General features: G+C 31.5%; 2 protein-coding genes across 4 annotated transcripts; one reads left to right on the forward strand and one right to left on the reverse strand.

Moving 5' to 3' along the window:
* The first annotated feature begins 3,211 nt into the window (after nt 1–3,211).
* LOC143072713 (centlein-like) lies at nt 3,212–78,319 on the forward strand. 3 transcript variants are annotated; one of them, XM_076247805.1, is made up of 39 exons: nt 3,212–3,287; nt 6,573–6,665; nt 10,756–10,823; nt 12,352–12,440; nt 13,309–13,437; nt 14,625–14,706; nt 28,584–28,610; nt 34,936–35,017; nt 35,469–35,572; nt 36,247–36,303; nt 36,952–37,049; nt 37,783–37,892; nt 38,369–38,421; nt 39,161–39,244; nt 46,091–46,207; nt 46,972–47,069; nt 48,597–48,861; nt 49,370–49,494; nt 50,098–50,223; nt 50,482–50,582; nt 50,985–51,070; nt 51,418–51,506; nt 51,952–52,038; nt 53,098–53,266; nt 53,957–53,980; nt 55,974–56,071; nt 57,364–57,454; nt 57,815–57,941; nt 60,643–60,803; nt 62,254–62,385; nt 63,293–63,421; nt 64,272–64,369; nt 64,814–64,922; nt 65,834–65,893; nt 66,350–66,445; nt 68,964–69,149; nt 69,560–69,766; nt 76,199–76,270; nt 77,216–78,319. In XM_076247805.1, the coding sequence occupies exons 2-39, from the start codon at nt 6,644–6,646 to the stop codon at nt 77,297–77,299; spliced, it is 3,942 nt and encodes a 1,313-aa protein (XP_076103920.1). In that variant the 5' UTR covers nt 3,212–3,287; nt 6,573–6,643; the 3' UTR covers nt 77,300–78,319. The 3 variants fall into 3 exon arrangements, with proteins under 3 accessions (XP_076103920.1, XP_076103921.1, XP_076103922.1); XM_076247806.1 differs by lacking the exon at nt 53,957–53,980; XM_076247807.1 differs by lacking the exon at nt 28,584–28,610.
* Nucleotides 78,320–83,027: 4,708 nt separating this feature from the next.
* On the reverse strand, nt 83,028–89,167 carry LOC143070707 (carbohydrate sulfotransferase 15-like). Its single transcript, XM_076244898.1, has 7 exons — nt 88,883–89,167; nt 88,261–88,501; nt 87,478–87,594; nt 86,645–86,801; nt 85,011–85,173; nt 84,333–84,480; nt 83,028–83,372 (listed from the first exon to the last, which is right to left on the reverse strand). The coding sequence occupies exons 1-7, from the start codon at nt 89,165–89,167 to the stop codon at nt 83,185–83,187; spliced, it is 1,299 nt and encodes a 432-aa protein (XP_076101013.1). The 3' UTR covers nt 83,028–83,184.
* Between the last annotated feature and the right edge of the window lie 55,012 nt (nt 89,168–144,179).

The raw sequence follows: 144,179 nt of genomic DNA on the forward strand, positions 1-144,179 counted from the left end.
TAAATTGAATTTTCTCCAATCTTATTCTTATTATGTGATCATGAATAATATCCAAGAATGGTTGTGATCTCTCTAACAGTATTATCATTTGGAAAAGACGTTTCTACACAACTTTCAGGCTATTTCTAGTAACTATGAACTTGACCTTCATTGTACTGACATCAGAAACAGTTGAAATCTTCCTTTCATTATATTTGACCATATATGCAAGTCAAGTTATAACTATTGTGGTTAGTATATATGCACAGTATAAAAGCAACATACATGTACTAAGGCTTTTCTATCTCAGGAATAGATTACCTTAGCAGTGTTTGGCAAAACTTTTAGGAATTTTGGTCCTCAATGTTCTTAAACTTCATTCCTTGTTTTGCCTTTTTAACTGTTTTGGTTTCGAGCATCACTGATGAGTTTTTGTAAATAAAATGTGCATCTGGCCTAAATACAAAATTCAATCCTGGTATCTATGATGAGTTTATCCACAATCATATCCTGCTCATTCGTAAAATTGGGTTAAATAACTGTTAAAACAATTTGTTTGTCTATTGGTGAAATTTAATTTGTTTTTGTTTTGTTTTGTTCAAATGAAATGTTTTTCTTCAATTGTAAGATAAAAATTTCCAGTCAAAAATTTTGTCCGCTTTTACCTTTATCAAAGAAAGAAAAAAATAGTGATGAAAAATTTAGTAATTTTGTATACTAAGTACATCTGTTAAGAACAGAATTCTTTGATCAATGTCATCATGGCATTATATTAAAAAGCATAGACATATCATCTTATCTTAAATTGTTACATAATGGATTATTTCACTGTAGTCAAATTTTGATATTGGCACATATAAAGTTTCACAGCATGTTTCATTTGAGATGTCAGAGTAGTACTATGCTTAAAGCTGTTAGATAAAATTTGCTGTTTCAGACTATGAGATTGAATTGTAAAAAAGTTTTAAATGAAAGGTTGATAAATTTAAAAAGTAAATACAACAAGAGGCTCCCAAGAGCCTGAATTGCTCACCTGCTGAAAAATGTGCGACTGATATTTATTTTCTTATTTCAAAAAAGTTTTTGTGATAAACTAAAAATTTACATTTAAAAGCAACAACTCCAAACTGGGTTGTCCAATCTTTCTAAAATTTTTGCATGAGAAAAAACCCTCATCCTGCTGGCAAGTTTTCCCCTTACAGATGTTCTTAAACTGTTCTGATTTCTGAGATATAAGGTCAAAATGCATTTTACCTTATGAACTATATTGAGCAACAATGGCCATGTTTCTTTGTGGATTTAATCCCTGGATAAAAATTTTAAACAAGATATCCTAAGGAACATTAATTTAAAGTTTAATATATTTAGTGCAGTTGTTTTTAAAAAGTACAATGGACGACAGAGATGGTCTCCAAGTGATGGCAAAGCCTATTAGGCCAGGTGATCTAAACAGATTAAAAATTAATATAAAGACATATATGGATGGTTAAAGAGGGTGATAAATGGGAGTGCTTGGCAAGAAAAAAATGTGAAATAAGACATAATTTCACGTTGAACATGAAATAATTTCTGTCATGAACGTCGCATGAAAAAATAAAGACTTTGATGTGAACTTTTTGTGATTGAGTCACTGTCTTCTTGTATGTAAACACTGTTTTACTTGTTATTCCCAATTTAGTATACACATTTATGATATAAATGGTTTACGGCTTTTAAAAAAGTATTTCTTGACAATCCCTGCCAAGTTTTTGAATTTTATTTGAAAAATACCGAGCACGCAAACTAAGCGTTTGAAAATCATGATGCATGTCAAATTAAATAAGCAGAACACGTTGAACGATCGAGGCACCAGTCTTCCACAACTGAACATCAAATTAATTTAAGTAAAAACATGTTGAACATGAAATAAAAAAAACCAGTGATAACGTTGCACTAATAACCCTTTACCACCCTCGTTTAAAATTTGTGGTAAAGACAGAAATTACAAACTGAACAAGCATGTGTCCATAGTACACTGATGCCCCACTCGCACTATCATTTTCTATGTTCAGTGGACTGTGAAATTGGGGTCAAAACTTTAATTTGGAATTAAAATTAGAAAAACCATATCATAGGGAACATGTGTACTAAGTTTCAAGTTGATGTAACTTCAATTTCATCAAAAACTACCTTGACCAAAAAACTTTAAACTGAACTTCGCACTATCATTTTCTATGTTCAGTGGACCATGAAATTGGGGTCAAAACTATAATTTGCCATTAAAATTAGAAAGATCATATCATGGGGAACATGTGTACTAAGTTTCAAGTTGATTGGACTTCAACTTCATCAAAAACTACCTTGACCAAAAACTTTAACCTGAAGCTAACAGACGCACGGACGGACAGAGGCACAGACCAGAAAACATAATGCCCCTCTACTATTGTAGGTGAGGTGGGGCATAAAAAGACATTGTGTGCCGACAGGGTAAAGTAACAAAATACTAAGGGAGCTACCATTTGATTTTTATGGGGGGGCTAGGATGAAAAATTTTGTCCTGCATTTTTTTTTAGTTGTAATCTCTGTCCTGCCTTTTTATTTTTCACTCTATTCGGTCCTGCCTTTTTTTTTATTAGTTTATCCTGACTTTTTTTACCTTAATTGTCATCCGGCCTTTTATTTTTGCAAAGTGTCTCATCCTGCCTTTTTTTTAACTCAAAACTCCTGTCCTGCCTATTTTTTTCAAATTTCATCCTAGCCCCCCATAAAAATCAAATGGTAGCTCCCTAATGACCCAAAATTGTCACATTGTAAAAAGGCCTTATATAAGTTAGTTATACGTCCTTGGTTATATATACGGATACGATAGTAAATCTTCCCATGGTCATGGATAGAAAACAATTTTAAAAGTGCCTGCGATAAAAATCCTTGGTCTCTGGAAAGACAGTTGAACTGTGACTATAAGACAAATCAAACAATAGAGGACAAACAATATTAAGCAGGATCTGAATACTTGGTTTGGTTAAAACATTGAACATAATCTACATTTATTGAAAAATAGAACTGCATAAAATATATTTACAAGTGACAGTTTGGCGGGAAATATTAAGAGGATTGTCGTAATTTATTAAAAATAATAATTACTGGATACATTAAAAAACATTATGAATGAAAGCTTTCAATTTAACAACATAAGCAAAAAAACTTAGACTGACAGTTTAAATGAAAATAATTTTAATACCTTCAAATTACGACAACAATCTGGTTTACGGCAGTTGTTTGGCAGCGGGTTTCCAAACTTCCGGTTTACTATTTGATTTTTTCAAAAGGCAAACAACTACATTTTAAGCATTTTACTTTGGTATTTTCCATCATTTACAAAACAAAATGTTAAACTAAATCATTACACTTCAGGTGTTGTAAGTGATATGGAAGAAAACGTCGGCAAACAAGGGATATGCCTTTTTAAAACTTTCTTCAAAATCATGTCCGATCTTGATTTGAGAAATTTTATTTGACACTATTTTCAAATTATTGTCAATTTGAATACACAAACATTCGATTTTATCGTTATTGGAGAAAAAGAATGCCATATTGCAAGTAATTATTCTCTTCAATGACTGTTCACAATGAATGGTCAGATCATATCAGACGTACAATGTATGTTTTCATAGTATGCATGCTTTTTCAATGAAAATTCTAATGTTACAAAGCACTCTAACTAACATTGAAACCCTTGAAACAACAACACATCCATTCTATGCACAGACTAACAATCTTATCCCTATTTGTTTGTTTCCTTCTCACTATTAGGGACGACATCAAAAGTTCAATGACGGATAAATAACTTAATTCACATAGTTTTTTCACTGACCCCCACACCCCCTCTCTTAAATTAATTTGTGAAAAATTGATTTACCAATAGGGATATATATAAAATCGATTTTAGATTAACAAAACTTGCAGCAATGTTGACCGCCCACCCCCAAACTATTTGATTTAAGTTTTTTATCCTACATCGATCTTTTGATGTCGTCCCTTATTACATTTGTAATAAACATATTTACACTTTTGGTATTCAGCTGAATCTTGTCTCCGAATGACCTTAGATCTACACAGCAGCCCGAGTGGATTTTGCTTTTTCCACCTGCCCTCAGTGGGCAGCCCACCCGTGCCCACTCTAGCTATAATCTCTTTTTTTTTGTAAAAATATTGATTACAAATGCTTATCTGCTTTTTTTCAAGTGATTGTACTTGCTAGTCTTTAGATTAAACAAAAGAAATTGCATGCCCATTCCTATGGGTGGGCCGAGTGGACAAGGTAGAAATTTTGCCCACCTGGTGCCCACTCCCTTAGTGGGTCGATGAACAAAGCAAAATCCACCGAGCTGTAGTGTACTCCAAATCACCTTTTGACATCAAGCAACAATCACTTTTAAATTGTGACGTCAAATATTTTAAATTATGATGTCAAAGTTTACGAGAACCTGTGTGATTTTACGTAATGGCGGACAAATTTGCATACAAGTGTAAATACGTCTACATTGTATATGAAGCAGGCATTACCTGTGAAAGGGGATGAAGTCTGTATGAATTATTTCTTTTAATTCAAATATGTTATCAACTGTAATTTGAGACTATGACCCCATATTGGCAGTCTTCAAGATGAACTGTTAAGGGCATACGATACAGTTACAGGGGAGGTAATGACGTTGCTAACGTAAAATGTTAATTTTTGCGACGTCAAACTGTGACATATTGGTAAAAGATGCATTTTTCGACTGATTTTTATCATTCAAACTTATTTAAGTTGAAAACGAGTGCATGGACCCCTATTTTTTAAAACGACCTTTTGTTTCATTTTGCAGGGAGATGATGTGGACCAAATTTTATAAAAATGTAAATAGTGCATTTTTTTAAATTTTGATAAATATACAACAAAAAATGACGTTTTTTTCTCAATTCTTGACCATTTGATAAATAAGAGTTATTTCTGAATAAAAAATGCATAAATTTATAAGATAGTAATAAAATAAAGAAATTACAAATTTTTTAACAAACAACAATTTGTGTTTATCTTTTAAAAGAAAGAAGTTATGTTTTTCTTTCGAAAGGGAAAATACGGCCACAAATCTGAATTTTTAGCAAATATACAAAATTTCGACTTCATTTAACTCAAAAAGTAGCACATGAAGGTATATTTTTTATTACATATTTGATTTAATCAGGCAAAAAAAAGCCTATATAGAAATTTTCATCGAACTTTAAATACAGGATCAAAACTGTACCGTATGCCCTTAAATCTACAATTTTTGAAAGTTTTTAGTTAGATTCTGTTGGCCTGTAGATATGATTTTTACAGGCCCGAAAGCAACTTTACAAGCCTTGGTTACTGTTCAGTGTGAAGACTGTATTAGGGAATCTGCAACACTTAGTCTGAGAGTTTGCAGCACTTGAGCTATATTGACATTATACAGTAAAGGAGAACACATAGCTTTACATCAGACCCAAACTTGAATACTTTTGTTCTGTTTGGGACCCTCACACAACCCAATCAGTTTCCAAAATTGAGATGGTCTATCAACGAGCAGTTCTGTATGTCTGCAATAAATACCATATTATACCAATAGTGTTACAAACATGCTCACAACATTGAATAAGTGTACTATCACAAACAGAACATAGGCTATACAAAATTGGTAATGATGATCAATGTACAAAATATCATACCATCTTCTGTTATTCCACCAGTCCTGGGGTTAAATGTAGATTTTGGCTTATATCTCTGAAACCAAAGCATTTAGAGCAAATCTTACTATGGGTAAAATTGTTTATCAGGTCAAGATCTATCTGTCCTGAAATTTTCAGACAAATAGGACAACCTGTTGTTGGGCTGCTGTCCCAGAATTAGCAATTTTTAGGAAATTTTGCAGTTTTTGGTTATTATCTTAAATATTATTATAGATAGAGATAAACTGTAAACAGCAATAATTTTCAGCAAAGTAAGATCTACAAATAAGTCATCAAGACCAAAATGGTCAGTCAACCCTTGAGATTTAATTGCCCTTTATAGTAAATTTTTAACAATTTTGTAAATATTTGTAATCTTTTACCATGTTAACAAAATCTTCTCCTCTGAAACTAATAAGACAAATTTAAGCAAACTTGTCCACAATCATCATTAGAGTATCTAGTTTAAAAAATGTGACCTATGACCCTGCCCACGAAACAAGATGGCAGACATGGCTAAAAATAGTACATAGGGTAAAATGCAGTTTTTGGTTTATATCTGAAACTGAAGCATTAGAGCAAATGTGCCGGGTGGCAAAAATGTTCATCATATTTAGATATATCTGCCCTGAAATTTTCAGACAAATCCGATAAACCATTGTTGTGTTTCTGCCCCTGAGTTAGTAATTTTTTCGGAAATTTTGCAGATTTTGCTATTATCTTAGATATTACAACAAGATGGCAGACATCTAATGATACATGTATTAAATACTATTAATTATGATTTTTACCTTATTTTACATGATTTCCAAAGCATCAGTAAATACAGGTGAGCGACTTTTTATCATTATATCAAATGTTAAAACTTTATTTTATTTTTTTAGTTTTTATGAAGAACTTCTTGAAAAAAGCAATCTTTCACTGAAGAACTGATGGGCTGAAAAAAGCCAAAGAAATGGCTGGAATGTACGATTATGGTATGATCTACTTGAGTTCTTTACATATTGTAATTACACTGAAATTTTATACAAATATATCGTGTTTACAAGGGGTATTTGCCAAAAATACCGGTTGAGAGGTAAACAAATTTCCAGAGCCGTTAGGCGAGGGAAATTTGTTTACCTCGAAACCGGTATTTTTGGCAAATACCCCTTGTAAGCATGATATAATTGTTTAATTCCACCGAATGTCCTTTGTTTCTATCTTGACCTCAGAATTGACCTCAAAACCGATATTTCTTAAAAATACCCCTCGTAAGCATGATATAATTGTTTAACTCCACCAAATGTTTTTTTTGTATGAGTATCAGTCTTGACTTCAGAATTTTTTTTGTAATCAGGTCCTGCTAGACTGTTTAATATTTGCTACACCGAATGCTTTTTTTTTTGTATCAGTATTAGTCTTGACTTCAGTTTTTTTGTAATCAGGTCCTGCTTGACTGTTTAATATTTGCTACACCGAATGCTTTTTTTTTGTATCAGTATTAGTCTTGACTTCATTTTTTTTGTAATCAGGTCCTGCTTGACTGTTTAATATTTGCTACACCAAATGCTTTTTTTTTGTATCAGTATTAGTCTTGACTTCAGTTTTTTTGTAATCAGGTCCTGCTTGACTGTTTAATATTTGCTACACCAAATGCTTTTTTTTTGCATCAGTATTAGTCTTGACTTCAGTTTTTTTGTAATCAGGTCCTGCTTGACTGTTTAATATTTGCTACACCAAATTATTTTTTTTGTATCAGTATCAGTCTTGACCGCAGATATTTTTTGTAATCAGGTCCTGCTTGACTGTTTAATATTTGCTACTTGTATATGTATATATTGTAATCAGCTGTTCCGTGTTCCTCACTGTACAATAATCTTGTTTTTAAACTAAACTGTTAATAGTCTAGTAGGAAGTTTTAATTATATTACAGAATGGATTTTTAGTGGGTCAAATAAAATAACACAGCTTATGACAAAGCCTGATAACCATCGTGACTTAAACAAATTAAACCTACTAACTACTGTGTGACAGGCTCAAATGACACAAAATCCTACCAACACAAAATGTGATTCAAGATGAAGAATAGCAAAAAAACCTTTAAAGAAATGAACAATATTTTCAGCTGGGGATAATATTTTGCAATTTCTGTTGGATATAGGTCCAAACTAACAGTGACATCTGGATGAAGAACAGCAATAAAAGATACATTCACGCCTTTCTTTGTATACGTTTTATGAGTAAATTCGAGTTGCAAAAGACGAAATTTGGACTTTCTGATTTCGAATTCATATCTTGACACTTAGGCACAATATAAGATATAACACAAATCATAATATATGTTTGATAATTGATATTAAATATTTCAAAATATTTTTAACAAATTAAAATACATGTAACGAGTCAGTAACTTGTAAATGTAAAATTTAAAATTCCAACGATAAACTTTCAAATTAATGGCGCTTTAGGTCAATAAGCCAACAGACGCGTCGAAATGTTTATGGCTGAACCATATTAATGGTAACATTGCAGTCGTGAAACATGAAACCAGATCCTGTTGAATGAGGAGCAACTTTAGAGTCAATTTTCACCTGTTGATTTGTGTTTGGAATATTTGTGATATCCGTTAACGGTTGAAGCTCCACTTCTCCCTGCACTATTTCATCAATAATTTCATCAGTTTGTGAAGCGGAGAGAACCAATTCATCCTCCGTTACACTGTTGTCGAATTCTACAGTAAGATTTTCACTTTGAGTTTCAGTAACGGTGGTAAATTCAGACACAAATTTAGACATTTCTCGTTTCTGTTTGTTTGTTGTGTCACGGCAATAAGATTTGATACTTTCCTCACTACGGTGGCCAGATATAGTGATAATGTGGCGTCCTTCAAATCCTGCTTCATTCAAAAGCGTAATGCAAGTTGCACGAATACAATGGTTACTATAGACTTTGGACAAACTGGCAGCTTTAGAAATAGAAGTCATCATATCACCAAGTGTGTTTTTACCCAATGGCTTGTTTTGAAACCAACTATTACCATTCTCATCAAATTCATTCTTAGGTCTTTGCAATAGCGCAGAACAATTTGGGTTTCTTTTCTCTAAATATCTAACAAAAGATGCCAGTGGGCACATTGCAGTTTTTGTTTCATACATTCTACCCCCTTCGGGTTCAAATTCCTCAGTTTGGGCACCTGATGATTTTTTGTTAACTCTGATGTAACTTTACTAACATAGCGCTTACCAGAATCATCGGTTAAAATGTCAAAATCGGACACTTTCAGGTCTCTCAAGTTTTCTTGTCCCCTACGACAAAAATACAGCATGACTTCAAAGAACACCTTGTTAAGCAGTCCAGTAGGTATGTTAGGATTAAATACACGAGGATGATTGTAAAGTTTGACTATATCACCTTTCTGAATACTTGGTTTATGTTGAATCTTTCCCTTTCCTTCTTGTCTCATTTTTTTACACATGGCTTTGAATGCATCGTTGGCATTATTGAAAGTAGAATCTGCCATGATATCAAAAGATTTACTAACTGGTGGATTTCTGAGAAACCTATTCAAGCTCTGACGAACCACTAAGAAACTGCTACGAGTATAGAGTTCTCCGTTATGGCGCCGCAAGTTGATATAAAATCCTTTCAAGAGTGTACACAATTCTGACACCGGCAAATTTTCAAATTCAACATCAAGTTCCTTTGCCAAACAATAATCCTGTAACAATTTCACTGCAAATATTGTTGACTTTGCAGTATTCTTAGAATTAATGTTGGTTAAAAGATGATAAACGTCATCTTCAGATGCATCTCCAAAGCGATTTTGAGCTTGTCTTGTTGAAACGTCGTCTGCCATGTTTTCCATCGTGTGTATCATGCGTGTGTATGTGTACTTATCGATATTGCCATGTAAAGTCTAGAGGTCTTCGAAAGATGAGTTATATTTAGACAAGGTATTTTCCATCTGCCATGGTATTTGCTAGCAAATACCCCGGCACATGGAATTCCCTAAGGGCAAATTCCCCGGCAGAGGAAAAAAATCCCAATAAATAGAAAATTGGTGAAAAATACCATGGCTTTCATCCAATCAAAAGACAGCATTAATACATGAGGTGGAATTAATTATTAAATATACATGTAACAAATAGTTCTCAAATTGTAAAAAGAAAAGCAATTCTTTCAGGATCCATATTTGTTCTATCATTAAAATATGATTATACAGGAGAGGTGTTGGAAGTTTCAAAGAATGATTAAAAAAACATATTGGTATTTTCTTTTAGCCAACTTTTCTCTTCTTGAAAAAGATTTTAAGTTAAAGTTTGCTCCAATAGTTTTTTTATTTGCAACAAAAGAGAAGATAATGTTAGGGTCTTAATTTACCCCAGAAACAAGAGGATTTCAACATTTCTGTTAATTCTTTTTTTGCACTGTTTACGTTTACACTACATTGTCATTTTGCTTAAATCTGATTATAAAACTAAAAAATGAAACTTAATATTGTGAATTTAAAACACTCACAGTTACAATACTTACGTTTCCGTAAACTATCAAAATTTCAGAAAAAATAATATTAAATTGAGCAATTAATGATACTTTACTATTGAAGGACACCATAATTCTCCTTTTGCACTTCCATCAAATTTATTGTTTGGCACTACATGTACATAAAATTAATTGATTTAGCATTGTCTCATAAAGATGAGCCCTTGATTTTGAAATGTTTACCAGTTCTTTATTTTATCAAATTAGAATTATACTGAAATGATTTTTTTTTTGTATTTATTTATATTTATAGATTATCGTTGATCATCTCAAGGAGATTGATTTTCTTGCTTGAGCCGTGCCCAGCGAAAGCGAGAAAGGCAATTGAGTTGAGATGACCAATGATAATCTGTTTATCGCTATTTTACCTATGACGATGTTGTCAATTTCGTTAGCAACACCACGTGCCTGCTTAGTTTCTAGCGATAATTTTCCATCTCAAGCGAGTAGCATGATATGAAAAATTATCACAAAAAAGGATCAAAGGAAAAATGCACAAAATAGCGATAATAATATTTTAGTAGTATGTATTTTACATTGTAGGTATTGATGATGTTGGTAGTCTGAAGGCGGAAATAAGAGCTTTGGCAGATGATTTAAAACAATGCCAGGTAAAACAAATTGCAACATTCTTATGAGGGAGGACTTATTTCTTGAATTTAGGAAATGAACTAAGGATCAAACAAATAATTTTTTGGCATACGATTGCTTTCAAGCAATCTGAAGACTTATACCAGTGGCTCAGGACAATGCCCTCACGTCAACCGTTTTATTCTAAACATTAAGGACCATCTCAGATTCTTATGATTGTCTTGGTTTAAAAGGTAAAAAAAAAACAAAGGGATTGAACTTAAACAACTTTACTATAATGTTCTTTTCATAATCTTCATGTTTGATATTTCCCTTGACTTATATGCGTGTTTTTAACAACACGGAAAATCAGAATCGAGCAGTATTTATATTTAGTGTTTTTATAAATTTAGAAACACGTCAGAGGGAATTCCCCAGTTGTGATAAAAATGCGAGAGTTCTCTGAATTCCGATAAATCTATTTCTGTCATATAAGAACTGAAGTGGAGTTTTACTTATATGTCACCGTTATTAAACTGATATTTGATATTGTACTTCCATAAAAAATAGAGAACCATTTAGGTTTAATATATGTTCTTACTACAGGGTTTGTTTAGGTAATTATGCGCATGCGTATAATTTTCTTGACTTCAAATGGTACTAGGTTAAATGGTTGCTCTGGATTCCCCACTCAATTGATAAATTTATAACTCATGGGATCCTTTCTATGTATGTCTGCTATTGAGGGTTATTGTTGTTGCATAATTTTAAATCATATGCATCATTTAAATTAAAATAAATGTAGTCAGGTTACTTTCAACACCCCTTCAGTCGAAATGGAGTCTTCCATATTATCGTTACGAGTTGTCTCCCTTCCGGAAGTCACTTCCGTGAATTCTGAATCAAACAAACACGTTGTGAAAAATTAACTCGTTCTGTCGATAAACGTCGTATTATATTAAAACCGATTGCAATTTAATCCGAGGAATGTGTACGGAAATGAGTCATGATCACTGACCCAAAGGAAATTAAATATTTAAAGAGTTAGGAATGGGGTTCCTCCTAGAATTAACCTTGAAAAATAGGTGATAAGATACAAAGTGAAATACTTCTCTCACTCCGAGTCTCAGTGACTGCTGTGGAAAGTAAACTTGGAATTGATAGTACAAAAATAAAACACAATAGGCCTAAGTACATTGTTCATACACTTTTAACCAGGATTGGCTATTTTGTAACTATTCAGATTACGTAAATTACATTTTACATGTGCAGTTGAATTAGTTTTGAAAATAATATTATCCAGCTACATCTATACATGTGTCAATGAAAACAATGGCAATCGTATCCCTCAGAGCAATCTGCTCTTTGATTCTCTTTTTAATTTTTCTTGGTATAATTTGGACATCATTGTGAAATTAAAAAAAACAAAGAAACTGAATAATTAGTATGTATCATCATGATAATGAATGTGTGGTATGCATTAATTGAGCAATAGAATAAAAAATCTCAAAATTATACATCGTATTTGTTATGTGTTCATGCTGGAAATTATCTATAAACTATTTGTAGGCTGACAAAGATTTTGTTTGGTCATTATGGAAGAAATTACAAGTAGCTAATCCAGACATTACACAGGCCATCAGTCTAGTCCTTCAGAGGTAAGTAATTGTCATCATTGTCATGTATTACTGTCACCTTAAAAGTACAATGATTGCTTGTATTATCTTGTAGTTTGGTGTATCTTTGATTTGTCCATTAGACCTACTTGTATGATCCATTATAAAAATAGGAAGATGTGGTATCACTGGTATAATTGCCAATGAGACAACTCTCCACCAGAGACCAAATGATGTAGAAGCAAATTACCATAGGTGTCTGTATGACCTTTCGACAATGAGCAAAACTTTTAATGCATAGTAAGCTATAAAAGAACCCGATATGACAAATGTAAACAATTCAAACAAGAAAACTTGTCCGATTTATGTACTTGAATAAAATTAAAAACATATCTGATTTAAAACAGCAACAAATTACAACCACTGAATTACAGGCTCTTGACTTGGGACTAGCACATACAAAATGTGGCAGAGTTAAAGATATTTGCTGGCACCAAACCCTCACCATAACCTGGGACTTTGGTGTAACAGTGCAACATAAGAATATGCTGGGGAAATAAAAGCTCATTTTCATTTTACTATACTACATGTACCTTCAAACAGGGGCTAATGGTAGTGTTGCTATGAATTTATATTTAGCTTGCAATTGACCAGATGAGGGGTGCCGTTTGATTTATTTATAGGTCTGTGATCCTATATGGATTAAAAATATGTTGCATTAACATTCATTTCATGTACAAAATGTTTTCATTTGACCTTGACATCAGTTTCATAGTACATTGCTTTAATTATTTCCAAAAATTACAGCAAGTTAAACATTTTGTAATTTTGTCTTTAAAATAATTCACCATTTGCATAGTTCCTGTATTTTGACATCCATGTTCAAAGATATTGCAATTTTTTTTTTCAGAGAGAAAGAAAAGAGTGAAATTAAGGACAGAAAAGTTTTGGAAGTTCTTCAAATCAAGGATGAGCGAATTGAAGAACTGCAACATGCTCTTACACAGAAGTCTAGAGAAGTTGCAGAACTAGCTATCAGGTATGTTCAGCTTTAGGTTTAACATGTACATTTTATCTGGTTTTAAAGTTGATATATAAGAAATGATATTCTGAAGATTTCAATTGATTAAATTAAGGTTAGGTTTATCCTGCACAAATGATTTTCCATTTAGTTCTTTTTAGCTAACTATGTTGCTGTGAATGTCAGCTACTTTCCTACTTAGTTGATATGTTCATATTAGAGGGGTCCTGAGTTGATATGTTCATATTAGAGGGGGACAGGACCTTTTTCAGGACGTCAGGATCTGGTGTTTTTAAGCTTGGGAATTCAGGATTGATCCTTTTGGGATCCAGGATTTTTTTTTTCGAATATCAGGATGTCAGGATTTTTTTTATAAATATCGGTACCGTGGGATTTCATGTTTTAAAGCCTAGGATTTTTGGATCAAGACCCCTCCGACCCCCTTCATATCAGAGGACATTTTCATGTTATTAACTTTTATCCTTAAGCTAATAGACAAAAAGAAATGTTCTTCTTAATATTTCAAAATGATTAAATAGAAAAACAATGAAATATTTATGGATATTGCTAGTGAAGGCAAACAAAATATTTACTATTGGCATTATTGCTGCAATAATTTTTTGACATTTTTTAAAAAAAAATTCATGTTCAAGAAATGAAAATTTGTATTTTGGTAATTATGCAGATTGTAATACATCATGAAGTTTATTTTTGTAATGCAACATATTTAATAAAAAGATGCTTTTTTGCTGAGACAGACAAGAAATTATTATAATTTACTGTTTTAATATATGTATTACTAAATTAGCAATACAATTCCAAGTATTGAATATATTTGGTAAATATAAAGTATATTTTCAATCAATCAGATTATCTAACTTGCAGCATTATTAAATTCCTAATTATTTCCAGTCAAACTGAAAATGAAATGTCCAATAAGTTTTTCAATTTATCAAAACATGTTATAGATCTATTGCTCTTTAGTAGATTTTCTGCTGTGAAATCATGATTTGCCTTGTGTTATCAATTACTTAGGAGACCAGAGTTTCGCTATTTCTTTATTATTTGGCATGGTGATTTAAAATGATTAAAACAGCTGATTAAAATTTTTTGTTTTTTCTAAAAAAAATTATAATTTTGTTATATAAAAACCAATTCATGACCATCTAAATTATAGATTCATATATTTCTTCTTTGATTTTTAGATCAAATGTAAATGAAGATTTAAACAAGTTTCAGAATGAGGTTGATAGACTGAGAGAGAAAAATGCCAACTTAGAGCTACAGGTAACTTACAAATTTCCATTAACTTTATAACAATATTTTACATGATCATTTGTTGCATGTACATTTGTAGTAACTAAGCTTAAGATGTTCACTAGTGTTGGATAATCGGTTGAAATTACCAACCGATTATCTATTACAATCGTTTGACAGCAACCAACCGACTATCGGTTATAATCGCATCAGAATACTTTGCCCTTTTTTTAAATGAAATCATGCATTTTAGTCTCATTGGTCATGTCTAATGTGTATATTCCATTTCATTGCAGAGTTTTATATGTTAATATTTGATCTTCTGTTTCCTTTTCATATTTTATTTAGCAATTATAAAAATGAATTAATTAGAATCCAGATTCAGATTGAACATATTTTATCTCATAATTACAACATTAATTACCAAGAGTGACACTAACTTTTCTAAATTTCAATGGTGTAACTCACATTATAATTTCAATAACTTAGCAGTATAAACATTTGAATGTTTCACAGTAAGAAAAGATATATATAAAGTATTTTACTTTAAGAAATTTAAGATTAACAGAAAAAAATAAAACAATGCATTTGCATTGAAATATATACAGTAAACAAAGAGGATCCAGCCAATGTCTGTTAATTCGTGTAGAATGCTTTTTTTTCACTTTATGATCATCATTTTTCTGTCAATTGTGTCAAGCGAGCGTCTGAACTTATAATTGCAAAAATGCGGAATTATTACATAGTTGAACCGTATCCGATCCGTGATTCTAATGTATTTCAATGGCGGACAAATTTCAGAAAATTTACAAACATAAACGATGTTTGACAAGCAATTTGGGAAGGAATATGACGCTTTTGACGCTACTAATGGATAAAACATTAATAAAAGGCAATTTGCGATACGCTCTAATGAAGTAAAGAAATAATTTTGTCTAAAATCTGAAGGATTTCATGTACGCTCTCAAGTAACAAGTATCCGGTATTGAGAGAGTATTTCATACAAAGTTATTTATTTTAAAGATCAATCTGTATATATATAGTCAATACTTTTGTCACGTTTTAAAGGGGAAAAAATGGTTTTGTCTTTAATTATAGGATGTTTGACATTGTTATTGTCATCCACTGATATTTTTTGTTGCAATTTGTTTGACTGAGCAAATAAAATTCAAACCGCAAACGGACCGGAAGTTGATACGCAAAAAGTCCGGAAACTATAGCGACAATCGATTGAACAAAATCCCAATCGATTATTGACATCGTGAGGCCCAACCAACTGATTTCCGACTTATTCCGATCATCGGAACAACACTAATGTTCACTGATGGATATTACAGTATGACTGCTTTGTAAAATGATATAAGAAGCACAAATATTTGACTTTGCATGACCTTTTAAAGGATTAAAAGTAGGTCTATATTAATTAATATTTTAATAGATTCACTGAGAAGCTTTTTTGACTTTATGTTAAATGAATGAAAATTGCATAAGATTAACATTTCCTTATGATCGAGAAGCAACAAATGCATGAAGGAACCGGTCTAGAGATGTGAAATAACGTCACTTCATTGGATGAATTTGCAATGTTAAGAGCTTTTTTGGCCAATCACAGCTTTTAGAATATTAACCATAATGCATTTGATTTTAAAATTGGGAATAGTATAGTAGTTTCTGCGATATGCTTGAAAAAAACTCAAAGAGATAGTTGAATGGTGAAACTTTTTATTACTATTTGGTATACACCGATAGCCCTTTTATAAATATCTTCTAAAGAACAAATTGAGTTGTGAATACAACTAGTCAAGTCTGTTTGCAAACTCTACCTTTGTTTCTCAAAAAGGACTTTATGGTCAAAACAACTACAAACAGACACCAATTTAAATGGAAAACTTTACAAAAAAGTAATGTTTAAAAAGACAATGAAATTGGATGGGGTGCATATTTAGATTTTAAACCTAAACTTTGTCTAATTGAGACAAGATAAAGTTGTTATGCCTGGAGAAATTTTGTTATAGATAATAACTCAATATATGTCAAATGGTTATTTGTAGGGACCCAGTTTATTGCATCCACATAACTTGAGAGACAAGTTATATTATTTAAACCACAGCATTGCTATATACTGTGAATTCATATTATTGATGGGATTCCTAATTTTGTATGTCATTGGTATACAAGAATCACCAATTTTAATGTTCAGCAGTTTTCTACAGGCTTCGGTTTTCAAATATTTTTGAAAACTATTTTATTTTAATCCATTGAAAAAATTGGTAACCTATAAAAAATTGATAAATTTTCAGTATAGTTGGATAAGATTGCATAGTTTTATGAAATTCAGATTATAAATTTTGTTATTATGACTTAATCTAAGTTCTAACAGCTTCAGATTAATTTTTCTTACTTTTTGGTATACTTGATAGCTGACTTGTGCACTATAGATTTACTACAAATGTACATGTATCTTACAAGTATGCAGTGGCATTTACATTTGGTTTTAGAACCTTCTAATGCTGTTTACATCATAGATAATGAAGTATTAGTAACAAGTTTATTATTTAGCTTTTAAGTTAATTTGGTTTTTGAACATAAAGACAATTTTTTCTAATTTAGGGAAATGTATTTTTGTGTAAACAAATTTCTTAGTGAGAGAAATTGATTCTGGAAGATACATGGACATGCTATCAGACTCTATTGGCATTGTCAACAAATAAAAAACTTATGCAAATCATTGGCATCAAAAAGAACGTAGCTAATTAATTTTATCTACCAAAAAGGACAAAAGGACATCTAATAGGACATTAATCACGGAAGTCGTTCCTTGTGCAATAAGTCATAAAATCTAGAAGCAGTCCAATAAATCTAGCTCGCGTAAATCATTAAAACTGTCAGAAAACTAATTTGTCAGAAATATTTTGTTTGTAACTGTAAGATCAGGGATGACACTATGTCCTACTCAATGATACAATCTTAAACCACAGCACAAATTGACTAACTAGCCAGCTAATCAGTTTGACTGTCGTAAAAAAATCAGTTTTGCTTGTATTTCGTCCGCTGACAAATTAAGTGTCATAGAAATACCCGACAAATACATAACAAAGTTTTAATGATTGCTATATTTCATGTATTTGTATTATTGAGAAGGCATATCGTACTGTTCTTATTAGTTTCTATATCTGTTCTGAGACAATTGAAATTACTCGTTCTGTAATTGAATTTTGAAATTCTATATCTTCGAATAATGTGGAGTCTCAAGTTGACAGAAAGTTGTGATTTTATAACCTTTTAAGTGCATTAGAAATGAAAATATGAATACTTTCTGATGTAATTTTCGTCTAAAACATAAAGTTTGTTTTATTACATAATTGTATTTGTCTCATTTGTCAACTCAATAAAGTAGGCTTTATTTTTTCTTTTCATTAATTTAGTAGTAATAAAGTGTAAATTACCCAGTAGATTTGTCCCTTTTATGACACACCAAATTTTTGAGTAGGCACTTAAACAAGAAGTAATTAAATAACTTGTTAAAGGATTGATTTCATCAGTCAATGTTTACATAGACACATGTCTTATACAAACCAGTTTCAGTATGAATTTTGTTTAGTTAAGGAAGAGTAATGTCTTTTTCTTTTTTGCAGCTGATTAAAATGTGCATTTTCGGTAATGTTTTTGTCAAAAGAAAATTGTAGGCCTCTTTCATGATGATTTCTTCATGCATGTTTGATAAAGTAAAGAATTCATGATAGTCCCAAATGGGTCAAACACATCCCACTCATTTCAACAATTATGAGAAAGGATCTTCATCATCATGAAGGTATAATATTCCATATTGAAATCAAATTTAGAATCATCTTGCTGTACGAAAATTTCTTTACCTTAAGATAATGAGGTTACCAGTAAGTCAAAGTTTATATCTTATGTCCTGTTAAATGTAAGATCATCTTTTCTGGTAGACACTTGCACTCTAGTTAGTAAAACACCTCTAGGCAAAGAAGGTGAGTTTTACCTATTTTCAATTTACTGCCAGTGGCCTTTTTCAAAGTTTAGGTCAAAGTTCATAATTTGAACACATTTGTGATCAATCTAAAATCTCTTTAGTTTTGGATGTACTTTACAAAGTAAGTCACCATTCATGTTGAATTTGCCTGATTTTGGTTTAAATTTACATCCCAACTTATCCTAAATACAATAAAACATAAGAGCATTTTACCCTGATTGAGTGGGTCTTTATTCTGGTTAAAGTAGGTATTCCTCTGATTACTTTGTTAATACTGATAGTTTTTTTTTTTATCATAAATATATCAACTGCAATTTATTTAATCAATAAAATAACTAAATGAATTTTAAAATCATTACTGTACATAAGTTATATCTCTTAGAATTCATTGGTAGCATTTTTTGTTTGTTTAAATCCAATAAATCAAAAGATGTAGAGGCTAAATTAAATAAATGGCCTAAAACATACACGAATGTGAAAAAAATTTTAATTTTCTACATGCTTAGCAGCTAACTAAGTGTTTTTCCTCAGCAACCTAAAGTAAGGCATAGGTATGCAGATTCCTGTGGTGGTGGCAGCAGCATCACCAACAATGTTTTAGTTTGTGAATAGGCCAGTTTATAGGGAACCACTAGTAGTAGATCAATGATATTTGGTATGCAGTTGTAGTAGGATTGGCACATCTCATTTCTCTAGAGATTGTTTGGCCCTGTTCATTGACTTTGAATATTTTGTGTATAACTTACATGTTAAAGTATTATAATTTTAATTTCAACATTTGCAATTTTACTTTATGTATCAAAATAACAAAAAGGGGATACATATCTCTGTGTCAACAGTTAATTGAGGGTACTAACTGTTGTGGATGAAGAAAAAAAAAATTTGTGGATGTAAAACTTTGTAAAAAAAGTTCGATACAAGATTATAGATAATTTGTGATTTGTTGATCATTTTAATTTGTAACCTAAAAATTTCATAAAAATTGATATCCAATCAAGACTGAAGAGTAGTGAATTCAGATTATTGAAATCTGGGTTTCATTGTATTACTGTAATAACATTATTTCTTTCTCATAAAGAAAGGACCTCAGGCCATGCGACCTTATAACCTTTAGAAAAGTAGCGTCATTATACAGATGAATAATAAACCAGATTATCTTTCCGTTTTTCCAACCAGTCAGAAAAATATGTATTTAATCTATCAAATACAATTATATAATCGCTTTGATCCTCTATATGAAAATCAAGTCTAATTTTATCAAGTAAAGTATAAGCTGCTATTTGAAAAGACCAATGTCAGAAGCCAAAAAAAAATAGCATTTATCTTGTCATAGAAATAGAGACAGTTAATATGGAATAAAGGGATATTTGAGAAAAGTCGTTAGAAAAAATGTCACAAAGTAATTTTGTGATTGAGATTAAACTACTCAAAAAATGTCTGGGAAAATGATCCAATAATTATTTGCATTAAGAGACACTTTTTGAAATTGACAATGACAATAATACAGACGTAATGGATGTCCACTTTTCCTTTTTCCTCTTTTCTCCAAATATGATTTATCGCCATATAAAACGTGAAACGGTAATTCTTCGGCAGAATGGGGTTCCTAATATGGAGGAGTCAATGAAGCGACAAATGCTTTGACAATGGACGATTTGTAGTTAAATGTAGCGATAGAATATCGCCAAGCATGTGATGCTTTCCTAATTGCTATATTAGACATTGTCATTTTTGTGAATATGGTTAGAATGCATGGTTACATTCGTAATTGTCTCTGTAATCAAAACAACAAGTTATAAAACAGATTAGAATTGTCGATACAAGATGTTATATAAAGCTTTATAATTATATTAATCATCTGCAGTTGTTTTTAGCATCTATAAACTATGTTTATTGCTTTTGATTTAAGTTTGTATTGAGGGTTTTCAGTGCATATGGTTATTGATAGAATAACCAATAATTTCACGACAGTAATTTCACAACTTTGTTAAGTTATAAAAACTTCCTGGAGGCTGGGAGTCTATTTATGCATGGATGTGCTGGAGAGGGAATTATTTCCATTTAACTTAATTTAATGGTCTACTACCAGTACCTATGCTATGATATAGGTTTAATTATTTATCGAAAAAATATGTCTGTAATTTTTAACAGAGGATCATATACCGATTTATAGAAATCCAAATGTAAAAGTCTATTAAGGATATTAAAAAACTGAGTAACCCAGCAACACAAGTTGATCAAAGAAAAAATCCAGGTCATGATCATTTCATCATTAATAAACTAATATCTTTCTTTTCGTAGAAAAATCAAAAGCTACAATTTTTATGCCCCATTTATGGGCATTATGTTTTTAGTCTGTGGGTCCTTTCATTCGTCTGTTCGTTCGTTCGTTTGACTTTCAGGTTAAAGTTTTTGGTCAAGGTAGTTTTTGATGAAGTTGAGGTCTAATCAACTTGAAACTTAGTACACATGTTCCCCATGATATGATCTTTCTAATTTTAATACCAAATTAGAGTTTTGACCCAAAATTTCACAGTCCACTGAACATAGAAAATAATAGTGCGAGTGGGGTATCCATGTACTATGGACACATTCTTTCTATAACTTATTTTTTGTGGTGCATCAAGAGAAAATTAAACAGCATAGATAAATCCTCTTTTTTACCTTGCTTTATAAAATTCCCTAAGATAATTTTCATTTTGTCTCCTGATTAATCTTACATTTACATTTTGAAAAGTTTATTTCTATCCTTGAGTTATTTGAACATCATAAATATAGAATAACCATACATTGTCTCGAAATATCAATGTTATTTGTACAAGGCTTAGAAACAGGTAGAATGCGAGGCTGTGCCGAGCATTTCTACCTGTTTCGAGCCGAGTACAAATAACAGATTGATATTTCGAGACAGTGTATGGTTATTCTTTATATACTGCAACTCTTATAACTGTTCAAAATGAAGTATTTAGGGTAAAAAACATCATTTAAGACGTAAAATTTCCGCGAACCTGTATGTTTTATTGACGTCATAAATAAAACTCTACGGAAACACATTGTCAATGTCATAAACAAGGTGATATACGGTCAGTGACTGTATATCACATATGAATATACGGTCAATGCAATTTGACTGCTCAAATAGCACAGCTGCAGTATATAGACACATAATGCACTGGCAGTTGGCAAACTTTGGCAAATGGCAATTTAAAAAAAAAAAAGAAGTCCCTCAAAATTGATTATTGCTCAATAGTTGCCCCTTATTGATATTGCATGATTGTTAATAATGGCAAGTTGGGCATAACATAACAAGAATGAAAAAGTATGTTAAACATCAGAATTTCCATCAGATTTTGAAAATTGTAATTTTTATACCCCACCTACGATAGTAGAGGGGCATTATGTTTTCTGGTCTGTCTGTTCATTCGTCTGTCAGTCTGTTCGTTCGTCTGTTCATTTGTTCATTTGTTCATCCGTTCGTCCGTACGTCTTATCCCGCTTCAGGTTAAAGTTTTTGATGAAGTTGAAGTCCAATCAACTTGAAACTTAGTAGTCATGTTCCTTATAATATGATCTTTCTAATTTTAATGCCAAATGAGAGTTTTGACCCCAATTTCACAGTCCACTAAACATAGAAAATGATAGTGCCAGTGGGGCATCCGTGTACTGGGGAGACATTCTTGTTATCTAAATTTTGCCCATAAAATTTTAAAAAGGAAAGGAATAGTTCAATAATCTTATCCATGATAAATTTATATGTGTATTTTTATTTTGACTGTCTTATGTCATAATTCAGTACTGATGATATTTTCTGTGTCACTTGCATTGTTGTTTAGTACTTCTTATCATGTCTTTAGTACAAGCAATTTGCAGTGACTCAATGGTAGTTGAAAAAAATCTGTTGGAAATTATGGTTATAAATGTTATTCCACTTCAAGGTTTGACTCTCTGGTTGGTTTTGGACTTATATTTACAAATGCATGTACGGGTACTAGGATCTCAAGCATTAATGAAGGTCCATTTTATGAGAATTGCCCCTCCCCCTTATTTTGTGAAGAAAAAAAAATGCAAAAAGAAATGAAAATGAAAGAGGATACTGAAAAACGCTTACAAGATTATAGAGATTATTCATTTATTGTTTTGCTTGTCACTTTCAGAAGTTTGCTCCCCCCCTTTTTTTTTATAAAAGATCTGTAGTATTTGTTACATTTGGTGACTAATAAAATTGCTACAAATCACATAATCATGATTGAAATTGAATATATACCAGAATAACTGAAAGCATACTATCAAACCCTAGTATCTTTGATAAGTTATTTTATTTCTTGGAGGAAGGTATAGAATTTGTTTTCTCTAGTATTGAAGTCACAAAATACCTGCTACATCTGGCCAAAGAATCTATTAGATTCATCATGATAACCTTTAGCTAAAATAGAACCAACTGACGAGATGTTTGATGTCATCTTGTTCCATGTTTGTTTTCTTGTTTACAGAACATTCTTGTCATTGTGACGGAGGTAATAATTAACATGTTTTGTCACGTAGATATCTATAATAGAGTATTACCAAGTACTATGTTATAGTATCCAACGGTATGTGTTTGACAGAATGACTTTGGAATCCAGTGACACATCCTAGGATGACTATATTTGATGTCATGTTGCTGCTGTAGATTTATAGGGGTACTTGTAGGGCTGGGTTGACAAATATTATGCATAGTGTGTATATCTTTTGTAGGTTTTTAATCAATAACTGCAGAAAAATAATAGTTCTAAAAAATAAGATATTAGAAATTATCTTTTTTTAGCTTTTCTTTTTCATTTTTAGCCAATTTCATTGAATTGATATTTTTCATTTTTTTTTCAGATTTGATTTTCTTTAAAAAAAATAAGTGTATCAGAAATTTGTAAGTTAATTATTATTCAATTTATTGATATTTTTTAAAATAGTTGAAAATACATGAATCAGAATTTTTTTTTTTCATCTGAATTGAATCTGAACACTTTTGCGAGTTTTTTTATTGAGAATATTTTGAAGCTATCTGAAAATATTGGAATTTTAATTTAAATGTAATTGCAATAGTGCAGTTAAAAAAAACACACAATGCCAGTCTTTTGACCCTGTTATAGAACCTCAATGTTTGTCAAGAAGATAGAGGAATTGTGTTTTTGTCATTTCTAGTCAAGCAGAGAATAAAATGCGTGCAGATAAGAGTGTCATTAGAGGTACTTTGATTTCATACTAGTCGGTAATTCTCTCCTGGTGAGCGACCTTATAGTAGCTACTTTTATCATAATTTGTTAGACAGTATCAGATCTATTTGTTGTCACATACTGAGGACAGTTAGTACTTCTTGTCATTAGTCATCATATTTGTTTTGCACATCTTCTTTACTTGTATATTAAGTAGGTAGTACTTTGTGACAGAAATCATCAGATACCTAGCTTAACAAATTACATGTAATTGGAAGTCACCACATGGTTTGTTTACTTGTATGCATATACTGAAGTCTACGTTTTCAGCAAATTGTTTTACAGTTATTAGGTATTCAGGTTTCTACTAAAATTACTTAAAACTAGTTAGAGAACCTTTTCCTGAAACATTTCAGGTTTCTACAAAAATTACTAAAAATTGTTAGTTAGAGAAATCAAACTTCCTTTTCCTGAAACAACTTGAATCAGATTATTTTATCCTATGGTTGTTCCAAATTTTCTCATTTATTGTGGGAGGTACTAAAGTTAAGGTCTTCTTAAAAGGGAGCCTTCTCCCCCTCCCCCTCCCCATCTCCCATTTTAGATTTCATTTGAGTTCTATATGAAAATAAGCTGAAGGACGCCTCTGGGTGCGGAAATTTCTTGTTGCATTGAAGACCTGTTGGTGACCTTCTGTTGTTGTCTGCTCTATGGTTGGGTTGTTGTCTCTTTGGCACATTCCCCGTTTCCATTCTCAAATTTATTGTTAAAGTTCTTACAAAATTTTTGCATTTGAAAATAGTGCCATTGATTTTGAAAGCTAAACAAGTAAACATCAAGGATTAAACATATTCAAATACTTTTTGAATTTTGCAAATGATATTTTAATCAGTTATACATTTTAAACTGCATGTGTTTGGTGGTAGGAAATCCTGACATAGATACAATAAAGTTTAATTTTCCATACATTTGAAAGTGCCTTTCACCTCTTAATATATAGAAATACATATCAAATTCTGTCAAAGGAATCATTAATTTTAGCTAAAATTGTTATTATAATTGAGCTATGAAATGGTACAAAATATAACATTTTTATTACATTACTCAAGTTATATCTCAGCTGTGGAGAGTCGTATCATAGAACGATCACAAATTCATCTGTCCCTTTGTGATTACACAAAGCCACAGTCAAGCGACAAAATGCAATTTATAATATCATTCATCAAAATAAAGATCTTTAATTTTGTCTTCGTTCCGTTAGATCTTTCCTTTTAAACAAAAACATTCAGACGACCCAAATGACTAAATGAATTCGAAACTTGGATATGGGATTCAGAAAATTACACAGTACATGAAGCCAAATCTAGCGAATTCATCGAATGTCATTACATATAAACTTGACGTCACATGAAATGGAATAAATTTGATTACAAACAAGACATAAACTCTCAAAGCAAGGACTGCAAAGATAGGCAAATACAAATTGAAACTAATGGCCCGACTGTGTCGTTATACAAACTATTATAGATATCCACATGGCTTTCCCCAGTGAGTGTTCAATCAATTTTACCATTGACACATTAAAAAAGAGATAAAAAGGACAGAGAAGTGCTAAATTCTAAAAAGCCAAACGTTCCTAACTGAGTCATAAAACTTTGACAAAATGATCAAGCATTGAAAGCTTATCCTTACTTTAGCTTCGGTCTTGTTGATTTGAAAGTGAGTCGTAAAAATCTATATAATGTCCCACAGAGGACATTAAATAGAGGAAAGACAAACATGCAATAGTCGAATCTCTGGTGACGAATCAAGTTAATAGACTTTTGCTTCTTGTCGAAGCAATGTTCTGTTATTTTTCCGCTGTCACATTTTATTTCATCAGTAAAGTGTACACTTGTGACAAATAAAATACAATTGAATTGTTTCTTTACCAGGGCCGTAACTACCTATGAGGCAGGGGAGGCAACTGCCTCCCCTGAATTTTCTACACCAAAATTTTCTTTTGAAGTAAAAAAATAAAATATTGACAATATGTACACGAAAAACTTGAATTTATATTATAAACAACACAAGTTAACAGTTTTAACAGTGTTATCATGATACGTGATATGTATGTCTTTTTTCGGATTTTTGATCGAAAGTAAACCGTTTCAGTATTTGTTTTATTTTTTTATTTTTTGTGTGGCTGTCCGTCTGTTATTCAGTATTGAGGGGGTCAGTATTCGTATGAGAACACATATAACACTTTGCTTTCGATTATTTTGAATAAAAACTTAACTATCCTCATTTATTTGGGAGCTCAATTATTAAGCAGAGGAAGTTCCTTTTGTATTGTGAATCTTTTAAGATATCGGAAATTCGTTACCAGCTGAATCAACTGTTGGATCGTTTTTTTTAAGTTTCCCAATCGTACGAGAACATTATGGTCGATGCCTTAGTAGGTAAAGACTTCCATTCGTTGTAGCAGGGACTTTCTATACTAAGTTTATACTAGACTAGTATAAACTTAGTATAGAAAGTCCCTGGTTGTAGTTATATACATGTCTGTTCAGCTTTCAACAATATTGAATTTTCAAGATCCTCGATAAAAAAAATATCTTGCGTTTTATGATCTTGCTTTATATGTTTTTTGAACTTACCAGTTTCTAAAAAAAATATATTTAAATACAGAAAATACAGATAATAATTGTTTGCATGAAAATTGCTCCAAGGATCCAGCAAAACTGATCTTTTTTAAAGTAAGGAAATCGAAGGAAAACGGGTAATTTTAGCCTTATCATTTGAGAAAAAATCCACGGTCACAATGTATTTAACGTTAACAATTATAGGTCAAAGTACAGCCTTCAAGACGGAGCTAGCCTTGGCTCACCCCAAACAGCAATCTGAGCTTGCATGCTTTTGCATAAAAGTTTCTTCCATGTTCAAGCAATACTGATGTTTCTTAAAGTAAGGAAATCGAAGGGAAACGGGCAATTCTTAGCCAATGACTGAGAGAAAAAACAATCGACGGGGGGCGTAGCCCCCTACTCCCTATCAAAGGGGGCTCAATCGCCGGCCCCAAACCCCTGCCTCCCCTGAATTCGAACCCTAGTTACGGCCCTGTTTACTGGAGATAAACATTTCACTCGACCGTTTATATGGGCCTACGAAAAGCATTCTTTCAAATAAATATGTAAATTCGGTAGATCTTACCGCTAATGAAACTGAAGAATGACATGAAAATGAACCGTTTTATTTAAGATGTTCTACTTAACTCTATCATTTTAAGATTAACTTAAAACAATTGTCATTTCTGTCAATCAAGTTTCATAGGGAAATTTCTATTACGTAAAATTACCAAATAAGAAAAGTAACTAGTTAGCTTTACATAATACATTAAATCAAATTTTAAATGTCGTTACAAGGAATTAAACTGGCGACATGTTAAGTAGACGGAGATATATCAATTTACAAATGATGGAAGATTTTGTGTAGGCAGGTATCTCTGTTACTTCAGAGTACATTTATGTCCATTGAGCTAAATTTAAGAAAAGGTGAAAAAGGAACCAGTCTATGTATTTGGTGACTTTGTTTTTGCTCATGGTTTTCAAAGTTAATCAAAGGTCATGTTTACAGTGGGATTCTTAGACATTTTTCTAGAGTCCTCGGAAATTTTGACATTTGAATTAAATTGAAGTTTCATCACATCAACTTGAACTTTCTGGTAGTACCCTGGACATGTGAACTTTTAAAAATATATGCCATATTAGGATTTTGAGTCTTGACCCAGATTTTCACAGTTCTCTGAAATTGGAAATTTAATGGTAGTAAACGTGACATGGGACACAATAATTTTTTCATCACTTTTTTTTCCATGTAGATACATGATTATTAAATTATGAAAATGTCACATACTTGTGAAATCCCTTTCAAATGATTTTGCCTAGTATTCTTCTCTTAGGTTTATGATTCCTATAAAAGTCTAAAAATAAATCAAAAGTTTTTGTTGAGAAAGCAGTACAATACTGACTTGCAGGCAGTCTGCACGGTTAGCCACTAGTCCGATGCCCCAGACTAGTAAAATTTCATTCAGACTACCGTAGTAAGTTTTTGCAAAACTTTGTTTGGCCCAATAAGAAAAATGTCAGAATATTGGTCTTCGGACTAGTAGTTGAAAAAGTTTTTGGTGCAGACTGTTAACTGGTACCTTTCATTATTGATAAAGAACAATCAAGTATGATTTTAAGAACACTGTCAATGTATTTTTCATGAAGGAATTGATAGTATCATATTTTTTGCACTTTATAAATAATCGACCATAAGATAATTGTCAATTTCTGCAATAGACATTTGAACGGCTGACATTTTGAAGTTGGTATGGTAATTAAGTGTCCAATAATCTTTTCCACTGTCATCTAAAATTCTATCAGACCATTGAAGATCAAGTGTCGACGCTGTCATTCCAAATATGACAACATTCCGTGAGACCAAGATTACTAGTAAATAACATATGCTGAAAGGTTTCAAAAGGTTGAAGAAAGTGTCACGAAAAAAGTGACATATTTTTTCTGTAATTTTGTTATGAGGATGAAGTTGTGACAACTTGGATAACGGCTGATTACCGTTTGACAAACCGTTAAACAGTTTGATGCTGTGTTTGTTTTAGAACGTCACTGATGGCATCCCATGAGATTTGAAAACTGTCGTCAGACCTTTTTTAATCAAATTTTGAAATTGTTTTTTAGCTAATATTATGGGGATGGCATAAGAAGGTAAATTGTTTTTATTATGTTTTTTTTTGGATGATATATATTTTTTGTTGAATTTAATTAAACTTTGTCAATTCAATTTGTTGGGTAAATTTTCGTTTTTTTGTTTGTAATGATGATGTTATAATAAGACATACAGCTGGATGAACATACAAGCTACAGATGAAACAACGAAGGCATGTTTTGAAGCACATTTGTTTCTTACATCAATTTTGTCTTTGATCAAAGTCATTCCAAATACAATACACTTTTTTGAACAAATACTTAGTTTGAATAATTCAGTAGTATAAACAAACAGCTCTTATACATTGAATGAGATGGTAAGTTAACTGTCACCTGCAGAGAAATGTAAGAGACATGAAAAAAAACCAAGAATTCAAAATAAAGTGTTTAAAGTTGCTTTTTAATCATTATAGATCAGGTTCTGTTCTGGAGGAGAAACTGATCATTCTTCTAGAGCATCTGAGTTAAACCCGGTTTTGAGTGTTGTTCAAGTTGCTCAGTCATTGGAATTCTCTGTTTAAGTTTTGAGGACTTGTTTATCTTTCATTTGTTTATTTTCTTTAAAACATGAAATTGTCTGACTTCAACATAAAATGTTTTTAATGTGTCCTGAGCATCTTACTTTTTGGGATACGATTGCTTTTAAGCAATCTGTAGACTTTTACCGTTGACTCAGGGCTCATTCCCTCACGTCAATCGTTTTATTCTAAACATTCAGCAACATCTCAGATTCTTATGATTGTCTTGCTTTAAAAGGTAAAAACAAGCAAAATGATTGAACATAAACAACTTTTCTGTAATGTTCTTCTCATAATCTTCATGTTTGATTTTTCTGTTGACTTATATGCGTGTTTTTAACAACACGGAAAATCAGAATTAAGCAGTATTTATATTTAGTGTTTTTATAAATTTAGAAACACGTCAGAGGGAATTCCCCAGTTTTGATAAATGCGAGAGTTCTTTGAATTCCGATAATTCTATTTCTGTCATATAAGAACTGAAGTGGAGTTTTCTATATTTTACCGTTATGAAACTGATACTGTACTCTCATAAAGAAATTGAGACTCATTCATCATATCATAAATTAAATAAACGTTCTTGTTCCAAATCGCAAGTCGCGGGTTTGTTTATGTATTAATGCGCATGCGTATAGTTTTCTTGATTTCAAGGGGTATCAGATTGAGTGGTTTTTCTGGATTCCCCGCTTATTAATTAATTTGAAACTCATTGGATTCTTTCTATGTCTGCCTGCTATTGAGGGTTTAATATTGTTGTTGCATAATTTAAAATCATATGCATAATTTAAATTAAAATCAATGAAGTTTTACCTATAACACCCCTTTAGCCGAAATGGAGTCTTCCATATTATCGTTTCGAGTTGTCTCCCTTTCAGAAGTATTTCCCGTCAAGAAAAAATTAACTTGTTAGATGTCGATAAACGTCGTATTATATTAAGAACAATCTCAATTTAAACAGAGGAGTGTGTACGGAAGGATTCATGCCCACTGACCCAAAGAAAATTAATAATTAAAGAGTTAGAAATGGGGTTCCTCCTAGAATTAACGGTGATAAGATACGAAGTGAATAGTCCGAGATTACTGGGTACAAGTCAAATCGGCACCTGGTTAAATCGGCATCTAGTCAAATCGGCACCTATTTAAAAGTCAATTCGGCATGCAATAATATTTGATATATTATATGGGACTGGGAAATGGGGTTCCTCCTAGAATTAACGGTGATAAGATACGAAGTGAATAGTCCCGAGATTACTGGGTACAAGTAAAATCGGCACCCATAGAAAAAGTCAAATCGGCACATGGTTAAATCGGCATCTAGTCAAATCGGCACCTATTTAAAATTCAATTCGGCATGCAATAATACTTGATATAATATATGGGACTGGGACTATTTAAGTTTGTAATTTAAGTATACTAGCATAAAAGTCCCCCACGGTCCCAGCTTGTCTGGCAAATCAGCCGTCGGACATCAGAGTAATCTCGAACTATGAAGTGAAATACCTTCTCTCTCTCTCTCAGTGACTGCTGTGGAAAGTAAACTTGGAATTGATAGCACACAAATAAAACACAATAAAAACATTGCTCGTACACTTGTATCCGGGATTAGCTATTTTTAAAGCTGAGTGACTATTCAGATTTATATTACCTTTGCATGTGCAGTTGAATTAGTTTTGAAAATAATACTATCCAGCTGTACCAGGCCTTGCGGTCATAAAACTTTCGAGTCAGTTTTTTGAACTCATACTCGAAAATCAACCAATGAAATTGCTTGATTTCTTGTTTCAAGCATGATTTTTGTGCTCCAAGCACTGAGCAAAGTTTTATGCCTTCAAGGCCATAGTCCAAATAATTATGACGTCTTGGAAGGCTATTATAATTTTTTTCTTTGAAGCCTTACTTCGACATCGAAGTAAGGCATAAACAAAAAATATAATAGCCTTTCAAGACGTCATAATTATTTGGAGTATCAAGGCCAGGGCTGCCAAAAATGCATGAAACTCACGCATGTTCATGCTTTTTTGCAGCAGTATCCTTGGATCAATTTTTTCCTCTTTGATCTTTTCTATTTTGGCCAAATCTCATGAATTTGCTTAATGAAAAGTTGGCAGAACTGATATACATGTGTCAATGAAAACTATATGGCAATCGTATCCCTCAGAACATTCTGCTCTTTGATTTTTTTAAGATGGTGGTACAATGTACAGTATGCAATTTAGAAAAAAACACTGCAAGTCAAAGGTTTTCTGCTCTAGTCCCCAAATGTTTGTTATAGGGACATAAAAACACAAGATTTGAAGGAATGTTTTGAAATTGTTCACAAGTTTACAGTTGTCAAGTGAATGTAAAAGTAATGAAATCAAGCAGGAAAACAATTTTCATTGAATTCCAGTTTAAAAAAAATATTTGTTATTTTAAGCTGTTTTCATAGAATAAGTTGTAGATCTTGACGTAAAGTCTAGGACAAAATTATGTGGTAATTCTCAGATATAAAAGTCATCAAATTGATCAGTGTCAATAAAGTATGGCTTTTCAGGTCAGAGGTTTCTGTCAATGGCGTCGTAAGTTTTGAATTTTGAGAAATGAAAAAGAAACAAGAAACCAGACGATGGTCATTTAGATGTAATGTAATGTAATTGGAGGAGAAATTATTGTGACAATTTTTTGCCCAAGACTGATGAGAAGAGAATTAGAAAAAGACGAAACTTAATTAGGGAGGCATCATTGCATATGACAAACAGTACTTGATTTAAGGCTTGGAGAAGATCAAATTTGTATTATGATCAGTTTAGAATATTGTTGTCATCCTATTGCGACGGGAAATATTGACTTTGTAATACATGACATTTTATCATTTCTTGATTACGGTGAATTTATTCTTGTGTGTGATGACTTTTCTTATTTATGGTGTCATTCGATTGATTATGAATTTATGAATCATATCAATGCATGAGAATCTGTAAAATTTTATCACATGTCTTTTTATGTCCTGTGTTATAAATTGTATAATAGGGATTTTATTTATTCATACATTGACTTTTAAAAGAAATGAATAGCAGACATTTACTTGAAGTGTGAACTTTATTCTTTTTAGAACTTATTGTCTTTTTTTTTCTGGTTCTACTTAAGATATCCTTCAAAGTCATTAATATGTTATGTCAAGTCAGGTTTAACTGTAAGAGGGTTGAGATCTCATTTAAGATTTAAAAAGAATGAGTGAATTTATTCCCAAATTTTATCAGACTTGGACCATTTTGAATGGATGTATTGTAAAGGGACCGTCACCTATCTATTGAAAAGACTGTTGCCCTCTGATTATTTCTGGTATGCTTTTTCATCCATGTTTACCCCGCATCTCCTTTTATTCATATTTGCTTTATACAAAATAAATCTATTTGTCTGCATATATATGGGTTCCGTTAAAAATGTCCATCATAATGTTGTGCAGTTGTTATCCCTTTTGCAGTTGACCATTAATATTTGTCAAATAAAATAAAACAAGTTTAGACTAAGGATTTCCCATGATGCAACACAGTTATAAAATATGAATGAACCCATTTATAAACGGAAATCGGTGAATAAAATGTATGCGTTTGGATTTGTGTTCTTAATTCAACTGTTGCAATAACATCTATGAAGAGATAAGAAATGACATTTTCTTAAAGTCTATAAAATCTGCAGTACTTAACCAAAATGTGTTGCTTTGTTTCTAAAGCCAATTTTAGATTTTATTTCTTTAAACTTGTTTAAAAACAATGTTATTGCAGTTTTATAATTTTGAACTTCAATAAAAGATAAATTTCATTTGCAGCTAGGTAATACCATTGTTTGAGGACCGTTGTTGTGATTGATATGATTTCTGAAGTACTATGAAGAGCCATTTGAGGTCTCTTCAGACGATTCAAAATATAATGTTGTCCAATTATTGTTTTATTATGTAATTTTTATGTATTTCTAACAGGCGAACGTATCGGTGAGATTTTTTATACTACAAACTTGTACATAATCACGATATTTAACATTGCAATGTAGTTTTATATGTTTGTGCATAAATATTCATTTCTTTTTAATTTTTAATTTCTAAGTTATTAGTATCCTAAATTTGAACGAACGACACAACATTGGTTCTATATCTACAGTATACTTATTTTGAGAAATAGTCGTTACTTACAAATTACTCTTATCTCCTTACTAACATATTTCCACAGAAAAAAAGTTTTATTTATTGTTTTATACTGGTTCTCAGTTCATGTTTATCTTATCTGTCCCAGCTTTACATGTATATATACAATTCAGTACAAATATTTTCTCCCCCTCCCTCATTGGTATACTTATTGATGCTTACAAATTATGTGATATAAATGGTTGTTTTATATCATGTTTTCATAAAATTAAAACTAGCAGCAACTATTTCAATATACATTGCAATACTTTCAAGATACACTAATATTGGTACATGTATAGATGAATAGTTCTCATCCTAGGTATAACTCTGCACAGTTATACTGGTGCACATAGAGGTGGCTTAAAAAAAGCAAGCGTTTATTATTGATTATTACTCAGTTAAAAGAACAGGAACTCTAAATGCAATGAGAGAACAAACAAAAAATGTTTTTGGGAAAGGGAAAGGAATGGCTGTAGAGGATACAAATAGAAAATTAGATATGCTCATAAAACTTTAAATCTAATTTAGATATAAATTGTAAAGGCTACTTGTCATTTCATTATTTAATTTTTTATTATTATTCGATAAAAGATATTTAGGTTATAGATGCTAGATGGGTATGGATGTATATTCCTTTTTTATGAAATGTCAAATATGATTTTTTATATGATATAAATCTTATGCTTTTTCCAAAATGAAAAAAAAAGTCTTATCTGATAAAACATTTAACTTCTCCATAAAACTTTAATTGAATTGAAATTTTATGATGATTTATATGAGCAGTTTTTATTTGCATGTTGTTTTTTTCCACAGATTATTTTTCTGCATGATCACATTTTTGTTAAAATCACATGCTTATGTCACGACATTGTATCACTGTTGTCTGTTGGTATTAAGATAGATTATAGGCGAAGTAAAAACGGTACACAGTTACACTGTGGCATATAGCAGTTTTTTGGTTATAAAAAAATCAAGAAAATCGTGAACAAAATTACTTCTGTTTAGTTTTAGGAAATGGTTTTTAAAAACATTCTCTTTGATCTTCCTTAAGTTATGTGCTGTAATTTCAGAAATTATTCAGTGAAAAATGCAACAAGATCCGGTTCACAATGATAAAAACTTACATTCACAGTTTCTGTTGTGGTTTTCCTTTGTAAAATTTTTGAAATTATTTATTAGATTTCACATTTTTGGTTGTGGTCAAGGATTTGCATTATTAAATGAACATGCTAACTTATGAATTAAAAGTATTTAAGAAAAGCTAGCTATAGAGTTAATATTACATATTACTGCAGAAACATATAATTTTAAGGAATGCACCTTTAAATAGCTGTTTTAAAATGATCAGTGACCTTCTGTGTCATTTTGGTCTCTTGTGGAGAGTTGTCTCATTTGCAATCATACCACATCTTCTTTTTTTGTCCTTTGTCCTTACAAGCTGTAGCTTTTACACAAAATATAACGAAACAAACTGTTCATTAGTATAAAAATAGAAAGTATAGGTAATGCTTCAATAAGGAAGCAACTGAACTACACAACCATAAAAAAAACATTTTTTTTTTTTTTTTTTACACTTGTTGAATATGCTTTGGAGTTCAATATTTTTGTTATACTTTTTTACATGAAAATTCATTTTCTTTTGCAGCTAAGAAGTTTTGAAAACAGAGAAAGAACATTAGATGATGTCCGAAGAGGTACTATTGAGAATTCAGAGAGGGATCGAATGGGTAAGGAGATATAACATTGAATTAAGCCCTAATGTTTATTTTTGTCACTCTTGAATTTTTTAAGATTGCATTATATACTCTTTTTCAGACCATTGTTATAGTTATTTGGTACTGATAACATTAAAAAGAAAACTGCAATTTTATGGTCAAAATTCTTACTGAAAGGAATACTGTAAATTTTAGTAATTATTGTGATGTTTTTATGATTGGGAAAAATGCGGGTTATAATCAAAATAATTAAAATAGCGTTTTTTTAATTTCTTATAGGAATTAAACAGGATTTTTCTCAATATCACAATTAAAATGGCATTTTAGGTGTAAAATGACAAAATCATAATAATAAATTGACACAATATTTTCTGAATTAACAGTATTCAAGTCATGTATGATTTGCTTACAGGTTTGGATGGTTAATTTATTGAAATTTCATATTCATTTCTTATTTCTACAGATTTGGAGCAGACTGTTCAAGAGCTGAAACAGAAACTAGACAGTGAAAGGTCAAATAGAGCAGAAAGTGAAGCTAATAGGATGACTTTAGAAAATCAAGTCATGGTTTGTTATATACTGTGGATTCATTTATTTTCGTGGGTACCAATTTTCGTGGATTGATGAAAACTTGCATATTCGTGGATATGCAAATTCGTTGTTTTGGCAAATTATGCATACATTCCTTTAGAAAATCTGTATTTCGTTGATCATTTAAATTTGTGGTTTCTCTGTCCCCACAAAAATTGGTATCCAACAAATATTAATGAATCCACAGTACATGTATATATTTTAGTCTACAATTAGAAGTTTACTTGTTCATCAAAAAGATTTTTTTTTTTCTGTACATGCATTTTTTGTTTATATTGTTGCTGTTTATTGTCTAGCCTGTGATAAAAGTTGTTAACGAGGAATTTCTTTTCTGGGGTCAACAGCATTAATAATTGAAAGTACTTTCTTATTCTTTAGTATATGTCTGGCTTGCATATATATGACATTTAAGTAGTAATAAGGCTAAGTTTTAAAGATATATGTAACACCTTTTTGAAATAGCAATGCATTGAAGTGTATGCTTCTTCTATGCATATCCACATCTTTCAAATGTTTTAATAGCACCACCTTTTAAATGAAGGATTTACTCTTTTTAGTGATACTTTTGTCAAAGTTTAAGTATCCTGTTAAAATTCAAAGACTTATTGTTTTATTAATTGTTTTAATTATCTTTTATATTTATTTTTCAGCTATTGGAAAGGGATGTTACTGATAAAGTAAGAAAGTTTGAAGGAATGATTTCTGAGGTAATTATTATATGTAATACTAATAGAGCTTCATTTTTAGGAGGATTTGAATTTCTTGTTGTAGATTCTTAACCACTAGACAACACTAGACAACACACAAGAATGTTAAGTTATAGAGATAAAATTGAGAAGGGAAACAGGGAAAAGTCAGAATGACCCCCTGCACAGTCATTATCAAAATTTGCCCATCAGACAACACTAGTCTGTGTCCACACTTGTAGATTCTATTAACAAATTGAATTGAACTGTGAAGAAGTTTTAAGCCAGGAAAACCTTCAGATGGTTTCACTAATCATTTTGCATTATTGCACCTGATACTGAAGTTGAACATTATAATATATAGGTATGATTAATTGGACTATATAGCTATGTTGTGAAATTACCAGTATATGCATTTGGTAGACAGTCTTACTCAGATTATATAGTCTGTTTCAATGATATAACTGACATCCTTTCTAAGAAACTAGCATTAAACCCTCCAGTAAACTAGTGTCAAGATTAAAATTTCGATTTCGAATAGGCTTAAAACATCAGGGACAAAAAAGAAAATCGTAATTTATTGTATCAACTTTTGGATACACATGTATTTAAAATAAAATGATCAAAAGTAAATATAAGCATAAAATCATTGTTTTAATACATTTTCAGCTTGATGAAGCAAAGAAATTGCTGCAGCAGTATGAGAGTCAAATGAACAAAACACACAGAGATGTCACATACAAAAACCATGAGCTGGAAAATGTTAGGTAAGGATTGTAAAACTAGAGTTTATAAGAATATTAACACCCCAAAATTGACTCGGGAATAGAAATTATGCCACTTGATCTTCATCTGACCAGAAGTAAAACCCTAGCCAAAGTGGGTTGTCCTTTTGCTTGTGTGGGATGTTTAAATTTGCCATATGCAGTCAGAATGGGGACATTTATTCTGATGCTTCGAGTTGAGAAAAGGCCATGCTCTCTGTAGATAAAGATCTATTTTAACAACTCTTCGATTGATCCATAGGTGGCCTGTTTCAGACCTAAATTTCAGTCCTTATCTAAATTACCTTTATTTTCTAATAGCATTAAAAATTTCCCACCCTCCTTCTCGTCAACACCCCTATAGGACCTACCTACAGTATGTATTGTTTTAAAATTTGTTCTCATCCTTAACATGCATGAAATATTTGCCACTGCATTTTAAGCAAACATCAATCAATCAATCAATATAAAAATGTTTTTTGATACAACACAAATATCTTCTTGATTGTTCACTGTGATTATGATTATGATTAGATTAACATGTGATCGAAAGGATTGATAAAAATGTATAAATGATAAAATGATTTTATTTGAAATGTATTGAATACTCCCTCTTTTAAAAGTCCTTCAAAGACAGTTGTGGGTCTAAAAAAATGTTTTTTTTTAAATTTTATTCTCTTGCTGATATAGAATGAAAAATAATTTATTGAATGCTTTTAATTTTTTTTTCTTGCAGACGAGAATTGTCAGAGCTATGGAGCAGTCATAATCAACTAACAGAACACTCAAGCCAGCAGGCAGACTTGATCAGACAGTTGCAATCATTACAACAAGATACTCAGAAAAGTAAGTTGTCTGTTGGCGCAGAAAAATTAATATGTTTGTCCTATTTTACTTTACTTTTGTTCAAGTTACCTTTGTGATAAGATTAGGGGCTGACCTTTTGTGAGATAACCCTTTTCTGGAGGAAAAGTTGATTGATATCTGAACACCAACCTTAAGTATAACTGCCATGAATGAAATTATAAGCATTTTCCTGTATTGTTGATTTTCATTACAGAAAACATTTGATGTCACACGCCAAAAGTTATTGTTTTCAACCTCAATAGGTCAAAACTGAGTTCAGTCATAGTCCTAAAATTTAAAATGAAAATTAGGATTGCATGTTTTACAAAAATAGTGCAGGGTCAGAGTTTGGGTTTTGAAAATAGATACCAGGGTTGCAATGTTTAAAGTTTAGAAGGATGAAGCATAGAGTTTGCCAAACAATAATAGTCATTGATATCATTAATTGATAAATATTTAAATATTTTATTTTGCAGTGTTAAAGAGCCAGGAAGATGCCTACTCCATGGAAGCCGTCTCTATACAAGATGTAAGTATTTAGTGATTCAGTAAATGCTTAAATATTTAGTGTGTTATGTCCAGTATGTATGAAAAATTAGTAATATATTATTATTTTAAGTATTATCATTGTTCTTATTTTACTCACCTCCCCTGCTCTAAAGGAAGCGTTTTATACTGGTTGACATCAGTCTGTCTCGCAATCCCATGACATTTCAGTGTACTTTTCCTAGGAATTTGAAAAAAAATCAGAACTTCCTTGAATGTGGGAGAAAGCTTTTTTTCAAAGAATTTATGATGAAAAAATCTTACCAAAGGGTGTCTGAGATTTTCATGCCTTGCATTCAGTCTGGTATTTGATTCTTTGTCTCATATCCCACCGTTCACACTGATTCAAAAACCCAGGAGGTTGGGTCAGACAGATATGTAAGTCTAAAGCAACCATATAATAGTTTATCAACAACAGAGGGAGAAATGTATATCCTAATCTATTAACAAACAACATTTTAAGGGTATAGATAGTACTGACTTTTTATATTTGGTTTTTGAATAAGATTGCCAGGAGACTCATTTTAAATATTTCATAAAATATTTTTAGACAGTAGATATGAGTCAGTTTAGTGGTTACTTAGTCAGTTTGCATAGAATATACAATACATGTATATGCATAGAATGTACAATTTATGAAGAGAATATACAATATATGCATAGAATATATAATATATGCATAGAATATACAATATATACATAGAATATACAATATATTTCAGATGTATAGTGAACTGTCCGACAGATATGAGAAGGCAAAGAGGACAGAAGCAGACCTGAGAGCTCAACTACATTCTGTTAGAAAGGTAAGGCAATGCACTTGAGTTGGATATTTTATATATATATACTGTGGATTCATTATTATTCATTGGATACTCATTTTAGTGGCTTTCATGGATACAGGTTAACCATGAAATTAAATGTTCAAAAAATTTTTTTTTTTCTATAGGCTTGTATGCAGACTTCGGTAAAACAACCAAATTGAACACCACGAACATCCAATTTTTATAAGACCGCAAAATTTGAAAAACTTTTGGTCGTATATTGCTATCACGTTGGCGTCGTCGTCTGCGTCATCGTCGTCCGAATACTTTTAGTTTTCGCACTCTAACTTTAGTAAAAGTGAATGGAAATCTATGAAATTTTAACACAAGGTTTATGACCACAAAAGGAAGGTTGGTATTGATTTTGGGAGTTTTGGTCCCAACATTTTAGGAATTAGGGGCCAAAAAGGGCCCAAATAAGCATTTTCTTGGTTTTCGCACTATAACTTTAGTTTAAGTTAATAGAAATCTATGAAATTTTAACACAAGGTTTATGACCACAAAAGAACGGTTGGGATTGATTTTGGGAGTTTTAGTTTCAACAGTTTAGGAATTAGGGGCCAAAAAAGGGCCCAAATAAGCATTATTCTTGGTTTTCGCACAATAACTTTAGTATAAGTAAATAGAAATCAATGAAATTTAAACACAATGTTAATGACTACAAAAGGAAGGTTGGTATTGATTTTGGGAGTTTAGGTCCCAACAGTTTAGGAATTAGGGGCCAAAAAGGGACCCAAATAAGCATTTTTCTTGGTTTTCGCACCATAACGTTAGTATAAGTAAATAGAAATCTATGAAATTTAAACACAAGGTTTATGACCATAAAAGGAAGGTTGGTATTGATTTTGGGAGTTTTGGTCCCAACAGAATAAGGGGCCCAAAGGGTCCAAAATTAATTTTTTGATTTCATCAAAATTGAATAATTGGGGTTCTTTGATATGCAGAATCTAACTGTCATGACTGTGTATGTAGATTCTTAACTTTTGGTCCCGTTTTCAAATTGGTCTACATTAAGGTCCAAAGGGTCCAAAATTAAACTTAGTTTGATTTTGACAAAAAATGAATCAGTTAGGTTCTTTGATATGCTGAATCTAAAAATGTACTTAGATTCTTGATTATTATACCCCATGCAACGAAGTTGCGGAGGGTATAATGTTTTTGACCCGTCCGTCAGTCCGTCCTTCCGTCAGTCCTTCCGTCCGTCAGTCCGTCAGTCCTGTTTCTTGTCATCGCAACTCCTCTCAAACCACACAACAGAATTTCACGAAACCTTTTGAGATAATAAGGACATACTATGTAGTTGTGCATATCGACGGGAAATTGCGATTCAATTTTTTTTCTAGGAGTTACGCCCCTTTGAACTTATTTACTTTAATGTACTACTGCAACAGTTTGTCATCGCAACTCCTCTCAAACCACACAACAGAATTTCACGAAACCTCTTCAGATAATAAGGACATACTATGTAGTTGTGCATATCGACGGGAAATTGCGATTCAATTTTTTTTCTAGGAGTTACGCCCCTTTGAACTTATTTACTTTAATGTACTACTGCAACAGTTTGTCATCGCAACTCCTCTCAAACCACACAACAGAATTTCACGAAACCTTTTCAGATAATAAGGACATACTATGTAGTTGTGCATATCAACAGAAAGTTGTCGGGAATTTGCCCCAAAGTTGGTCCTCAGGTACAAAAAGCGTCAATTTTGACCTTTTTTCGTTCTTTTTCTCGACCTGTAAGTCCGAGAGATGCTAATAGATGCATCCATCTGTAGTTTACATGTAGCGTGGACACCAGTGAACACTTTTATAACAACAGTTGTTAGGTCGGAGTGAAACTGATCTGGGTTCATCAGTGTAAAGAAGGTCATTTGCACCAAAATTCACCAAATTTCGGAATTTTTCCAATTTTGAACTTTAACTGGACTTGCAACCGGAAGTAGTCGTTTCCTCGGCGTATTTTGATAATAGACACGACCAGTCGTTATGTGCCTTTAGGTTAACGGTATTTGTCAAGGTTTCAATCCTCTGAACTCCATGATTCAGACCTTGAAGGTAAGCCCACCCCTCCAAAAAACCCAATTTTGTCCGATATCAAATTTTGAAGTTCGTATTTGAGCTCAAAATGAATATTTAAAGTGAGAAACATGACATGAATAGTTTCAGATTGAGGAAACGTTCATACACTACGAAATAAATGGTATTACGATGACCTCTAAATGTATGGAGCGCCATTGATGCCAAAATAACGGTATTCTGGGTGCGGCCGTAATATTACGGCCCCCGCACGACAAGGGTTAAGTATTGTGCAATAGCAAGTCTTTTCAATTGCACAGTATTGCTCAATGGCAAGAAATATCTAATTGCACAATATTGTGAAATAGCAAATTTTTTTTTAATTAGAGTTATCTTTCTATGTCCAGAATAGTAAGCAAGAAATATCTAATTGCAAAATATTGTGCAATAGCAAGATTTTTTTTTAATTTGAGTTATCTTTCTTTGTCCAGAATCAACTTAAAAATCTTTGTTATATACAATATACAATGTATATTCACTTTTTACTACCAACTGATAAATTAAAATAATCTTTACCATTCAGTGATAACAAGCAGTTTTTTTACATCTTAATATTTTATGATGTATTTAAATGAGTAGTTATTGTTGCAAACTCCATTAGAAATTTTAATTGAGATTAGTTTTGGAATAAGGGAAAGGGGGATGTGATTAAAAAAATTGGGTTCAATTTTTCTCATTTGAAATTTCATAAATAAAAAAGAAAATTTCTTCAAACATTTTTTTGAGAGGATTAATATTCAACAGCATAGTGAATTGCTCTAAGAGAAAACAAAAATTTTAAGTTCATTAGAACACATTCATTCTGTGTCAGAAACCTATGCTGTGTCAACTATTTAATCACAATCCAAATTTAGAGCTGAATCCAGCTTGAATGTTGTGTCCATACTTGCCCCAACCGTTCAGGGTTCAACCTCTGCGGTCGTATAAAGCTATGCCCTGCGGAGCATCTGGTTCCTTAATCCACGGAAATAAATGAATACACAGTATCGGGGATAAAATGTACTTTGAAATTGACAGAAAACTAATTAAGGTGGTACCCAACACCTTCACTAAAATTAATTTGGCTCGTTTAATATTCATAAAATTGTGACAAAGTATTTACTTTGACACTTTGACAAAAATATAAAAATTTCAAAAATTTTTAACCAAGCGTTTGATCAGAAAAATTACACTGGTTATATAGCACTTTGACAAACACTAATTTTGAACATTGAAAAGCTTAATATTCCCTTAACAAAGCAACGTAATTAAAACGTTCTGCTGATTTTACAGAGTTATCTCCCTGTAGTGTTAGGTACCACCTTAAGTTTCACCCATGATTTCCAGTGAAATGAACAAAAAATGCAGTCCAATTTGAGAAAGGTCACATGCTATTTGTAAATATTAAGGAGAGCGGTAAAGCATCATGATATAGTATTGTAAATAATTTTCCGCATAACCCTATAATTTGGGTTGGTCATCAATAATTTTTCTGTTTTTATTCCCCAAAGGTATTATGTTTTTTGGTCTGTAAGTCTGTTCTACCGTCTGTCTGTCCCTCCAGGTTAAAGTTTTTGGTCAAGGTAGTATTTGATAAAGTTGAAGTCCAATCAACTTGAAACTTAGTCCACATGTTCCCTATATTTTAATGTCAAATTAGAGTTTTGACCAGAATTTTACGGTCCTCTGAACATAGAAAATGATAGTGCATGTATGCCTCTAAGTACTATGGACATATTCTTGTTTCATTCGATTTGGCTATTGCTCTATCAATCTTTCTCTTATTCTATTCCATTTTCAATTAAAAGACATCTCAACCTTCAGGGTGGTAGAAAATTGAATTTAATCAAAGGCTGTGTTTTAACTTGTTTCTATTTCCTTTCTAATATTCTACACTGGACATTAAGCACTGGACAATCAGTCAAACAAATATCCCCTCTATAAAATTTTGTTTCTATTTCCCTTCTAATATTCTACACTGGACGTTAAGCACTGGACTATCAGTCAAACAAATATCCCCTCTATAAAATTTTGTTTCTATTTCCCTTCTTATATTCTACACTGGACGTTAAGCACTGGACAATCAGTCAATTCTTTCTATAAAGTTTTGTTTGGAGATTAATGATACAGATGTGTCATAACTACAATACAACTACATTGTGTTGTACATTAACTATATTATATTACAATGTAGTATGGTTACTTTGTTCTCTAAGGAATATCTACTCAATACTTGTATTAGTGTAGTAAGTCACTTGGTAAAAACAACTCTTGCAAATTGTCACAGAGATTATAAGAATGAGTAGTAAAGAAAAGAAAAGAAATTATATAATTGTATAATCCGCACCCCTTGTACAAACTACATATTTAAGGGAAAAAAGTGCGGACTATACATGCCCAAATACGGTCCAATTTTGATAGAAAAAGAATATATTTATGCAGAAAGTAGTTATTGCAAGATTTATAGGCATTTTTTAGGTCCCAAATAACTGTTTAAATATAAACTTATGAAAAATCTATGATCCATTAAACAAACTTTAATAATAAAGAGTGAAAAACAAGAAAATAATGAAAAATAATATTCATGATTTTAAGTCATTATGTTTTGATATTTTGTTGTAAATATAGATTTTTCATAACAGTCTGTCATAGAATTAATAATTTGTTGTGTACAGATTAATCAAAGCTACTAAACATCTTTAAATAAATTTAAATAATCTTAGTTGACCGTAAGGGAAGTCTTTGACCACTACAGAATTTACTTCAATCATGTCAGTGCAAATATTGGAAAGTTGAGTACATTTGTACTGCTCAGTCTTTAAAGATTTGTTCATATCAAAATGGCCTTTTCAAATCAAAGTATTATAACTAGTAAATCTGTAGCATTTGAGCAAATTTGATTTTCATGGATTACAAGTTTTTTCAAACTGTTGATTAAATTAAACTGACCAGATGTAGAAAAATACAGATCAGACGAAGACATTTCCACGATAAATTTTACAAATGTTGCAAACTAATAATGAAGTTATCCGTTTCATGTCACATGATAACTATTCTGTCCTACTTTAATCTTAGGTTAATGGCCATGCTCAAATAGATATTAATTGAAAAACATATATTTTAATTTGTCTGTAAAAGGAGGTTAACAGTAAGTGTAAGCTGTAACAAAGTAATTTAGAAAGACCGTCAATTCTTGTCACCTTTCGCGTATTTATGACGTTTTGTTATGATTGTCGTGGGTAGTAATATCATTAATGATACAAATAATTCGTTCCCCAAGGTGTGATTTAAGCCATGACTTACAAATTAACTTATTCATATAGTATTCATTTGCTGTTGCGTCAACCAAATTTCATTTCCTTTTCTGTCAACGTTTGATTTGTTGGTTGTTGTAGGTTTGTAAATTCAGAATCGTCTCATTATTTCGTAAGTGTTGTTCTTTGCAAATATGTGTCAAAGCATAGTCCTCTTATTGCCTCTTCATTGCAACTTTTTTCCGCAAAACATCACAACATGTCGATTCTTGTTATGGTTAAATTTGGATGGACAAGTTTATTACCTATATGAAGGTGTAACATTCGACAAGTATCGTCAATTGACGAAATATGACAAGGATATTGGCAAAAATAAAAATCTAATTTAGGTAATGAAAATGGCAAGAATGGCACCAGGTATTAGTCCAGAGATTGAAATTGTTTTGGGAATTTGACAACAATTAAATTAACACCAATGATTTACTAGTTGGTTTGTAGACAAACATGTTAAGGACAATAAATCATTGTCCCATAGGAGCTTGAAATTCAATATTTGTGATGTTCTGTCTTGTAAAACAAGAACGCAGACAATTTATTTTGGTGTGATCTTCTTTTAAAAGTAATATGTACTTATTTTGTGTCATTTTTACTTGATTTGGATAATTAATCTTGAAAAGCATGTATGGTTTAGACGTGACATGGAGTAGCATTGAAGACTTAATTAGGTTTTAACAAAGACATTCATTTGATCTTGTTTAAGGATAGTCAAATCTGAAGAATATTGTTATTACAGTAATATTTAAGGTCATGTCATTGTCATTTGAAATTAATTTTAGAATAGAAACTTTTTTTTTTTAAATTATTTGTTTTTAAACGCATTTTAGATAATGGCAGAAAAAGAAATTGATGACCAACCCAAAAAACTATGGACAAGAAATTGGACAAAGATTTTATGAAATTATTTTGAAAAAATGCAATGAGACAATTTAAGGCTACACCAGATGTATTTTTCTTTTACTGTATTTTTCCATGCCAGTGTTATTTTAAAGAAAAAAACCTTTTTTTCCATATGAGAGTTCTACCATTGTAATGTCAAATAAATTTTTAATAGAAAATACCATCTGGTCACACTTTGTCATATAAATGTATCATAATTTAGCTCCCACTCCTTTTCAAAATATCGGGAAACTGATATTTGTATCCACTTCTGTTTCTATGGATACATTTATTTCGTGGATTGCAGAAAATTATTATTTTCATAGATACTTTGATTTTGTTTTTTACTGAAGTTTTGATACTTGCCTAACTAAATTTTATGCATTTTTGAACATTTAAACTCATGATTCACAGTTACCTTTGAAAGCCACAAAAATGGTATATCTCACTAATAAAAATGAAACCACAGTATTGTCTTACGCATATCTAAGAATCAAACTTTAATATATATGGCTTTAAAATGTTTAATTTTGTATAAACCTCACTCAGTTTTCCTCACTTCACAATTCATATATTACAGGATCTTTTGGATAAAGATGATGTGGTGGCCCAATTACAAAGCAGAGTGGATTCTTTCTCCAAACTTCATTCTAGAGGGGCATCAGCTCTGGATGGAAGTTTTATATCTGATAAACTGGTATTTATATTTCTTTAAATGTATATGCAGTAGTTCCTGTTTAATGGGGGTCAACATTATTTTGTTATTAATTAACCCCCAGTCTGCTTGGCTTATGACTAGCTGTACAACTTTTTCCCCATATAATAATTTATAAATACTTAATTTTGTCATTAGACCTTGATGTCATCAATGTTTTTCATGAAATTTAGAATTAAATTGTAAGGATTGACTGCAATATTTTTGTGGTCTATTTAAAATAACCTCAAAAATGTGTTGCACTCTTTTAAATAACCTGCTATGTGGGTTATCCAGTGTGAACCACATTTTTCATGTTATTTCTTCATAGACTCAACAAAAATTATAGTCATTCCTTCAATAAAAAAGTAATGTAAAAGAAATCATCCATAGATGCAATTCCCATTTTTATGACACGAAAAGGTAGCCATGATAGACAAATGATGATTGCATAAATCAAGTTATATTGTGAAATACCTGCAGAATGAAAATGACTCGACCTAGCTCTTGACCCTTGGGATATTGACAATTATAACATGTTTGACTGAATTGCTTTTTTTCTGTTTTGATGATGATAATTTTAGAAAACATTAAATTTGTTTTTTAATTCATTTATTTGCTACACAAGTAGGTCATCCTGCATAAATTACTTAAAAATACCTAAATTTACTTTAACAAAGGAACTTTGATTGATTTCCAATTTTTTTTTATTGATCAAATGACCAATAGATATTTTGAAATTATTCAAATCATATTTTATTTTTCAGGTCAATAATGATGAGCCTTTTATGGACTTTGAATACAAGATTAAACGTCTGGACAGGGAAGTTGCTCTACTAAGAGACAAATTAAATGAAAAAGAAAGGTAAAACATATTTTAAATCAAGTTAAATCCGATGTTTTCTTCATAAGGAAACGCCATGCCAAGTCAGAAATATGAGTTGTTTTCCTTAAGTTTAATGTATTGGTGATTATGATTTTTATACGACCGCAAGAATTGAAGAAGACATTTGGTTTTTGCACTATAACTTTAGTATAAGTAAACTGAAATCTATGAAATTTTAACATAAGGTTTATGACCACAATAGGAAGGTTGGGGTGGATTTTGGGAGTTTTGGTTCCAACAGTTTAGGAATTAGGGGCCAAAAGGGTCCAAATTAAACTTTGTTTGATTTCATAAAAAAAATGAATTATTGGGGTTCTTTGATATGCCAAATCTAACCGTGTATTTAGATTCTTAATTTTTGGTCCTGTTTTCAAATTGGTCTACATTTAGGTTCAAAAGGTCCAAAATTAAACTAAGTTTGATTTTAACAAAAATTGAATTCTTGGGGTTCTTTGATATGCTGAATCTAAACATGTACTAGATTTTTTATTATGGGCCTAGTTTTCAAGTTGGTCCAAATCAGGGTCCAAAATTAAACTTTGTTTGATTTCAACAAAAATTAAATATATGGGGTTCTTCAATATGCTGAATGTAACCATGTATTTAGATTTTTAATATTTTGACCCGGTTATCAAATTGGTCCACATTGAGGTCTAAAGGGTCTAAAATTGAACATTAGAATGAAATTCAAAACAGTGTAGCTGTGGCCATTGATTGACACATTAAAATCATCCATTGATTGGGACAATTTACGTGAACGTTTGTCTGTAACGACCACTGTTCACGACGTACCTACGATAGACATTTAAACTGTGGGGTCACCTAAGGTTTCTTAACACCTTTAATTATAAAATAATTCGAAAAATTAATCAGGAATAACCTTTGTGTTTTGATTTATATAATTGATATAAATCAAAATATCGTGTTATTTCTGATTAATTTTTCGAATTACTTTATTTAGGTGTTTAGAACCTTTGGTGATCCCATAGTTTAAGTGTCTTTAAAAAGTACATAGTGAGCATTGGTCGTTACATACAAACGTTCACCTAAATTGTCCCAGTCAATGGATGATTTTAATGTGTCAATCAATGGCCACAGCTACACTGTTTTGAATTTCATTCTATTTGATTTCATCAAAAATTTAATTCTTGGGGTTCTATGATATGCTGAATCTAACCATGTATTTAGATTTTGGATATTGGACCATAATAGGCTAAATGTCCAATTTAAAATTTTTAAGTTTTTAAGTTTAAGTTCTTAGACCACATTCATTCTGTGTCCGTATTTAATATAATGATCGTTATTATTGATGGTTATCCATACAGAAATATTTTACAATACATTGTAAGGGAGATAACAATTAATTGTAAAGAACACTTTTGAGATGATAGACTGAAATTGTAGACTGAATACTCATACCTTTATTCTACCAAATATTGATAAATACTGAAGATTTTAAAAGTTTTCTGGACGATAATAATGAAACTTTTATTTTTCTATTCAAAGATATATTGATAGATTGGAAAGGAAGAGGGATCATTCTGTGATAGAGTTTGATGTCAGTCACTTAAATCACCATGAACGTACTCACTCTACCCCATCCAGAGGTTTGAAGGACTATCGTAGCATAGCAACAAGTCCAATGAAGGACACCACAGTAAATTCAAGGGCAAGGTCAATGTCACCTGTCAGGAATCCAAAGGGATCTAAATACCAGGTCATACAAGCTGAGAGAAGGGTTGAAGATTATAAAAATATGCTTAAGCTGAAGGTATGTCTTAATTAGGTATTAGGAAGATACAGAAATACATTTACTATGATCATTTAGTATAAGTAGAACAAAATTTGTGCACTGTATGCTTGATAAATGAAAAAGAAAATTCAAAAAGTTGCAAATTTAATTTGTTTAAATCCTTGCTATCTTCTCATCAAAGTATTTGGTTTTAGACAATAGTGTTTCATGTCATGTGTTTGTTTGTTGGGCATGAAATCTATTCAATACATAAATACAGACTTGTAAATATCAAGCTGGAATAATAACTTTGACAGTTCAATGATGCAGCCATCAAGTTTATCCGTTTAACATTTAAATGGTGTCAAAAATCAGCATACAGTAAAAAAGTTTTTCATGTATTGCAAATGATTTGAGTCAATTGATTAGTAATACCTTTTTTCCCCACATTATACTCTTTATATTGACCAAAAATGACAGATTTCAAAGAAAAATTATTAGGAATGTTTACCATTATTATAATGATATTTTTCAAAATATTTCACAGAACAGAGAATTAGAAGAATTAAAGACAGCTCATGCCAAGAGATTAGAAAGACTAAAGAATGTCCAGGCAGATTATAAGATAGTTAAAGATCAACTCAGAGCTCTAGAATCTGCAGATAGATTTAGGTAATAGTGGTTGAATGTTCGAAAAGAAATGAAATTAATAAGAAAGATATAATTGTTTGAATGATTATAACTAAAAAGTATGACTGAAATCTCAAGAAAATATCTTACAGCATAACTGACCACTGCTACAACCTTTATCCATCTCCTAAGAAGAAAGAAATGTAAAAGCAAAGTACAAACAAAAAACACATGGTCAAGCTAACCTGACTTTGTGCAGACACAAAATGTGGTGGGATTGAATATTTATAGGTTTAGTCATTCAATTGTTTTTTAGTATCCATCACTGAAATCATAAAAAGGAAACTGATTTTTTTCCTAAATTCATGTTTTTCTTCAATTAATTAGATCAGAAGCTATGAAAGAATTTGTTACTATTTGAAATCAAAAGAGCCAAGGTCGAACAACTTAATCTGGTTGTCTCAATTTGCAAAAATTAAATTATTATCGATATTTTTTCTGTGAGAGCAGAGATGCATATTTTTTTTTTGCAAGAACATGTATGAAGTAGATAACTAAATTTATAGCAGTTTCAATGATAAAATGTTAACTGTGAGAAATTTCCTTTTGCTGACATAATGCTATACATAATGCTATACATTCCAGTTCTAAATCCAAAGGACAAAAGAAGAAAAGAAGTGATCCTAAAGACCTCCGTCATGAAGACAGTAAAGCTGTATGGAATGAACTGGCCTACTTTAAAAATGAGAACAGAAACCTTGTGGTTGAAAGGTAGTTGTTGTAATAAGAAATGTGAAAAATATACCAGTATTTACAGTAGGTCTCCTCTTTATTATAAAATATTGAATGCTAATATTTTGGATTTCATTGAATAAACAATATAGATATTAATTCAGAAAGTAAAAAGTAGTTGGCTTTTTCTTTGATAAACATCAAGCTGAACTTTGATGCAAGACATTTTTTTCATTTTTTTTTACATTTATATTCATAGCCAATGTTTTCTCTAAATATTAAATATACATTTTGCAGAATGGCTATGGAAGAAGACATAGATTCCATGAAGGTTAAAGCTAGTCAGGATGCTGCCTCTATACATGAACTTAGAATAGCTGTGGAACAAGAAAAAGAAGGTAATGATACTTTTACTTTTGGGTAGAATTTTATATCTTCTCATAAAAATAAGGAGATTTAGTATGATTGCCAATGAGACAAATATCCATCGGAGTTTACATGTAGTGAATATAAAAAATTATAGGCAACCATATGGCCTTCAACAATGAGAAAAACATCATACCTTTACTATGAGAAGACCCCATACCATATAGCTGGCATATAAATGGCCCTGACATTGAAAATGTGAAACAATTATTAATGACAAAACTGTACCTCATACAGATTTTTTTTTTAAAGAGTATGAAATCAGAATTGTGGCTTATTGTGTAATTTTAAATCTTCTTCTTCATCAGAAAAGTATTATTACAACTTCAAAATACAGTATTAGAATTGTATATCTATTTTTCTTCTCATTTTAGAAAGGAGACATGATAGAAGAAAGACTGACCAAAGACTGCAGGACAGAACTGATTCACAGTCAGAACTCACTTTGCTAAGATCTGAGGTAAAACATAAAGTTCATAATTATACTTTGTATAATTGTTTTAATCATTCAAAACTCCAAACTGTACATGCTATGGACATACCACAAATGGCTTCATATAATCGATCAAACCCAAAACGCTATATGCAACTGACAAAACCAAAAACCCTCTCTTAAGGACAAACTTAAAGCAAAGTAAACAAAGCTTGTGATAAAAATGTCTCTCAGGAGCTGTGATTAACCAAACAAAAACAGATATATATAATATATCCCTGTCCTTACTTCACCTTATCATAAGTAGAAGGTATTTATATAAGTTACTACGCATTTAACTATGAATAATGCACATGTTATGTCTTACATTTCAGATGCAGAGTAAGACTATATCTCTTAACAGTTTAGAAAGGGAATTAAGAGATGTCAGAGAAAATAGAGATCAACTACAAGGCGAAAAGAGGTAGAATATAATCATCAATGTCCTAGATGGAACTAGACTTTTATAATTCTGATATCTTATTCGTTTTTCATGATGACAAACTCAATTTCTGATACAGACCCATTTGCACATTTTTCATATGTTGAAATCCTCACTAACTTTTAAATTTAACCATATATTTTATTGTTAGGGCTCTTCCAGAAAAAAATGTAGGGGAGGGGGGGGAGGGGGGTGGAAGGCACATTATATTAATAATACATGGGTGATGGGTATCAGAGCAACTTTTCACACTATAATGCATTATAATTCTCAATTACAATTGTCTGGGTGGCGGGTGCTGACAAAAACTGCCTTCCAACAACACCCCCTACATTTTTTTCTGGAATAGCCCTTATGTGAAAGCTCTTTCACATTTATATATGTAGGAAGGCTACAAAGTACTGAATTATTATTTATATTTTAATAGAATGTTGAAGTCAGAGTCATTAGAGTTAAAACAACAGGCTGCACAACATAGAATGGAAGTAGCTGATCTTAAAAGGGAGATAAGCAGGTTTGTTATGTGACTTATTGGTCACTTTTGAATTAATAACTATTTGAGAACACCTCAATTATGAAATTAAGAAGAAATTTTAAGAGAAAATGTAATTTTGCAGATCAGTTGAACTTAAGTACAAACAAATATTACAGACTTTCAGTAGTTAAAGGAATTATTTGAAATTTATGCAAATAATTCAAATAAATTGTATGCATGGGAGATAATTTGCCATTTTATTAAAACAGCTAGTTATAAGGCACACATGTACAAATTAGTTTTATATTAAAAATTCTATAATACTGAATTTCTGTAAAAAGTTTGTTCTTTGTGAAATAGTTGTTACATTGATTAACTATTGCTATAGAAGTTCTAACAGAAATACAAAGTATTATCATGGTTATCTCCAATGCATATCATTTATTTGATTTTTTTAAGAATTTTCACCATTTAACACATATATTGTTAGTTTTCCTGAGGTCCTGCAACAATTTTATTGCATTTGTATGTGACAACATGAATAAAATAAATACATAATCAACAAATCATGTCAAGAATAAGTACTAGTAACGGAAAACTGAAATCCTATGCTGATCATAAGCATACATGTTAGCAGTGTAACCTTGATAAAAAACTATACTTTTAATATAAAATCAGTGAATGTGGTATGTTTGCCGCTGACAACTACTCAATAGAGTCCAAATGAAGCTAATTTTTAAAAGCATCTATAGGTCGCTCTTTTATTTTTAACAATTAGCAATACTTATACTGAATTACAGATCCAGACTTGTGACATGCATATGTAGAATGTTAGGATATTTTACATGTTTGTGAGCACTCAACCCTCTCTTTACCTGGAACAGTGGTGTAGCAACACAACATAGAAACATGTTGGAAATGTTGGAAATGGCTTGACACTCAAATTTGCATGTAGTACAAAACAAACAAAAACCTAACAAAAGTCAAAAGACACAAAGTACAAGTTGTATTTGAAGCATTTGGCAATACATGACAACAATTGCATTCAAACTTTTCCTTATGCAGAACAATAAATAAATATCTAATTGACTTTTATAGACTGGAACGATCTGTTGAAGATGAGAAACATGTAAAAGAAAAGCTTGAGCGTGACAATATTGAACTGGGTCATAAGATTGAGATGGGACAGAAGTATGTCATGTCTACTAAGTCAGGATTTAAGGGGAAGAAGAAGGATCCAAGGAGCAGAAGCCAAGTTGCCAAACAGGTATACAGTTTTTCCTGAAATGAAAAATTTGATTGCTTATTATATTATATGGTTGAAAAGTCAAAAACATGTTGCCAGATTTAAAAAAAAAATTACAACACTGTTTCACAGTTATTTAGTTGCTAAACATAAAAGTATGTCTATCATAGAATTTTTTGTATAGATCTCTCCTAGTATATCTTATAGAATTTCATTGTTGGAAAAAGATAGTTTTGGGTTTAGAATATTTATATATTCAGGGTGATTAAATTTCTCAAAATTAAGAACCTGCTTGCAAATTATTTTAAGATATGTATGAAATATAAGGGAAAATATGTCTTAACCTATTTGCATAAGTAACAGATCCAATTTCTTTAAATATTTCTTGATGTTTGTACCAATATAAAGTATTGTTATTGTCCCAAGTTCTTCAAAAATATATTGTTTATGGCATAATCATAATATAAATTGCTTCAGTGTTATTTTGTTGTCGCAGTAGTGAAACCCTAGAATGGCTTTAAAATTTGGTTTTCTCATATCATGATATAAAGTTGTTGTAGAGCTCTTAGAATATATTTTCATAGGCTTTTTGGCCTCCTTACAATATTTGCTGCTAATATTAAAGTTTTAAATATTTCAATACTAGATGTAAATAGTCCTTTTCGTTAGGTTATATTAAATAATACATGTTATAATGACAAAATTTTGTAGAATTTAAACCTACAAGGTCAACAGGTAGGTCTATGTTGTATAAACATATATACTCTGATCATGTGATGATGTTGTCAAGGAGAAAGGTTAGCCCATCAGACTGACTGGTTCCCTGAATATACACACAAAACTGTTCAATATTAAAAGCTAAAATTTGGGGTTTTAAAAATGTAAATTCAGAATTTAATGAATGCATTTATTGTTGTTAATCACTGATTACAGGTATAAATGTGAGATCTTATTAATGTGATTGTTAAAGTTTTTTGAAGGAAAATCATTACTGAAGTTATGAGTGTATTCAGTTTAAATAACTGCGAACCTGATACTGTCATATTTTTTGCATTAATATAACATTGTAATTGTTTATAAATTAACAGTATATTGTTTTTTTCTATGCATGGAAAGAAAATATCTAAATTATTCACTTCTACATTTATCGGGGGAATATTAAGGTAACAGGGAACCAGTTATCCATCCCAGAAACTAAAATCATTCATTGAGTGAAATGGTGAATGATGGTGCATGTTGATATAATTATATAAATGTGTGCTGTGCAATATTTATCAGAGCATTTTACAGAGCTTTAATTTTGATTTGTTAAAGAGTTTGTTGTCATGGATGAGGATAATTTCTCCATTTACACTCTTAAATATCATTCATCTACCAATTGCACCAAGACAGATTTAAGTTCATGTGTTTTTTTTTTTCAATCTTTACTTTTTATTCCTAGACCAAAAAGCGCAAAAGATTCAACTAGAAGTAGTTTTCAATCTTTACCTTTTATTCAAAGAAAAAAAAGCACAAACAATTAAACTAGAAGTGTTTTTCTCTTTTTACTTTTAATTCATCTACCAGCTTTATCTTTGATTTATTTTAGATCATCTTGGACCAAAGTGCTTATTGAAAACAATGTTTTGCCCTCTTTTTAGTCAATTTAATAACATTGTATACTGTCTGTCATCATGAATATTTTTCATCTAAAACCATTTTGCCAATCTGGACTTAAATTTATCAGAGTAGTCGAATATCATTAACATCATTGTAACGGATCTTTTTCATACTAGGTAAAAAACTGCTTAAATAAAAAAAAAAAGCCAAATTAATTCACAAGTATTATGCATGGTATAAAGAAACATGAATATTTATCACTGGTACTGACCAACTCAATAAAAGACTTTTTTCATATAGGATAGGTATGAATAAAAAGGGATATATGGGGTTTACATCAATAAAAACATCCTTGCAACAACAAAAAATAAAAAAGACTTTCACAGGGTATTTTTGGAAATTTGCAATTATCAAAAAAGAACTGTTCAAATTCCTAAACACAATGTCCAATTTTTTTCTGAAGTGTTTATAAATCATATTGAAGATGAAGAACATCTTTATTTACAATGCACATTTTACAGAAATTTTGTTAACTTCTTTCAAAATGATTTATTTAAGCTTTACTTAAATGTTATATTATTTTATTTTATGTCAATAAGAGATTTGTACTTCTTATCTTATCTTTTAGTAATTTGAGTAAAACAAAAATATTGCTGATAAAATTGTAGTCATAGGACTAAAGATATTGCTTTAAAGTTTTAGCAAGCTTTCTAATTGTTGACATACTCTGTGCTTCAATAGACATTTGTTGTCAGGATTCAGTATTTTGAAATGTATCAGTTTTAGTACTTCAGAATACTTCAAGGTACAATTTTAAAAAGTCTTGCAAGTGATCTTTTTTATGCTTTTCTTTTCATTTCTTTGGGTTCTCAAATGTGTTGCATGCCTTTTTACATGATAGTAAGTATTGATAATTCTTTAGTAAATTACTAATGTCTACTATGTTTAGGTGCTCACACATAAATACAAAGTGCTTTTGAAAAAGTGCATTTACAGAAGAAAATACATGTTATATAATTGTTATAACCTTGTGAAAGGCATATGACAACTGACTGTTGTTACTAACAACTCTAGTAAAAAGTAGCTATTTAAAATTGATAACTTAACAGCATTATTTATGTTTTCTTAGTACCAGAGATCATTAAACAAAAGTATAGATAAGATGAAGAGAGTGTTTAGAAACTTTGAAGACGAAGGATGGGAAGAGATATCTGAGGATGTGGAAGAGTAAGAACACTTATTTATTTGTGTCAATTACTTTTGATATGTTGAAAGACTGGTTTATCAAAAAAGAAGGCACATGGTGTACAGAATGTAGAAACAGGAATTATATTAAAGGTTCTATGATATTAAAAAAGAAGCCAAAGATATTTAAACCCATAAGTCGAAAACAAACTGACAATGCTATGGCAAAAAACGAAAACTATCGAAAGACAAATAACAGTACCGCTTACATCCTGTTTACAAAACACAACATATAAACTAACTTAAAACTGAACAACAAAAACCTAAACTGGGGCGATCTCAATTTGAGACAGTAAAACTTAGTTTATATTTGAGACAGTAAAACTTAGTTTATATTTGAGACAGTAAAACTTAGTTTATATTTGAGACAGTAAAACTTAGTTTATATTTGAATCAAATATCTTGTTTATTTTTGAGACAGTAAAACATAGTTTATATTTGAGACAGTAAAACATAGTTTATATTTGAGATAGTAAAACATAGTTTATATTTGAGATAGTAAAACATAGTTTATATTTGAGATAGTAAAACATAGTTTATATTTGAGATAGTAAAACATAGTTGGTATTTGAGACAGTAAAACTTAGTTTATATTTGAATCAAATATCTTGTTTATTTTTGAGACAGTAAAACATAGTTTATATTTGAGACAGTAAAACATAGTTTATATTTGAGATAGTAAAACATAGTTTATATTTGAGACAGTAAAACATAGTTTATATTTGAGATAGTAAAACATAGTTTATATTTGAGATAGTAAAACATAGTTGGTATTTGAGACAGTAAAACATAGTTTATATTTGTTACAGTAAAACATAGTTTATATTTGAGACAGTAAAACATAGTTTATATTTGAGATGGTAAAACATAGTTTATATTTGAGACAGTAAAACATAGTTGGTATTTGAGATGGTAAAACATAGTTTATATTTGAGACAGTAAAACATAGTTTATATTTGAGACAGTACAACATAGTTTATATTAGAGACAGTAAAACATAGTTTATATTTGAGATAGTAAAACATAGTTTGTATTTGAGACAGTAAAACCTAGTTTATATTTGAGACAGTAAAACCGTGTTTATATTTGAGACAGTAAAACATAGTTTATATTTGAGACAGTTAAATATAGTTTATATTTGTGACAATAAAACATAGTTTATATTTGAGATAGTAAAACATAGTTTATATTTGAGATAGTAAAACATAGTTTGTATTTGAGACAGTAAAACATAGTTTATATTTGTGACAGTAAAATCTATTTTATATTTTCAGACTCAGTGAAGAGACAGAGAGTGATACATTAGGACAAGCTATTGTGTCATTGTCCAGATCTACTAATGATGATAGTCCTCCTGGTTATAGGGTAAGTATTTTGTAGATCTAACCGGTAATTTATCCTGGTTATAGGGTAAATATTTTAAGATTTTAACCTAATTTAGTCCTTGCTCAATATTATCTTGTCTTTAAATTTTGCATCCCGGTTATTATCCCGAAATTAATTTTCAAATGCCATTGATATTTCAACACTACTGTTCTCTAGTATTGTACAATTTATTTTTTATAAATATTGAATACTAATGTATAACATAAGAATATTTTATAAGTATCTTATGTAAATAGAATATGATTTAAATTTGAATTTTGTCTTGATAAAGTATTTACTTTTGAAATGATTTAATACAATTTGAGATGTTCTCAGACTAAAACTTCTGTATTGTTATAGGGTAAACGATCTGGTAGACCAGTACATAGAATCAATAGAGTTTCCTTGAGAAACCAGAGAGGAGGCAGAACTAATGGGAAAAATAATGGGGCTTATTCCAGTAGTAGTGGTACCAATACTAGAACTGGTAAGTTATATTCTCATATTCGAATTTCGAATATTACTAATGATGGTAAAACACTGCTCATTGCGTTGGTCCAGTTTAATGCAGTGTTCTGTCCATCTGTCAGTTCACCCATCCGTCCCATGAATATTTTTCCTTGCATCTTTCTCAGGAACTTTATTACAAGGATTTCTGAAATTTGGTTTCAGGGTTTATATGAGACAGCTATACTGTGTGGTGCATTTTGAGATTCATCACTTTACAACTTCCTGCTAACCGAACACTTTCATCAATTCACATAACATACAAGTGGAGAATTTTCATCACATTTTTCACAGGAACTACATTAGGCCAACTAAAATTAATTAGTAGATTTTCATCCGAATTTTTGAAAAAAATGGGGCGGGTGGGAGGATTTTATTTTTTAAATTTATTTCACATGAAACCTTCTTGTCACGTGTTATTCATATATGCAAGTGTAATAATAAGCTTATATCATGTAAATACATGCATAAGGTATCGTGTATAAGACAATAACAATCAAAACCAAGGAGTAAACAAAGACTCATAAAACCAAAAGACGTTTACATCTACAGTTACAAATAATAAATAAGAAACAACAAGAACTCCACTGAAAACCGGGAGCGAAATCAGGTGCTCTGGAAGGGTAAGCATTTCCCGCACCGTATACGGCACCCGTCGTGTTATTTCTTTGATGGAAGGTTATTATGACTGCGGAAGAATATCAGATATGATTTCTGACACACGTTTGTCATAATAGCCAATCAGCTCATGATGGCGCCCATAAAATTTCTTAACTTACGATTTTTATAAATTTAATTGATTCATAGCCCTGTCTTAGCAACTTTTGAGAAAGCAGTATTCCTCGTTCAACAAAATCAACGTACTTTGAGCTAACTCTAGAGTAACGTATCAATTGAGACAAATATACTCAATATGCTGGTGCCGCCTTTTCAAATTCGTAAATATACATCTCTGATTGGCAAACCACTGTTCTACATGTAATTGCCGCTTTAGAAACCTATTTTATAGTAAACAGAAGAAACTTTGAGAAATGCTCTCTCCACCTACACCAAAATTGTGCTTTCTAAGCAATGTTTTGTTGTCCTATTAAAATGAAGCAAATACATTGGTATGCAACACAAGTATGATAAGTACAGAATAAAATGAAAACTCAAACAGTGTTGAAATAATAGGGTTGGTCCTAGTCCAAATAATTATGACGTCTGGCAAGGCTATTTTAACTTTTTTCTCGAACGCCTTCCAACAACGGTTGTAGGACTAGGTTGGTCCTTAATATGCAAGATGCAAATATAATTACAATGTAGAACAAAGTTGTTTAATGACTCTATCGTGGGTAATGGGACAGAGGATGTTAGCTGTTTGTCTACAAAAAACGAATGGCTAATCTAAATCCAAGGCCTTGCTATAAATCAAGAAATTAAAAATGCGTATGTTTGTCGACTTTCTGAAATCAAAATACGGCCAACAATCTAACAAGTTCATGCTTGTGTGTATTTCTTTATTCAAGTCGTGATTTGTGTACTAATGTGTTCCAATATTCTTACGCTTTTGGGTTTCATTCACAGTCCAAATTTCTTGACAAAAAGTTATTGTGTAATTAAAAACAATCCAAGGTGTTTTACTCACAAACAGTTGTGACATACGGCGATTTCCGTTCTTGGACGCAGCGTATTACCCGTAACCCGCATATTTCACGTCCGTCTTGTAATCAATCTCTATTCTCGGTAAATGATGTTGTCATCATAGATCAGCAGAATATATCGACTTAATCATTTAGTAAGAATAATCTTAAGAAATACGAAAACCGAAATTTGAAACAGGAAGTTTTAAATGAAACGAAATTATCGACGGTTACCGGTAATGGAAATGAACAAAATCCGGAAATCGTAATTTTATTCAAAAATAAAAAAAATTGGGGCGGGAAGATTTCAGAGGGGCGGGCGGGGATGAAAATCGATCAATTAATTTTAATTGGCCTTACAAGGATTTCTGTAAGGAGTAGGTCCAGTAAGACCCTGTTTTGGCCCCAAAATATAGCAGTTTTACAAAATTGTTAAAATGAAACCTTTGAGCTATTTATTGGAAGGTAGAATACTTTGTTACATAAATATGGGCTGTTTTTGACAATACAATGCACGTATATCGGGTACTAGCATCATTAAGTCCTGCTAGATTACTGAATTCTTCACAATTTTAGCTTTGAGTTAAATTTTAGACGGTTTCCTTCTTAAATGGAAGTGACTGCATTTGTGTTCATTCTTAATGTTTAAATGTAAGTTGTATTTAATGATAATACATAGCATTTATAAAGTTTGAGAGTAAATAGGATGTGGCCACTTTAATTTTGGACAAAAACCATCTAAAAAGTGACATATAATGGCAATTTTGACAGATTTATATTAAAGGTTGAATTCGAGCATCTTAAATTACTAAATCAGTTCCAATCTTTCACATAAACTAATTGAATTGACTGAAGTAGACACAAGATTTTCATCAGATGAACCTGAAATTTGAGGCCAAAATCCGTCCTTACCGGTGGAGGTATCATCCGTGAGCAGAAGCTCGCAGTTTCACTTGTTTTTTTCTCTAGAAAACACAAAATAAAATGATTGATTGTCATATTTACATAAGAACATTTTTACTTATTTTGTATTGGCATTATTTCTTTGAATATTTCTAGTGGTACTAAGAGAGACAGCCACCTCACCAATGGCCTCTCCAGTGAGGGGAGTTTTAAAAGCCTCACCCTCTCCTAGGAGTAGTGAACAGAAATCTAACCATAATCAACTCCTACGACAACTGAAACAATTGAAACAGAGAGTCGTACAGCTACAGCAGCAGGTATAGTTTAAAATCCATTCATAGTGGGGTGTGCTCAAAAGGTAGAAAATTTATCTATACATTTCTAAAAGAGGGAATATTTTTTTATTTAGGTATTGTTTTACTGGTGTACTGATTAACAAATATTCCACAGAGAAAGAGAAATATATCTGAGAATTTCAGCCATAAAAAAAGAAGGAAAATTAACACTTTATACTTAAATACTGATACAATGTATACTGTAATAGATTGCTAACAATATTAGTTACATAGTGTGCTAGTGACCTAATTCGGTATATATGGGGTTAGTAAATTTCATATGGGGTGAGAGCGAAGCTCAAATCCCCGTATGGAATTTACTGACCCGATATATACCGTATTAGGTCACTAGCAAACTATGTAATGAATTTATCTTACCAAATATCTTAACGTGTGAAATTTAGACTAGTGACCTATCAAAATGAGCAAGTCTTGTTAGCATTAAGAAACTACTTCAATTGATCCTATAAAAACAGATGCCAACTGATCTGTTCTGTTCTGGTTTAGAAAATCCTTCCTTCAAAGGAGCACTTCGCACAATGAGGAATAAATGTTTATATATATATATATATATATATATATATATACACATAAAAAGACATACTAGGTATGCCTCGTGAGATGAGTGTTGGTTACTGTCAAAGACCCTTACGCTTGCTTGGCGGATGGTTTTTAATTCACAATAACAATTTGTTAGGTTTAAATGTGTTTTATGACTTTATTTCAATCTTAATCATCAATTTCTTTGTCTGTTGAAACCCTTAAGATTTTTCTCAGTACGGTTTTGTTTTTATAAAGGGAAGTAACACCATTACTTACCTTGTATGAAATATGCCCCGCCTCCCTTCTTACCTAATATGGAATATAAAGGGACGTAACTCCACTACTGACCGTGTATGAGATAAGCCCTGCCTCCCTGCTAACCTAATATGAAATATACACGGTCTTCATGCGGATGCTTTTAACCAATCATATTCCTAGAAATGTATAGGTGGTAAGATAATATATCATACAAGTCATTTAAATTTACACCCAAACTTTAAAAAAAATAATCCAAAACTAATTCTTGCAAATTGTAAATTAAATTTTTGATTTCATGAAGAACTCTTATGAAATATCAAGAGTTCAATCCAAAATTTCACTGAAGGTACAAATGCACTTAGTTAAATCTTTTTAAAATATCTGACATCTGAAGCAAGCTGTTTTACCTAAGCAATGTTTGTTCTCAGTGACTAACACATTTTTAGAAACTAGTATCATCCAAATTGAACAAACCAGGTAAATTAAAACAAAGTGACACCTGTATGAGTATGGTTAAATAAAGAATATGGGAAAACTAGTTCTATTTTTACAGTGCTCAGTGTATTTTTCAATGCTGAGAATATGTTTATATAGTTTAAAAGATTTGTGACTGTAGGATTACAAATTTCAGGTAACAACACTAAGAGAAGCAAAATCTGTTGCTAAGAAATCTTTAGAGGACAACAAAGATACGACTACACAGTTACAAACAGATCTGTCTCAAGCTAATAAAAGATTACATATGGCAAAACAAACTATCCAGGTACTGTACACATATAATAAAAAGGGCAACACATGGTTTCTTAGTCTTCTCTAACACCAAACCCCAGATATTTAGTTTTATCATTACTGTAGATTCAATATTATTTGTGGTATAGGTCAACCATGAATTTAAATGTTCAACAAAGAACACATTTGTATAGTCTTGAATATCATGAAAAATACAATTTTTCATCAATCCACGAAAAAATAAACGAATCCACAGTATTATAAAACTATTGAAGATGTGGTATGATTGCAAATGAGACAGCTCTTCATCAGATACGAAATGAGACAGCTCTTCATCAGATACGAAATGAGACAGCTCTTCATCAGATACAAAATGAGACAGCTCTTCATCAGATACGAAATGAGATAGAATTTGACAACTACAGGTCACTGTACAGCCTTTAACTACATACTGCACTGTCAATTATAAAAAAAAATAATGACAATTGTAAATCAATTCAAACAATAATAAAAGACTTGATTAATGTATAAAACAATGAATGAAAAAACAAATTTGATTTGCAGCAACAAGTAATAACCACTGAATTACAGGCTCTTAACTTAGAGCAGGCACAAACAGAATGTGGAGGAATCAGCTAGTTTGCCGGCACCAAACAGAATGTGGAGGAATCAACTAGTTTGCAGGCACCAAACCCTATCCCTAACCTGGGAAAATGGTGTAACAGTACAACAAAAGAACAAACTATAAAAAATCAGTTATTGTCTGTCTATCCTGTCTTCCATTGATATTTGGATATTCACATTGAACCATGTAGCAGAGAAATAAGATAATTAAGATTTAAGGGAGGAGTGAAAATCTGAAAGTTGCATTAGACTTCAGTTTATCATTTTAAAGATTGTAACAGTATTTTAACTTATTCCATAACTTCTTATTGTTTTAGAAACTGACAACTGATGTAGAGAAAGTGCAGCATGAGAAAGGACAACTTGAAGTATTACTGGCTTCTAAAGACACTGTAACTGATAAACATTCAGAACAAGATTGGAAGTTGTTAGAAACCAGACTTAAGGTAAGAAGAAAATGTCAACCATTTAATATATTTTGAAGAGAATTCAGGTGAAATGTTAAATACAATGTATCTATTTATATTTCTCGTTAAGATAGCATTTTAGACTTATTGGTAATTAAAACTAATTTTACACTTACTATTTGGTAACATTGATTTTTGTAAAGTTTAAAAACACTATGTTTTTACCTTGATTCATGGTTGAGTTTAAGTTTTCTGCCATGTTTGTTCTGGTTTATACATTTGATAAAACTGCTGATAGTAAACACTTAAGGTGGTACCCAACACTTTCAATAAAATTAATTTGGCTCGTTTAATTGTAATTAAATTTTGATAAAGTATTTACTTTGACCCTTTAACAAAAATATAAAAATTTCAAAAATTTTGAACCAACCGTTTTGTCAGAAAAAATACACTGGTTATATAGCAGTTCGACAAAAAACAATTTTGATCATTAAGAAGCTTAATATTCCCTATACAACACAACGTAATTAAAACGTTTAGCTGACTTTACAGAGTTATCTCCCTGTAGTGTTAGGTACCACCTTAATTTAAGGAGATAGCATTTTATAAACATATATTGTCTTGAATTCTTATTTATGAACAAGTTATTCCAATTGACCTCAGTTCAATTGACTTAAATGACATAATGGAACAATCAGATCTTTATCTAACGTGATAACATAAGAATTGTGACATTGAAAATTTACAGGTAAAATGCAAGAATGTAAGAGTCATCTATTTGACACTACTGTTTATACAAACATTTGAATACATTTTTTATTGTTTAATAAGATTTAGTTTTATGGCCTGTTTTTTTTCTTCTAAAACTATATAATTCTGTTCATTTTAGGCATCATCAAATGAGATATGTAGACAGTCTGCACAGATGAGACAGATGAAACAGGACAATGATATGTTACAGGAACAAAATCGTAATCTACAGGACAGGTTGGTCACTTTTACATTAAAAACTTTGTATTCTGTTTGTAGCAAAAGAAGGAAAACATTGAAACTTATTTTTGTGTGTAGACATTTTTTTACAAAAAAAAGTTAAAACACCCCAACATACACATACCAAAATCCATGTGATATTATTATTCGGATATAAAGAGATAAGATTTTTGATTTTGTAACATTGAAAAAGTTTCAAAGAACAACAAAGTATAGTCTAATTGAAAGATTTATATGTTTAAATATATTGATGGAATTTTAGGCCTTATTGGAGCAAAATAGCATCATTTCCGACCAAGTGTCTCAAATCCATTCAACATGCCAATAGCACATTCTCTACGCATAACCTGTGTGAAAGTTTCAAGTCCCAGCTCTCAGTGAATTGAAACCTAATAATTAGTGTGATAATGTTCGGTTAGCAATATTTTGCTTTATTTACAGAATAAACCGATTAGAAAGAGATACAAGCCAGAAGAGAAACCTATTAGAAGAACAGAGGTCAAAGTTAAAACAAGTTCAATCAAGTGCAAAAACAGATGCTAATGCAGTTGTAAGTATACAGAAACTAAATAATTAGATTTGTACATCATGGAGGCAAATTATAATCGTCAAATTAAAAGTCAATATTTATGACTAGCTGTATTTTTTATCACCATTATTTTATAAGGGCAAACATCAGTACACTGTTCATCCTTATTTTGTCATTATGAGTATAAGAAGATGTGGTATGATTGCCAATGAGACAACTCTCCACCAGGTCACTGTAAAGCCTTCAACAATAGGCAAAACTGATACCTCATAGTCAGCTATGAAAGGCAATGAAATGAGAAATGTAAAACAATTAGAAATAACATCCTAATTAATGTACAAAACAATATACAAAAAACAAATATGATATATAGCAACATCCCAATTAATGTACAAAACAATATACAAAAAACAAATATGATATACAGCAACAAACAACTACCACTGAATTATAGGCTCCTGACTTGGGACAGGCACATGCATGATGTGGCCACTTAAACATGTCTGATGTTACCAAACCCTCCTCATAACCTGGAACAGTGATGTTATGTACAACATAAGAACACAACTTGAACTCAGTTTAAAAGATCTCAACTCATGGTAATTTGTATAAAGCAAAATGCTGGTACTAGTGTCACATTTGACTTGGAAAGAATTTTTCAAATTAAGTACAAATGTGGCTTTTGAAAGCTACCTTTCAAATAAGTTTAGAAATTACCATCATAGTTTATGAAAAGTTTACCTTGTAATATAATGTGTAATCTGTGAATTTCATAAAGTAAAAACACGATTTGAGCTTACTGTTCACACTAAAAATCCTTGCTTACTTCATTTATGTAAGCTAAAACAGTTTATTCTTCTATATATTAAATAAACTTGTAATCTGATTTTAGAATATTATAAATTTATTATGTTATTTATTTTATTTTTCAGGAGGAACTAGAGACAAAAATCAAATTGTTACAAGAGACTATTGATAAAAACAAGACCCAAGTAAGATATCAGATGTTTTTGATCTGTAAAGTAACTTAAAGTAGTTATTGTGTCTCCCTCATATGATCTGTTAAGAAAAAAATATTGTTTTTGTTTTTCATTCTGTTTATGTGTCAAGAAGTTTATGGACGAAAATTCATCTATAGTTAACACATGAATGGAATAAAATATTAGTTTTTTTTTCTCTCATTCTGCCTGTTTGTCAAAGAAGTTTATGGATTAAAGTCTTGAATAGTTTACATATGAATAGAACAAAACATAATTAGCTGTAATTACATACAATGTAATCCTTTTGGTGTTTATATTCTAAATCAAACCAAAAATATGGAAGGAATATTGAATTTAGCTCTTTCTTAAGTGTACACTTTTCTATTCTTGATCTTGAACTTATATATTCAATTTTGTTATTTCTAAAAGAGAAAAGATGTAAATTCTAATCAAGCTATTTTTTTTTAGGCTGATTCACTGAAGAAAAGATTGAGTGCAGTAACAAGGGAGAAAAGAGATTATGAGGAAAGGTTCCTTAAACTAACAAATGAGTTAGAGAAAAAGGTAAAAACAAAAACTACAAGACAATTTATGAGCTTTTTATAGGACCGCAAAAATTTTAATTTTTTGGTCGTATATTGCTATCACGTTGGCGTAGTCGTCGTCGTCGTCCGAATACTTTTAGTTTTCGCCCTCTAACTTTAGTAAAAGTGAATAGAAATCAATGAAATTTTAACACAAGGTTTATGACCACAAAAGGAAGGTTGGGATTGATTTTGGGAGTTTTGGTCCCAACATTTTAGGAATTAGGGGCCAAAAAGGGCCCAAATAAGCATTTTCTTGGTTTTCGCACTATAACTTTAGTTTAAGTGAATAGAAATCTATGAAATTTTGACACAAGGTTAATGACCACAAAAGGAAGGTTGGGATTGATTTTGGGAGTTTTGGTTCCAACAGTTTAGGAATTAAGGGCCAAAAAAGGGCCCAAATAAGCATTATTCTTGGTTTTTGCACAATAACTTTAGTATAAGTAAATAGAAATCAATGAAATTTTAACACAAGGTTTATGACCACAAAAGGAAGGTTGGGATTGATTTTTGGAGTTGAGGTCACAACAGTTTATGAATTGGGGGCCAAAAAGGGGCCCAAATAAGCATTATTTTTGGTTTTTGCACCATAACTTTAGTATAAGTAAATAGAAATCTATGAAATTTAAACACAAGGTTTATGACCATAAAAGGAAGGTTGGGTTTGATTTTGGGAGTTTTGGTCCTAACAGTTTAGGAATAAGGGGCCCAAAGGGTCCAAAATTGAACTTTGTGTGATTTCATCAAAAATTGAATAATTGGGGTTCTTTGATATGCCGAATCTAACTATGTATGTAGATTCTTAATTTTTGGTCCCGTTTTCAAATTGGTCTACATTAAGGTCCAAAGGGTCCAAAATTAAACTTAGTTTGATTTTAACAAAAATTGAATCCTTGGGGTTCTTTGATATGCTGAATTTAAAAATGTACTTAGATTTTTAATTATTGGCCTAGTTTTCAAGTTGGTCCAAATGGGGGTCCAAAATTAAACTTTGTTTGATTTCATCAAAAATTGAATAAATGGGTTCTTTGATATGCCAAATCTAACTGTGTATGTAGATTCTTAATTTTTGGTCCAGTTTTCAAATTGGTCTACATTAAGGTCCAAAGGGTCCAAAATTAAACTAAGTTTGATTTTAACAAAAATTAAATTCTTGGGCTTATTTGATATGCTTTATCTAAATATGTACTTTGATTTTTGATTACGGGCCCAGTTTTCAAGTTGGTCCAAATCAGGATTCCATATCAAGTATTGTGCAATAGCAAGAAATTTTCAATTGCACAGTATTGCACAATAGCAAGAAATATCTAATTGCACAATATTGTGCAATAGCAATTAATTTTCAATTGGAGTTATCTTTCTTTGTATAGAATAGTAGTTGATAATATATGTTGGAAATTTGCCAGACATGACTATGATGTCATTTTCTATTATTATTTGCCAATAACTTTATGTAAATAACTTCATTGGAAATTTGCCAATATAAAATGTTGCTGATGAAGCTTTTTTTCCCTATCTTATCTAAAATGTTTTTAGATAATGTATGTTGGACATTTGCCAGACATGACTAAGATGTCATTTTCTATTTTTATTTGCCAATAACTTTATGTAAATAACTTCATTGGAAATTTGCCAATATAAAATGTTGCTGATGAAGTTTTTTTTATTGTTTTATACAATAAACAATGTATATTCACTTTTACTACCAACCAATCTTTACCATTCAGTGATAACAAGCACTTTATTTTACATTTTAATATTTTATGATGTATTTAAAAGAGTAGTTATTGTTGCAAACTCCATTAGAAATTTGAATTGATATCAGTTTTGGAAAAAGGGAAACGGAGATGTGAAAAAAAAGGGGGGGGGGGGTTAAATTTTTCTCATTTCAGATTTCATAAATAAAAAGAAAATTTCTTCAAACATTTTTTTGAGAGGATTAATATTCAACAGCATAGTGAATTGCTCAAAGGCAAAAAAAACCTTTTAAGTTCATTAGACCACATTCATTCTGTGTCAGAAACCTATGCTGTGTCAACTATTTAATTTTAGATTTAAAAAGTTTGAAGAAGAAATCTTTAATTGATTTGTAAAATCTTGACATTTGTTTTGTGTAAAAAAAACCCATGTAATGTCAAAAATTTGATCACAATCCAAATTCAGAGCTGTATCACGCTTGAATGTTTTGTCCATACTTGCCCTAACTGTTCAGGGTTCGACCTCTGCGGTCGTATAAAGCTGCGCCCTGCGGAGCACCTGGTTTAAATCTATATTCAACTTGTAAGCAATTTATTGTTTATTTTGACTATAATAAATTTTCCAAATTTTTTTAGAATAATAAATTTTATGCAACGAATGATGAAATTTACTGTAACAAACAGAATAAAACAATTAAATCCACACTGCTAAACAAAGCAGTCATTCTTCACTGTTCACTGTAACTTTCACTTGACCAATGAACATGGATTTCCCTCAATGTCATAATTCGTTTTTAGACAAAGCAGTTGATAGACACACAGAATAAGAAGATGGAACTAGAGTCATCAGTGGGGGAACTAGAAAACACAGCACAACAACAGTTGAGAGGACTAGCTTCTCAAAGTGAAATGGCCATTGAAGCAGCACAAGATAAACGGACCAATGCTTACAGACAGATTCAGAACTACCAACAGTTCATTAAGGTAAAGAAATGATATACCCTGTGTTATATAGTTTATGAAAGGTTTGACAGGGCATTTTAGAAAGGTTATGCTATTGTGTTACATAAAGAGTAATGTATATTTGTGTTGTAATCTTTCAGATAATGATAATAAGCAAATGCTACTTGATAGATGAATTATTGCTTGAAGATTTTGAAATATTGCTTTCGAATAGTTTAATGAATTTAGGCTTGGATTTCATTGAATCCTACATAAGAAAATATTGATTTTGGTAAGATTTGACTTTAATTTAAAGGTTTCTGACCATTACCAATGCAAAGTCTAACATTTCATTTGAAGTTATCTTGATTCAAGATAAACAAAAATATTTTCAAATATGTGTAAACTTTCAACTTTCATAAAAGATTCATTGAAGTTTATCTTAATTTTAGTCACTAGGCCATGACTTAATTAAGAAGACCAGTAGGACTAGATCTGAAGCCAGAGAATCATTAAACAAGAGAGAAAGAGATGTCAATCGTGAGGCTAACTCCTCCTTACAAAGGGCTCAGAGTCTAGCTAAAAATATCCTCAACCTTAGCCAATCAGATATAGATGATATCATGAGTGCAGACGGAGATCCAGAAAGGATGGCAATGGTTTGTAGGATTCAATTTGATATCATTGAACACCTTGTGATTGCTTCCCCTTAGCCCTTAGATATAATGAGGCAGATTCACTTCACATGTCTGTTTTATATTCTTTCGTTCATTATTGCTGTGTAACAGTTAAAGACGGGGAACAAAAATAAAAAAGGGATTTGGACATTAAGGTGCAAGTGGTACATCATTACATTTCTCTACTTCTTAACCATAATTTCCGTGATTGTTTTATTAGAAGCTTATATTATGTAAATATAAGCGCTGTTTATTTAATGACATCATAATCTGCATGGGTGTAGCACAGGTTTTGGTATGATAATCCCCTGGACTACAGTCTACATGATCACTCCTTATTTGGTTATAAGGCAAGGAGTGATACATTCCATTCTCAAATTTCACAAGGATGCTAGGTAGTTGGTCATTTTGAGTTTTGCTGCTGACAGGGAAAGTCAAACATAAGTTGTCATAAAGTTACAAAATATCGTTTTTTAACCATAATATAACTAGGTGTTAATATCTGTATATTATTGCAATATTGCAATTGGACTTTTGTGTTTATCTTCATATATATGTGAGTACGAACTACACTGCTTATTATCTTTCTTTTGGATCGTTGCGATTATTTTACTAAAAGGAACTTAGTGTTTTAATATTGTTGAAAATTTAACATTCCGTTCACGTACTGTACAGCAATTTGAAAGAACTTTCCCGTAAATACAAATATACTGAACTTTATAATTATGGCTTCCAGACGTAATTCAAGGAATCAGCCGTATTCAAATAGACATTTGGACCTAAATAACCCAGACAATTGGACGTCACAGCAACTGAGGATAAAATTACAGCAGCTGGGGATTGTTGTACCCAAGAATATTGCTAAGAGTGTTCTTAAACAATTTTATTTGGAAAATAAAGATCGCCAGATTGGCAATGCTTTTATTGCCCAGACCGAGGAAGTTAATGATCCAGAACGCGCCGTACCGAATCCTTTAGCCTCAGCGAGTGCCCCAGACAGTTCCACAAATGTGATCGACGAATTGCGTAATCCAACAGCTGATGAAAATAGTTCGCGGAGCAATGAAGCAACCGGAAGTGCACATTTCGACAGCGTCGGTGGCAACAACATGGCTGCAATCATGCAGTCCTTCAGCATTGTTTCGCAGTCCGTCGCACAATGCGCATCCGGTCTCCAACAAACAGTTAGCCTTATTGCTAATCAAAAATGCTCAGAAATCAGTACTTCCAAGAAATTTGATCTCGCTCAGTGGTACCACAACAGAAACGCAGAGGATGCACCACTCATCGGGAATGGAGCCATGCAAAGCCGGCTAACACCACCCTCATTAGGATACTCGTCCATTATACCGGGTACAACAGGTGTGCGATCGGATTCATACTCCAACGTAGATATTGTGGCACCATCAGTACAGAGGAATATAATGTAGCATTAAGAATAACTCTTGCTAATTTTATTTTCATGAAATAGTCAGATGTGTGTATGTTATACATTGTGTATCATTAAACTATGTACAGCTTAAATTGTGTTTAATAGAATTCCACAGTGTGTAGTTGAAGGTTAATTTATTCCATTACCCACTTTTTCCCATTTATTACCTTGGGGGTCACTCAGCTGCTTCACACCTGACTTTTTGGACCCTTTCGAAATTGACCACTGGTCTAATTTCTCATTTCCCCCAAGTCATTAAATGTAATGCATCTACATTTGTTTCTCTCTCCACCGTCAATCTAACCCCCTTTATCGTAGCCACCTGCTATGAGATGGAGCAACGCTTCATACCCTTATAGGAACTCATCTGGTTCCGGTTGGTTGACGGAGTGTCCATGTCCATGGGGCTTGGTCCATCTACACCAAGTGTCGTCGACAGGGCCTGGAGCTAAATTTCCCTTAGCTGAGTACTTGACTCCCAAGGGCCAAATTATTTATATATGTTTTATTAATAAAAAATAGAAATTAAATAATCTTGTTGTCAGCAGCAAACTCACTGATATAATGTTTGGTCTTACTAGATTCTCGGTTCAATCTTATAGGGATGTCTATGTCTGAAGGTCACATTAAATGTCAGTTTGTCAACACTTCAGGAGTATGTTAAGAAATAAGTACAGTACAGGGTATAAAAGAACACCAGGGAACACCTAAACAAGAGAGCTACAAATACAGGGTATAAAATAATCACCCAGGACACCTCTTAAAAAGAGGAGTTCTCAAAAGGTCACAGTTTACTGAATCATGAGGAACACCTAAACAAGAGGCAACCAGCTAAACAAGGTACATGAATCATTATCAATGAACCACAGAAAATAGATAACAGACTTTACAATGAATAAGTCATCACTTGCTGTATCCGTCGTTCGTCAATGTCATGGTTACTTCTGTTAAGTTGTGGATTTCAGTCGTTCGGTTATATCTCTAAGTCCCTGGAGTCATAAAATAAATAGAAGCTTATATTATGTAAATATAAGCGCTGTTTATTTAATGACATCATAATCTGCATGGGTGTAGCACAGGTTTTGGTATGATAATCCCCTGGACTACAGTCTACATGATCACTCCTTATTTGGTTATAAGGCAAGGAGTGATACATTCCATTCTCAAATTTCACAAGGATGCTAGGTAGTTGGTCATTTTGAGTTTTGCTGCTGACAGGGAAAGTCAAACATAAGTTGTCATAAAGTTACAAAATACCCACCCACCTCCCTTTAATCAACTTCAACTACTCACTGTACATGGGAGCAGTCTCAGCAAACCAGTGGTTTTCTTCAATTTCAAAACTCCCTTTCGAAATTGACCACTGGTCTAATTTCTCATTTCCCCCAAGTCATTAAATGTAATGCATCTACATTTGTTTCTCTCTCCACCGTCAATCTAACCCCCTTTATCGTAGCCACCTGCTATGAGATGGAGCAACGCTTCATACCCTTATAGGAACTCATCTGGTTCCGGTTGGTTGACGGAGTGTCCATGTCCATGGGGCTTGGTCCATCTACACCAAGTGTCGTCGACAGGGCCTGGAGCTAAATTTCCCTTAGCTGAGTACTTGACTCCCAAGGGCCAAATTATTTATATATGTTTTATTAATAAAAAATAGAAATTAAATAATCTTGTTGTCAGCAGCAAACTCACTGATATAATGTTTGGTCTTACTAGATTCTCGGTTCAATCTTATAGGGATGTCTATGTCTGAAGGTCACATTAAATGTCAGTTTGTCAACACTTCAGGAGTATGTTAAGAAATAAGTACAGTACAGGGTATAAAAGAACACCAGGGAACACCTAAACAAGAGAGCTACAAATACAGGGTATAAAATAATCACCCAGGACACCTCTTAAAAAGAGGAGTTCTCAAAAGGTCACAGTTTACTGAATCATGAGGAACACCTAAACAAGAGGCAACCAGCTAAACAAGGTACATGAATCATTATCAATGAACCACAGAAAATAGATAACAGACTTTACAATGAATAAGTCATCACTTGCTGTATCCGTCGTTCGTCAATGTCATGGTTACTTCTGTTAAGTTGTGGATTTCAGTCGTTCGGTTATATCTCTAAGTCCCTGGAGTCATAAAATAAACATATTTTTAGGATTGTGGTTCACTTGATATCCGTTTTTTCTTGGTAAAAAGTTTTAAAAAATGTCATCACATTTTCTTGCTTTGTTCCAGGTTTGGCAAAGTATTACCCGCCGGGGAATTCCCGTGCCAGGTTTTCCCGGGCTGGGCAATACTCCCACAAATGGGGAATACTAGGCAATATGATTTTTTAAGCTTATTTTAACACAAAATAGTAAAGTTTCGGTGTAGTTTCATAGTATTACAGCTAAGTATAGACTTTTTATACAGATAACCATTGACAGTCATTTCTAAAAGAATGAAAAATTCAATTTCATTCCCTTCTATGTAGACAGAATACAACAGTTGCAGCTTTCGATTACATATGCGCACATTCATTTTACAGGTAAACTCGGGTAAAAAAATAAATAAAGATTAAATCAAATTGTAATTGACTATATATTATTTCTATTTTCATAATAAATATGACTATCAATTATTAATTTTGAAAATTGTTCATATTGAATTCTTAAACCAATTATATAGTGAGCATTATAAACTCAGTAGTTTAGCTTAAGGCATAGATGTAACTTCATTGGGAATATTTCAGGGTGAAAAGTGTTTCAACTAATAGTGTTCGTTTTTTATAAAATTAGTAAATAATTCAAATTAGTTTGTGAGGTTACACCAAGGTACAAACATGATGTTTCTGCACGAACTGACATGTAAAGTAATGAATTTATCAATACTTTTACCTTTATTAAAGATTAGCTATGTTTTAACATTTTAACATTTTCATCTGTATATATATTTCTAGGATTAAGTGCTTGTGCATAATAAAACGGACTTATCTGCTCGAAATCCCACGTCCACCTCATCGTTGGCGAGCAGGGGACTAAGACTAACGGAATGAGTACTTATACTTGTAAATAGTTGAGCAAATTATAAATGAATAAGTTTTATTACCTGTATTTTACCTGAGTTTACCTTTCAAAAAAATGCGCGCAATTGTTATCAAAAGCCGCACGCAAACGTAATGATTTTTGCGTGCAAATGTAATGGAAATGCGCGCAAACGTAATGCACCGGTCATGCCATTAACACTTATTGAATTGAAAGAGCTGATTATTGTTACATAAACAAATCTGCATCAAAAAAATTTTTTTTTGCTTTATATTAACAGTTTTACCAATCCAGACAAACAAAAAAGGTTATATATATCTTAAATGTATAAAATTTGTGTTAGATCACTGAATCCTCTATAAAATTCAGACCAGTATTTTACATTACCCAATATTGCCCAGAATTATCCACTAAAACCTAGTAAAACCGGGGTTTTCCCAGTATTTCCCACTGAGCTGAGCAATACTCATAAAACCTGGGTTTTTGCCAACCGTGCTTTGTTCTGATTTCGATATGGGGATGTCACCAAAAAAAAAAGGCAACCATCCGTTATGACATCTCAAAGCAAGAATATGATCTTTATGCATATTATTAGGGTCCCGCCAAAGGCGGTCCCCTATAGTGATCAGTCTGTCCGTCCGTCCGTCCGTCCGTCCGTCTGTCCGTCCGTCCGTAACACTTTGTGTCCGCTCCATATCTAGAGAACCATTATGATTTCATACTTTATACTTTACATGTTTATTAACCACCACCAGAGGGCGTGTCATGATGTATGTACAACTTCCTAGGTCAAAGGTCAAGGTAAAAAAACTTTGGTTTCAGTTGACAACCCTGTGTCCTGTGGTGAAGATCGTGTCCGCTCTATATCTTGAGAACCGTTATGATTTCAAAGTTTATACTTGACATGTATATAAACCAACACCAGAGGGTGTGTCATAATTTATGAACGACTGCCTAGGGCATAGTTCAAGGTCAAAAACTTTGGTTTCAGTTGACAACCCCATGTCCTATGGTAAAGATTGTGTCCGCTCTATATCTTGAGAACCGTTATCATTTCAAAGTTTATACTTGACATGTATATAAACCAACACCAAAGGGTGTGTCATAATTTATGTGCAACTTCCTAGTTCAAAGGTCAAGGTCAAAAACTTTGGTTTCAGTTGACAACCCCATGTCCTATGGTAAAGATCGTGTCCGCTCTATATCTTGAGAACCTTTATCATTTCAAAGTTTATACTTGACATGTTTATAAACCAACACCAAAGGGTGTGTCATAATTTATTTACAACTTCATAGGTCAAAGGTCAAGGTCAAAAACTTTGATTTCAGTTGACAAACCCATGTCCTATGGTAAAGATACAATTTTTTAATGCACATTATTCACAGCGGGGCCCACAGAGATGGCTCCCATCTCAATGATATCTAGTTGAAAAAAGCGAGTTAAATTTTGCCTACATAAAAAAAATCTAAAAATCATCATGAAAAACGGATTTCACTATCCTATCTCAAGTGAAAAGATAATCTTCTCGCTTGACATTTAAATTTAGAATACTTAATATTCTTGACAAACCTTGAGTTTTAAATTTTCAAATTCAAGAGTACTTTGAGGAAAAATATTGTGCAGAACTGATCAGAACTCCATGCAGTAGATCGGTGACCTAGAGAACTCATAAAGCCATGTTTTGGATCATAAACAGCACCCTTTTCTCACTACTTTTGACTGTTTTCACATGTTTGAGTTATTTTAGCCTAATTTATAAATACATATATTTGAACTCAAAATGAGAACAGTTGCCTCTTTTTAGTTTACTATAAAATACTTTTAATTTCTTTGTTAGCAAAGTCATCATGAATTCAACTATTGTTTGTTATTTTATCCAAATTTGAGTGTAAGTTAATAAATATTAAAACTTATAATTTTCAATATTAATTTCTGTACTGAAATTATCTTTTGATAGGACGATATGAGTGATGACAAACGTAGAGACAAGAGATGGTTGAAAAAATGTGAAAAATTAGTTGTCAGTAAGGTAAGGCTAAAACAATGCATTCAACCATTATTTGTATTACTGTTGATTCATTATTATTTGATGGCATACCAATTTGATGGCATACCAATGTACATGGATTCCATGGATAAAGATTTAATCACAAGTTTATATGTTCAACAAAGAACAAATTTTCTATATACATGTACTTTTATGCAGACTTTAGCAAAACCATGAAATCAAGTAACCATGAAAATGGAAAATTTCCTCTATCCAGGAAAATTGATGTCCAAAAAATAAATTTATCCAGAGTAACAGTATTTGTATTAGTTGGTCAGCTGACTCTGATTTTACTTCAGGTCAATCTCTTTAGCAATCAGCCAGACAAGTTGATTTAAAAATGTTTTAGTAGATTTTATTTTCTATTCCTGAAAATATTTATGCTATATGATGTCAATTATGATCTTAATAACAGGATTGCTTGATAAATCTTGGGTGTCAAATATTAAGCATTTAATGCACATATGGAATAATTTGTTACATTTAATTAGCAATTGGAGTCTCGTATTGTCCAAAGTGCTTTTATGGATTTACTTTTTATGCCCCACCTACGATAGTAGAGGGGCATTATGTTTTCTGGTCTGTGCCTCCGTTCGTTCGTTCGTCCGTCTGTGCGTCCGTTCGCCTCAGGTTAAAGTTTTTGGTCAAGGTAGTTTTTGAAGAAGTTGAAGTTCAATCAATTTGAAACTTAGTACACATGTTCCCCATGATATGATCTTTCTAATTTTAATTCCAAATTTAAGTTTTGACCCCAATTTCACGGTCCACTGAACATAGAAAATGATTGTTTTATGCTCATATCCAAATATTTGAAAGTCAATGATGTAAGAATAAAAAAAGTTAAAGAGCTTTATGACTAAAAAGAATTTTTAATAGCATAATATATATTTAAGAATTTTTAATAGTACAATTTTTCCTCTATTACAGGATGATTTTGTGATACCATTAGTAGAACTGTTTGTACAGAAGATGGAAGAAAGAGTTGACCTGTTGAGTCAGATGTACTCCTGATATTTTACATTGTTGAGACTTTGTGCATTTATGTAATTCACAACTCAGGTTAAACAATCATAACTTTACATATTCATGTGAAACCAGCAAAACTAATAATGCAATGATATTTTAAGTTTTACAATTTGTATGTTGGACTGAAGTGCTCTGAAGTTTTGAACAATTTCTAGGGATTTACCGATTCAAGCATCATTTTGAACTAGGCTTCTGGTTTCAAACAAATATTTTATCATCAGGGTGTAAAATTGGTCTTTCTGTATAATTATATTAGTATAACCAACAAGCACCGTTATAACTGTGATATTTATACATTCCGTCCACTTTGAATATATAGTAGACATACATGTATTTAAAATGCTTCTTGCATGTACATGTAATAATAAACTAATGTTACTTGTACTTCAAAAGTTGTAATCTAAGAGCAGATAAGAAATAGCTTCTTTTTTCAAATGTATATATATAGCAATACAGGTGCTAGTGCTATGATTTTGTTATAGATATTTTTTTCGTAAATAAAAATGTCGATATTTTTTAATCTTAACGTATCTTATGAAATACTATGTATCTCATTATACCAGAAGTGAGTTAAATCAATTCCTTTCTCACAAAAAGCTTTGTTAAAAGATAGATATTAATACAATATAAAGAACTGGTTTTTTTTCATGACACAAATTCCCTTTTTAAAAAAACTTGACAAAACTAAAAAGCAAAGAAACTTCTCTTTTATTAAAGGTTATTTATTGTTAGTGGATGTTTTTTTTAAATATTTTTTTGAGGGGATTTGTGAGACATCTGTTTAAGAACACTGTCCAACTTTATCACCTCATCAAAACTTGGGAATTGTTTTCCAAAATAGTTAGATATGCTTAAATGGACTTGAACTGTTTAAAGGAGATATACCATTATTAGTATTAGCACTGTACTAATGAGTGATGTAGTTTAGGTAGGACCTATATATTTTTGAGGTATTTGTAAATATTTTTATCATTTATTTATGTAATAAAAGTCAAAATTCATTAATTTTGAGTTTTTGTTTGTTTTTGATTTTTTTATGCAAGGATAGAATACTGCTATTTTTGTTATATTATACACCCACTCTAAAAGTGGAGGCTATATGGCAATAGCATTGTCTGTCCATCCCTCCATTGATTGTCCAACGAATATTTTCGTCACACTTTTCTCTGGAACCTCTAAACAGAGCAACTCCACAGCAGCTTGACAGTTATGGATTTTAAGGTACATCATAAGCATAGGTCTCCAGAGATAAAATGTTCTTATACTTTGTCATAATGGAGACTTTACTATGCTCTTTTCTTAAATATAATGAAAAGGATGGGTCACCGTGCTATTTTTCAAGCTATGCCTTATTTTGCTTAGAATGATCATGAAAAAACACATTTTAGTGCATAAAAAGAAATCTATGAGATAGAATTGTGAAATCAATTGTGAGAAAATAGGTTTTATAATATGTTTTGAGAGAATAAAAAGAAAAAATGGTGTTACCGAACTTGTTTTCTTGCTACAATTAAAATGTAAAATTTCCCTATCATTCCAGTATATATTTTTTTTTCTAAAAGATTTATTTCCCCTTTAATGGCTTACTTTAAAAAATTTGATTCTAAAAAACAAATGTTTGGTATTTCTTTAAATATTTTGATTGATGCAATAAATCAGCAAGTTTTCTTCATATACATTAACAGCCTAACCAATAAAATTGCACACCTGTCTACAAATTTGCAGATTTGGGCAAATAACTTGACTGATTGTGTACTGCGATTGTACAATCCAAGATGGCGGTATACCTTGAATCTACCTTGAGAGCATTTTTTGGTAGAAACCCTTTTTTTTGTTGGAAGCCCCTTGTTATCTGGACTGTTGCAGAATCCAGTAAACTAAAACTTAGAACATTGCAAAAATCCTGATTGAATAGTACTTCTGTTGATGTCATTTTTTTGGTTTTTATATATTGGTATCACGTCATCGGCGTCGTCAGGGTCGTCGTCTTCAGCGTGGTCCAAAGTGAGATGGTTTCCGGATAATAACTTTAGTATAAGTAAATAGAAATCAATAATATTTTAACACAATGTTTATAACCACAAAAGGAAGGTTGGGATTGATATTGGGGGTTATGGTCCTATCGGTTTAGGAATTAGGGGCCCAAAGGGACCCAAAACATACATTTATCTAGTTTCAGGACAATAAGTTGTGTATAGTATTTCAATTACTCTGAAATTGTACCACAATGTTCATACCATTAAGAAGTTGGTAGGAATTTATTTTAAGGGTTATGGGGCAAACAGTCTAGGAATTTAAAAGGGCCAAAAACAAGCATTTTTGAAGTTTCGGGACAATAACTTATGTTTAATTGTATGGATCTCTCTGACATTGTACCACAAGGTTCCATATAATGAAGGAAAGGCTTGGTGTCAGTTTGGGGTTAATATGCCTGATCATTTTTTAAAAAGGGGTCAACAAAAAGGCCAAAAAAGAAGCATTTTTCTAGTTTACAGAAAATAACTTGTATGTAAGTGTATGGATATCTCTGAAATTATACTACAAGGTTTCTTACTACAAAGGAAATGCTGGAATTAAGTTTTGGGGTTCTTACTCCAAGGGGGGTTTCAATAAATGAGGGGCCCAAATAAGCATTTTTGTAGATTTCAGTCAATAACTTGTGTTTAAGTGTATAAATCTCTCTGAAATTATACCACAAGTTTCTAAACTACAAAGGGATGATTATAGGGGGCAATGGATCAAATCATTAAGCAATTATGGGCAAAAAAGGGGGAAACAAGGGTTTTTCTGGTTAAAGGACAATTTAGACAATTTAAAAGCAGTGTAAGGGAGGTAATCCAATTCCAAAAAAAAAATTAAAGAATACTGTTATATATATGTTTGATTACTTAATTACCTCCCTTACACTGCTTAAAATTATGTTAAATGAAGTGATAATTGTCTTGAGATGTGTAGCTGTAAATTTATTTTCAGAAGGTACTGTTAATTAATACTAATTTTAACCATGACTGTGAGTTATTTTATATTTAAATACTTTATGATGTATTTAAATAAGTAGTTATTATTGCCAACTTAATTAAAAATTTGAATTGAGATTATTTTTGGAATAAGGGATTTGGGGTGGTGAAAAAATGGGGAGGGGTGGGGGTAAACATTTTCTCATTTCAGATTTCAGAAATTTTAAAGATTTTTTCTTCAAATATTTGTTTGTTGACGGGATTCATATTCAACAGCATAGAGTATTGCTCGCAATTTTTTTTTTTTAAGTTCATTAGACCACATTCATTCTGTGTCAGAAACATTTGCTGTGTCAACTATTTAATCACAATCCAATTCAGAGCTGTATCAAGCTTGAATGTTGTGTCCATACTTGCCCCAACTGTTCAGGGTTCGATCTCTGCGGTCGTATATAGCTGCGCCCTGCGGAGCATCTGGTTTTTTAATGGTAAAACTTGAGGTAAATAAAGTTGTGATCAAAATGTTATAAATGTAATATAAAATTAGGTTACCAAAGCAAACCACTCCAAAGTTTCATTTCAAAGCTGCATTTTGATTGCTTGTTTGGATTAATCAGCATGCAGGAATGCATAGTGCAAAGTTGTGATAAATTCCACGGATATCTAAATTTTTCAACTTTTCCAGTAAGTTATACAGAAGCATAGTAAAACTGCAAAATTAATCAACAAACTTTTGGTTTGTTGACTTTAAAACTTCTGCGAGGTTTGTATGTAAAAGTTCATGATTTGATCAGTTTAAGATGCACTAGTATTAGTCCGTCAATGGTATTTTTTATGCAGTTGATTTAGCATTTGTACATCTTAAATCTATGAAGATTATATAGCCCTGCCCCTCGGTTGTGGTTTTGTTGACTTTTAAACTTATGCATGGGATGCAATCTCTATATGGATTTGTAGAAGAGAAAAAAAAATCTGATAGCTCTTGTTATTTTTTTTTATTAAGGCTGTTAAATCTGCTTTCAACACAGTGCTAGTGTAGCTCGAACACAACATAGAAAACTAAGGAATTAAAAACACGAACACAAAAAAATCCCCGGAGGGGATCTCAGGTGCTCTGGAAGGTTAAGCAGATCCTGCTCCACACGTGGCACCCGTCATGTTGCTCATGTTATTACAAACCCGTATATAGTCTTAGTCGGTAGGTCACGTTCGTGAAAAGGGAACGTGATTGTAGAGTTCTACGATATAAGGAACATGAAAACAAAACAAAAGCTGTTGACACTAATATAAAACATAGGATACATATTAGTTTAGAAGGTTTTGTTTAAAACCTTTATTTCTGTAGAACAATTGTTTTCCTTTTATCAATACATAATATATAAAAATCATGAATTTCAGTACTATTTTTTTTGATATGATATGATAACAAATTTGATATGAAGCAGTAATTTCGATCTGAATAGCTGTAAAAAGATTATGTTCGAACGATTCTGTAGTTGTTATTTATTTGTAACCATCAACGTCATACTTAATTGTCTGCAAAGCCAAGGAACATTTAATAATCGTCTGAAGGCTGTACTTTGTAAATTTAACTGTCTTACAAACTATGCTTCCTTTGAAAAAAATCTTATATTTATAGATATTGTGTTTTGTCAGATATCATCTGTGAAACAGATATTCCATAACGGTCCCCCAACTCGTGATGACGTCCATCAAATTTAAGAAGGGATGATTTCAACATCACTATTTAAAACTCTTGGTTTAATAGCTTCCTTGTGAGCAGCAACCCGCTATCAAGCAATATCGTATTAATTGATAGATATCTACTCCGTATGTAGGCGCTGCTGGAATGTTGCTTCATAGAAATGGAAAGATAACAATTGGGAAGCTAAAACATCTCTTTTGTCGTAAAGATATGAGGCAGACTTAATTACATTTGTAACTGTATCTGTTGTATCCTTTATCTCAAGTGCGATGGGATAGGTGCGTTCAACATAAGTCACCAAATTTTGAATTATTTAGTGAGAGAACAGAATCTTTATAGCGGAAAGTAAAGTTAAAGGATATTGCTAACTTCTTGTCTTTCTTCCTAAGAAGCTCATGTATGAAGTCAGCCTCATAAGAATAATGGAACAAGTCGACAAGAAGAGGGGCACATTTGGTTCCCTTGGGAATGCCGATAGTTTCTTAAAAAAAACAACGTTTTCCAAACGTAACACATATGTTGTCAATAAAAATATCAAGCATCTTGACATGTCCGTTTCAGAGAAGTTGAAGTGATTTTATACAAAGTAGGATTTATCCCTCCCTAAGACAATGTATCAAAATTGGTCATTCTTTTTAAGTTTAGATTTACTTTTAAAAGAGATACCTATTACATAAACACAATTTTCATATTCGACGAATATAACACACACAAAAGCTTAAGAACACCATTAACAGGTCAAAACACATACTGTACACAAAAACCAAAGAATACCTTCTTTGCTGTACTTCAAATTTACTTGGACAGAATGACTTTGTCTTTAGATATGGATCTCTTTGTAAAATACTAATTTATTGTTCAACATTATAAGTATACTTTTTTTTTGTATCTAATCTTCATTTTCAATATGAAATAGATCATGACTCAGTCAAATACATTAACAATATGTATGTAAAATATGTTATCCCAAGTACATGTTAGATTTTAATTTATCAAATGTTACATTTCAATACATCTAATCATACTCAATGTTTTATATCATACAGCTCACATACTATTGTGCAAATCATTCACTCGATGCTTTCTTCTTTCTATCTAAACTTTTAAACACACAAAGTACCCAATCTTTTTAATTTGAGGGTAACAGTGAATGCGTTATTTCTATATTGACTTCCCATGCAACGTAAACCCAATTCTGACCATTCCTGTCAGCTTCCCCACATGTATTTATTATCGTTTAGTAAAATTGACAAACGTTTATTAAAAGGATGATAAAATTCTTGCAATAACATTCTAGTCTTTTTCGACATGTCTCCAATCTGGCGGTCTTCTTTACTTCTTGTATTTGAAATGCTTCTTTTTCTTTGTTTGTTTTCTTCAGACACTGATATTGGCCCTAAAATTGATGGGGACATAATTAATTTATTGCGACAAATATCACAAAACTATTTGCATGTTTTTAACACAGTAATTGTCTGCTGTACCCCTATCTTATTGACACTTTTAACTTTTATGTCTGTTTGCTTTGTTCAATCTGAATCATCGTTTTCAATATAATGGAACTTTATGCGACTGTTCTACAAGTGAGAAGTTTAGCTAGCTATAAAACCAGGTTGAATCCACCATTTTCTACATAAGAAAATGCCTGTACCAAGTCAGGAATATGCCGTGTTTCTTTTTAGCTTTTGTTTTCGCCATTTGATCAGGGACTTTCCTTTTTGAATTTTGTCGGAGTTCAGTATTTTTTTTTATTTAACTTTTTATATACATTCTTTCAAATCAAAGTTTAAACAGAAAGTTAATAATAAAATCTAGTCAAATCAGATTGAAGTCGAACGAAAATGCCACGTACCAGATCACAACTCACAACCCCACTGTTGAAAGGCTAGTGATACCATTGTTTAACTTCTTTGACCACCACCGAAAGTTTTGATTTTTTTTTTAAATACATGAATAAAGTTAACGGTATTTGAATAAATGGCAATAACCTTTTCCAGCTTACAGTTAAAATGCCGACATTAATCAATTTTGCTTTTGCTTGATTTTTATATGCAAATATGTTAACTCTATTCACAATTTTAAGGTAAAGATAGCATGAAATGCAATCAATACCCTATGGCACTAAAGACTGTATAATTGTCCACCATATGTCTTTTGGTTATCGATGTCATTAGGATATTCTTTTACAATTGCATATCTACAATACAATTATCACTCCATATCCGCATCACAAAAAAATCCATTTGATTGACTACATTACAAACGGAAATAGTTTAACTTTGATTTTACATATCCAAGCATCTTTATTTGCATGTTTTTATGACGTCATTGATTATTACAATGTATATATACTTACTCAATTTCAAAAACTTGAAAACTTCTTTCAAGTACACAATACGATTTCGCATATATTCCTCAAATTTAATCACCATCACTTGTTCTTTTGGAAAGACCCTATACCAATCTTCTAAAAATACATAGTACATTCCTACTCGTAAACGAGCCTGCAAGATAAGGTAGACACAAGGTAATTGATTGGTAATCTACTGTACACACAAACACACAATAGTAACTACTGTAATATATTTTAAAGGTTAAAATATAACAAATTCAACAATTTTATTATGAATTTCTGGAATTTTAAGTTAAAAAAAACATGGAGAGTTGTCTCATTGGCACTCACACCACATCTTCCTATATCTATATGACATCATTATCAAGAGGTCCAATACTTTTATACAAAAGCGACAAAAAATCAATAAAAACGGATTATTACTAAAAATGGAAATATAAAAAAATGACCTTTGAACACCTTGACTGATGTGCGTCCTTTTTAAGAACATCCATTTACATAACAAACATACTAAGTTATAAAGTTTAACCCTGATATTATGATGTTTATTTGAACACATTGGGAGAAATAAAGCCGCATCGCATTTTTCTCTCTTTATTTGCAAAGACTCAATTTTAAACTAATCTGCAATAATTTCTGCATTTACAGAAGATAATGTATAAGAACATTACACTTGTATACCTTAAATGATTCCAATGAAGAATTGTAAGCACAACCTCGTTCTGAGAAATGTTTTCGGCATAACATATGTTGAGTGATGGATTCAAGAACTGCGAGATGGAAATCTTCTACCGTTTTATTATATCCAAAAAACTGAGATTCGTATAAGTAGTCTGAATATACCCTGAAAAAGAGTATGCGATTATATGGTTAACAAATAAAGGCAACAGTAGTATACTGCTGTTCATTAGTCATAAATCGATTGAGCGAAAACAGATCTGGGTCACAAATCACAACTGATATGCAATTATGGTTGAACATGTTTTTAATAAACATACACACAATTTCAAGAAAATTTTACAAACAATTTTTAGAGAATAGTAGTGAATACCGCGTAGACGACATAGGGAAATATTTTGAAAGGAATAACATACATAATTTTAAAATTATTTTACACATATACTGTTAAACTGAAATGTTTTGTAGACCTAGAAGAACTTGAAATCAAAACCATTATATGTATCAAACCTGTATTTAAGTCGATGATAATTGTTTACTTTCGGTCGCATTTGTTTTTCGTTAATTGTTTTGTCCTTAATCAAACCGTTGGTTTCTCTTATTTGAATTGTTTCACATTTTTGGTCGTAACGGTACCCTTTATGACTGACTATAGGATATGAGTTTAGTTTTTTAATTTTGACCTATAAATGCATAGTGATACATCCACTTCATTCAGACTCGGGTTGACTTATGTCTCATTGGCAAGCATACCATATCTCACATATTCTATATAAACATTGATCGACAATGTTAACGGAAAAGATTCCAATTGTTTTTTTTCAAAAATTATGTACTATTCATAACATTTTCTTTATCCAGATAGAAAAAAAAGGATTAAAGTATTTTAGTCATCAACTTTAATTCAAAACGAGGATCACATAACCTTGCAATTAAAGGGGCAAAACTGAAACCAATAAGATATTTTACTATCTATAAACAACATCGAATCTAAATGCACTGAAGTCGCGTTAATTCATTCGTTGAAATCCACCTTTATCCTCGGTTTTCTTTCTTTTTTAGTTGTATCTTAGTCTGGGTGTTTACTTTTGACGGACAAGCTTGTATTCATTTTACAATTCAAAACATAACAGAATTTAATTAATTTGACTTACAGTATATATTAAATATATTAAAGATATCAATATGTGTTTATTTTGTTTGTTTTCGCTTAGTCGACTTAAACACCCTCTCCTTTTAAAAAATCGCCGGATCCACCTCTGAGTGTACAGTTTATAGTTGCGTGTTTACCTTGATGAAATGTAGTTAAGATAGTCAATTTCAAAAGATGGGTTTGTATGCAAGTGAAACTGGTGTTATTCAACGTGTTCAAACTTCAATACTGAGTCACACAATATTGACAATGTGTTTGTTATTCGGTGTTGAGTAAAAGTTATTTTTTTTGCAGAAGTGTCAAGTGTTGATGTAAGCAGGAGGTTCAACCAACCATTCAACCACAATGAAATAAGATCTTAAGAGCTGTTAATGTTCTTGTCTTGGAAGTCACCGTACTTCTCCTTAGACTATAAAGTAGATTTTAGTTTCTAACAATTCTATCTTGTTCGTTCAATCCGCATGTTCAGTCTAGTAATATATACCTATTAATAGGATCCCTCATCATAAATATGAGTCTCATGTTCGGATTCAAATGGTAGAGGTAATGAGCATTTAAAATAAGAGGTTCGTTACAATCTTCATTCCCTGGGATTTCCTGCCATCTGTCATTATCATGTGACACGTCCACTGTACCTTCACCTGTAATAAGTTTCATACAAAAATTGAAATAACAAAAATAGCGAACACTAAGGAAAATTCAAATTGGAAAGTCCCTTATCGATTGGCAAAATCAAGTGCCTCGGAAGTCAAAGAGACCCTTAAATGTACAAGTCACATGATGCATATGAATTTAATTAGACCCAAGTCATGTGAAAGTGGACAACACATAAATACCACAAATAATATAAACTTGAAGAATCTACAGCTAATGGTCTTTCAATAAGACAAAAATCCTGTACAATGTTCCAAACTCTAATTGTTCTGTTTAAAGAAAGCTTTGAATATCCTAAATGACAAAACCCCAAAACATTGAGATATCAAAAGTTCCTGAATTCGGACAAAAAAACCAATGTTATTGGACAAGCTTGTTTTATTAGAATTCATCCCTCATTTAAAATATCTATCATTGCATGAAATAAGCAAAGGTTGGCCAAAGAAAGTTTAATAAAAATCTGCACCGATAGCGCAATTCCTTGTACCCATGTAGGCACTAGAGTAATGTAGGTAAACATTACAATTTGAAAGCATATATATTTGCGTAGAAATGTTAAAAGAGTGAAGAACAATGGAATTATTGATATATTCTTGGCCTTTTTTCTTATAACCCGAATTTACAGTTGTCAAATTCAAGAGTATTATATTCCTTTGAACGTACCTGTAATCAGAAAGTAATATAGGTCATCATCTGTCCATTTGTCTGGTGATGGTGTTGATTTGATTTTATCAGTTGCAACGTCGAAATGGTCTAAATACTGATCTAGACTCCAATTTGCTGTAACAATAATAAAAATAGAAAAATAAATCACCACAAATACTGATTAATCATCTATTAGAAGAGAATAGTTGACATCAGAAAATTGAAAATGCATCATGTCTTATCTGATTGACGTTATATAGATGTTTGTAAATTTCATATGGTCTTTGTAAAATTGTTTTATCTACGTCATTATGGTATACACGTACGTATTTAAACGTAATAGATGTTCCTATCAACACAAAAGATGAAAGTATAAAATAAGCCAATTAAACACAATAACTTAAACACAAGTTTTTTTTATTTTATTTATTGTCAAAAAAGGTTTCTGATGCATGATTTATTATTATTATTAATTGTTTTTGGCTTTTAACTAGCTTTCAGGAACTGCGAGTACCGTTACCACAATTTGTAATGCATTTTTGTTCCTCAGTGTTTGCTTGTTTCGTGTTTCTCGTTTTTTTTTATATAGACGAGACCGTTGGTTTTCCTGTTTGAATTGTTTTACACTAGTAATTTTGGGGCCCTTTACAGCTTGTTGTGTGTTGTGAGCCAATGTAAGGCGTTGCAGGCCTTATTTGACCTATAATGGTTCAATGTTTATGGATGGAGAGTTGTCTCATTGGCATTCATACCGAGTTTTCAAGAATGTAAAATTTAAGAAAAAATGTCCATTTCCACAACCTCTTGGATAACGCCTCCTGGTAAAGTACATAGGTTCTTTTCCATGTCTGATGGCTACTCCTGGGTGTTGCTCTAACCCGTGCCAGACATCTGTAGTACCACTTTTCGGCATACCAATAATAAAGAAGTAAGGGAGACAGCGTATAGTAAGCGTCGGCGTCTTCAATTCCTTACCGCCCAAGTATGTCACATTACGATAAAAACAAGGATTCTTGTAGTTTTTAAAAAACATAAAAGGACCCTGAAAAAAAAATGGAAAAAATACTCACTATTAGTAGTCCTTAATACTCTTCAATTTTACACTTTATATAGCATTTTCAACTTTTTTGATTCGAGCGTCCATGATGATTTTTTTGTAGAAAAAAAATGTCTTGAATTCAAAATTTTAATCTCGGAACCAATGATGAGTTTATTTGAATATGTCCTACGTAAATTTGATTTGAAACACGATTAAATATACTTAATATTCGAAACTGATTAACCAACACTTTATTATTATTATTATTGATATTACATATGATTGGGATCTACTTTGGGTCTGTAGTAGTGAGTTTTTACATACCATTTTAAAAAATGATACCGTTTTACGTGTTGTTTTGGAAATGAAACTAATTGTTCTTACCGTTTTGTGAAAATCTAAAAGTTTATTGACTCTTGTTTGTCCAGCTGATCCAAGGCCTTTCCCTGGACAGATCTGCTTACGGAACAGTAAATTATGGTTGTACATATGGTTAGTTGTGATATTAATGTTTGATGATTCAGAACTTTGCAATAACTGCATTCTGTTGAAGGCACCATTTGTGTGTATATTGTTGTTCAAGGAATCAATATTTAAGTTCAGAAAAATACACATGATTAATATTCCACATAAACACGAACGAAAAATCATTCGTTGTAATCCATTCATTCTAATCCCATATCATTATGGTTCTTACAATTTCAGTTTCAGTGTCTCTTGTTCTAAAAAAATAAATCTTTATAATTAAATTACTGTATATGTATTGCGCATAAAAGAACTTACTTGCATTTTCCCAAAATATTCAGAACTCATACATTTCATACATTTCATGCTATCAATATATGCAGTCATTTATAAACTTGGCATATCAAAATGTTTAATCAAAAAGTGTACCATATGATTAGTTTACATCTTAAAAGACAAAGTTCATCGATAGTTGCAGTTCATATGTATTGTGTACTTAACAATGTTTGTTAAAGGGCATTTATTGTCGGCGTTTGCTTTCAAAGGTCAAACAACAGATAAAAAAGCTAGAGGTGAATCTTATTTAGGCTTTTTAGTATAATGGAAAAAAGGATATGCTGTATTAAATCATGACACAAAAGTACAAACATGCACATAACATATCCATTCTTTTGACATTTTGGCCAAGGAAAATACATCTAAATCAGTGAACCGTGGAGATACACTTTTAAAAAATAACAGTTATACGATTGGTTTGTAAAATTCGATTCGTATACAACTGATTGAAATGTTAATCAATATAAAATGTTAGATATTTTAAAATAAACAACAATAAAAGGTAGCTGTTGGACAATATTAGCTTACAAGAAAACACAATAAACAAAAACTTCGCAATTGTCTAATAAGCGATGTACTCAATATGGTATCATTTCAGTTAAAATAAAAATAGCACTTTAGCCTCAATTGATACAAGTGGAGGTTTAGCTAGCTATCAATAAAGGCAACAGTAGTATACCGCTGTTCAAAACTCATAAATCTATGGACAAAAAACAAAATCGGGGTAACAAACTAAAACTGAGAGAAACGCATTAAATATTAGAGGAGAACAACGACACAACATTAAAATGTAACACACACAGCAACGGACTAAGCATTAGACAAAATCCGATAAGAATAACCAATATAACATCAAAACCAAATACATGAATTTGGGATAGAAAAGTACCGTGACACGTCTTATAGTACACTCAAATATAGGAGAAAACAAACGACACAACGGAAACACAACGTAAAAATGTTACACACACAGAAACGAACTATGATATAATAATGGCCATTTTCCTGACTTGGTACAGGACATTTTTAAAGAACAAAATGGTGGGTTGAACCTGGTTTTGTTGCATGCCAAACCTCGCACTTTGATGGTATTTTTAAATATAACATTAAAATGACAACATAGTAATACAGGACTACAATACAAATAAATAGCAGAACGTATTAGGCAAAGAAACACATGAATAATAGATAACAAAATGCATCAGATTTAAAATTCATTACGTCAAAAACGCGCCTCGTCCAAACAAGAATTACCAGTGACGCCCAGATATAAAAGTTCGAAAGTAAAAAAAAAAGGGTGGGTTTCAAAGTTGTACAGCTCATAGGATCAAAAGTTGAAAATAGGTTGTGCCAAATACGGCTTGGGTTTTCTGCTTGTGATAAGAACATCCTTATTATATAGAACAATTTATGTTATTGCAAACAGTAAATTTAATTAAATGAATATAAAAGATTTACATGATAAAACTGACGTTTTAACTAATTACAGAAAACAAAACCCGAATACATAATACATTGAAGACCAACACAGAAAATAGACACGCCCGACTCAGTGACAAACCAGGCCTGAACGCAAAAAATTATAACCATGACGTCACATACGAACGAAATGGTGAAAAGGCACAATATTACGTCATGCAGACATTTGAATTTCTGAAATAGCACAAATATGACGTCATATTTGAAAAATTATGTCTAAAAAATAAGATAGAAATAGGATTGATATAAGATTATAATAGAACTAAATACTGATATTACATTTAAACACAATGCATATTGCAATACTAATCAATAGCAATTAACTATATTATATCTAACTTCAAACATAAAAATACAGATTACGTTGAACAAAATCAAAACTAATAAATGAAGGCAGTGAATAATTTTCTTCACCATAACACATGAATTTAATAGAAAAGACCAATTTGACAAAATCCGATGAAAATTACAAATATAACATCAAACTAAATACATGAATTTGGGATAGATAAGTACCGTAACACGTCTAATAGTAATGCGAATTCACACTCAGCAAAACAGTCACAATCGGGAATCAGTCACGTTCGGTAATTAAAAGATTAGACGACGTAATGACAAACCACAATCTACCATGTGGTAAAAATGTCCTTAGCTAGTTTGGTCAAAGACACATCATATGGATCAACTAATTCGTGATGGTGTCCATAAAATTTACGGAGTGTCAATTTTAATCTGTCCTCCTCATAACTTTGTTGAAGCAGTTTCTGTGTAAGGAGCACACTTCTGTATATGAAGTCCGTATAGTGTGAACATACACGAGAATAACGTATCAATTGTGATATTTAAACACCATACGAAGGGGCAGAGGGTATGTTACTGCTGAGAAATGGGAAATTGATAATTGGGAAGTTGAAATCGTCCCGTTTATCATAGATTTTCGTGTGAAGTCGTCCATCTGCGTCAATATTGAGGAAAAGATCAAGGTATGAAGCAGTCCTTCTAGTATCAGTAGTATCCTTAATTTCAAGTTCGCTGGGATATATGAGATGTAAGTATTGGCTGAAATATGGGTTATTCAATGATAGAACATCATCAATATATCGGAAAGTAAAATTAAAGAATTTCGCAAGGTGCTTTTTCTTTTTGTCTTTTAGAAGGTTCTGAATGAATTCTGCTTCATACGAGTACAAAAACAAATCGGCCAGTAGGGGTGCACAATTAGTACCCATTGGAATACCGACTGTCTGTTGAAATATAAATCCTCCAAACTCAACAAATATATTGTCGATCAAAAAGTCCAGCATTTTGATAATATCATCTTCAGTATATTTTCTGGAAGATTCAGTTTGATTCTTGACAAAATATGAATTAGTGTAACCAAAACCAGAAATTTGTATCTACGATTCCCATTTTTATAGAAAAAGCTCTGTTTTATGAGATGGTGAAGTCGATCTTTCAACTGAACATGGGGAATAGTAGTGTATAGCGTAGAAAAATCAAAAGTCTTTATGTTGCTGCAAAATTGTAAAGATTGTAATCGAAGATTAAGCAGTAGATCTTTCGAATTTTTGAGAATCCACATCTAGTTAACACCACTGGTAGAATATATGTCATCATAATATTTTTGAAGCCCATCTTTAACTGTAGAAAGAATAGTAGTCAGAACATTTTGAAGAACCAGCTATGTATCGTTCTGTGTATGGAGTTTTGTGTAATTTCGGTATCCAGTATAAGGAAGGTAAATTTTCTTCGTTTTATTTGATGTTGATACCAAAAAGAAAGAAGGACAGATTTATGATTTTGTAAAATTTCGTCCTTGGTAAATGATGTTAAAGAATATGTAGGGTTACCGGTAGTTTTATTTATTCCAAGCTCTGTAGTGAGACATTGCAAATAATGTTTTTTACATATGAAGACAATATTATTGGAGGCTTTATCTTTATCTTTCGTCGGAAAAATGCCTGTACAAAGTCGGAACCGTTGTTTTTCATTTGTTCCCTTGGTTGATTACATTTAGTTTTGTAAGTTTTTAGGGCTTCCATGTTGTTTAAATTGAAGTTTGGTAAATTAATTATACTTTTTGGTAAGATCGCAAAGAAGTTTCAAAAACTTTGAACATTTAGGAGATCTTGAGGAAAATAAATTTAACTAGAAAATTGATGAAAATAATGAAGTCAATGTTGCATTTGAGGAATTTGAATCTGATCTTTTAAATATTGAAAATAACACATACATGTATCATTGAAAAAGAGAAAACAATATACAAAATCCTGCTCCATGCATTCATGAATTATGAACTTAGGCTAGCTTTTACAATAAATATAATTAGGCAAAATTCTAAAGATATAGGGGGAAATACACAACCCAGAGAAATTAGCAACGACTTTTGGCCCACCATCCAACATTTTTTAAACAAATAAATGTAGTAATTTTTAGTAAAAAAAACCGTTACTCTATGTGACAACTTTAACATCATAAATGACCAGTCAAAGGTTTCTTATATGTTTATTTTTTTTGGTATGTGAAAATATATTGGCTCAGAGTGTGCTGTAGATCAGAACCAGCTTAGTGTAACAACCACTAACAAAAATTGAACAATTGAAGGTGATTTGATTTTTTGAATATATATAAAATAGATTGTAGGAAACAAAAAAAAAAACAGCAAGATATGGCTTATCAGAATTAGAATTAAAATTAAATCATTCTATTAAGAAACAGAGCGGGAAATGTTGAACGGGAAAATTACTTTTTTCACCAAATTTTTCCATTAAATTTATAACATTAAAACAACCTATAACAATCGTAAGTAGTACACTCCTAACACCCAGCACATTATCTCTTTTTCAAGAACATAATATTTTCATCTGGTTATTAGACATAAACTTCCTTTATATGCATTTTAAATTTAAATATTACAGAGATGTTATAAAAACATATTACCTAGTATGCAGTTGCATAACCTGGTGATATATATGTAAACGTTTCGCGAGCAAGATTAAGAAATAAATTGCAGTTGGCTTAACATGGGTTTGCATCATGTAAATATTAAAACCGGCACATTGTGTCTACGAAGATATTTACAGGAAAATACTATAAAAGCTTAAATTTTGTGTTTCCGTCTTTGTAAGTTTAGAAATGAAACCGCTAAGGCAAAACCTCGAAATAGAAACTCTAAAACAATGCTTAAACGAGTTAGTTGACCGTTATGGAATATATGGTTCACAGATGATAGTGGATATTTCCCTAATGGTGTAACAACAATCCCGTCCCCTTTATAACGTTTGTTATATATTCCAGTTTGAAGTCGTCCATCTATGTCAATATTAAAAAAAATATATGAAACAGGTCATCGTCTTTTTATGAATAATTTCAAGTTTACCGGGGTATATAAGATGAAAGCACATATTGAAATGATGGTTATATGATGTACAGAACATCATCAAAATATCTGCAATTGAAATGAAAGAGCTTTGCACGATGAATTTTTCTTTTTGACTCTGAGAGGGTTCTAGATGAATTCTGCTCATATGATTACGACGTAAGTCGGTCAGTATTGGTGCACAATTATTACCGACTGGAATATCGAGTAAAATATAAATCCATCAAACTCAACAAAATTAGTATATTGCCGATAAAAATATCCAGCACTTTGATGATATCATCTTTTGTGTATTACCTAAGCTGTATTTGGCAAAACTTTTATGAATTTTTGGTCCTCAATGCTCTTCAACTTCGTACTTTATTTGTTCTTTTATAACATTTTTGATTCGAGTGTCACTGATGAGTCTTTTTCAGACGAAACGCACGTCTGGCGTAAATATTAAATTTTATTCCTGGTATCTACGATGAGTTTATTTGTTGTGGGAATCAAGTGTGGTTCTTCACAAAGTAATATTTTAATGACCCAAAGCAAGGAATTTGTATCCACGTTTCCTTTGTTTGTAGAAAGATGTTTTTAATAAGACGATAAATTGGATATTCAAGTAAGCACGTGGAATGGAGTAGAAAAATCAACGAGTTCAATATTACTGCAATATTGGAAAGATTGTGATTAATGACTATGAAGAATCCATGCCCGTCTGATTGACACCGATGGTTAACTATATACTTCACCGCAACTTGATATGTGTATTTAGTAAGTAATAGTTTCAGTAATAAGTTTATATAGTAGTTTGAACAAGTCATAAGTAATATATGTATTTTGGAATGTGACCATTTAACACACCAATTTAAAAATTAAAAAATTACCACTTGACTTCTTAACATTTAATGCCAATAATAATTCCATACATACATTATATCATTGAGAAAATTATTACAAAAACTTAAAATCACTGTCAATTTATTTAATTTCTTTTTAATAAGCCTATGTGTACTTTCGTTCGAAATTTTTTAATCAATGATTCGGTATCCTAGTGATAACCACAAACTTGGAAAAACACAATTATACGAAACTTGAATATTTGAATTTAACACAATTCATTTTACTACTTACAAATATTCATATCAACGTGTTAGATTGACAAACATATTCTAAACTTAAATCAGAAACATTGTAGATCGGAAACCTAAGAAATAAAATAACCCGATAAAGATTATTATTCAATGAATTATTCAATGAATAGACCATTATTTTTCGTTTAAATATTTATTAAATTATTTATTGTTAATTGCAACGAATTTGCCGAGAAAAAAACCCAGTATTGCAATGTTATAGAGAATAATTTACAATATCATGACTAACGTTAAAATAGTTTCAAACTTTTTTATAATCAAATTTAAATTTTTATAATAATTAGACGGGAACTAAATGCTTACTCACCTTTACGGAAAAAACGCAAAATTGAGAATTATTTTCAAGTTGTTCTGCACATATGGTCATAACTACCATTGAACCTGATCTGCATGAATGTATGTTTATCTTATGATCCCCAATAAAACATCAGAAATTTAAAAAAAAAAGATTAATTTCTTGAAATCAATAACATTGTGTGCTTACCTGCCTCAGTAAGGTAACAACTGGATATGCGATGTATAACATGTAGTCCTGTTACACAATATGATATGGTTCGGATTAAATTAACCCAATATTTGCTTAACTTCCAGCAAGAAAAATTCAGGCATCTTTTGGACGATGGTAAACGTTGACTTTGGCAAGATATTTCATTTTTTTTTATATTTCATTACAACCGGAAACCATAGTGATGACACACGAACAACATAATGTTTTAAATCCCCTTTAAATTTGAATTTATAATAAAAGCTTGACACGTGAGAACTCTGAAGGTAGACAAAAGGTAACAAAATTGTGGTTTTGATTTTGCCATTTGATTAGGGACTTTCCGTTTTGATTTTTCCTCGGTGTTCTGTATTTTGTGATTTAACTTTTTACTATGGAAACTGAGATTTTTCTACTCGTGAATCTGAAGGTGTTTACAGCAACATAACATACATCAAATCAACGAAAGTTGACAAAACTATTGAAGTTTACTTATACTTTATGACACGTCACTTTCGATTTGTACGAAAATTGTCCTTCAAGCAAAAACTCATGGCATATAATTTTGACAATTTGATTGTTTTTTAACCATCTTATATTTAGTTGACATTATGCGACCTAATGTAGAAGACGGTATTTCACATCCTAAATGTTACGGTAATGTTGTACTAAATTATGAAAACTCATCGAACCTTTAAACAAACTTATTAGTAAAGGTTATCTTACCAATGTTGTAATTAGATCTGTGAATATAGTTTACATTGGCACTATTACTGATTTTGTCATCAGTAAATTAAAAAATAACTAGATTTTTATTCTTTTCAAACGGGACGCATAAAGAAACAAATAAAGGCAACAGGAGTATATCGCTATTCGAAAGTCATAAATCGATTGAGAAAAAATAAATCTGGGTTACAAACTAAAACTGAGGTAAACACATCAACTATCAGAGGAAAACAACAAAACAACAGAAATGCTGAAGTGCAACAAAAGCAAACACGTTCATTTTTATCTATAAAGATGTAAACTCCTCTGTATCCTACTTCCTGTTGATACATTTAGTTTTTGCATTGCACTAGTCATGTCTTCTTTGACTGTCCACGACGTTAAAATACAAAATCCCTGGGATGTGTTTTAGTTGATTTTTAACTCTTATGCATGTTTTTTTTTATTATTCTTAATTGGTTTGACTTGTCAGTAACTGCGAGTTATCACAAATCGTACTTTCTTGTTAATTTGACATAATTTGATACTATTTGTAATGCTTTTTTGAAATGTTAACTTGTATCTGGTATATATACCAGCTTTGATTGTTTGGAATTACTGTACATTGTCACTTCTTCTTACTATGAACATCAAATGTATTTCCTTTCTCCTTGTATACTGTATATACATCATTTGCCTGTACGTGAAGAACGCGAAGTTTTATCGAGCACTAATTTAATAGTTTTATTGTTGATATTCCCCCACATGTACCAAGTTTTAGGATAGTTTTATTGATATACAAGAAATTTCTCGATATTCCTAAACGGAGGACAGAAGAAGAAGTAAACTTAATAAACAAATATGTTCATTTGCCTGTGTACCTGACCGTGGCGTAATTTTTTTTCTAAAGTTGATGTTTTTCTGAAATTGTTTAGCATTTCACAGCCTTATAATACTCTAATTATTCATCCCTCATTTTTATTAACTTTGTATTTACATTGTATCATAGATCAAATTTATTCGTTCAGTGTATGTTCATTTGTGTGACTACGTTTTTTGATGGAGGTAAGCCATTCCAATTGATATTTTATAGTGTGTCTTTCTATGTTGTGATGTTACACTATTGTTTCAGATAAGGTAGAAGGTTTTGTACCATTAAAACGTTTAATCCCGCTACAATTATTTGCACCTGCCATAAGTCAAGAATCTGATGTTCAGTAGTTGCAGCTTGTTGATGTAGCTCATAAATGTTCCTCGCTTCCCGTTTTTTATATAGATTAGACCGTTGATTTTCCCGTTTTTTGCCGTTTGAATGATTTTAACTAGTAATTTTTGGGGCACTTTATAGCTTGCAGTTTGGTGTGAGCCAAGGCTCCGTGTTGCAAACCGTACCTTGGCCTATAATGGTTTACTTTTATAAATTGTGACTTTGTGACTTTGATCAAGGATTTGTATGGTAAGAGTTGAGAGTTGAGAGTTGTCTCATTGGCACTCATACCACACCTTCCTATATATATAAGGTTCTCATAATTAAATGTAAGACCTTATCGACTCTTTATGTACAAGCGATATATAGTGAAAGAGTATTCGCTCCTTCTAGTGACTTGTAATAAAAGGAACCCTCTTTTTTACAATTTTTTCTTTTATGTCTATAATATTAGAACTGCCTAGAACAATATTCACAGTAAAAAATATTAAAAAACGCCCAGCTCATTATCTTATATCGATAATCTAATAGTCTGGTTTTTACACAAGAACTCCCTCTAAATGAATTTTAAATTCAAATTTAAACAGAGATATTATAAAATCATATTACCTGTGCAGTTGCATGAGTCGGCGATAGATATTTAAATGTTTTGCACGCAAGATTAAGAAATAAATGCAGTGGGATAAACATGGGTTTGTAGTATGTAAATATAAAACCCGACGCAATGTGTCTATGTAGATATTTATATGAAAATACTGTGAAAGTAGTATCAGGCCCAGTTGTTGTTTTCACTTTTGTGTTTTCAAAGGTGCAATATTGATAGCATAACACGAAAACTAAAAAGACTACGCAAAATAAATATTTTTTGTCGCGGTTTTGTTTTTCGCTTTTTTTACGATATAAACCGTTAGTAGTTTAGTTATTTTAATTTTTAGGTCAACCAATTCATTATAGGGACCATACAATTTATTAAGTGCCGATTTTAGTTCCCAAATTCACTGTTGAACCACACCCCTGTCTTTAAAGTTTTTAGTGTGTTAATTTGCACGAGCTTCCAGGGCCGTAACTAGCCTCTTTTACTAGTGAGGCAAAATATATTTTTTGGCGTTGGGTCTGGGGGCCGCTCAAGCCCTGAAGCTCTGATAAAAATAGCGCAAAATCGTGCATTCTGAGCGTTTCCCAGACTCTTTCTTGCATTGAAACCGATTAATTGATTTTTAGCTATTTTTTTCCAACAATATTCTGGTCCCACAACAAAAACATAGATTCATTGTAATTTAAGACTTTTAGGTTCTAGAGACCACATTAAAAGACCGATATGTAGGATAAAGCAAAAATCGCAATTCTCATAATTATTTATACTGGATCTCTCTGTCTATTCTCGTCTTGTATTGTGCTTAGGCTTTGGTGATTTTTTATGACTAGATTTAAATATAGTGACAGTGCAGTATTATATTTAAAGAACTAGTACTGCTTTTAAAAGTCCACACTAGGGACCATCTTCACCTTGTTTAACGGTATTAATGATTCTTTCAAAGTATTGTTGAAGACCCTCCAGCAACTATCAAGATGAAGAACAGGAATTACTTTAAAATTTCCTTGCACAATGTCTGGACATCGATGGACATGCAACATTACAAAACCATTTACAAATGAAAATCAACACTCAGACTATAGTCATAAAGTAGGACAATAAATGAATAAAAGACAAACCCGGGACACAGAAGTACAAACAATAGACCATCAACTCTGAAAACTAAAAGGAAAATAGAAACAGGGATAACGAAAAACATGCAGGGGCGACACCAGAGAGTGAAGAGAACTTGCTTCTTGCAAGACAATTCGTGAAAACAATTTGATATGAAGACAATCTTTTGTTTCAGTCTTTTTTTTTTTTTTTTATTTTCTAACATGAGGCATTTGCCTCATTTGCCTCAATGTAATTACGGCCCTGGCTTCACGCATTAACTGAGAAGTGTAAACACCATACGATTGAGAAGATGGTGTGTTGCGGCTGAGAAATGGAAGTAACAATTGGAAAGTTGATACCATCACAACTGTCATACATTCTAGATTTGAGTCGTCCATCTGTGTCAATATCGAGGGAAAAAAATATGATTTAAAGCAGGTTGCCTACTTTGGGTGAATGATCTTAAGTTGACTGGGGTATATGAGATGAACAAACTCATGAAAATATTGGTTGAAGGATTCACAGAACATCATCAATATCACTGTGAAAGTAATAACACAGGTTTGCATGATGATTGAATTTTTTTATTTTGAGAAGGTTGTTGATGAATTCTGCATCGTATGAGTACAAAATAAGCTAGTCAGTAGTGCTGCAGAATTATAAGTGTAATACTGTCTGAAAATATCAATCTACCAAACTGTATAAATGCATTTAAGTGTATTTGCGGTGGTAATCAGTGAGGTTCTTCTCAAAGTAAGAATATTTTTAACCCAGGACAAGAATTTTTGTAGAAAAATCTCTGTTGAAAGAGACAATGCAGTGATTGTGTTTATCAAGCATAGGGATAGAAAAGAAAAATTAAAAAGTTTGAAGTATATCTATAAAATTTCGAATTCACGCACATATGATTTGGCACCGATGTTTGAATAAAGAACAAACCTGTATGAAGATAGGGGCAATTATACTTGTAAATAATAATTGAAGCCACACTAAATGTAGTTCTTATTATTATTATTATGGTGCATCTGTTTTACTTATCAAATCTGGTTAAGCGTGTATAACGATATAAAATGATCCTCGGTTTCCTTTCCTCGTATGAAACCAAAAACGTTATTTCAAAGAAAAAAAGGATTGAGAGTTTGTGCTGTTCTTGTTGAATCCTTATTTTTTTTATCGGTCCTCATGTTTAAAACCCAGAAAAAAGTCAATTTGAAACTAATTGTCTTGCTGATATAAAACCAAAGATTTCTAAGTCTTGATTTCCTGAATCAAAATAATTAAAATTTGATAATACCTGAAGAGTCATTAGAAATTAAACTTAAACATTTCTTTTGAAACCTAAAAAAAAAAACCGAACATTTGCTTCCACTGGTGAATCAGTAGGCAACTGACAAAAACAAGGACAATGACAAAAATCATGAAAATATGAATAAAAGCTTTTATCAAAGTTAATTAAAAAACACTTCCTATCTTTCATTGAAGCAAGCATAAAGATAAAATGAAATTACTTTTTTTTTTATAAAATACCAAAATGTCTACATATACCGATTCCCATGTAGTCTGAATTTGAAAAAGAATAATTTAAAGAATGAAAGAGTAGTTATTGAATCTACTGAAAGCCCTTTGGTAATCCCAAAGTACTAGTTAGAAAGAAAGGTAAATCTTTTAAAAGTCTGTATTGATTACAGAAAATGAAATGCAATAGAATTGACGACATACTAGTTAACCCTTCAAGGTCAAAATTGCTCCCTACATTAGATTTAAAGAAGATATATTGGCAGTAGATAGAAAATACCTCCACAAAACTGGATTTATTATAGGAACTAGTGGTTTGTGGTATTTTAAGACTTTAACCATGGAACCATGTAAATCGGGGTCCAGTTTTACAAAAAGACAGGAGACATTTTTATTAGGGCTACCATCGTAGTTCTGTCTAGTTTATCTGCAGGTGGAAGATAGGTTTCATCTAGACGACATCACTGTTTTTGGAACATCAGTAAGAGAAGGTACGCAAAAGTTACGACTTGTATTTCAAAGAATTAAAGTAGCTGGTGTTAAACAAGTGCAACAAATGTCATTTTTTTTCTCACAAGAAAGTCCTCCTTTTATGCCACTAAGTTACAGAAGAAGGTACTGGATCTGATCAGTACAAAATTTCTTTCATATATAAACGGCTAACTTTAAAATACTACAAGACGTTGGAAAATGTATGGGATTAAGTTCTTATTACAAAACATTCATATGGTAATTGGTGATAGTGCAAAACTTTTACACAAATTCACATTTCCCCCCTAGAATATCAAATGGACCGAAGCATGTAAAAATGCATTACAGATGAAATCAGCACAAATATTGAGCTACCATATAAGGTATAACACATTCACATTGGATACGGCTGCTAGAATTATGTTGACAGTACTTTCACAGATCCAGGAAGATGCGCTTCAGTAAAATATACTCTAAGAAAGTTGTATATGATAGAAAATTAAAGGGTATAGGTATCCATCCATGACACAAAATCAGTACATGCACTGCAAAAGGCACCCCTAAGGCAAAGACACTGCTTTTATTGCTGTTTTTCATCTCAAAGTCAAAGTGATGCCTTCAACACGGATAAAATAAACTCTCATCTCACTGCAAGTTAACGACGACCCTTGCACCGGTTTACAAGGTCATTCGAATAAACTGTAAGATGTTAGACCGCTAAACCGGGCACGGTTAAAAAAAAGAACATACTGGAAAGTAGTATATAATTAAAACATTAAACATATGGGGGGGGGGGGGGCTGGGTGGAAAAAGTTTGTTTGATTATATAGGGAATCACGGAAGCATGACTGGAGCGGGCTCCCCATTGTCAGTAAGCGCCCCCGCCCTTTATGACACAAACAAAAATTCAAACAAAGACAAAAAATATTACATTTATGCGTAGCACTAAGTTGTCAGACACGGCTTCTGAAATCATCGTATGATAGTTACTTATCAGAAAGTCATTTGCATTATTATGTTAAATTATATTTGTGAACGATATTTTAAAAACATTCGTACTTTTTTCAGTCTTAATTTATTTTATAGTATTTTTACTTCATATTCCTGTACACTTAAACGACACAAACCAAGAGTTTTAAGTTGCGAAGTTGAGGTCATTGCTGCGAAAATTGTATGGACGCCACCACGAGTTGTAAGCCGTTATGGAATTTCTGTTATATGCGACGACGGAAATATTTAAAAAGTCGGAACCACATTCCTAACTTTTTTTGCGAATTGGACTTACCATCGGGGTTGTACTCACATGAGCAACACAATTTGTGGACATGAGAACATGATCTTACCCTTCCGTATCACATGAGAACATGATCTTACACTTCCGTATCACATGAGAACATGATCTTACCCTTCCGTATCACATGAGAACATGATCTCACCCTTCCGTATCACATGAGAACATGATCTGACCCTTCCGTATCACATGAGAACATGATCTTACCCTTCCGTATCACATGAGATCACCCTGGTTGTTGTTGGTTGTGTTGCTCGGTCGCTGGTGTTCTATGTTTTTTTTAAGTGGACTATTGTTTGTTTTGGTCGTTTTTTGCCATTATATTTGCAGTGCTTTTTATAGCAGAGGCGACTTGACTTTAAATCAACGAGAGTCTTTTTTAAATAAACGAAAACGCCTATACTAAGTCAAGAATATGAGTTGTTATCCATTCATTTGAGGTGTTTGAGCGTTTGATTGCCATTTGATAGGGAACTTTATATATGTTTTTTAATTTTCCTCGTAGTTTGTTTTTTTGATGATTTTACTTTTTTTTCATAGTTTGATTCTCTTGAAAAAGACAAACGGAAAACTACAGTTAGCCAAGAAGCCCTCTCAAAAGATAAAATAAGAGACTTAAAAATATACGTAATTTATTCAACTAACTAGACAACAATGTGTAATTTTCCCATATTTGATAATTTGGAATGGCTGCTATCTAGAATATTTGTATCTAACATCGCTATCCTTATTGGTTATTCTAGCCTATATATTGTATCCACAAATTTTGGCTACCTTTTATAAAATTATCAATACCTTTTATTTTTTATTTTTTTTTTAAAGAATAAATGTTCTCTTAGAGATTAAAAGTACGAATGTTTGTCATATCTATTTTGTTCAATTTGCAGGATATTTATATCATATTTGACTTTTTAATAGTATAAGGGGGTAGATGTTTTGTGATGAATAAAACATCTCAAATAAAATAACCACTCAAAATCTATATTAAAATCGCATTACCTTTTTCAAATTCTATTTAAGAATTGATTGCCATTTTAAAAGTTTGAAGTACAAATATAAATATCGTCAATTGCACTTTTATTAATATTTTCAAACAACCGAAGTAATTTTTTTTTTTTTTTTTTTTTTTTTACATTTTTTTATTTTAGTAAAGATTTTTTTAATAATCTTAAAAGTACAATTTATGCACATGCACTTCATTTATTTCTTAGGTAAACTAGAATTAAAATCAATGATACTTTTACCGCAATAATTATATTCCTTACCTAATATTTCAATTTAGTAAGAAAAAAGTAAAATCACAAAAATACTGAACTCAGAGGAAAATCCAATTGAAAAGTCTATAATCACATGGCAAAATCAAATAACAAAACACATCAAAAACGAATGGACAAGAACTGTCATATTCCTGACTTGGTACAGGCATTTTCAAATGTAGAAAATGGTGGATTAAACCTAGTTTTATAGCGCTAACCCTCTCACTTTGATGAGATATATGAGGAATATATAGAGCGTAAAATTTTCAACTCTAACACTACATGAATTTACACCAGTTCCATCTTACTAGACCTAAATCTAAAGGCAACGTTCAGGAGGAATCTCAATATTTGCTAAATCAGAGTTACGACCAGGTGTAAAATTTTTGGAACATATGGCTGCAATTGTGCAGTAACTTTTTTGGATTGAAAGATGATTTTTTTATTTGTTATATCTGTGAACGGACTGATCTAACATTCAAGTAAAAGTAGTGTTTTCCGGATACCTTTTTACTTAATGCTAGCGAAGCCACGAAATAACCAAATTAACCCAGGTTCTTTACATAAACTATGAAGACCAGTTCTACCCTGGACACCTTGTCACACATGGGGACAAGTGTCTATAACAACCGACATAAAGGACAATTCTCTGGGAGGACAATGCTAATAATTGACCGGATAATGATTTGGACAAGTATAAGTCAGCATTCTAGGAATAGAAGTCTTAAAGAAATAATACCGAATTTATCATATTTATTTCATACCAAAATACACAATAAATATTCTAATATTATGACAGTTAGTTGTACAACAATACAGAAGTAAAATAAAGTGGGGAGATGTCTTACTTTAAGTAGGGCTTTTAGACTGTATCATTAAATCATTTTATACCCAAGTCCTAGCGTTTGAACCCTAAATAATGCCAAAACATTTAAGAGAAGATTTGGTCCAGAACAATAATAGTAAACAGCATGGGTGTAATGAATACTGATAGTTACCTTCGAGGAAATAAAATTGAGAATGGAAATGGGGAATGTGCCAAAGAGACAACAACCCGACCATAGAAAAAAACAACAGCAGAAGGTCACCAACAGGTCTTCAATGTAGCGAGAAATTCCCGCAGCCGGAGGCGTCCTTCAGCTGGCCCCTAAACAAATATATACTAGTTCAGTGATAATGAACGCCATACTAATTTCCAAATTGTACACAAGAAACTAAAATTAAAATAATACAAGACTAACAAAGGCTCCTGACTTGGGACAGGCGCAAAAATGCGACGGGGTTAAACATGTTTGTGAGATCTCAACCCTCCCCCTATACCTCTAGCCAATGTAGAAAAGTAAACGCATAACAATACGCACATTAAAATTCAGTCCAAGAGAAGTCCGAGTCTGATGTCAGAAGATGTAACCAAAGTAAATAAACAAAATGACAATAATACATGAATAACAACAGACTACTAGCAGTTATCTGACATGCCAGCTCCATACTTCCATTCACCTGACTAAAAGATTATGATTTCATCATATGAACATCAGGCACAATCCTTCCCGTTAGGGGATTAGTATTAGGCCGTCAAAACACGTATGAAATTTGGAAAATGTATGAAATGTGAATTCAGAATATAATTAATATCAAAATGACTTAACAAATGGTACTTTCTTGAAATAAGATTTGCAATTTAACCAATTTCCAACACCATCTTACCTTTAACTATGAATAACCAGTTTAGAAAAGGAGTCAATTTATTGTGTACATAAACACAGGTGAAAGTTTTCATGTAAACAATAGTAATTATATAAAATATAAAATGTAAATACGCTCAAGCTAACAAGGGAGCTAACAAATAACTCTTAATTCCAATATTGCCACATATCTATAATCCTCCAGAAAATTCTTCATATACAAAATCTCTACAAGAAGATATTTTTGACCTTATTGAGAAAGATATTTCAAAATACTCTGATACTGGAAAAATTCTATAAGCAGGGGATCTAAATGCTAGAACTGGTACCCAGGTCTTAGACTTTATAAATAATGATGAATTACTTAATAATATACCAGTTTTTGATAAAAATTTCTCTAGATCTTAACCTTCCTGTACGTTACAACTTATGGATGAGGTATTGTCCACACGTGGTAAAAGTTAAAATGAGATTTGTATACAATCTGGATTGAGAATTTTAAATGGTCGTACATGTACCCCTGGTGACTTTACTTGTCAACTCACTTGTTATACACCAAATGGTAGCAGTGTTGTTGACTATTTACATCCTCTGAGAATCTAATGGAAAATATCTTATTTTTTAAAGTGCACAAATTTTTGGGCGGGCCTTCAGGTCATTGCCAAATTTCAGTAAGGCAAATATAGATTGTAAAATAATGTTGATGATAAGACACAAATCCCCCATCAACTTATGGAACTTCACCTCAAGAATTTCAAACTGCCTTGTCATCAAATAAAATACAAAATAAAATAAAAGAAGTTAATGATAATGTTTATGATAATATTGATAATTTTGTTTCTGATTTAAATTCCATCATAACAGAAGCAGCTGACATCTTCCTTAAACTAAAACGTCCAAAAAAGAAAAACCCAAAACATTTAAATAATATAAGACAACCTAAATGGTTTGATATTTCACTTTCAGACTTAATTAAGACGACACTTAGATAGTAAGGAAAACTCCTTAAAAAATTTAGCAAAGATCAAAATTGTTAGGACATCTTATTTTTCATTATTAGAATTGTACAGAAAAACTAGAAAACAGAAATTAAAGGAATTTAGACGAAGTGTAATTGATGAGCTTGACAACCTTCATGAAAATAACCCTAATAAATACTGGAATTTACTAAAGGATTTATCTAAATATACAAACAAATCTACATCTCCAGACATTCCATGTAATACATGGTATGATTATTTTAAAGAGCTAAATAAAAGTAAAATTATTACAACCGATAACAATTTTATTAATCGATTTAAGCAATTAGAAAAGGAAAAAAATATTCTCAGAACTTGACTTCCAAATTAGTGATAAAGAAGTAATTACAGCTATATACACATTAAAAAAATAAGAAGTCAAGTGGCTTTGACATGATCCTAAATGAAATGCTAAAATGTAGCCAGTCGTTTCTATTAACAAGTTTAAAAAATTATTTAATCATATTCTTATCAGGCTCCTTCCCTACTATGTGGGCAAAAGGATTTATAGTGCCAATATTCAAAAGTGGTTCTACTGATGACCCCTCAAATTACAGGGGTATAAACATTCGAAGTGCACTAGGAAAACTATTTGCAAAAATATTAAACATAAGGCTAGAGAATTTTTTATCAAAGAGAAATATAATATGTAAAGAACAGATTGGTTTTTACAAGAAAAAAAGAACAAGTGACCATATGTTTGTTCTCAAAACATTAATTGAAAAATATACTCAAAGGATCCTAAGCTTCCCTTTTCTTGTTTTGACGATTTCAAAAAGGCATTTGATACAGTTTGGCATATGGGTCTCTTCTATAAACAAAGACAATATGGCATCAATGATTTATATTATAATGTTATTAAAAGCATGTATAAAAAGACTGAGTTGAATGTGAGAATTAGCAAATTTCACATGACAGACTCCTTCTCATCTAATATAGGGGTTCGCCAAGGGGATAATCTCAGCCCTAACTTTTTAAAATTATTCATTAATGACCTCCCTGAAATATTTGATAAAACTTGTGACCCAGTTCAACTTGACTCAATTCAGTTGAATTGCTTATTATATGCTGATGACGTATAGTTTTGCTGTCTGAAACTGCAGAAGGCTAACAAAATAGTTTAGATAAGTTATGCCTGTACTGTAATAAATTGGGATTAGAAATTAACCTCAAGAAAACAAAAAGTTGGGTTTTCAATTGTACAGGAAAAATAAATCATGCATCTTTTAAATTAAATAATTGTCCTATTGACAAAGCTAGACAGTATACATACTTAGGGATAAACGTTAGTACCTCTGGAAGCTTTACAGAGGCAAAACATGATCTATATAAAAGAGGACTAAAAGCTCTTTTTTAAAATTCATAAAATATTTAAAGGTCATAAACCCAAAATTAAAACTTTACTTCATATATTTGACCACACAGTAAAACTAATTTTAACTTATGGAAGTGAAATTAGGGGTGCTTTAGTTTCCAAAAAATTAACTGAAAAAGGAGATTGTTATTTTGAAAAATTATGTAAAGAACTGCAAACAAAATCAGTTCATTCAAAAATCTGTAAATTTTCACTGGGAGTAGGAAAGAGAAGCTCAAATATGGCAGTGATAGGTGAGCTAGGGAGATATCCTTTATTTACTGAAGTTGTAGTTAAAGTCATAAGAAACCTCAAATTAAAAAACAATATGCATATGTTTTTTATAACTAAATGGATAGTTTTCATTATACAACTTATGTACATATACTTTTTTTGAAGAAAGTTCTGTAATTTGTCCACATTTAGAAGAAGTTAACCTATTTTTAATTGCTTGCTTCCAGGATGCATAGTGACTTGAGCGTAACCTTCCTCGTAAATATCCGGTGATCGCAATATGCATGAATCTGTCATTAAAATAAACAATTATCGGATTGTACATGTTAAACACGTGCCCAATACCCATGCTTTTTGTTATTTGTTTACTATAAGGTGACAATCGGTAAACTTAGGCTTCAAAACACGGCATTTAATGAACAGCCATATTTGTTAAATCATAACAGTCAGAGAGAGAAAAAAAAATTGACGATTATACGATATATTTGCGTAAAAAATGATAAAATCGTGCACAGAGGACTAAGTTTATGATATATACATGCATTGGTTCAATAATTGGATAAACATTATTTTTCACCACTCAATGGTTTCTTATGACTTTAAACATATTAATTCTATGAGTTCATTAGCAAAATACTTAGACAGAGGCTTAATTAAGATATTTGTAATTTTAGCTTCTTATTGTGTGATCATAAAAGCACCAGGGGAAAAACCAGAATATTTAAATTCAGTTTCCTATATTTTTTAGGATCACTGTATTTGTCAAAGTTGAAACATGATACATTGTTTTATAAATATATATCAGTGTGTCTTTCTTTTCTCTTCATTGTAATCATTGATTTAATTGCATTCAAATCATTTTGTAATCATTTGTACCAAATCACGGTGGGTATGGTTGTCCTGCGAGAGAACGTTCTGTGCTGGTGATTCGGTCCTGACGGGTGCTGGTGATCAATGAAAAAATGTAAACAAAGACGAAAATGATGATTTTTGACGTTTTCACTCATAAAAAATTGAAGAAAACAGTTGAGATTTTTCAATTTTGTTTCTTATGGGTTCATATTTAAACCATTAAAAAGTTGACCCTCTAAACTGTTTCAGTAAGCGTAACACAAAAATGCTCATTTTCAGAAAATCTAGAACTGAAAAAATAAAACAAAAATGCTCATAGAGTCCGTTTCTATACCGCAATCCACACGACAAAACTATTTTGTGAAAAAAACATTGCAATTTATTAAAATTTAGCATTTTCTCAATTTATTCATGTCCTGATACTGTGCTGGTGGGTCCTGTCATTGTGCTGGTGGGTCCTGATACGGTGCTGGTGATTTTGGATAAGAAGTTGGTCATATTTGAAACAAATGTTAAAAAATCAATAAAATTGGGCAGATAATTGTTGTCAATAGGATCTATGACTCCTATTTTAGCTCTTGTGCATCCATTTGGCTGTTTAATATGTGTTTTCAAATGATCGTAACTTGTATAACATAATTACATAAAAGGGCATCATCTTTCGTCCAATATCAGATAACAATATATATAGTATCTTAAATAAGAATAGTTTTATTAAGATATTAAATGCCCCTTACATTGATGCTTCAACAATGATCAAAGCCCATGCCGCATAGACATGTTTGTTAACGCTCCGCATACCCCTCCTCACTTCCACCCAACCAACCCTCCTCATTTCCTCCTTCATTGTTACAGTGGTGTACCAACACAACAATTTATCACATAAAATAATAACACAAAGACACACATTATTGAACAACGAATGCTCGCAGGTACTGAAAGCTAGTTCAAAGCCGCATTTTCAACTTATAGATAAACCATGTTCTCATATACAAAAATCCCAATCGTGTCGATTAAAAGTCTCAAAACTTAAGTTCACATTTTAATGTTTGATGAAGTAGAACTTTAAAAGTGTGCAGTGAATCTTGTGCTCACAACAGTTATTGTCATTATTATGTTTACATAAGACTTATAAAGGAATTAAGAAGGTACCAAGAAATATTTTACAGTTCAATTTAATGATCATGAATGAAAGGAAATGGTACGGAAGTTTACATAGGACAAAAAGAAATTGATAGTATTTTTTGGCGAAAGACTTAAACGCTTCTTTGCATTATATAGTACAGCTCTACTATAAAAGCATGCAAAACAAAACTTTGATTGACTTGCTTGCTATGTTTGCTTGGATGTTTTCAAACAATAGGAAGGCGGAGTTTCAATACATACTGGGATTTGATTGGACAAATACAAACTGACAGGAATTGAAGTTAATGTTTATTGTCCAAGCAAATTCTAGTATATAGTAAACAGACTACTTACCTGTCGTTTACAAACATCCAAACAATCATAGCAAGCAATTTGATCAATGGTTTGCTTTGCATATATTTATAGAAGAGCTGTAAATTCTAAAAAAAAAATAAATTCTTGTTGTCGTAGATGGTTAAATCCTCAACAAAATCTCAATAACTTTGTTGGAACGAATTAAGGGTTTAAATCAAATTTTCGTGGACTTTTTAGCTTCCACTCTGACGAGGCATGTTAGCTGTTCGTATGCTGTTGCACCTGACGCACGGAAACTTTCACATTTATATCTTCTTTTCTGAAATATTTTACCCAGCTCATACTTGACAGGATTGTTATCCTAGTAAAAGGTGTAACCAATGAATTTAACACAAGTTAAAAATTCCACAATACTATATAATTCATTTTATGTGTCAATTTGTTTGAAAAAAGTCGAAAAGAAGAGAGTTTTTTTAATGTCATGATTATCTGTCGCTTTCTAGATCTATGCTTACTAGCATTTATTACAGATGACATGGACTCCCCACCCTGGTGACCCTGCTGCCTTTCATAGCTTTATCCGTATACATATATTAAAGCTGGAACTGGTATTTTTGTATTTAAAATGATTCGTTGTAACGAGAATATTTGTGGTGAATGGAAACTGTGAGGGTCAAAATCTGAAATTGCTTATAAATGTTGCTGGACCCAGTTTCGTTATCTGATCTGAATTTTCTGAAATGTGCAAGGTAGATAGACATTGGCCTTTTGATTTTTTTTTACTCGGTAAGTTTTGCCCTAATTGGTTGAACTTTTTCAATATTAAAGCCGATTTCAATGAGTGTGTAGACAAAGGGAATATCTTTGGTTATCTTTCTTGCTGAACAGAAAAGTCATTGTTAGATTATGTAAACTACCCTACTTTAAGAGTAGACTAGTCCGACAAATGACACATCTTTCTGTCTGTAGGACCAGGCTACTTCGAAAGGAGGGTAGTATACCTTACCTAACAATGACTTCACGGTTTGGCTAACAAGCAAGCTAACCAAAGATATTACCCCTGCCTACATACTCAATGGAATCGGCTGTAACTAAAAACTCGAATACATTTTAACAGACAGTGGTCATGTTTGTTGATGAATATTGTTTTTCCTAGATTCACTCTTGAGAAAACTTTTGGTAACATTTGGTCAAGTAATTTCAGATTATATCTTTTTGTAATTGCGGACGCCAAGACAATCCATGAACCTCACACGACCCCTAGTCACAAGTGAGCTTATATATGATCTTATAGCGATTCGGGTTGATAACCAGTTGAAATTAAGCCAGTTTTGTGTGTGTGTGTGTAGATTTGTATTGTTTTAAACTGTTATGACCTTTTAAAGTTAAATGTAGGTGTTTAATCTAAGAATTTCCTTTTTAAACGTAAATACTTGTTTTATACTCAATTGGTAGTATGAAGCTACGAGGTATTTTAATTTTTGAAATTGACATATTCTAGTCTGCCATTTCATAAAATAGTGATTTTTTTTAGTGTTCTATCGAACTTTCGAAAAAAATACCTGATAACCGTTCAGACAAAAAAATTATGATGAAAAAATCTTACAGATACAGTAAGTGGTTCTTAATAGCTATAAGATACATTTTTCTTTTAAAATACAACTTTTAAATCTTACGGGAAACTATTCCAAGCTTAAAACTTTCACTGTAACCTCGCTCTAACTTATCTCCCCCCCCCCCCCCCCAAAAAAAAAAAAAAAACAAAACAAACAAAACAAACAAACAAACCCGTAATACTATTGTCATTCTTATAGTCAGCACTAAATTGTGCACAAACAAATGTGTTTTAAGCTGCTAAAGACATATGATTCAAACGCTCAGAAAGTCTTTTGTTCTATATTTTTGCTCTCGATTTTTATGCAAAACCTTTTACATTTTTATTTTATGGGTTGTTGTTGAAGGTCGTACGATGACGTATGGTTGTTAACACATACTTCCTTTGGTTTCTTATGGAAAGTCCATTGACAATAAACATACCACATCATCTACTTTATATAAGTATTGTATAAATTACAACGTATTTTGGGGATCTTGCAAATCGTAAACATATTTTCTTATCTTAAAAGGGGACAAGAAGGGTTCCATTAACAGGCCAATAAATAAGATTACAGTTAATTTTAAAAAAAATAGGGGTATTTTTTCTCTCATAATAACAGTAAACAGATTCACAACAATGTCAATTTCAAGAAAGCAGACAACAGTTAATTAGTCAATAACAGTACAGCATCAATGATCTTGAATATATGCCACTTTTAACAAAAATATAAAGGCACAGAACCAGGACATAGGAGTACAAAACCAGGACCGTTTTTCTTATCACCAGCACAGCGTCAGGACAATTCCGTTTAACGAACTTGCACGACTTTTGCAATATAATAGTGTTGTAATATACTTTGCATGGTACTTATGACGCATCAGAGAAAAATTAAGCAACAAAGCAGTCGTTTTATTGCCGTTCTGATACAATGTAAACAAACCCACCAGCACAGAATCAGGACCCACCAGCACCTGACAGGACCAAATCACCAGCACAGAACGTTCTCTCGCAGGACAACCATACCCACCGTGAAATGTAACTCCTGTAATTAATGGGCGTCAGTTTAATTGACAATAAAATATATTTGATTTGATTTACATGATCAAGCTTGTTTTGCTTTTGATAATTTCAATTCGGAAAGATTCTTTCTCAGCCTTTTCCTTCTAAAATGATTATAAAAAGAGGCTAAAATCATTTTACACGCATTTTCAGAGATTTTACCTGGTCACAAATGATTGAAATAACTTAAACTACACTAGATCTTGGACAAAATCAGCAAAAAAGAAAAAGATGACAGACAAAGAAGAATAAACAATGAAACAAAAAAGTACATATAGCATCCCCACCAAAAACCAAGGGTAATTCAGGGGGCCTCGTCATGTATGAAACTGACACGCCATAGCGATTAATCAGATTGTGGTGACGACGGTAGAGTTTTTGATGGGTTAAACGAGTCAATCTTTGAGCAACACTACCTTTTCCAGTGGCTTTTGTGTAAGCCACTGAACCCCTTTAGAAACGTCTGCAAAGGGCAACGACAACTTAACAATCATCGTTCTTTTTGTGTATTCATATTATTTGTATTTCTCTAGCATGCTTGAATAAATCTGGAGGTATCTTCCAACCCAATCTGCAAATTATTCACCACAAATTCTAATATATAGTATAGTCAAAGAACAGAGTTATAATGTCCTCAGCGTTGCACATACTTTATATGTCAAAGGACCAAGGGCAAGGGCAATACATTTTTTTTTTAAATATCTTAGAGAAATGAGGGGTTGGGAGCAAGTGCAATTTCTAATATAATTAATATTTCCAAAGGCATAACTCGTTACAAATATCCGTACTTATTTTCGAAATTGTTGGAGGCATTGCTGTTATAAACCAATGATACAAATCCCATAACAAATTGTACAAATTACAGCACTGACGATGCAATTTTCTTAAACAAATGTTCCAAGTTGCACAACTCTTTTAAAAATGATTGATTGGTACTGATGTTCGAACTCGACAAAGACATTGCTAATATAAACCTACAATGTAAGCTTAAAAAGAATCAGGCAGTAATTTTACAAGTAAGTGAGAGCACTAACAAGACCGGACGGACGTCCGGTATTTCTATGTCCCTTTGACGCGTCGTGCGGGGAAAAAAAGGGGGGGCAAAAACATTTATGAACGGTTATATGTCAGACCGCTTCTTAATTTTTTCAGATTTGGAAACCAGACATGTATTTTCTAGTAAAAAGTAACACAAACATATACAAAACACAAATATTTTATAAATACACAACTATGATTTCAATACACTTTTTAATGTAAAGCAGGTTTTAAAAAGTGCATTGTATTTTATATGTATTCAACATTTTTTTCATATAATTTCAAAATATTGGCATAGGTTGAATGAACCAATGCGGATGTGCTAACAGTTACATGGTCCTTTTAATTAAAAATTAAACATTAGTATATTCATTGTTCCTTTCAAAATATGTTATTAACATTTTCATAATCATAATTTCAAATGTGTGTTGTTTCTTTTATTTGATCATACTTTATTTTGCAAGTATGGTAATGCTTTCTTGTAACACAAAAACTAGAATGGATGAATGTTCTTTGATCAATAAAACATTTTAAGAACAACTTCTTATGTGATAGATTTAGAGCGCATTTGTTGGTTTACATTCTAAAGCAAGATGGTACTTAGAATAGAATCATGTGCGGCCTATGATTAGATGCTACATAATTGGAATTACTTACAATCGAAAGCTTATCCGTTTAGGTTAAAATAATCAAAAAAATAAAATTCATATTTTACAAAGTATAGCAAATATTTAAGATTTTTACACATATGTCCAATTGAAAAAATGCATTTTTCCTTAAGCGAAAATAAAGATGTTTTTTTCAACTGCATTCAGTGTTAAGTCAACTTTTGTTGCATGAACGTATACACTATTTTGGCTGTTATACAACACTATCATTTCTAGTAATTGGGATTGGTGATAATTTTTATCTAGTTTGTGTAATGTTCAAGAAATAAAATATGGAAAAACACTGGTACATTAAGAAAATTTATTACGAATATTTGCGTTCTTGTAACATTATACTACGCCTATATTCTTTCTTCTTGCCGAAATGTGTTTATGTGCTTTGATTTAATTATAGAATTTCCCTTACAAGTGTGTTTTAAAAATGACAATTTTGATATATTTCAATGCCATTATAATAAATCTTTTCAAAGGTGTGTTATTGAAGATTTCATGAAAAATTCTATTTTAACACCAGATCATCCAAAATATACAGAAGCAGGAATTCTGTTAGAAAAAAAAAAATACCAATATTTATAATCGCGAAAAAGTAAGGTAATTTCATTAGTATAAAATCTAAATAATCGAACTGCTACTAAATACAAACTCAAATAAATAATAATAATAATAAAAAAGAAATACAAATATGTAACATTTGCAAAAAATATCGATTTTTTTTTAACACAATATCGATTATTAGACGACATACCCAATGCCGTAAATTAGCTTTGAATTATTGGATAAAGACGATAATCGCAAAGATAAATTATCATAGATACCAAACATTAGACTCGCGTTTTGTCTATACAAGACTCACCAATTGCATTCTTTATCAAAACAGTAGTAAGGCAGTAATCAAGTCTTTGATTTCAAATAATAATTTAGCTGTTGTACGACCGAACACAAATTCAATGAAGAAATATTTTGCATATAGTTCATCTATACTTTGGAATAAACTACCAAATGAAATAAAATGTTGTGAAAACCAGGACACTTTTAAACAAAAATGTGTTGATTTCTTGACTATAAATGATTTATAACAACTTACTCAAAAATTCTATATATATATAGATATGAATTTATTTTTCTCTTGTTCTACCGACAATTTATAGTTAGTATGCATAGTGCATTTACATAATATGTTAGAAACTGTAAGCTTTGTAATATTTGTACTGTGTGTTCTTTGTGAGGTCCTCGTAGTAAATTAGCGAAAGCTAATTGAGTCACCCTCTTTAAATAAAGTCATTACTTACTTACTTACTTACTTACTAAATGTTTCATTTTGTAACTTTATTGTAATGATTTCATTGAATATAAATACCACTTATCCCAGAAAAAAAGTTCTCGATGTCAAACAAATGCACAAATAATCATTCGAATACGATCATGCAGATAAATAGTATGGTAATGTTTCGGGAAACTCTGATAAAAAACATTTGAAGTAGAAATCTATCATTTTTTAATACATCGTTTTGTCAAATGCTTTTAGTAAAACGAATATCAAACGTCTTTTGTATGGAATCGTATATATATGAGGGTGTGAATGGGGATTTACAGAATAGGGAATAATGAACAAAATGTATAGAATAGAGAATAGAGAATAAAGAATAACGAGCTTCTAAAATATAAAGAATAGAGAATAGAGAATAACGAGCTTCTAAAATATTAAGAATAGTGAATAGAGAATAACGAGCTTTTAAAATATAAAGAATTGAGAATAGAGAATAACGAGCTTCTGAATATAAAGACTAGAGAATAGAGAATAACGAGCTTCTAAATATAAAGAATAGAGAATAACGAGCTTCTAAAATATAAAGAATTGAGAATAGAGAATAACGAGCTTCTTAATATAAAGAATAGAGAATAGAGAATAACGAGCTTCTAAATATAAAGAATAGAGAATAGAGAATAACGAGCTTCTAAAACATAAAGAATAGAGAATAGAGAATAACAGGCTTCTAAAATATAAAGAATTGAGAATAGAGAATAACGAGCTTCTAAAATATAAAGAATTAAGAATAGAGCATAACGAGCTTCTGAAATATAAAGAATAGAGGATAGAGAATAATGAGCTTCTAAAATATAATGAATTGAGAATAGAGAATAACGAGCTTCTAAAATATAAAGAATAGAGAATAGAGAATAACGAGCTTCTAAATATAAAGAATTGAGAATAGAGAATAACGAGCTTCTAAATATAAAGTATTGAGAATAGAGTATAACGAGCTTCTAAAATATACAGAATAGAGAATAGAGAATAACAAGCTTCTAAAATATAAAGAATTGAGAATAGAGAATAACGAGCTTCTAAAATATACAGAGTAGAAAGTAGAGAATAACGAGCTTCTAAAATATAATGAATTGAGAATAGAGAATAACGAGCTTCTAAAATATAATGAATTGAGAATAGAGAATAACGAGCTTCTAAAATATAAAGAATAGAGAATAGAGAATAACGAGCCTCTAAATATAAAGAATTGAGAATAGAGAATAATGAGCTTCTAAAATAAACAGAATAGAGCATAGAGAATAACAAGCTTCTAAAATATAAAGAATTGAGAATAGAGAATAACGAGCTTCTAAAATATAAAGAATAGAGAATAGAGAATAACGACCTTTTAAATATAAAAAATTGAGAATAGAGAATAACGAGCTTCTAAATAGAAAGAATTGAGAATAGAGAATAACGAGCTTCTAAAATATACAGAATAGAGAATAGAGAATAAGAGCTTCTAAAATATAAAGAATTGAGAATAGAGAATAACGAGCTTCTTAATATAAAGAATAGAGAATAGAGAATAACGAGCTTCTAAATATAAAGAATAGAGAATAGAGAATAACGAGCTTCTAAAACATAAAGAATAGAGAATAGAGAATAACAGGCTTCTAAAATATAAAGAATAGAGAATAGAGAATAACGAGCTTCTAAAATATAAAGAATTAAGAATAGAGCATAACGAGCTTCTAAAATATAAAGAATAGAGGATAGAGAATAATGAGCTTCTTAAATATAATGAATTGAGAATAGAGAATAACGAGCTTCTAAAATATAAAGAATAGAGAATAGAGAATAACGAGCTTCTAAATATAAAGAATTGAGAATAGAGAATAACGAGCTTCTAAATATAAAGTATTGAGAATAGAGTATAACGAGCTTCTAAAATATACAGAATAGAGAATAGAGAATAACAAGCTTCTAAAATATAAAGAATTGAGAATATAGAATAACGAGCTTCTAAAATATACAGAGTAGAGAATAGAGAATAACGAGCTTCTAAATATGAAGAATAGAGAATAGAGAATAACGAGCTTCTAAAATATAATGAATTGAGAATAGAGAATAACGAGCTTCTAAAATATAAAGAATAGAGAATAGAGAATAACGAGCTTCTAAATATAAAGAATTGAGAATAGAGAATAATGAGCTTCTAAAATAAACAGAATAGAGAATAGAGAATAACAAGCTTCTAAAATATAAAGAATTGAGAATAGAGAATAACGAGCTTCTAAAATATAAAGAATAGAGAATAGAGAATAACGACCTTTTAAATATAAAAAATTGAGAATAGAGAATAACGAGCTTCTAAATATAAAGAATTGAGAATAGAGAATAATGAGCTTCTAAAATAAACAGAATAGAGAATAGAGAATAACGAGCTTCTAAAATATACAGAATAGAGAATAGAGAATAACGAGCTTCTAAAATATTAAGAATAGAGAATAGAGAATAACGAGCTTCTAAATATAAAGAATTGAGAATAGAGAATAATGAGCTTCTAAAATAAACAGAATAGAGAATAGAGAATAACGAGCTTCTAAAATATACAGAATAGAGAATAGAGAATAACGAGCTTCTAAAATATAAAGAATAGAGAATAGAGAATAACGAGCTTCTAAATATAAAGAATTGAGAATAGAGAATAATGAGCTTCTAAAATAAACAGAATAGAGAATAGAGAATAACGAGCTTCTAAAATATACAGAATAGAGAATAGAGAATAACGAGCTTCTAAAATATCATGAATTGAGAATAGAGAATAACGAGCTTCTAAAATATAAAGAATAGAGAATAGAGAATAACGAGCTTCTAAATATAAAGAATAGAGAATAGAGATATAACGAGCTTCTAAATATAAAGAATTGAGAATAATGGTAAAAAGTATAAGAACTGGAGAAAAATGGCCTGAAAATTATTATAGAATACAAAAAAAGAGCACTCCCCATCCAGACCCTCTTATGTGTTATCAGTAAAAGAACTGAAGGGTTACCTACGTGGTTTTTGTTTTTGATTTTTTGCGTATATGCCCATTTTCCTACACATAAGAATGAAATGATACTCATCTTCTAAACCAATTAATCTAGATTTGCACATGTACAATATCTTTAATTTCTATTTACCTTATTAAAGCGGCCTGTTAAACCTCGTCTTATGTTGCAAAATTTATAGATTGGCTCGGCAAATCTCATAAATTGGTCAGTATATGTAACATTGGAAAGATGATTTACACAAACTCTTTCTAAATGTCAATTTCGACAAAAACGATTGTACCCCTTTTTTGAACATTTTACCTATTGTGTCTGTTTGTTCTGTTCACCCAACGTTGTCCATATATATTGGAATTTGATGCGACTGTCATAGAAGTGGGAGATTTATCTATGATGAGTTTGTTTAGCTGGCTACAAAACCAAGTTCAATCCACCCTTTTCTACATAAGAAAATGCTTGTACCAAATCAGTTTTCCAAAGTTGGGCTTTTGATTTTGCCAGTTGATTAGGGATCGACTTTCCTTTTGAGTTTTTCTCGGATTTCATTATTTTTGTGATTTTACAATTTTTAATCCTCATATGGCAATAAGATATAAAATGAAAATTCACTGCTATTCCCGATCAAAATGGCATATATCCATTTTTTTTGCTGTTCAAAGCAGTAAAATCTGAATTATAAAGAAGGATGGAGAGTTCCATTTGACATTCGGGAACCTTTCCAACACGTCTAAATTGTTCTTATAGTCGTGTACATTAATTCTCATAATAGGAAGGTAATATATATAGTAATTGCAATTGTTCTGAATATGCATTTAACTTGCTACTTATATATATAATAATACAATATCATTTGTAGCTGGTTTTCACATAAAAATATAATACGATATATTATTTTTGAAAATCATAACGAAAGAAAATAAATGTATGATTTTTGCAAGATGTAAGACGTATGTTTCAGATAGTTTAAATAACATACTAGGGAAACAAAGTTTTATCATTCTAGCACATAGTTCATAAAACATTATTCTCTAGGAAGTAAAGCACAACGCATGGTCAGAAAGGAGAGGATGGATGACTGTCACCTTTTCATTTGTTTTGATTTACGTCAAGACAAGAGGATAACTTCAAAATTGACTTTTAATTGTTAAGCTAGATAATGAGAGCCCACTAATGGCTCATTGATTAACGATGGTTTAACTTCCGCAGACGACTGCCAATGATAGCCTGATTGAAGCTTTTGATGTTAATTTTTTGACTGAATGCGTCAACACAACAAGTCAGTCATTGAACACGTCTTGGATAACTTTGTTGATGATGATGGAATAATTCAAAGCGGGAAATCTCGTATAAAGCAATCACGCATTGTTTGTTTGAACCCTACGTTATATTGAGTTTCTTTTAAGGAATAAAACAAATCTTGGGATTGATTTTACCGTTTGCTATTCATAAGATGAATTAGACAATTGTGTAATTTAGACTAAAAAATAAACTTGACACACCATTATCTAAAAGATTGAAATGTATAAATTAATAATGCATTTGCACTGTTTGTTTTGACTGATCTCCAGCTAACTTTATATATAAATTCTTTTAAATTCTATTAAAGTTTAAAAAGTACACGGCTGCCCCAAAAATTAAATTGAATGTGAAAAGAAAGTATATTCTCATACCCTTTATAAACCAAAAGAGTGAAACGATTGAAAACTTAAACAAGAGAAAAATGCAAATTAAATTGTGAAAAAGGGCTAATAAGATAAAATTTGGCTAGTGATCATTAATCAGACCGTTTTGTTAGTTGATCTAAAGAACAAAATTGTCAATGTAAATAAGATAAAATTTGCAAGAAATGGTTTTAGAAAAAGAGAGCTTTAGTCACTGAAACTGTCATATCTTGTCATTCCCTGTTTTATTATTTTTTTAATTGATTATTGTAACATTTTAAGGAAACTTATTCAAACTGAAAGGTTGTATTTCCTTGCAAAATTAAACATAAGCTTCCTATCTTTCATTTCGTGTGACTGTACATAGCGATAATTATGATGACTTTCAAAATATGTTGTTACTTTGACTACTTCGCAAACCAAGTGAACTTAGTGACTAGTATTTATAATTGATTTCAGTTTTGAGGTAAGCGTAATGTTAAAGAAAGCCGAATGATACAAAACGGAAATTGAAACGCATAAGTCGAAAATAAGTTGACAAAGCCATGTCAAAAGTAAAAAAACGACCAAAAGAGAAATTTTAAAACCCTCATTAAATTTAGTAAATATATACGTCATTCAAAGCTATGATTTCTTGTACGCAATTGACTATGCTAAAGGTCCTTTTAGTTTTTATCAACGTTTGTATTAGGCGTTGGATTTTCAAATATATCAAAATTGAGGAGAGTTGTGTCCGATTGTCCTAGGACACTGGTTCCAATGCAGGTGTAAAAACAATAGAAAAAGCACTTAATAAATCTATTGAGTTAAAAGGTTGGAAATGATTTAGAAAAGATATATATATATATAGCAAGACTAACTCTTTGGAACAGATCTGCTTAAAACTAAGAAATAAATTCCACTAATCATGATTAAAGTTATTAATATTTATTTTTTTCGCCGGTTATGAAGTCAACAATAATTTGCCTTACAAACAGTACCAGTGTAGAGCTTTCATCATGAAGAAGGGTCGAAATATACCAAGGGGACAGTCAAACTCACAGATAGAAAATAAACTGACAACGCAATGGCTAAAAAAGAAAAAGACAAACAGATAAATAATAGTACACAAGACAGTGTCTCATAACATAGAAAACTAAAGACTAAGCAACACGAACCCAACCAAAAACTGGGGATGAAATATCATGAAATGTTCATTGTTTTAGGAATTAGATTAAAGCAATGAATATAAATCATTTAATAACATCAAAGATGTAGAAAATAAACGATAAACTCGTATGCAATATATAATTTGCATCGAGACAACCTTCAAGTAGAGTACACATAACGTGGATTTAAGTAATTACAGGTCACCGAAAGTTTAAGTTGTTTTTGAAACAATACGCTAAACTGTGATTTCTGTGTCAAAATGACAAATACTGGAAATTTTTAAACAAGGTCTTTGATATTAGTTTGTCTCGAACTTTAATGTTCTTAATACAACTTTTCATTCAACCGCATTCGTCTTTGACAGTTTATTTGATCAGCTTGGAATTCGAGAAGCAAACATATCCCGTAATGGTTGTTCGGAACAAAAATAATTTCCGGTTTTGTAAAAATGCGAGTCTTTGGTTTCATATAGTTAATAGATATTGTTTTGAAATTTTGAATACAGTAAGTCGACTTTTGTCGTTATAACAGGTTACTATTATTTATTTTATTGTTGACTAATATTTAAAACTTCAGATGATAAAACATGACAAGAATCAATTTATCTTAATAATTTAAGTTTGTACTTTTGAAATATCTGCTTCGTGCATTCTAATAAAAGGTATTGCGTTTACCAACTATCTAGGACTGGTTATGTGTTTGTTGGCATTTAGCAACGGAGGTTGCAAGCATTTATTTTGACGATGACTGCAACATAAGTTATTTATGCATATGATAAAATCATACTTTGAGTATGCGGTATGGGCTTTGCTTATTGTCGAAGGCCGTACGGTGACATATAGTTGTTAATTTCTGTGTCATTTGGTCTCTTGTGGAGAGTTGTCTCATCATAACACATCTTCTTTTTTATAATTACACATCTTCTTTTTGTTTAATACCGCACAGGAAGTGTAGTTTTAAATTTTGTTGACCAGCTTCGCTTAAAATCAAAAACTCTGTAATGGAAAATATTTAAGATATATGCATTCATCAATACCAAAATGTCAAAAACATTGCAGTTAGAATAGCTTTGTGTGATGTAGTTGTAACATTATTAATGAAGTGTTTTTATGGTCAAAATCATTTCAATACCAAAGCACTTGCAACTTGGTGGTTGATCAGCTATTAATTTCATGTGAATACCAAAGCACATGTTACTTGGTGGTTGGTGTACTATGGAATTCATTTCAATACCGAAGCACATGTTAGGGATAAATCCTACTTTGTAAAGGATCACTCTGATTTAAAAAAACATTTTTTCTGAAACTGACATTATCAAGATGCTTGATTTCTTGATTGACAACATACTTGTCACGTTTGGAGGACGTGTTTTCAACAGACTGTCGGCGTTCCAATGGGAACCAATTTAGCTGAAATCATCCATTCGTAAATTTTATGGACGCCATCACGACTTGGTTGGCTGTTTCCGTGTCACAGATGATATCAGGTATATTCCTTACGTCGTATCTACAATCCCCTTCCTTTTTCATGAATGTGATCTACCGAATTAGACTATTTACCTGGTTTGTAATTCGACGGGTACCAAACGTGGAGCAGGATCTGCTTACCCTTCCGGAGCACCTGAGATCACCAGTTTATGAGGGATTCGTATTGCTTAGTTTTTTGTTCTGTCATATGTACTATTATTTGTGTGTTTGTCTTTTTTCATTTTTAGCCGTGGCATTGTAAGATTATTTTCGATCTATGAGTTTGACTGTCCATCTGGTATTTTTCGCCTCTCCTTTACGTAGTGGTTGTTGTTCTATTCAATTCAAGTTAATATCAAATGGTGGTGATGTGTTATTCAATTAGGGTCAATACAGAAGCATGGGGTTAAAATTTTCCGCTACTTGTATGTAGCACATATACTGTATCGTCTAAGTTGTTTTCAATCAGATATTATACAAATAATTAAATGAAGATTTAGATACCATATTTCACAACTCGGTCGAGTATACAATTAAGAGTATAAGGCTTAAAATGAAATTGCATCGTCTGTGAGACGTCATCAGACGTGGTTGACTTGATCACACAGCATTAATCAAAATTGACGTCATTCTTGAACCATGATGATGAGCAATTTTAAGTAATTAAGAGCAACGGAATCATACGTTGATAAAAACTAATCAACTGATTGGAAAGCTTTTAATCGGTCAAGAAGGAGAGAATAAGCGGATTCTGTGTCCTTAACTTACTCAATTATTTCATTACCTGAAAAGTTATTAAGTTTGATGTTTATTCACATAATAACATAATAACAGTTCCTGGATTCACCTCTGTATTTGTTGAGAAAGCAGAGCAGAATTAATAACCGTCGCAATTATGAATACAAATTAATTGTCAACCTACATATCGATTTGCCTTGATAAATGAAAACAAAGTTAATTCATTATCGTCTTATTTTGAATTCTAAAAATAACTCCCACTAAATTTCTCAGATTGATTAGAGTTGTCAGAGAATTGAGATGGTATTTAAGACGTTAATATTCGGTTATTCTTTTCTAAGAATGTATTATTTGAAAAGTGCATGTTTAAATCGTTGATAAAAAAGACATACTGTGTTCATAAATAAAATTTTCTAAAAGCAGCGTTGACATTAAATGCCTTTGAAAATGTGCATTAACTCAAGGCTGCGTTTAAAATTGCCTCATTTATCAAGAAAAAAATAATTCAGTTATATCAATTGTTCAATTCAATAATATCAATTGACACTACTTTTTGTAAAATCCATACACGAGATAGGTTTTGGAATTAAATTTTATAGCATTAGAATAACAAACTCTTGTGACTTTGGTTGTTTGATCATTTATCTTCTATCAAATAAAGCTAATAGTTTATCATGTCTCTCAGATTCTGTTATTGTTATTACATATAAATAACATGATATACGATAGAATATATTTTTCTCTTTCATCTGAATCTTTGATTGTGCTAGGTCATCAATTAATATGTTCTTTGGCTGACGTCCAGTGAATTAATGTCCAGAGTCCTGAGGATTAATGATTGCATCCGATATCGTGTCTTATTTCCTAGTAATACAAAAGGCCACAGCTCTTCGATTGAAGAATTCATAGATATTAATCACTGGAACTTTCAATAATAACATACTGTAAAACAACCATGTTAGCATAATAAAACATACGAATTGATGCTCGTTGGTGTCAGATGAGATTGGATATCTGTAGATCTAAAGTAGGTCAGGTTTCTACTTCACTGACAAATCTATACGTTCCTAAAAAAGAATTTTCTAGTAATGAATATAAAACGAAATCTTTTTCAAGGTGGTGAATTGGGAATAGGATGCATCTTTCTGTTCTTATTAACATTGTGTGCATTTTACGTTGAATTGTAGGATGAATTTGCTTTGTTTTTCCGTCATTCAGGCATATATAATATATATAATGAAGGTCACTTAATTGCTTTCATTTCGTTTATATTATTATTATCATTATATAGTAATATTTTCGAATACTCATAGAATTAGATACTTATTTTAACAGATTTTCGAATAACATTAAATATATTTTATAACATTTTGTATTTGAAAACATACTTCTGTTTATTGATATTGTCTTGTGAAATGTAGGCCGTCTCATTCTTTGTCATTCAACTAAAATGGCATACCCAAGATGTATATTTCTTAGTAGACCGCTAACAAAATATCTATGAAATTAAAATCATTATAAATCACACCTCTTGTATCAAATTCCTGTATTGCATTCACGATAACATCACGAGACTCTTTTCGCAACGCATCACTTATTATCCGCTCGAAATATTCAGCAGACGGCAATAACGGCCATGTTTATCCGCCGACTCCAGAGAGTGTAAATGGAAGAAAATAGACAATAGAGTACACCTTATTGCTATACAGTCCAATCTATAAAACAGTATTTTTAGACACCTTTCTGTGTCAAGGGTCGGAAACACAAATGTCATTAGTAATGAGTTGAAGGAGTGACAAGGTGAGAGAAAGTGAACATTTTCAGGTTTTTGACAGGTGATGGTCCAAACGTTCAAGAGTCCGCAGACTGCAGCATAACAAGGAAGAAATCTATACAAACTGGCAAATGTTTATAGAAGCCTCGATTCAGAGAGTGGGAATGTTCAATACTGGGGCCAGAGTGCTAACCAGACTGAATCATCATTTCAGCCCTTACAAAAATAACCAGCAGATGGAGTCTTACTTCTCATATTATTAGACCCTCATTTTAGAATAGTACTAAGTTCCAAGCTATGTCTGCCATGTTGAATCTTATATCAAATTTGAAACATTTTGCATATGTTATTTTCAATGTATATTTAGACAAATGATAATAAAATATATCTAGCGAGCTTCTCGTTTCGAAATTGAAAATTTAACTGTCTCGAGTAGAGAAAATATATAATCACACTCGGTATAGTGAAAATATCGGTATAGGCATTGCAATATTATTAAAAATGTATTCGATTTTGTTTTGTTATTTTGACAGTATGGTAGTAAATACTTTTCATCAACTATGGCTAAGCAATTTTCGATAAGTTCTTTGGTGAGGAGTTAAATTTAGATAACAACCCATTTCTATAAATTAGTAATGTTCATTAATTCTAATATTTGTAAATGATTTTCAGGTTTCAAAATTTGGATATCATAGATAGTTTTGATCTTGTTTTTTTACATTAATAAAGATAAACTTTTAATTCTAAACTGTTTATCTTATTTTCTAGCAGTTTTGTATATTAGAGGTTTAAAACATTATTTGTTTGTCTCTCTAACATTATATTTTTCTATATAGATAATAATTTCTTGTTTAAAATCTTTAATCGATAAAAATAAAATATAAATTCTATGTAAGTCTATTTATTAGCTTAAAGTATGACGTTCTTATTGTAGGGGGATTATTTTTCCGGTTTTTAATTTAGATCCATAAAATACTGCGTGGTAGTGTTAATATATAAATTGCTATGGACCGTACTCGAAGTCGAGATTTAACCCCTAAATCAAAAGATGCACTTCTGATAAACCTTAAATTTTTACAAAAAATATATGTTTCCTAATGAGTCCTATCCAAGAATTGGAAAACATATATCGTTGAAATGAGATTTTGATTTGACCTTTTCCTCATAATAGGAACGAGGAGTTTCCATAAATGAAAGTTGTGCATTATGACAAAATTGGTCACAAAGTTATTTAAAGAGAACCTGAAATTGAAAGGCGATTCCATAAAACAATGTGCTTTCTATTTTTTCATTACGTTTTTGTTAGGTTCTCCAAAATTTATATTTTTTCACATCATATATATTTTTTTCCCTTTTTGGACCTTACAATACATAATGGTTCAACTTGATAATTCTTTCCTTGGATAACATTTTTGTGTTTAAATTTTAGAATTTAAACATAACTGTCACTTCTTTCCACGGTTTTATTGACCAAATATTTACGAAATAATTCGTATAACCTTCTCAACCTTCGGGTGATATGATATGAGCATAAGCATACTCACGAAAAACACTTTTAACTAAGGATTTTCTTATCCCAGGCATAGATTACCTTAGCCGTATTTAGCACAACTTTTTGGAATTTTGGATTCTCTATGCTCTTCAACTTTGTACTTGTTTGGCTAAATATTTTGAGCGTCACTGATGAGTCTTATGTAGACGAAACGCGCGTCTGGCGTACTAAATTATAATCCTGGTACCTTTGATAACTATTTACACCACTGGGTCGATGCCACTGCTGGTGGACGTTTCGTCCCCGAGGGTATCACCAGCACAGTAGTCAACACTTCGGTGTTGACATGAATATCAATAATGTGGTCATTTTTATAAATTTCCTGTTTACAAACTTTGAATTTTTCGAAAAACTAAGGATTTTCTTATCCCAGGCATAGATTACCTTAGCCGTATTTGGCACAACTTTTTGGAATTTTGGATTCTCAATGCTCTTCAACTTTGTACTTGTTTGGCTTTATAAATATTTTGATATGAGCGTCACTGATGAGTCTTATGTAGACGAAACGCGCGTCTGGCGTACTAAATTATAATCCTGGTACCTTTGATAACTATTTACACCACTGGGTCGATGCCACTGCTGGTGGACGTTTCGTCCCCGAGGGTATCACCAGCCCAGTACTCAACACTTCGGTGTTGACATGAATATCAATAATGTGGTCATTTTTATAAATTTCCTGTTCACAAACTTTGAATTTTTCGAAAAACTAAGGATTTTCTTATCCCAGGCATAGATTACCTTAGCCGTATTTGGCACAACTTTTTGGAATTTTGGATTCTCTATAATCTTCAACTTTGTACTTGTTTGGCTTTATAAATATTTTGATATGAGCGTCACTGATGAGTCTTATGTAGACGAAACGCGCGTCTGGCGTACTAAATTATAATCCTGGTATCTTTGATAACTATTAACATAATAAATAAAAATTATTTTTTTCGGCAACAAATGAATCCCAGTTATGAATAAGATATGGAATCGACATTGCTCGAAATATCACTTAGTTACTATTTTTGGTGAAGATTAAGCTAACGAGAAGTTTCCAAGCTGCAGAATAAAAAGTTAAAAGTGCGAATCTATTAACACTATAGTGTAGACCTTTTTACACGAAAAACGATGCTTTCAATACTGACCATATATATCCCTATTTGTTAAGTCGAGTGTTACTTATATCTCTTTTCCAAAATTAAGGCCTAGACTCAATAATCAATGCCAGGATATATTGTGTGTGAAACACTTTAATACACTCTTAATAAGTCTTTTCACCTTCAAAAACAAAATACTGAGAAAAACAGTGTCTGAAATTTGACAACTTGTATAATTGACAGAGGTTTCAAATACAGGATGTTTTGACAGCCATAAAAAATAAATAACGTACGTAAATTGTAGCCTTGTTAAATGTACCTTGGGAAAACAATTCTAATCAGAATCTAATAGCGAAAACGTGCGACCAAACACTTTATTTGAATTGTAAATAGTCCTTCGTGGCTTTATGACATAAACATTTACGAAAACGTGTTAACAATATGTCAAACGTTATAAGGTTTTCAAGTTTTACCAAAGAGTTGTTTGCTTATTTGTCAGAGCTCGTTAACTGTCGAACAGATATCATTGCAATTTAGAAATATGATTAACATTTGTATATTCAGTATTATCTTTTTAACTTTTAAATGAAGAATAACCTGATTTGTTTTCGTTTAATCGATTCAATATCATTGAACAGAGGTATACTACTGTTGCCTTCATAAAACTAATAGCTATATCTATCTGTGGTAAAGTTGTTCTTTCTATGCGAAAACAGCATGACTTTCGAAAGTTATGACTACGTTCACTAAAGTACAACCAAGTCTTATAAAAATGTATGCACTTGGTTACACATAGGACAAATATTGAATCAGCTGACACTTCTGTATTTTTTCTAAAAATACATAATTGAAATAACAGAGATTTATGAATGCAATTCGGTCAGAGATATTCAATTTGATGACAGTTAGTTCGTTCAGTTGGAGATATAAATAAGTAAAATTGATATAAACCAAAAAATACCCTCGAAAAAAATCTTTAGATTTGTCAAAATTTTCCCCATGACTTGTTCCCTGGAAGTGATGTATTTTGACAATTAAAACTAATGTTGTGCTTTGTTTACTATTGTTTGTCAGTTTGTCTTTTTCCATGGCGTTGTCAGTTTATTTTTGATCTATGAGTTTGAAAGTCCCTCTGGTATCTTTTGTCCCTCATTTATTGGTATCAAGTAAATTTTGAACTTGTTTTATCATAAACAAATGTTTTTGCAGTTGATGATAATCGAATTTACTTACTTCAGTTATACGACAATAATTTAGTTTTGAATGTAATGCGTCTCCTGATTGGCTGACGTTATTTTGTTATCAGCCCCTAGACATAATTTAGTCATGTGACCGTGACGTCATCAACGTTTTTTCGTGGTTTTCTACGGTTTTAAATGGAATTTAGAATTAAATTATAAGAAATGACTGTAATATTTTTTCTGTCTATTCGAAATAACATAAAAAATGTGGTGCACACTGTTAAATAACCCGCTACGCGCGTTATTCAGTGTGCACCAAATTTTTTATGTTATTTCTTCATAGACAGAAAAAATATTACAGTCATTCCTTAATTGTAAAAGTTTTACGGGAGGTTTTCTCTCATAGAATGATATATTCGTTTTCTATGCCAATATCATCATTGTTTCCTCTATCTTTATAGTTCCTAATTCAGTTTTCAGGTGCAAAGTGTTCTGGTCATTGTTTTCCTGACAAACAATAAAGTTTCATTCTGACTTATCTGATATATAACGATTAGCTTCAGTTGAAAAGGGAAACCAGATAACCAATTATGATACTAATTTTGTACTGGGATTATGTTTACAGTATTATAGATATATAAAAGACTTTCTAGGCAGTATTTTTTAAAATTTTTCAATGAACCATGTTTTTGGAAACATAAAACCCCTAAATCAAACGAAACATTTTTTACAGACATAGAATATTAACAAAAGAAAAACTTGAATTCCTGAAGGGTTACATCATATAATTGAAAACATATATTTTTTTACATGATATCTTAATCTCCCCTTTTCCTTTTGATAAGAATGGGGTGTATCCATAAATAAAAGTTCATCATTATATTAAATTTGACCTAAACAGGGATTCAAAGAGGAATTACTAGACAATTTTCACAGGTTTTTACAAAAAGTAAAATCACAAAAATACTGAATTCCAAGGAAAATTCAAAAAGGAAAGTCCCCAATCAAATGGCAAAATCAAAAGCTCAAACACATCAAACATATTGATAACAACTGTCATATTCCTGACTTGGTACAGGCATTTTCTTATGTAGAAAATAGTGGATTGAACCTGGTTTTAAAGCTAGCTAAACCTCTCACTTCTATGACAGTCGCATCAAATTCCATTATATTGACAACGATGTGTGTACAAAACAACAAAAACAATAGGTAAAAATGTCACAAATAGGGGTAAATATATACGTTTTAGTTCGTAGAAGAAATACGCCTTCTTCGACGATTGCCAAAATATTTAAAAAAAATATCACGTTCTATGATACATAACGTTAAGTATAAAATCGTCCATTTTTTTCAAAATGGCTGAGTTCGCCTCTGTATCTTTTATAATCGGGTATTTTCGCCCCTTTTTAACAATATGGGATCCGCCTCTGCAAGGTATTAAATAACATCAATTGCTGAGTTATTTCACTTATGTATATACGTAGGCTGTATACACGAAAAACATGTTATCAATTATTACTAAATGTATCTTTATGTAGTTTTTACTTAATTGATACTTATGTCACTTTCTCCAAATTAAGGTCTAGAATAAATAAACCTTGCCCGAAAATATTGGTTGTGAAACACTTTTCTTAATATGTTTTTCTCTTAATATATCTTCTCGCCTTCGAAATAAAACAATGAGGAGAATATCAGTGCCTAAAATTTGACAACTTTTATAATGGACTTTTATAATGGACAGAGGTTTCAAATTCAGGATGACATAATGATAACGTAAGCAAGTTGTTTTTTAACCGTTAAGGGAAACTTTGGGAAAACAATTTTAATTTGATTCTAATAGCGAAAGCGTGTGAACATAACGCTAAATTTGAATAGTAAATATTTCTCCGTGGCTTTCTGACATAAACGTTTATGAATACGTGTTAACAATATGCCAAGCTTTATAAGTGTTTCAAATTTGATTAAAGAGAAGTTTGAAGATCTCTCAGAACTCGTTAACTACCAAACAAATAACCTTAAATTTTGAAAATTGTAATTAAGATGTGTACATTCAGCACAGCCATGAATATGAAGAATGCTAGAAAAATTGAAAAAAAACACACTTTATAAGTATGCGTCCGAAGCGATTTTCTCGATTCACTTTCAGCAGGATCGGTCAATTCTAATATTTGAAAGAAAGTCAGGAATGTATACGAAATGCAACAGTTGAAAACCTATATTATCCAAGAAGACCCTAACAATAGCTTAAATGAAGGCATAAATTGTTCTAAATAATAAGGATGTTCTTATCTTAAGCACAAAACCCTAGCCGTATTTGGAACAACCTTTTTGAACTTTTGATCCTCAGTACTGTACAACTTTGTACTTGTTTTGAACCTTTATATCTGGGCGTCACTGGTAAGTTTTGTGTGGACGAAGCGCGCTTCTGGCGTATTGAATTTCAAACCTGGTGCCTTTTGTTAGCTATAATTCATGTGTTTCTTTGTCTAATATGTTCTGCTATTTATTTGTATTATAGTCCTGTAATGTTATGTTGTCATTTTAATGTTATAGTTCACATTGCCATTAAAGAGGGAGGTTTGGCATGCCACAAAACCAGGTTCAACCAATCATTTTTTTCTTTAAAATGTCCTGTACCAAGTCAGGAACATGGCCATTGTTATTATTATAGCTTGTTTCTGTGTGTGTGTGTTGCATTCTAACTTTGTGTTTCCGTTGTGTCGTTTGTTCTCTCTTATATTTGAGTGTGAATTCACATTACTATAAGACGTGTCACGGTACTTTTCCATCCCAAATTCATGTATTTGGTTTTGATGTTATATTTGTTATTCTCATCGGATTTGTCTAATGTCTTTTTTGTCCGTTTCTGTGTGTGTTACATTTTAATGTTGTGTCGTTGTTTTCCTCTTTGATTTAATGCGTTTCCCTCAGTTTTAGTTTGTTACCCCGATTTTGTTTTTTGTCCATCAATTTACGAGTTTTAAACAGCGGTATACTACTGTTGTCTTTATTTAAATGAAGGCAACAGTCGTATACCGCTGTACAAAAGTCATCAATCGATTGAGAGAAAACAAATCCAGGTTACAAAATAAGAGAGAGAAACACATGAACTATAAGACTAAATTATCTAAGGTCAACGTTGTCTGACCATGCAATAACAGCAGAATTTTCGAAACACCAAGAGTATATGCACTGTAGCAAAACCATGTTTTATTGAAGTACAACCTTTGATAATAACATATAACACCAACATCTAATCAGTTGATTCTCAAGTATTCATTTTGTTATATGATTAAAACAGTAGAGTTTTATGAATTAATATTGACTATTTGACGACATTTATTTCGCTAAGTTAAAGATATAAATACGTAAAATTGACATAAGCCGAAAAATCCACAAAAGAATGTCTTTAAATTCTTGGAAGTCTTCCCCATGACTTGTTACCAAAAGTGTTATATTGGACAATCAAAAAGTGATATATTTGACAATTAAAACCATTTCATTGATATCAAGTGAACTTGGATAGTATATATTTTTTCGACCGAGAGTTAAAATCTTTCCTCAGTAAAGGACCTAAATATCGTCCCCCATCCATTATTAATTGGAATGAGTGTCATAATATTATTAACGACACACTCCATACCTACTGTTTGCAATGGGTAAAACGGGAAAAAGCTGACACAAAAAATCTTTAGACTCTTTTTTTAATTCAGTAATGAAGATAGTTGATATTCGAATACATTATTTTAAAGAACATTTTATACTTAACAACAACCATAAAAACCCCATTTCGCGTATCAAACATAAATTAAAACAACTAGCCAAGGAATTTGTTTTTGTCCCGGCTGATAAAGCTGCTAATAATAAAATTATTGTTTGACGTAAATTTTATATTGAGGTTCTGCAAAAAAGGAAATCACGTATTCACCAATATTCCAACTGACTTCATTTTCTGAAAATGACATCTGTAACAAACACAAACTTTTAGCAACTTCTTTACAAACAGAACCAAATACAATGAAAGTCCTAACTATGTACTGGCTTCCGAAGCTACACAAGAAAACCTTACACATATAGATTTATTTCATCTTTCAGCCATTGTTCCACTACTAAATTGTCTATTCTACTTACTAGTACACTTGGTACAATAAAAAACCTATAAATAAATTGTTCAAATAAGGCCTTTGAAAATAGTGGAATTAATTACTTTTGGAGTGTCAAAAACGTCGTTGGATAAATTGCATGCTTATATTGGTGATTTTGAATCTGTTCAAAGTTTTGATTTTTCTACCCTATATACCACTTTCCCTTATATTTTCATTAAGAAAACATTCAAATCCCTAATTAACTGGGCATTTAAAAAGTCAGACTGCGAGTACATATGTTCAAACTCTTTAAGGTCATTTTTTAGTAGCAATAAACGAAAGAACTATGTCAATTGGACATGCTTTGATACTATATATGCGCTTGAATTTTTACTTGATAAGATTTTTGTTCGCTTTGAAGAATACGCATATCTTCAAGTTATTGGAATTCAAATGGGGACTAACTGTGCACCACTTATTGCGGACCTGTTTTTGTATTGTTATGAGTAACAATTTATGACTAAAGTTAGCAAAGACCCATCGAAACAACTATTGAAACAAAAATTTAACAATACTTTTAGATAGTTGGATGCTATATTGAGTCTCAATAATGACGACTTCAGTATGTATACTAAAGAAATTTATCCTGTTGAACTTACTTTAAATAAAGCTTATACTAACAATGACCACTGCCCTTTCCTCGATCTTGATATCTATATCATTAACTGGAAGCTTAATACAAAAATTTATGATAAAGGAGATGATTTTTCATTTCCTATCGTTAATTATCCATTTTTAGATGGTGACGTTCCCTTGTCACCATCTTATGGTGTTTATATATCTCAACTTGTACGATGAACTCGTGTATGTAACAACGTATTAGATTTTAGCGAGAGAAATTCATGTATACTGAAAAAATATTACACCAGAGTTTTCGATATCACAAACTAGTCAAAACATTTACTAAATTTTATCATCGGTATAAGGAAATGATTCGTAAATATAACTGAACATGCAGACATCTTATACATTCAGGTATTTCACATCCAATCTTTTATGGTAACATTCTTTACACAGATAAAAATTTCAGTATTCACCTCAAAAGCTTACCAAACCTTTAAACAGACTTATTAAGAAGGGATATAGTTACGATACTGTTGTCAGGTCATTAAAGATTGCATTTTTTGGCTTTAATATTGATTCACTTATAGGGTCTTTGCATCGGAACTAAACACATTTATTTATAAAAAACAGTTGTTTGCCTGACACGGGTTATGCTCTTCTCATACATTGTATGATAGTATGATACTAAACCCCTAACGGGAGGGATTGTGCCTGATATTCATATGATGAAGACATAATCTTTCGATCAGTTTAATTGAAGTCTGGAGCTGGCATGTCAGTTAACTGCTAGTAGTCTGTTGTTATTTATGTATTATTGTCATTTTATTTATTTTTTTTGTTACATCTTCTGACATCGGACTCGGACTTCTCTTGAACTGAATTTTAATGTGCGTATTGCTATGCGTTTACTTTTCTACATTGGCTAGAGGTATAGGGAGAGAGTTGAGATCTCATAAACATGTTTAACCCCGCCGCAATTTTGCACCTTCAAGTCAGGAGCCTCTGGCCTTTGTTAGTCTTGTATGATTTTTAATTTTAATTTCTTGTGTATAATTCGGAGTTTAGTATGACGTCCATTATCACTGTACTAGTATACATTTTTAAGGGGCCAGCCGAAGGACGCCTCCGGGTGCGGGAGTTGCTTGCTATATTGAAGACCCATTGTTTGACTTCGGCTGTTGTCTGCCCTATGGTCGGGTTGTTGTCGCTTGGACATATTCCCAATTTCCTTTCTCAATTTTATTGTTATAAACAAAGATTTTTGCAGATAATGATATCAAGATTTGCTTACTTCAGAGTAATACCACATTGCAAAAGTACTACGGGATGATTTCATTCATAGACCGATATCTTTGATTTCAATGCCAATAGCATCATTATATCTTCTATCTTCATAATTCTTAATTCAGTTTTGAGGTTAACAGCTTTTTTGTTTTCCTGTCATACATAAATTTTCATTCTGGCTTACTTAATAATTGAAGATTTGCTTCAGTTGAACAGGGAAACAGATAACCAATTCTGACACAATTTCAACATTAAAATCTGAAGTATAGTCGTAAATTTGTTATATAGATTCCCTTACGTAATAAATGAATGGATAGAAATGTGATCTGTCTGGAAACTCAAACGTAGGTTACTGTTGAAACAAGACAAAAACTGGCGTTAAAAAGCAGTAGACGTTTACATTGGCGATACATCGGTCTCGCTCCTATTTAGAGTTGATTCGATTCCCGCAGTTTGTTGGTATCTTAGTTGGTATCTGCTTAACTGGGCACCCTCTAAATCCGCCTCTGTTTTGTAATAAGAATAAATCAGCATGTTTTCGTCTAAAGAAGCGTTCCTTAAAGTCATATGAAACCACAATTTAAAACAAATGATGCATATGTTTTTTTTATAACAAAAAGGATAGTTTTCATTATTAAACTTATGTACATATTCTTTTTTCTGAAGAAAGTTCTTTAACTTGTCCACATTTAGAAGAAGTTTATTTTTTTTAATTGCTTGCTACGATGAAGCAATTCGCCGACATATTTCCCGTATGCAAATGACCTTAGCGTAACCCTTCTCATAAAAATTCGGTGATCGCAATACGCATGGATCTGTCGCTGAAATGAACTATTTTCTGATTGTACATGTTAAACACGTGCTCAATATCCATGCTTCTGTGTTGATCGTTTACTATAAGGTGACCATCGGTAAACTACAGCTTCAAAACACGGAAATTAATGAACGACCATACTTTCATATCATAACAGACAGAGAGAAAAAAAATGTGACGATTATACGATATTTTTGGCGTAAAAAATGAAAAAATCCTGCACAGAAGTCTAATTTTATGAAATATGCATGTATAGGTTCAAGAATTGGATAAACATTATTGTTCACCAGTCACTTGTTTCATATGACTTTAAACTATATGCCAAAATAGGATATTTTAATGATTAGAGAATATTCTAACAAAAAGTATAATAATTTACAAGGAACACAACCTAAAATATCCATTAAAATATCAATCCTGCTATTTTCTATGTATTTTATGAGTGTTTTTATGAGTAACATATGTGTTAAATTTAGAGCACTTGCTGCTCAACACCGACCAGTTTCCAATTGGAACCATCTTGTTATTTTCTTTTTCCGTTAATGGGATTCTGAAGAAAAAAGAAATTATGCTTGCGTTATCCTTCAACTTCATATTTCTCTATAATGACAGAGTTCTTTTAAAGTTTACCTATAATAAGAATAAAATCTATTCCCGTTACTATTAAGAGAAAGGAATAATAGATATGTCAGATACAAATATGACTTCTTTAAACCTTGAAATCTTGAAATCGACAATAGAGATTGGTTGAAAAGTAAAAACTAATCATCATGACAAAAAGGTTAAATTGAAATTTCCAATTGTGAACTCTCATATACACGTTTGCAAACGAATCCAGCAGGACTTACATGTCAAGTATACATCATTCACACTCCATGTATAGAAGAATGAATACATTTATAACTTATGCTTCCAATTTACAAGTAGTAAATGTAATTAGCAGCGAATAGATAAAAACTATTGTGTTTTGCTGTGAATATACTATAACTTAAGCTGCGCTACCATCACGTATTACTACATTTTCAATGTAAATTGTGATACCGACCCTTCTCTATAAAGTAGTTTTGATAATTATATCTAAAATCTTTAGATAATAGTCTGGTTTCAAAACTTGGATAATATAGATCAAATTCTTGATAAATCATAAATCTAAAACAAACTGACAACACCATCTTTATAAGTGTTTCAAATTTCAACCAAAGAGTTGTTTGCGCACCTGTCAGAACTCGTTAACTGTCGAACAGGTAACCTAACAATTTAGAAATATGATTAACATTTGTATATCTAGTATAGTTTTTTAAATTTTTACATGACTTGAAGAATACCCGGATTTGTTTTCGCTTAATCGATTATTGAACATTGTACAGCGGTATACTTCTGTTGCCTTTATCAAACTAATAGCTATATCTATCTGAGGTAAACTTGGTCTGCAGGACGTTCGAAAGATTATAATTACGTACACTAAAGTACAACAAATTCTTATTGAAATGTATGTGCCCTCAGTTACACATAGGACAAATATTGAATCAGCTGACTTTCCAGTATTTTTTTTTCAAAAAAAAAATCATTATTGAAATAACAGAGATTTATGAATGCAATTTGGTCAGAGATATTGAATTTGATGACATTTAATTCGTTAAGTTAAAGATATAAATAAATAAAATTGATATCAACCGAAAAATCAAACACAAAATTATCTTTAAATTCTTCGAAGTCTTCCTAATGACTTGTTACCATGAAGTGATGTATTTGACGAATAAAACCATTTCATTGATATCAAGTGAACTTGTAACATTTATTATCATAAATAAAGCTTATTTGCAGTTGATGATACTTCAGTAATACTTCATTGTTAAAGTATAACGGGAGGATTTCATTCATAGTGCGATATATTCGTTTTCTATGCCAATAGCATCTATGTATCATCTATCTTTTTAATAATTCTTAATTCAGTTTGGATGTTTACAGCGTTCTGGTCATTGTTTTCCTGACATACCATAAAGTAGCATTCTGGCTTACCTAATAATTGAAGAACAGCTTCAGTTGAAAAGGGAAACAGATAACCAATTATGACACCCTTTTTGTACGAGGATTACGTTTTCTGACATCATTGCAACATACAAATGTTAAGTATAGTCGTAATTTTATATAAATTCAATTACGTAGCAATTAACAGACGTGTGTATTGTCTTAAAATACAAACGTATAGGCGAAGGTTGGGAAGGGAAAACAAACAGGAGAAAAATATATGGCATTGTACATTCAGTGTTGAATTATAGGATACTTATTTTCCGAATTTGGTTTTAGAATTAAAATGAACACGTGAGTTAAGCGTTTGTTCGAATCAAGTTGTCTACCCCGTTATCTGGCTTTGTGTAAGACTCTTTCTTTATATATAACTAGAACACACCCGCGACATCGCGGGCAAATACAGCATGTGAACTGTTGTAGGATGATGTTTGTAAAAAATAATTATGCATCATGGAGAATTTCTGAAAAGTTGTCAAAAGCCCTCTCCCTTTTTCCAAAGTTCGATATTTGTTTCCTTTCTGTTAAATTCAACTATTTTAGTGTTTCTGGCCTCAGACCACAATTATTCTTCTCCTTTGCTACAATGCATCTTTTGGTAAAAGTCAAATTAAACCAGAAATTTAGATCGCTTCAAACATGAAATAAATGTAACTACAATATATCATTATTAGTCTAATAAAATATGCTTCTAGGACAATCGGATCCATCAGTGCTTTTTCTTTTGAGAGCCTTATTAACATGCCAATGGTAGGATATGAATCTTGTATAAATGACTAAGACCGACTAAGGCTAATTTGAGAGGTGGTCGGAGGGGTCCTGATCCCGAAATCCCGGTCTTAAAAACATGAAATCCCGAGATGCAGAATTTAAAGAAATTCATATCCCGAAATACCGAAATCAAAAAATATATTCCCGGATCCCGTATTGATCAATCCCCAGATCCCGCGCGTAAAAACAACCGATCCCGAAGTCCCGAAAAAGGTCTTGTCTCCCTCTAGTCTCTACCCTACTTTCATTTTTGCCAAATCACTACTTTCACTTTCAACAATAAATTTTTATACCCCATTTATGTGCATTATGTTTTCTAGTCTGTACACCGTTTGTTCGTTCATGACGTTCGTCCGTCTGTCCCGCTTCAGGTTTAAGTTTTTGGTCGAGGTAATTTTTGATGAAGTTGAAGTCCAATCAACTCGAAACTTAGTAAATATAGTGCCGAGGTGGCATCTGTGTACTATAGACACATTCTTGTTTCCACATGTTTTACTTATTTTAATATATAGGCAACTGGTATGACCTCTTAAATAATAAACATTTCAAAGAAAACAGTAGACAGAATACAGAGAGGATATATATATATTAATGTAGCATAATCGTAGTTAACATGTAGATAAAACGCGTAAAATAATTGTCCTCTCTAAGGAGGTATAATAGTTGTGGTTCTTGCGATCTAAACACCATGATATGGAGAACGTTCTGATTGGCTTATTTATTTTTCGATTTTTGTTATCTATCATACGATTGGTTGTTTTAAACCGGAAGTCTTATCTATGACTAAAAGTCAGTCTGATGACGGAATCAATATCCGGATTCCTTTTTTGTCGTTTTTCTCCAAAAATAGCTCAATCCGAATAATCATAAGAATGGATAACAAATGCGACTATGCATGTTACCTATAGAACACAGAGGCATGGTGATTAATTAATCGTGGAAGGAAGAGAAGCGACACACAAAATGAGGTCTTCTCGTTTAATAGTATAGATATCTAAATTTTAATAATTACATTTATTCCTTGTGTTAAGTATTAAGTCTTTTCTTATTTATACCTTTGTCCGATAATAAATTTAGAAATTATGAAAAAACTAAGGTTTCAACTACCTCAGGCCCATTTGACTCAGATGAATTTGGCTAGTATTTGAGATTCTTTTTCGGACATAAAAAATATAACTCTCAAGTGTTTCGATTCTTATACCGCCTTAGCTTTCAAAAAAATTCGGCTTTGAACTTTTCTGGCTTATGAGAGTAAATCTAGGAGGGCGGTTTGGATGCATAGAAGTTTTAAATTTTTGTATTTATTTTTTTGAAGATAGACAACACCCAGCAGTCTACATCTAAGCAGTAACATTACTAGTACCTTCTGTTCAATTGTATTGCGTTTAAATATTATGCGAACTTTTGTCACCAAGAAAAGGTATACACAAGTAAACTTAATGTGTTAATATATTTTCGGTCTATGTTTGTTCTCTTCATTTTATTTCCTGATCTGTTAAATAAATAGATTCAATTTTTGACAAATATGCCATTTACTGAAGTCCTACATTTCAAGGCTATTTGTATTATATATGTATGTATTTCTCTGTCCTAAGCATTCTTGCGTTTATTTGTACTGGGTTTCTGTCACGCAATATTATTATTTTAGCGGTTATTCTAACATTGCCATATAAGCGAGAAGTTTGTCTAGCCATAAAACCAGGTTAAATCTACCATTTTATTTTAAACTGTCCCGAACCAAGTCAGGAATATGTATGTTGAAATATATTTTTGTTGCAGTTAAGTGTTTCTGTAGTTTCGTTGTTTTCCTCATATATTTTTTTTTATGTTTCCAACGGTTTTGGTTTGTGATCCTGATTTATTTTCGCTTAATCGATTTATGACTATTGAACAGCGGTATACTACTGTTACCTTTTTTAACATCTGATATATCCTAGGCATCTTTCAATTAAGGATACTAGATTAATCAAAAAGTCTGTTTCGTATCGTATCTAGATCTTTTCCTTGATATTGATACATATGGACGACTTCAAAGTATATGGTGACAAACGTGGTGAATTCAGCTAGCCTTTTACTCCTAAAGTAAAACGTTGTCTGATTTGTGTAAGGAACACCACTTTCGTACCAGTAACGATTAGATTGACAAAACTTTGCATGCAGACGCATCATGATACATTGTAACAGGATGTGTCAGATACATAATCAAGTCTCTCTGACCTTTACCTTGAACCTTGAACCCTATGCTGAAACCCGAAAATCTCAAAACGTCATTGTGTCAATACGGAATTTTACAGAGCAAAAACCAAATGCAAGTGCTGGTATTTGAGTCTCGCTTTGTGAACAACTATACTTTTTTTTCTCTTTTTCTTATATTTTCGATCTTTCTATATACATATCAATGTGCACTGTCAATACAACCTTTCTTTAACGTATATACGGATATTGATTAAATTTAGCACAGTTTAAGAAAATTACCTTCAGATGAGCACAGATGAATGTGATCCCAGTCAAACACGAAGGGACGATAATCAAATTTTCTTACTAAATTAGTATAATTATAGCATCACCTTGTGGGGGTTTCATTCTGTTCAAAGCAGAACAGTTTTGAAATATATCCAAAGGTTGTAATTGTCTTGCGATGCATTTGCTTTTTCATTCTGCTAATGGCATCTTTGCATTCACTTTTTTTTTATAATTCTTAATTGAGTTTTAAGGTTTGCACTTTTCTGGTTATTGTTTCTTGCCTTACAATAGATTCTGGCTTTATCATTGATAATTCTTGAATATCTGCTTCAGTTGAAAAGGAAATAAGATAACCAACTCTGACACCATTTCAACATAAAAATTTAAAATATAGTCATAAATATTACTTATGTCATAGAAGTAAATAGATTACGCATCAAATGAACGGGCATGTGCTCTGTCTGGAAATATAAACGTAGTCGTATGTTTAGACAGGAAAAACTGGCGTAAAATGTATGAAATTGTTCATCCAATACTGATTTATAATGTATATTTATTTTCCCGAATTTGGTTTTAGTTTTTAGATAATCAACATCAGACATGCTTTTCTGGGTTCAACATTTCTTTAAATCAGTTTATCCTCGTCGTTATAAGGCTTTGCGTAAGGATGTATATCTCCTTTACTGAGCTTACTGATTCTCTAAATAAAACTATGTAAAGAATAATGCTGTGTTTGACATTGATTATCAATTAAATACTATAAAAGTACACGAACCGAAGATGGAGTGCACTATGTTTTCAACCGAGATTGATATTTTTGAAAAATTGAAAAATACTTGAATAATAACTTAATTTGTCCTCAAGTAATTTTTATTTTTTTTTTCTTTTCTTTTCAATTGTATTTACATGTTATAAAGTTTTAAAATGTAATTTCAAGATAAAGTCTGTAAACTGGAGACTTAATATTCCCTTGTTATTCCTGAAATGTAAATACATATCTTTTTTCGTCGGCTAGGGAGTTAATTGGAGGGTTGCACTTGATCAACCCAATGATGAAAATGATTTAATCCAGTTTTATGTATGTATTTAACAAATACAGACAATTGTATAATTGGAAATTCTGTTAGGTAGAGAGGTTGCAAAAGTAAAATTTACATTGTTAACATTTTCCCTGCAATTGAATACCTTTGACTTAAATTAGAAAACATATTAAAAATAATGTTTTTTCGAAAATATGGTTATAACTTTTGCACCAGAGGTCTTGACAAATGAATTTAAGTAGTCTACGTTTTTCCAACGGTTCTTCACAACCAAGAAGCGTGATATTTCCCCATGAATCAGTTGATGCATGGGTTAATTACATATCTCGATTGAAAAATATAATCAAATTCGGTAAAATGTAATTGTAAGGCTATAAGGTAAATCTATATTGGTTGATTAAGATGACGGATTGTCTAGCTGAAAGGCAAATGGGTGTAAGTATGAAATAATATTCCCTTAATCTTTCTTGCTAATCAACTTGTGTTAGACATTATGTGCTTAAACCCTATCCTCTCCCTCCTTTAAATAGTTCCTTTACAAAAGGTTAGGGTATCGAAGATAAATATGGAAAAACACTGACTAGGAGTTAATAACTCGTGGAAGAGACAACGTAATGTATGATAATTCGAGTTTTTTTTATAAATAAATTGCATCTTGAGAATACACCGATTTACATTTGTACAATAATAGATTCTCTTCATATGTTCTGTCATTTTTGAAATATTGACTTTGTAAAGCGGTGCATTTAAACCATAAATAATAATAAAGCTACCATTATTCATTCAATCTTTTTCAAATATGTATCAAGTACTACTTCATTACTTTAACTTTCATAATAATGGCGGGACATGCATATTTTATGGCAAATAAAAGTCCAAACTGATAAAGGAGCTATAATAATTTTCATATAAGAAAAAAGGGGGGTAGCTAGCTATCAAACCAGGTTTAATCCACCGTTTTCTTCGGAAAATGACTGTACCAATTCAGAAATATGGCAGTTGTGTTTCTATTTGTTTCCTTTACTGACAGTTTTTTTTAATTTTTTTTTTTTATGAACTTCTCCTTTAAGAATTGCCTTCGAGTTATGTATTTTGCTATGTTTTACGAATCATAAAAACTATACATTTCAAAAAGCGTTAATTGTTATCTTCAAAATCAAGCAGTTAGGCATTATTCAATGTAGTCAGACAAATACATTGGTATGTACCTTACATGTGAGACAGGTAAAAATAAAGTGCGTGTACATTGAAAAAAGACAAAAACAGTCACTACAACGAATAAAACATCTAGTATTCTATTTCCACTG

This window comes from Mytilus galloprovincialis, chromosome 4, assembly GCF_965363235.1.
Source record: "Mytilus galloprovincialis chromosome 4, xbMytGall1.hap1.1, whole genome shotgun sequence".
NCBI lineage: Eukaryota > Metazoa > Mollusca > Bivalvia > Mytilida > Mytilidae > Mytilus > Mytilus galloprovincialis.

What these genes read in the sequence shown, in the direction of transcription:
- LOC143072713 (XM_076247805.1), top strand. Translation starts at nt 6,644, where the DNA reads ATGGCTGGAATGTACGATTATG. An exon ending in GAATCTGCAGATAGATTTAG is followed by an intron (nt 49,495 to 50,097) that starts GTAATAGTGGTT and finishes TATACATTCCAG; the next exon opens with TTCTAAATCCAAAGGACAAA. An exon ending in TGGTACCAATACTAGAACTG is followed by an intron (nt 57,942 to 60,642) that starts GTAAGTTATATT and finishes GAATATTTCTAG; the next exon opens with TGGTACTAAGAGAGACAGCC.
- LOC143070707 (XM_076244898.1), bottom strand. Translation starts at nt 89,167, where the DNA reads ATGAATGGATTACAACGAATGATTTTTCGTTCGTGTTTATGTGGAATA. An exon ending in CAGGAGGCGTTATCCAAGAG is followed by an intron (nt 87,595 to 88,260) that starts GTTGTGGAAATG and finishes TTATTGTTACAG; the next exon opens with CAAATTGGAGTCTAGATCAG. An exon ending in ATGAGGGATCCTATTAATAG is followed by an intron (nt 85,174 to 86,644) that starts GTATATATTACT and finishes ACTCTTTTTCAG; the next exon opens with GGTATATTCAGACTACTTAT.